This window comes from Neolamprologus brichardi, chromosome 19 (assembly GCF_056152115.1).
Source record: "Neolamprologus brichardi isolate AB-2024 chromosome 19, ASM5615211v1, whole genome shotgun sequence".
Lineage (NCBI taxonomy): Eukaryota > Metazoa > Chordata > Actinopteri > Cichliformes > Cichlidae > Neolamprologus > Neolamprologus brichardi.
Genome location: NC_142122.1, coordinates 13985230 through 14120156, shown reverse-complemented (window position 1 = coordinate 14120156; position 134927 = coordinate 13985230). Strand labels below are relative to the sequence as shown.

The 134927-nt window shown below is 42.4% G+C and overlaps 1 protein-coding gene across 6 annotated transcripts; it reads left to right on the top strand.

Annotated features, from left to right (window-relative positions):
- Window positions 1–56479: 56479 nt before the first annotated feature.
- meis2a (Meis homeobox 2a) lies at window positions 56480–134621 on the top strand. 6 transcript variants are annotated; one of them, XM_006798443.3, is made up of 14 exons: window positions 56633–56788; window positions 57090–57938; window positions 58442–58668; window positions 60235–60376; window positions 60663–60713; window positions 61113–61163; window positions 61680–61829; window positions 70005–70119; window positions 90243–90388; window positions 110114–110190; window positions 127150–127208; window positions 128966–129055; window positions 129499–129596; window positions 132746–132885. In XM_006798443.3, exons 2-13 carry the CDS (start codon window positions 57927–57929, stop codon window positions 129555–129557), a joined length of 1179 nt encoding a protein of 392 aa, XP_006798506.1. In that variant the 5' UTR covers window positions 56633–56788; window positions 57090–57926; the 3' UTR covers window positions 129558–129596; window positions 132746–132885. The 6 variants fall into 6 exon arrangements, with proteins under 6 accessions (XP_006798501.1, XP_006798506.1, XP_035766915.1 ...); XM_035911022.2 differs by having other exon boundaries at window positions 128945–129055; XM_006798438.3 differs by lacking the exons at window positions 56633–56788; window positions 129499–129596 and adding an exon at window positions 56480–56558 and having other exon boundaries at window positions 128945–129055; window positions 132746–134621.
- The last annotated feature ends 306 nt before the right edge of the window (window positions 134622–134927 follow it).

Here is a 134927-nt window from a genome sequence, read left to right as displayed (position 1 = left end):
TTTCCACTTAATATACAAAATCATTATGTAAAACTGAATTTTGTACATTGGTTATCTTTAATAATAACATTTTTTAAAAATCTGAAACCGTTAAGTGTAAAAAATATGAAAAAACAAACAAACAAAGAAATAAAAAAAAAAATCAGAATCAGCCAAGCAATCTGCAGTCTGACCGTGTCTCTAAAACTCTAAAAATGTTTTCTTCTCTCAGTTGTGGAAATCTCGCTCTGCTTTTTGTATTTCAATTAAACTGATGTTCTTACAAACATATGGCCAAAGATGCATTTCCCTGCTTTTTGATTAACATCTCAGTTTAAATGAACCTCTGTGTATTCAGCTGCATCTCAATTGTGTTCAGCTTTAATGCTGACATATGCTCATCTGCAGCCATGTTATCATTGTGCTTGTGGCAGACAGTCCACCCTCTAAACGCCCCTTTCCAGTTGTAGGTTGAACCTGCAGCACCAAGAGTGTGTGTTAATAAGAGAGGGCTTGTTAGGTGTGTTTGAGGCCATTGTGGTCTCCACGCTCACTGGTTTTCTTTGTGCCATAAAAGCCTGGCGATACAGTAACAGCCAGAGGCAGAAAGGAGCTGTCTGTCGTCGAGACGGCTGGTAACACTTGCTTCACCCACCCTTCCAGGGGGCCATGGAGAATAGAGGAGAGGCAGCTGGTAGGCTTAACAGGAAATGCAATGGTAACAGTGTCAACAGCTGCCCCCATGGCCACGCAAGCCAAACGGCGGGCAACAACAGGCAATATGAAAAGCAACATGTTTGGATAGCTGGGGGGATTTGCGTCGTACTGTATCTCTGTGTAATGCTGCAATATCAAATGAGTGCCATTGTGTGTTTTCTCATTAGAGCTTTATACTCCAAGCTTAGTCATTTCACAGGTGATGACAACATGGACGCCGGTGAATGTTGAGTAAACAAGGCAAAAACAACAGCTGAAGGAGAGCAGACGGCAGTGCTTTGAGTGCTGCTTTTACGCACTGGATTATCATTTCAGCCTGCTGTTTACTCATGTGAAGCTAAAACAGTATCCTGTTTCAAATTTTAAGTATCTTCTCTTCAGGATGCCTTTTTATGTAATAACCCTGATATAATAATATGGAATTCTTATAGAGTCTGAACATTATAGATATCAAAATTGTTCTGATTCCCCCTGTTTTAAATAATGTGTGTTTGTTTAAAGTGAAGATAAGGACAAGAAAATTCCCATTACTAGTGGCTGTTACAGTGACCTCAAACTTAGGTCAAGATGACCCCCTGAGGAGTCAATAAATCACCGTGTCACCTTTGCTGCCTGATCCCCTCATGCTATCAGTAACTTTGAGTGTCCTTAGCATTCTTTCACTTCCCCTGCTCCTTGCTTGACCCCCCATTCAAACAAACCGCCTGTCAGCACTGCAGCGACAGGTACGACAGCTCCAGCTCACTGTGAGGAGTGATCTCCCCCAAAAAGTAACACTCTCCCTGTGCTCGACTTTCTGTCTCCAGCACTCTGTATCCCCTCCCGCTACCTCCTCGATCTCCCTGGAAGAACTCAAGAACTCACTTTTCCTGCCACTTCCTTTCTCTATATCATCTTGGTCGTGCCATTTGCAATTACTCGGTGTACACTAAGCTGTTTGCAGATGGAATTTGTTTTTAGTCTTTATCCAAATTCCATGCGAGAGTTTTCAAATAAGGAACATAAGGGTAGCATTATAATTTTCTGTCTACAGAAACTGAGTCTTTAAGTCTCACATCCAATTTGTCAGGAGCTTTAATTCACCCTTACAGGATCATTGTTGGACATACATTTTAGAATCTTGTGGTATTATCTGCCATTTGCTAACTTTAATACCTTGCTGGGATTGCTTTGTGCTAGAGCTTATTTTATGTTAGACTTGAAGATTTTGAGCTGCTTTTTTATGTACAATTCATTACTTTAATATGTAAAAGACTCTTTGGGGTCATCGTGAAATGAATGTAGCCATTAGTTTACATTCTTCGTCGTCATTAGATGAATAAATATCAATGAGATTACCTTGTAAGCCTTGGCAAGTTCCACCCCACGACCTCGCTGCTACCAAGTCTTCTCAGACATGAAGTAAGTATTAAAGGGCTATTTCAGTTTGCGTTTAAAATCCTCGCTGTAAAATAGCCCCCATTTTTGAGCCCGGGGGAATTATCTGAGATCTTTTTCATTTTGCAAGAGAGACCAAGGCGCTTTCTTATTGGTAGCAACACGGCTGTGATAATAGTAAAGAGGGAGGCCAACAGACAGTGGAATCTGCTTTCAATGACCTTAAATACTTTATCTGCACCTTTGAAGCTAGAGCGAGGTGATTGGCAGGTCAATTTGTGATTGTATCGGTCGATGTACTTGGCACTCTTAATGCTCTTTGCTTCAGATAAGTCTGCTTAATATGAAAACTGTCATAATTCATCCGCCTTTTCAGCAATATACATTTTCTCGTGGAATCATCAATCCGGTCACCTGTCAGAAGAGACGTGTAAGGATTCGTATTCCACCATCCGCCCTTCTGTGATTTCACTTTATGGAGATTATCCCGCACTATGAAGCAGTTAGGATTATTCCTCTGGTACGCTGAATCAAAGTTAGTTTTTCCCTCCCTGAACACTGTGTGTTGACAGAGATAGCGAGTTAGAGCTAGACATCCAGGCCCGCAATATGGATGTTTCACTGTGTCCGCTCTTTGTCCAGTCTGCTGTCAAACCCATCACAGCCCCATCCCCTCTCAGTCGGTAGTTTCCTGCGTAAATTAACAGACTCAGTGGTGAACTAGATTCCAATTTTGAAGCTGAGTACAGTGTGCAAATTAGCCATGTTTTATAATTAAGTCCCGTGCACGGCACAAACGCAGAGGTCCATTCTTCCGGATGGGGCAGGTGCAAATTTATTCTCTGGGGAAGCGCTGCGATGTCCATCCTCCAGCCGAGTCCCATCCTTAGCCTAATCAGTCCCCAGCTTGAAAAATGTCCACGTTTTGGCACACTCTTGCTGGGAGCCACCGCTGAGAGTGGTCACAAATTATTCATTATTTGAGGACCTAATTTGTAACATTTCTATCAAAGGTTGCCACCACGCAGACTAACTCGACATTTGATTTTTCATAATTATGGTTGCTGGACAAATTTATTGTTTATTTTTTCTTCCTTTTTTTTTGTTTTTGCTGCATCTCTGTGGTGGTCCTCACCTCCATCTTACCACTTTCTGTGTGTTCAGTGTCTTCAGGTTATCTCAGTGGATGAAGGAATGCTGGGAATACTGTCATTTTTCATCTGGTTCTTCTTTATGTTTGGCTTGATTTTGTGAAGAGCTGAAATAACACCTTAATCAATTAACTGTTTCAGTTATTTGCAAGCAGATTTAGTTTATATTTTGTTATTTTTTTCTTCTTCATTAAGCTCATACTGTAAATTATAAGCTAATCTTTGAAATTGGACATCCAGTTTTAGAGTGGGAAGGACCTGAGATACAAAAAAGCAGATTCCCTTTTGGGTGACAAGGACAATTGTGCTTTCTCTTTGGGTTGCTCTCATTCCTCTATGGGGGCTTGAATCAGACGGGGACTAGCCACAGATAATGAGCCGTCTTTAATCATGGCAACAGTACTTTGAGATGCTTTGCATCGCAGTTTCTGGATGGGAAAAAAAAGGGGGGTCTAATTATTGTACTACAGAAAAATCACACAGCTTCCTGTCCATCGGAACTGATGCTGAGTCCTAACGAACCTTGACAGGAAGTGACAACAAACACTTTCTCTAGCCTGAGCACTGGAGAAAAAGAAAAGTAAAAGATAACAAAACTGAGGAGATTCATGATTGGAGAGTGTAGATTAATGAATATTTTTCTCATCAAAGCGAATCACTGATTCTCTCTCTTTTTCGGAGGAAACTATAGATAACTATGAGTCTCTATAAAATACAGTATATTTCTTAGAGTTGACAGCATATACACCGCTATATGCTTTATTGATGTTTTTAAAAATGCAGTTCTTGACAGCTTTGTATGAATATTTCCAATGCTCATCAGCAATACGCTCTGCCTGCTGACAGAATAAAGATGAAACGGTGTACATCAAAATATAAATGCATCAGAAAATAAGCTGAAGTTGACTTTGACTCCAAACAGGTTCTGACTGAAAATGACAAGATGATGTTTTTGTAAAAAAAAAAAAAAAGAAAAAAAGGAAAAAATTCAAATACGGTATAGAAGCCGTGAATAAATTTCTGGATCGGTGACAAAAACCCAAAACATGTATTCCTTCACTGTCTCAGACACTAATTGCAGTTGACACCTTATGATGTTTTAAAAAATGAAACATGACTCACATTGTACCTTTGAGATTTTGTTTTTAGTGAGTTCAAGAAAATCCAAATTTTCACCTAGCTACAGTGAAACCCATAAAATTATAAAATAATCTTAATGTTTAGATTCTCCTTACTTCATTCCATTAAATTAAAATTGTTGCCTGGGATAAGTCCTCCAATCCCTTTACTATTTCATCCTTGTCTATATCCATAAAATGCTAAGCAAAAAAGAAGAAGAAGAAAAAAGATTTCTCCCCTGTTTGATCATTTGCATCTAAAACGATATTCAACATTTGTTATTCCATCAATCAATACCATCTCTTCTATTCTCTGTGTGCATAATCTCAGGGCTTGCATGCAAAATGCTTAACAATAACATGTATGTTATACACGAAGCCATATATCATCCCTGGACGCATTTACATCCTGTTAACAATTTCTCAGGGCAGATTAGAGGGCACTGAGACAGCAGCCCAGATCCCATGAGAGGTAGGCTTTGGGAGCTGATAAGGCCAACCATAGGAAGGCAGGATTAATACATATGACCAGGACACATGGAGGCTGTCTGATTATTCCAGCAGAAAAACGGCCCCATTGCCTCGGCCCCCGTGTGATTAAATACAGCCCGAGTGCGGACAGAGAAGCAAAGGGATGGGGAGATAACCGATTTTATTTATGCAAGCCGGTTAGCCTGGCAGATCACGTCTGAGGATTGTTCACGCTACAGGGGTGAGGAATCTCACCAGGGGAGCTCACCCCTGATCACACACAGGGCTGCTTTAGCTGTCACTTCACCACCTTGCCTTCTTTCCTCTGTAGAATATAGATCAAGCATTCCCAAAATATTTCATGTCAAGAATTTCCAAATAAAAATGCAGAATCTAACAGACCAAACTGCCATAATAAATCACTGCAGCTGCTGACTTTGTGCTTAAGGTGCTGTGTAACTTGGTTAATTGCTTGATGGTTTTAATGTCAGCAGACAGATATATTGCCTAATAAATTTTCCTCAATTTCAAGTTGAGTCTAGAGTTGTCTGAGCAGCAGTCAAAAATACAAAAGTATTAACATTGCTTTAATATTTAAAGGTTATTTTTTAATTTGATTGGTCATTTATAATATGTATAAAAATTAAAATATATGTCTTTGGGACAACAGACAAAACTTCATTCTGCTAAAGCTGAAGATGTTTTTTTAGGACCATAAGGACTGTGTGAAGCCAATTGCAAGAACCGCTAAATGTTATGTAAAACTTTATGGGTGGATGTGACTGTTGTTAATTATTCCTACACACACACACACACACACACACACACACACACACACACACACACACTTAAAACAAAAGTCAATTACTATAACCACAGCAGTTTGAGGTTAAATGATCAGCCTGTGGGTAAATTTACATCAACAGCCAAGATTATCACGATTGGGGTTTTAAATTACTGACCAATGAAATCAATGCCTGTGCTGTCTCTTTTAAAATTACAGATTAAAGGTGCATGTTCACAGTGGACATACAAACATTATGGTATTCTACTTAACGATCAAACCCAAGATTCACAGGTTATTTTTTTGTCTTTCAGACATGTTTCTATGTAGCTTGAATAGAAGACAAATATATATCAGTTTTACACGTATATATCAATCTGTTGTCTATAAATAACCAAGTATCTGTTGTTTGTCTATATACAGTGAATAAACAAAGATTTCAAGAAGAATGAGATTAATCAACCATACATGCCTGTGTCCTTGATGAGTGAAGTGAAAAGGGCTAGTAATAACAATAAGTAATGCTGTGCTTTTTAAAATGTTTACTAAACCAGCTACAGTTATAAAGTCGTTAACATTAGGCTACTAACATTAAAAAGGAAAAAGATAAACTGTGTTTGGCTGATTGGACATTTGTGTGGTACCTACATGTGATGTTCTTTTCTCCTCTTTAAAAGATCCAACTCTTAGAATTTCTTGCTCAACCATCCATGCTGGACTAAACAGCTAATGGTCGCCACTACCTGTGGTGACCAGTCAACCAATCAAACAGTTTTATTAGGACTTTTCTCATCAGCTCATCTTTAGTCGATTATCAGGAGCAGCCAAACATTCAATCAGCAGTGCCACATCTGTTTACCGAAAACACCCCACTTGCAATTCCAACCCGTCTCCAAGCTAGCAAGCTGGGCATTTTACCCATTTAAAGTTAAACACTATCTTACTAAATAGACCAAACTGTTTTTAAAATAGCTGATTCATTTTCAGTCGCACAATTAATTGGCTGACAATTGCACTTCTGTTATTTAGTTAACAAAACCCCTTATTCAGGGAACCCTAAGAAAAATCAGATATCCTTATACTCCACTTTGTGAACTCAGCTGTGAAATCACCTTTGTCAGTGCCCCATGGAAATACAACGTCACACCATCTGGGTTCTAAAGTTCTTGAGCTGTTCATCGCAAGTGGACAAACTCTCTTAATTTATTTAATTTATTGCTATAGAAAACACCCTTTTTTGTCTTTAGTCCAACTTCTTTGGCTACATTCTTGACAAAGACTTCAGCAAGTTTCAACAGTAACTGTAGTTCACATTAGACTCTATTCACAAGACGTTATGTGAGCTGGGATTACCTAATTAACTTCTTCAAAAACGTGTACTCATTATAGATTGAATTCCTTTTAGGGTGCTTTATTAATTAATTGTGTTAATGACCCATTAATGGTGAGGCACCAGGAATTCTAATGAGCCACCTTAATTAAATATTATCTCACTGTTTAATCAATGCGTTTAATTATTCACATGATATTTTCTGTGGAATCAATTTGGTCCTGGGTCGTTAGAGCAAAATGCTGATTGTGGGCTCGCTCACTGATTCATCACTGAATTGGTCATCCAGTTCAAAATCCTCTTTTAATCATTGGGAGTATAAGCCATTTGGCTCAGATCCATATGTTTTCATGTGAAAGAGTAATTCTGATCATTTTGATATCAATTTTAATTGACCCTGGGTCACATTTTACATCTGTTTGAGAGACGAGTTTAATTAGAGATATGAAATGTTGCAATTGCTTGCCATGGTCGCAGTGAATTCCTAACCATTAAGGGAGATAAATGGTAGGATTTCCGAGGTTTTCATGTAATAATGGGCAATCTACCTGCAAGTTTTTTTTTCATTGTTCACTGTGCTGTCTTATGCGACAGACTTTATGTATATGCTCTCAACAATGACGAGTGTGGCTCAACAGTTTGAAGCTACCAGGCTTCTTAACAGATCAGCCGAGGACAAATTCAGACGCTTGTCCCTGCACATTCACAGTAACATGTAGTTTTAGGCGGAAACACGTCCATGGGATTTGTAGCCATGTCATCGCCGAGTTTCTCTCCATCTCAAGGCCCTGAACTTCTGCTCTTCCTCTCTTCCCTGCTTCCCCCCTCTTCTCTAGAACAAACTGGAAGACCTCAGTCATCATCCTCATTTTAGCTCAAAATTGGTGGGATCAAAGGTGGCCAGCTGGGTGGGGGCGGGGAGCAGATGGTTGCATGCTCAGGGGGACCAGGCAAAGGCCCTTCAGGTTTTAACACCTCCTCTCCCTTGGGTGCTCGGGTGGGGGGGATCCGGCTTGGGGAACCTACCTGAGCTCAGTGGCATGACCAGCAGGCTTCCACTGCACCACCCCCTGCTTTGCTCACATATGGCGCCAGCTATGGGGTCTTTTAGCTGGGGTTCTGACCTGAGGAAAATAAACTGTGGAAGGGCAAGGGAAGGTAAGCCTCACTCATTAGGATGAGTGCAAAAATAAAATCCATTCATTAGCAAACTGAGAGTAAACTTTGTAGGGATTTGACTTTGAGTGCCTAAAAAGTTAGATTGTTTAACAAATTCTTGTATGTTTTACAATAATTTACAATAATTAGGACATTTTATATGAAAACATATAACAGGAAATAAATTGAATTTCCCAAGATATCAAAAGTTCTACTCTGTTTCTTTACCTCTGCTAACCCACTGTTTTGGGGTCTCTAGCTGGTTACAGAGACTGCAGGTGCTGGGGCTGATTAATCCCTTGCCAAATCAGCTCCGCCTCAGCAATCTCAAAGTTCCAGGAAAAAGAGCCTGCTGGGAACGTGAAGTGGTACTTGTGGTCTGGGATTATGACTTTCAGACTTGTTGGCCTTGAGAACACAAATGTAGCCTCTTGAATCGAATTTGCAGAGGGAATAAGTTCTGTGGCTGGGAGGGGGGTTGGATTTATCCACCGACCAATGTTTTTTGGGGGATAACTATTTTTCCATAAATCCATCTTAAGTAGTCACATTCTCCCTGTGGCTAATAGGATCATGATGGGAATAATCTTTGCAAATCTGACAGAAAAAAAGAATGTCCTGGCCTTCAACTTCTTCCTCTCGGTAAATGAACAATTTCAAGAGTCTTTCCTGTGGGACAAGGGGAGAAAAAAAAAAACTGGCAACGAGACAAATAAGAGGAAAAACAGCATCATTTTCTCATAAGGTTCTGGTGCTATTACTGAAACCATATAGGTTATACAGTACCTAATGTCTGCATTTCCACTGGAAATGCAAGTGATTAGTATGTCACTCTAGTACAGTTTAAAAACAAGTTTCAATCAAATATTACCCACATTTCTGTGGTAAACACACAATTTCACCTTTTCTCACTACTTGAGAAAACTATGAATACAGATAAGTTTGGATTTATTTTATACGTGTATAGTAAATTAGTCTGCAAATAATAGTGACCTTAAGGTGTCCAGTGAAGACAACAAAAATAAAACTGCCATCAGATTCACAGTGGACTGAAATGGAAATGTTACCTGATCAGACATTTGTTCCCCATTCTCGCCTTGTCACTCACACCCAGTTCTAGTCCCACAATAGCCTCGGATGCTCACGATATGACCAAGCAAACCTCTTATTGTCATATCAAACTGTGACAGCACTTGGATATGTTTTCACTCTGCATTTACTCACCTGCTCCCCGTGTACAAACATATATTATTTTGGGCCCTCACACTCTCAGTGGACCTAGAAAATAGTGATTGCTGATATTTATGACTTACTCACACATGCCTGGCCTCACAAAATTAAAAACTGTGATACTATCACATATCAGTCTGACGTTCAGCAAAATCCAGTCTTACTGGAGCTCAAACAATAGAAAATTAATGAATCGTGTCCAAGTTATTCTTAAAGCAAACACTCTCTGGTTGAAGCTTCAAATATATGATTTGCTGCTTTTTAAAAATATATAATGTATAATGACTGTTTTTATTTTTTATGGTTCTTTTCTTGATCAATAACTGGGTTATTAATCAGACATATAATGGATTATCAAAATTGCTGCCAGTAATTTCTCTATTGATTGATGAAGTTCTTGAATAACGGTCAGATTAAGTGTGCAACTTCTAGACAACACATGGGGCTCTGGGAAATTCTGCCTTTGCTTTTTCGTGCATATTGTACTCCAAAACAGAGCTATTAAAGAGTAAAGAAATCACTTGACATTAACTGGAATTGCATTCACAGTGTTTAATCTCTTGAGAGACAGTAACAGTATTGGCTATACTGAAACTGAAATCTACAACTTAACAAAGAGCTGCTAGGCCCATTGCATTCTGGGACAAAGGTGTCATCTAGGATCCATCTATCTTATAGCATCACAGTAAAAAGCAAGCAGTTGATTTAGCTTCCACCTTTGTTTTTTTTTCCTCTATGCCTTTTCTTTGTGTACTTGTGTGTGTCTGTGTACGTATCTGTGAGTGACCCATTGTGACCAGACACCTGCCCACAGGCTTCTTGTCTGACTGATGAATCAGTGTCTTCAAGGTGTCTTTGAAGAAGTCTATTGTATGCCTTTGTTCTACAGTCTTAAGCGTCCTGTCCTGTGCCTCCCTCTGCACACTAAAGAGAAAATAAATCCACTGCTGACACTGCTACAATGAATGGCCCAGGCCACTGTCCCATCAACCATCTCCTCCAGCTCAGAACAGTAGGAGAAAAAGATAATGGATGTTGGATCAGAGACACAGAAAGGAGCATCTCTTTTCCATCTACCAATCTTTGCCATGATGGAATAAATTAAACTGGAAAAAAAAAAACTTCCCCCAAAACTTTTTCTGTTTTTATTCAGTTTTCTCTTTACTCACTCCATTTGATTTCCTTCCTATTTGTGATGTCACACCTGCTATCATTCATGTGCTGCACGGTCTGTCAGGGCAGATTAGAAGCTGGGGCTTGTGCCTCGACAGCCATCGTACAGTATCAATATTGTGACGGCTGAGGAGCCACCCGTCCTCACATCTCCTCAGAGTGCAAAGACAATTGAAAAGAGGAAGCGTCACAAACCTGACACTCGAGTCACTTCAAGGAATCCCTTTCAAGAAGAAATAAAACCTCACCTGACAAAGCAAAGCTAGTCCAGGACAAGAGTAAATAGCATCAAACAGCAAGGGTATTTCCACTTTTAACAAAAGGAAATGCACCCGCTGGAATTAATTAAGATTCAGGAAGTGAAATTGATTATGTTCTTAAAAGTTCTGTTTTTGCCAAAGGAATTTTCATTAGGCATGTGTGCTTTTGTGCATGTTTTTTTAAACAAATAAAACTAGACAAAAGGAATTCTGCGTGTGCAAATGCTGGAGGCAGTCGCGGTTAAAAGTTGAGGTGATTTCAATCAATAACAGTCTCATTATTGAAATGAGAGGTATTTTATCCTACGGTTAATGATTGTTGGTGCATTTTTCAAATCTTGTAACAGTAATAGTTGCTTTGGATTTTTTTTATACGTCTGCCACTGAGATTTTTAGTTTGGCAAAATGTAATAATTTCCCCTTATACAGTACAGCTCATTAACCCCAATTACTCTTCCAGGAGGCTATCAAAATTACTCTTTCTTCCAGTGTTCTAATAACTCCAGCTGGTCTCCTCATCAACCAGTTTAATCTGGGTGAGTTAAACTGGGATGTAAGCCAAATGAAAAAATGTTACATGAGGTTAATCACCCTTAATACAGCCTCTAAGTAATGTAATGTGTCCTTTTTCTGCCTTTTCTCTTATGTTCCTCATATTCCCATCCTGCTGAATTTGTCATTAAAAGTTAGACGTTCCTTTTTGTAGCGAGATTAGTGAAGTTTGTGACCCACTGACTTTTGGGAAATACATTCACATAAAGACAGGGAAAACTGTCCCACGTTTTTCCCCCCTGCTAATCTCTTAACTTGGTCCATGTTTTAACCAGTTTCCCCTGTTTTCACTAGATGTTATTTGTTTTAGACCCTGTTTAACCCTGGTAGCTTTGACCCTGGATTAGACCTACCAGAGTCTACACAATGTGCAATCTAAGATGCCTACGGAAAGCAGCAAAGGTCCCGAAAAATAAGATGAGATGGAATAAACTGAGAAAGAAAACAAGAAAAAAAAACAAGCAGAAAAAAAAATCCCAGGGTGATTACAAGATCAGCACGCCACAGTACAATTACCATCACTTTGAATTTGAAATGGCCATTTAAAGGGCAGTAGAGCATCCTGGAAAATTAAACTGGAGCCTAATTAGCACACTCCAACCTGACAACAGTGCAGCTTTCAGCCTGGCTGAGCAAAGCAGTCAAGCAAGAGGAATTGAGTGACTGAAGGACTGAAGGACCAAGGAGGCCCTGCCGCTCCTCCTCTGAACCTATCATACACCCAGCTGGGAAAAACACTAATGCACATACATGCACAGGCACACACAAGTCCTCTCCTTTCCACCCTACCAATGATCAAGTTTAACTTATTTATTACATATCTGGCAGGTTCATGTTGTCATATGAGACGAATTCATTACATATTGTTTAGAAATTTGTGTGCATTATGAGAGGCCAAAGTATTATTTTTCAAAGTGTCTTTTGTTCTCCTCACTCTGCCAGTAGTGGTTAGGTCAGGACGTGACCCCCTGACTCTGTACTGTTAAATTAACTCAGCCCCCAGTTGTGTGTTGTGCCAAGTGTCAGGAGAGGTCTCTAATCCTGTCTCACTGTCCGGCTGGACAATCAGCACAAGACTACCTTCCCTTTCCAGACCAATCTACCTCCAAACCAGCCTTAGCGCAGCTGCTGTAGGCTCTGTTGCATGGAGTGAAGACCACCTCCTCACTCTGCTGAAATGCTAGTTCAACCAATTGGATAGTTTTATATAGCACTAACAGATCGATGCAGCAGCAGAGTTTTCGTTTTCAGATTAAACTTTTGACGGTCAAAGTGGGTGAAAAGTGGCATTGCAAAATCCTGCCGGAGGGATGGAAAAGTGCTGAGGGGAGGTGAAACAAGAAACTGTCAAGACAACTGTGTGTGTGTGTGTGTGTGTGTGTGTGTGTGTGTGTGTGTGTGTGTGTGTGTGATTCACCTCTGTCTTTCCTGAGCCCTGGGGTCTTTACTGAGTTCTGGTCAAAGACAAGGAAAGCCCCATGGCTATATCTGCCATAGAGCCCGAGAAGGCAACTTTAACTGAGAACTTTGCAAAGTTTGTGGATAAGGTTTGGAACAAGATGTGGAAAAAAATTCTAATTTCAACAAATATAATTAATGAGCAATATCAATGGTAGCATTACAAGTGTGCTGCTGTCGTAATATACTAGATCTTATTGCATTGATTGCTGCTTGAGCAAGAGCTCATTTCCTCTGGGCAGATCAATTCAAACCTGTTCCAGAGACCTACATGACCTCTCCATACTACAATCATGGTGCACTAGCATTGTCTGAAGGCACAACTAATTTGATTTAAACCAAATGTTGGGCTTAATCACTGCCTATTTAATTAACCCAAACTGTGTTATTGGGTCTGATGACAAAGGTTTTTTTGTGCACGAACCTCATTGTCAGATCATTTTTCTGTTGTCTTTTTCAACTCAGTCAAAAAACAAATAAAAAACAGCTGCCAATATGCACAGCATATAGAAACATTAGCCTTTAATGAAGGATGTGCACCAGATACCAGAATAGGAAACAGTGCATTAGGGGTTAAAAAGCTTTCAATATAAGAATGCTTTTTAATTGAGTTCGTTCTTAAATTAGGTATTTAAACTGGTATAAAATAACTACAATACAGTAAATATATATAGAGAGATTTTTTGTGTCTTCGCTCCCGCTGTTAGGCAAAGTAAAGTAGCACAATATATATAGAGCAGTTATACAGTTTTAACTGGTCTTGTTAGCTTGTCACATAAGTGTCCTATATTCTAAATCAAATTTCCAGAGCAAGTCAAATTAACAGTGAAGTCTGACACATAAAGAATGAAAAGTGCAAGTCAATCACCTTCAAATAAAGTGACATAAATACCATGAAATTCCATAAGATCTTATTTCACCTCACTCTTCTATTAATGCCTTTCTCTCATTTGAAATGACATGATATTTTTCCCTGTGATACGCACTATAATTGACAAAGCCTGGCTACACTTTGCCAAAGAGTATTGAGCTGCTGTCTGGTTGAAGAATACATATTCATCCTGAAATCGGAGGTGCTCAACAAAACTGCTGCCAATTATCTGAAGCCCTGTAAATGATAACTCTGTGGCCACTCGAGCATAAAACAAGGAGATGAAGATGAATCTTGCTCTTCCCCATCATTTCATTCTATTTAATTGACAAGCTCTCACTCGCTGTTAAATTTAGAAGATTACAAATATGAGCTGAATCTCGAGCACTCAGTCCTTCTGCTCTAATCATATGCAGAACCAGTCGCAAATTAATCTACATATTTTAATAAGGTGCCAGTAGCGGGGAAGGTGTGTGCAGACATTTAACGGATTATCATCCGCCGTCCCTCGAGTTCAGAAATTGAATAAATATCTTTCACATAAATACATGGGAACCTCGGCTGATAGTGAGGAGCTTTTCTCTTACCAACTTGCTTATAGTCTTTTCTCTCTTCCCCCTCTCTTCTTCTCTCGCACACGAAAATGTGGACAAGGCTTTCAGAGGCTTTCACTTCACTTGTGGACCATAGTCTTACACTCAGACCGATTAACAGTCCCAAGCACTTATTGAACAGAGAAGATGTAATTTCCCCGGCTTGCTAATACCAACAGCTCCTGTATTTTTGTACTTTCAATGTAATCTTTGTGAGCACAGGAGTGAAATATCGAGAATTAAACCTGCTTTGGAGATGATGAAGCCTTGTGAGTATAAAAATGGCCACAACTAAAGCACTACTATGAGTTTAAAAAGTTAAGTAGGCATACTCATACCAAGAACTGTAGAAAAACTTAGGAGAAGCAACTTTGTGATTAAGCTGATTTTATTCTTATTTTACCCCCAAACTTTTACTTTGGACTCTAAACTATTTAATAAATCGTCTATACTCCGATATACAGTCTAAACAATTAAATGTAACTACAAGACTATTGGAAAGTATCAATTATGTGTTAGTTTAAATTTAAAGTTTAAAAGCATCTCTTTCCAGCTATATGTGACCCACCATTTATATTTTCACCATCTCTTTCTCCTGCTTTTTTGCATCTGCCTCCTCAACCACTGCTCTCTTCTTCTTCACCTCTACCTCATCCTCTTCCTCACATGGAACCTTATCTCCTGAATAGAAATCGGGGGTTCTAACATAAGAAAACATGCAAAAACATGCTTTTTTATGACACATAGACTAGCTAACATTAGGCTCGAGTGTCCTAAAAATCAAACTTTGCCTCTGATAAACAGTTTGTCTCACATCATATGAGAGTTTATTCACTAACTGTGTAAGTCTCACCATGTTAAATCCAATACAAATAAATTTCCAGTAAATGCGGCTAACAGTTGCAAAAACAACAGCCCTTACTGACAGAAAAGTTTAGGATATCCTCGGGAACTTTATTGACTTTATTGAACCGTATCGGATTCCTTTCAGTTTTCCAGTGTAGCACTGGACACTTACTACAGATTAATATCGATCAAAGCATTTGAGGTGAATCTGAGATAAAAATAAAATATCACAAAATATTTAAGTGGCACACGTCCCTGTTTTACTCCCAGTGTATTGTTTAGTATGTATGTATTTAGTATAGTATGTACAAAAATGGTAAATGGACTGTACCTTTAACTTTATTTTCAGTAATCAAAGTGCTTTTTTTACTACAAGCCTCATTCTCCAGTTCAGACATGTTTTTTTCGATGCTTAAGGGCTTTGCCTAACATTCACACACCGATGGGGCAATGCATCTTGCCCGAGGATTGGCATGCAGACTAGAGGAGCCAGGGATCGAACCACTGACCTTCCAATTAGTATATATTGGTTTTACATAGACAGTAGTGAAAATGTGCTGCTGGTGTTACAGAGAAATGTAGAATGGCTGGCCACAGCCATTATGGGGTCAAGAGGGATAAAGCATAATACTGAGTAATCTTACCCAGAACAAGGAAAGACTCCTAATTTGCTTAAGTTTCTACCTACACAGTGCACAGTTCTTTCATACGATGGCCTTGACATTTCCAAAATTAACCATTTATTTTCATGTGCACTGGGAACACAAACAATGATGAAAAGTGAGGTTAGCTTGAACTGAAGCACAAACGGTAACCTAATAACCCATTTGCAGCACTTTCGTCATTGTTTGAAAACCCAAAGTTTCTAAAAATTTCAGAAATTTCCCCACTGTTAACATTTTGACATGGTTCTGGCCTGTGGGAGTATGGGCCAAGCAAATGATAATGCCACATTAGCTGAAAAGCATGTTAATAATAGGGAATTTCCTGCTGTGATGACATTGCAGGTGAAAATAAAAGAACTCCACTGGGACATGCAAAAATACTTGCGTTCGAAGCAGCTGCAGAAGATTTGGCTTATTGGAGAGACTTTTTTGATGGGAATCTGCTGATTTAGAATTTAAAAAGACAGAGCTGTTTGCCATTGTGGACAGTGCTTATATATTTTGGATGTCACAAGGACTTTAAAACTAGAACAGGTCTGAACAGGTCAGTGATTTTCTAAACTGCACATTAAGGCATATTTTGGTGCACTTCCAACTACTTACGGTGGTAGGAGGGTACACATTATGTTGACTAAAAATGAACTACGCTTGCCATACACACATATATAATACGTTAACGTAAAGAAAACAAGTATTTTATTCATTTTAAGGTGAATTATTGTCTTAAAAGTCATGCTCACATTTGTGTGTCATATGTATCTGCTGTGTATCCATGTGTTTTAATCCCTGCTCTAAACACATGCCCTCCAAACCTATAAAAAAAACACCAGCATTGAACTTGCAACTTAACCTGTTATTCACCTTACTAAACATACCTATTTTCCCTATGAAACACTGAAAATTAAAGGCTTCCTCATTCACTGCAAATAAACTGGTGGTGAAAGTCCTTAAGTGGCAGTACAAGGAGTTATAAATTGTTTTTGTCTCACCTTTTCACAATGCCAGAAGGAATATAGCCCCATTACACTCTTGAGGGTCACTTTTAGTGTCTGAAGGCAGTGCTTACACAGACTTTACAGCATTTGTCATTATAGCTTGCCATATAAGGAAGCAGCTAGGATGGGAAAGGGAAAGAAAGAGGATGTCACTGAGGCTGTCAGCTTCCGAGAGGGGGTGATCAACGATCACTGCTAAATTATCACTACTTAAGTGAAGTGAATCCTTTCATTTCTGCTATACCACCTGTTTGTGAAATCAGCATTTTGAACATGTGGCTCGTCATATAAAGGCCTAATATCTTTTCTTTGTTTCCATGTAGCTAAAGATCTCTTTCTGTGGCGATATTCGAACCCCTCTGAAAATCTGAAATATCACACTCAAACAAGTGTATTTATCTTCAATCAGTAAGAGACATATCTCAGGACTAAGACAAAACGGTGATAAACCACCACCGCGACAGTGATTTGTCATTTAGAAGTGATTCGTCTTGTGTTGTCCCATCTCCTGGCTGAGTAAGACATCACATGTCAGCACTGATTGACAGTTCCCAGTTCTGTCAGTTAGCTGCAGGGGAGCTGCAGGGAGAGATAAGGACATCTATCTGTGTAGTCCCTAATGGCAGGCTGGGGTCACATGAAGGTCCCCTCCAACCATGATGATATCTGAATCTAGTAGACCTGGATTGACTCCTACTTTAACATCTGTCCTCGGCTGACCTTTCAACTCTACCTGACACTGTTTATCTGGATAAATTCACATGATCAGTTGTTAAATAAAAAACGTGACTAAATATAACCCAAAAAAAGAGATTGCAGAAAATTTCAGAATGAATGCCTCTCGTTAGCTCCACAGATTCTGTTGGTTAACACGTCATCAGCTTTAGAAGAATCAACGATTATTCTCATATTTTTATCTCAACCTTGGACATTTGTAGTTATTTTAGTAGTATAAATAGGTGATCATGCTAACACTACATTGGGCTTTATTCTGGCAATCAGGGCTCCTAGGACTCATAATTCTGTAATCTGTAAATAAGTACTGAATAATGTTCAAAAGACATCATACTTTTATTTTCTGACTGTTCAAAAAGGTAAAAATTTTCATTGAACAATTCACTTTAATGGGAACTTTAAGCTATCAGCTGCAGAAACTAAGGCTCTTGATAGACCTAACCTTACCAGACTGAACAATACCATAAGTGTGTTAGTAGATTTAAGTGCCCTTTATTTTTATCTCTTCAAATCTCCTTATTTGGGTTTATACAAAAGCAAATGGGGAATCAGGCATTGCAGGGGGTAGAGTGGGAGTGGTGGTGGCAGGGATGGTAGATGGGCTGGGGGGACGGGAGGCACTTAACCCTAAAGTACCTTGTATTTAAATCCCTCAACATATGTAGTCTGGATCTCAGATCTGTGTCAAAGTTTGTTTGAGTGTGTTTAACTGAATTGCTGTTTTGTAATGTTATTAGCTCAGCATTACCATGTTGATGTTACAGTTAAGAGGTCTGGGTGCCCTGGTGTGCCCTGGTGGTTGAGTATATTCTATCCATACCCACGTGGAGCCATCTGAACTCCAATTACTTTACCGACGTATTAAAGGACGGATGGGTTTAGAACAAAACAGGACAAACACTTAAACAGAAAGACCTTTTAATTACAGTTTAGGTTTCACTGTCCATCTGTCACTGCGATATCACGAAAAGCCTCTTGAGTGATCTGATTGGGGTAACATGTGCATCTGCGTATATGTGGTGGCATGCCGACTGTTTGTTATCAAAAATGAAGACCATACGAAGTCACCTGTGGTACTTTAGTTAGCGTACTTAGCCAGATCTTCCATGTAGGTCACTCTGTCCACATGGCCTTGTGATATTACTCTTTATTATATATGAAATCAAGTTTAGCAACACAATTATCATATAAAAAGTACCAAAAGGCACTAATGCAAAACAAAAACAAAAATAGCCGCTCCAAATTCATAAACGACCTTGTCTGTGAAGGGAGCGAAGAAAAAATTCAAATAGCAACGGGAAATGACAGCGTGGAACAACAGGGCATTTAAAGGAGAAACGAGACAGGAAAGAATCGGGGGGTGTAAAGGGTACGAGAGAAAGGCTTGCCTATTATCCCAATCATTGAGCGGAATAATAGGACAACAAAAAGCCTGAGTGTGCCTGAACCTAGCAGCCTCTCTGCCTGCCAGTTGGGCCTGATGTGGTTAAAAAGAGTTTGGCTAATCGACTAAGCTCTAGCCGTCCCCACCCCAGTGACCCAGAACAGCCATCTTCCTCTCCCTGCGAGACCCCTACAGAGCAAACACTGCAGGGACATTAAACACTCATACACATTTTTAACCATTATCCTAAATGGCAAGGACTGTTCTTTTCTCCTTCCATAAGGTTTGAGCCATTGAATAAACTCAAATGATAATCCATCAATTTATTTCTACTTAGGCTGGTGAATAATGGTGCAATATGAAGCCAGGAAGAAGCATTGGGGAGTACAGATAAGTTCTTGAAAAATTGACATGATGTGTTTCAGTAGGAATTTCTATTTAAAACTTTGCAGGGAAAAAGTGCTGCCAGTTCTAACTTCTGCACATTGACTGTCATTATTTTTCTACAGCCCCATTTCGCCCTCCTGTAAAGACTCACATATGGCTATGTGGCACTAACATGGGCATCGTGCCAGACCCATTGTTAGTGTAAATACTCCAGGGCTAGTGTTTCCCCAGAGAAATATAGTTTGAATAGTAGCTCTATCATAACCACCTGTAACATGTGAACTAAGTTTGTTCCCTCAAACATTTCCTGTCCCAGTAGAGAACATAAGGCTCTGTGGTGAAAGGTGGGTAAAATCCCCATGTGTGGATTTCCTGCAATTACAATAACATTTGAAGTTAATTATGTACAAAGCATTTTAACACCATGGGTTGCCTGATCTTCTGTGTCATAAATTATTTAAAAACAAGAGGCAAGTTAATTTTGTAAAGGGAGATAAAAGAGAAGTCGATCTACTAAAAAAGTAAAAATAGAAAATGAATATAGTGAAATATAGTAAAGCAGCCCCAGTATAACATCACTCAGCGGCTACTGTTACTGTCTTGATTATTTTTAGTTTACATTTTAGAGAAAACTGCCCGACTTTAGTACAGTTAGCTATGGTATTATTATAATATTTAGTTCCATTTTTTGCTAAGACGTTTTTCTTTGTCTACTATTTTTAAATTGTGGTATTAATAATTTTTCTCTTACCTTTTCAAAAACAGTTGAAACCTTTCAACTACAACTACTGCTGTGAACGGATGTCCACACATGTCAATACAGTATAGATAGAGTAGTAGTACCACAGCCTGTTAGAAGTACATTTTACTTCATCTGTGGCATGGTAAACTGGTAAGGAATGGTGTTATTCATACCAGTGTGGACATAAAAGCATGAGATTGCAAGTTTGAATCATCAGTCAGGTGACTATTTTATTATTATATATATTTTTGTCTGTGTTATTTTATTCAAATCGACAAAGAAAACAGACTTTCTCCTCCTCGATGTCTAGGCGAGATGTTGAAGGCATACCTCGAGCAAACGCTGGGGTAACTTCTGTGCTGTCAAATAAACTTTCATTTTGGAGCTATTTGTCAACAAGAAAAGACGGCCAGCTGATGGTTACTACTCATCAAAATGTTTGCTGGCAATTCACCCTCTGGATTCCTGACTACTAATAGTGTTGTGCAGTCTTTTTTTTTCTTCAAAGGAGGTTATTGCATGTAGGCCCCTGGACAAGTAATTTTGGTGACAAATGCAGACACAACTTTTGTTTACTTTGAAAAAAAATCTCATTGCACTTGTTTAGTCCACCACTGGTTTGAAAGTCACGTTAAACAGCTTCTTTCACGTGGCACTAACTTATAAAGGCTTCCAGGCAGATAAGAAAACAATAGCCCACTCTTATCAGATGCTCCCCTAATTTGCTATTTGGTTGAAGGACACGAGCAAGTTGGCATGCTGACTTCCTTTGTGCATGTGTGTGATAAAGTACGTGTGTACGAGTTTGTTATAGCGAGGTGATTGTTAATTTACATCCGTTCATTGGCATCCCCTGGTTTTAATTCTGCCATTAGAGCATTAAAGGCGCTGCTGCCAGAGGCCCCATTACTCTGTAACGGGGGGATGTTGGAATGAAACAGTGTTATTATATAAATACCATTGCACTTTTGACTCCAGGAAGCTACTTCCTGAGGTGTAACCCTTAGTCATTCAGGGACCTGATTTACAGTAACTGGCCAGGGGTGGACGTGCTTCTCTAACACTTTATTTCACCCCTCCGCGCTCCTTCCCTCCCCTCGCTCCTTCTTCTTCCCACTCTTCACAGACACCCAGGTTTCTCATCTAATTTTAGGACTGGAAATCTCACTCTTTGACATGTCCTGGGGTTTATTTTCACCTCGACCACCGGCACAGCTGTCCATCCATGTGACGTCCAGAGGCGAGATGTTCTGCTTTATTAAAAAGTGTGAATATAAAAAAAGACTGGAGCGGGAAAGAGAGTGAGACACGCATGCACAAAAAAGAGGTACAATGGCACAGACTGTTAACATACATCTGTCCAATTTGTGCATGCACAGATACAGCCTTGCACAAGCCGGGGCTGAGGTGTGTTTGTTTGAAATATAACTGGCCGCCGTGCGTGTTATGTAGCCTACAAATCCTTAGAAGAAAGCGCAGCGTTGCGAATCCATTCATCTGACAAACTTCTCAGGCAATTTGAGGTAAAAGACAATAACAATTTACATGACAGAGACAGGAGGGGTGGGGTGGGGGTGGTGGTGGAAAAAAGATGCAAACTCCCCGCCAATCAAACTTTCTTTTGTGTACACCACAGCTGATAAAAAAGAACCTGACTTTGGAATCAAAAGATTAAAACAAAAGCTCCCTCGTTGAGAGTCGGTAATAACACAGACTCTCTGGCTACTGATTATATAGAAAACAAGTGCAATTACATTTCTGGGCTCAGAAGACAGAGGCGAAGAGGCAAAACCAGGCCCAGGAGAAATGATTAATATTCGTACTTTTATTCAGACACAGCCAATGCACTGACAGCCGCACCGTCTCACCATTTTCTCATCAGCCAAACGCTAGGCATGGCCACCAGGAAACAAAAAAGGCTGTGTTTTTCTGGCACAGAGAACACATAGGCATCCCACTCTTTTTCTTGCAGTCTCACATTTGATGAGAGAGCAACAGTAGCGTTTTAATTTAAATGTGAAAATCCCAGTTCTCTGAAGGAGAATGATGCTATTTCCCCCCTAGTGAGTCTTTGGAGAAATCCTCAGCTCCCCTGCGCCTCTGTAACTCCTAATTTATTTCAAGAGAGAGTGTGATTAGAACCCCCCCTCCCCCCCCCCCACCCAACCCCAGCCCTCCTCAAATTACTGTATCACAAAAAATGGTATAATTAAATTAATATTGGATGTAATAATTACTTTGTGGATTCTCATTTTTCATACACACGGCTGCTTTGTTGCCCAAACCATTAGCATTTGTCTACTGCAATTAACAAAGGCTCTAATGAGATTTCTGTGTACGCCCGTGTGTGTGTATATGTGAGTGTGAGTGTATGGAGCCTCGTTTCAGCGTGTGCTTTTGTGTGCGAGTGCTTATGCATGCAGATTTCGCTGTATAGGAGTGCAGGTTAGCAGGCGTGCACCTCACACGTACAAATATATAACCGCTCTGTATTTCATGACATGCTAAAAGGGTTTTGTCATCGCAGGTTTTTTACGAGTATCTTAGGACAGAGTAATTTAGCTTCAATGAGAACATGAACTTTAAGGAAAAGGTGGAAAAGTTCCCACTTTTTAATGACTAAAGGTTGAAGAATCTCTGTGGTGCCAAGAAAGGTACATTACTCTCAATCTCATCTGTAATGTATTCCACTACTCGTGAAAAATAGCTACATTTGTCTAATGCATGTCATGGAACTGACTTAATTCTGAATGATGACCCTGTCCACCGATTTCATTCACATTCTCACACTTACCAAGGACATGAGTCATTTTGTTTCAGCTTGGAATTAGAGTTTTCCGTTCTTGGTGTACAAAGAGTTCAACACGGATGTTTGGACTCAGGGAAATCCAATCCAGATACACTTTCTGAGTTTCATGTCAGCAATAAATGAATTCCATGACATAAATAAAAGTGCTAAATATGTCAGTTAGTCAATAACTGTCACATCCTGTTGGCAGGTTGTGACCCGCTCAACCACCTCCAGTGCTCCTTGAGATAACTGTCCATTTGTAATGACTACAGTGGGTGTCACAGTTGTGTTTTCTGACTGGCAGGTGAACCTCTCTTTTCTTCAAACAGGACAACAGTCTTCTTCCCTCTCCCTCTGTCTCCCTCTCTTCTTCTGTCTACAACAGACACACTTCTGTGCCAGCACTGTCACCACGGATGAAAATGTCCCCTAGTTATCTGCCTGTGTAATTGCTGTCTTGTTTGGTTAGGAGATTAGAGGGCTGAAACTCTTTGTGTGGTCTTGCAGATTGAACAAACAGGCTGCAGTAGGAACCCCTGTCCAAAAACCACAAGACAGACTCTTGTCTGTGTGACGATAGCGAGCCAGATGGACTGGCGCAGGTGATAATTGTGGTGGTTGGCGTGTTGATGGGCCATGTTAGGATTTGATGATGTAGCCTCATTTGAAAGCCATTCCACGCTGCGCTATAATGTTTCCAGATGAGAGCTGAAGTTTTCCTGCAGAGTGTGGAAGAGTATTTGGACAACCCTGCTCACAAATGCATACACATTACACCTGCTGATTTCGATCTAGTTAGCAACAGCAGAAAAAACTGTTGTGAAATGAGGCAAAACTCTTTTGAGCTCAGAACTAAAGTTTGCCTCTATTAACTGACCTGCTGTCTTTAGCATACTGTATACAACTGGTTCACCTCTTCAAGCAGTGAAGTCTGGTTAGGTCTTTTGTGCACTGTCGCTAGTCAGAAGTGACAGCCTATATTTCAGCAGTCTGCACTTTCCTCCCCATCTCTGAGGGTGGTATCCCATCACTAGCACAGCCTCAGCCCCCGCACAATACCGCACTCAGGTCTTCACTATTAAGACGAATTTCCATCCCAAGCCCTTCTTTGGCTCACATGCTTTTATTTCCTCTCGTCTCACTTCTTTTTCCTTTTTCTTTCTGCTGTCCTCCCTCCCGTGAAAAGCGAAGGGAACGTCAGGCTCCTCTTGTCACGGTGGTTCCAATCAGTGGGGCAAAGCTCAGGGATCATGTTTGATACTGTCAGATGGCCTGGAAAATTAAAAACCCAATTAAAGTGGCAGTCCAGAGGTCAGCTCTTCTGCATATCAAAAGCTCTCCTCTGGCTATTCTGCACAAATTATATCCGTTAACAGCTCACTTTGCTTAGACTGCAGCAGCACAGCACTTAGGGAGTAATAAGTGCTTTCCCTCTCTCTGTTCCATTTTAAATGTAAACCTATGTGCCTGCTCAGCCAGAGGAAATAAAGATGAACAACTCATTACCAAATAATTTTTTTGTTGTTTCGTTCTTGAGCAAGACACAAAGGTCTGTTGTGGGTGTGTTATTAATGTAGCGGGAGGGAAAGAACTACAACCAGGAGTTTATTTTTAGATATGTTGCCACCTTACTCTTTTTTTCCCCCCTTTGTCCACACATGACATGTTACATTTTCGCCCGTATTTATCTTTCGCTTTTGAGAAATAGCCACCAACCACGCTCCTCATTTCTCTTTCACTTTCTCTATCTCTCTTGTTCTTTTGTGTACCCTGTTTTAGCCACGATTCATTAATTCCTGTACAGTGGTAGGGAAAGGACAGAGAGAAATGGCTAACCAAGCTTAATGGCATGCGTCTCGAGCCAGGCCATTAATATTCAGCTTAATGTTTCTGATAACAGGGCTGGGGGCCATGAGGAGCTGCTGGCCCAGACAGCCTTATTAAGCAGCTGGAGTGGAATGATGCTCGCTCACGTCGGGGATCAAATGCAAGAGTAAACACATATGCACGCACACACTCGTGCACACACCCACTCACAATCAAGACAGTTATCTTTGGGACTTCAGACAGCATCAGGATCTTCCCACTAAATCGCTCTCACCATCCGCCCTCTCTTTATCTGCGTGTCAGTAGCAGCCTCAAAGGTTTGGTAAGTTCGGTAGCTGTTTGTAAATGCATCACAGTTCGTTGTCATGGGTTGGTCAGCTTATTAAATGTTTACATCCCCACAAATGAACATAGCCTTGACATTTTTTCCTCTATTTTTTTTATGGAGTTGTCCCCCCCCCCCCCCCCCCCCTTTTTTTCCTCTCTTTGTGGAGCATGCCACAAGTCCTTCGCTTTGGGTCTTTTAGCTCCATCTCATTTACATTTAATGACATGATAATACACATTAGCAGACTATTTCAAATAATTACAGCCTTTCAATTGCATTTTACCCTCACCTCTCTCCCCCAAATGTTGTTCTACATCCTGCAAGCGCTTTTCTCCCACCCCCCCGAAACTTTCATATTTCTAATGGAAATAATAGAAAATGCTTTTCCTGGAAACAATATATAATAATATGTCACAGGGACAGAAAAAAAGGAATTGAGCAATTTTCAGGGCGGACATTAAGTTCTTTTCTCTAGTAGAAGTGGTGAGGGTTTTTTTTTTCTCTGTGTCACAGTGACAGGGTTTTACGTTGAAACAGCAGCCAGGTTGACAGGAAGGTGACAGCTCTCCTGTCAGGTTAGCCATGGCTGATGTTGAATAAGAGCTGCTGTAATTCTCCTGTAAGTTCAAAGAAAACAGGCTGAAGATGCATTGTTTTATGTTCCCTCATAGATTTCCTTGTTTCAGAACTGCATTTAATTGAAGGAGTTTGGAAATATATTAGTTATATCTAAACTGAATCCGACTGAATTAGACTTCAGCTATATTCTTTTTATTCGGCATTTATTTATTCATTCATTTATCGCCGTATGATCTTGCTCTGTTACTGTAGCTAGTCTGTAGGTACCCATATGGAAAAGATATATATAAATCTTATAAAGTTTGTATCTGTCTTGTGTGAAACTTGTATGAAAAGCATACAAGAGTAAAAACAGATATAAGATCCCTTGAAAAATTATATAATGAAACTTGTATGTTTTGGATACTTACTAAAACAATATATGAAAGTAATGAGAAAGTGGCCACTTTCATGAGTAAATCATGTAAACCTTATATGATTTACTCATGAAAGTGGCCACTTTCATGAGTTAAGTCATATAAGTTTTTACTATTTCTTTTCCATATGGGTAGCTGTGAATCAATAGTAAGGGAAATACTGTATCTTCAACATACTTCAGCATTCACAGTTCCTATTTGTAGTGCATTTACACTACCTTTACATAGAGTGTGCAAAAAGCGAGCGATCACCAACCAGTTTTCAACCAGCTGAAGCAGGATGGACGATATCATAAGTACAGACTAAATGCTAATGCTAGCTAGCTAGGTAAAGGAAGCAGATTTTTATATGCTAATGTGTGTTGTGGGGTTTTTGTGTGTGTCTGTGTGTGTAAATATTGGTTATCAATAAAGTATATTTAAAACAACAAGTTTAAAGCATTAGCAGAAGCTAAAACCTGTGGTTTAAGTAGGTGTATTGTAAGTGTCTTGCTGTGCTTGACTTGAGAAAACTGAAATTCAGCACTACACAAGAAAATGAGTGTGCACAGTCTACTTCATGGGATTGTACCTGCAAAAAGCAAGTTGAAACACAGAGAAAGTTAGCTTCTTGTCCAAATTTCTATTTTATTTGATGCATATGTTCACATTACATTATGTTTAGCGTGCTTTAAGATTTGTTTTTGGCATCTTCACCTTTATTAGACAGGACAATATATATAGAGAGAGGACAAGAAAAAGAAAAAGCTGCTCAACCAGCACCCTACTGCCATGTTCAGGATCAGCGGTAGAGATCATTTTAATACTTTGTGACACACAGTAGAGAGGTATTTCAATATTGCATACATATCAGAGAAAACTGAATCAATGAAACAGAAAGAAGAACCTGAAAATTGTATCTTTCATTTCAGTTTTTATTCTTTTAAATTATCTTTAAAACCTGCCAGTAACACAAACACAGTACAAACCAAAGTTTAGTGTAAAGATCAATGATCAGTTTCTGTGATGTTTTTCACCCTTGTTTTCAATTCATTGAAATTCTCGTATGAAGCCTTATTGGGTCTGGAAACAGTGAGGAAATAGTGCTGGCACCCACTGTTCCCTCTAGTCTAGAAATGGCTTCCAATTCCTTTGCAGTTATGGTCCCCTGCAGAGTGATCACTGAACCTAATGACTCTGAAATGTTGGCTGACCGTACCGTTCCAGCACTACACCTTGTTTAACAGATGACAACAGATATTGTGGGCTGAGCCTAAAACCATTTGAATTTAGGCAAAGCCGTTAAAGATAAATCACCATCCGACCATTATATTTCTTTGTTATTGTGCTTTTCATACCAAGCAATGCCAGTGCTGGCTAGTACCTATACACACAATACAAGTCGCTTAAGGAAATGGCAGTTTTGTTTAGCATATTTTGAAAGAGCTTTCGAGGTTGCTTGTTGTCACAGTCAGTTTATTTTGAGGATTTTTAAATGGTTTTCATTCATTGTAAATGTGTTAATCAAAAGGACATTTTGCTTTGACTTTTTCTATAACTGACACATCAGTAACTGACAATGTCCCACCTGTGAAACTGCCTTTGTGAATTTTAAAGAAGTTTTATTCAGGGCTATTCAAGTGTTACGCCAGGTCACTGTAACCTGAGGCCTCTCTACAAGTCTGCGCATGAAACACATCAGCATCTAATTATTCATATTGCAATGCAAGTTGTCCAGTGGATACTCTGGCGTTGATGCGGAACTACAGCATCAACTACATTTGCACATGAATGTCAGTTCGCGCATGCGAGCGTGTGCCTGGGAAGGAATGGAGGGAGTTGTAAATTAAATGGGGTTTTCTAAAGTGTCTATTTTTTTAAATAACATTTTGTGATAGAATTAGTCATGTGGAAGAGTAAGCAGAGCTCCCTCGTGGTGCCTGCATGAATCTATTCCTCACAGTTGCACTGTACTGGTCAAACAAATTAAATTACTACACCAGTATGTAAGTAATTTTATGTAAATTATGGTGTTAATGTTCTGTGTCGTGCTGTTGATGATGAGCTGGTGTGTTCCTTGTCTGGTGGCTCTTGTCTACAGGCCTGCCTGAAAATGAACAAGTACATTTGCCAAGATTGGTCAACAGTCTGTCCTATTTCTTTCTATCGACTGTCTGCTCTTGTAAAAGAATTTAACATGCCTTTGTTGGCTGGAGGCTAGAACACTAGTGGGACTTTGTTAGAACAGTGGCTGCGCTGCACATGTTGGTCTGTTGCTGTGAATAAAGCTCCTGCGTCTGCGTCCTGTTTTGTAGATATTTTAGACTTACAATGTCTAAGATATAAGTCAGTATATCTCCATGCCACGTGGTTCCAAAACATTGTTTTATCCAACTTTCAATCCAGGAAAGTAACCATCGCAAAACAAATTTGGACTTTATAGGCACATCTTCTTTCTTCCTCACCTCAAGTCTCTCCCACTGCCTCTCCCTCTCTCTTCCTCCCTCCTCTGTCTGCTACAATTTATACAGCCACAGAGGAGTGCAGGATTTACACTGGATTTTTGTTTCAGCCATCTACGGAATTAAGAAGTGTATCCTTGCATTTCATTAAATCCTGCCTAATGAGATGACTGTCTCTCCCCAAAGAGCAGATGATAAAGTACCCTATGCCATGGTGCATAAATTAGTATGGTGAGGTTAAATGCTGGAACTGACTCATGTTTCACAAGAGGACCCTATCCAGCAGTTAAATCAACTTGCATAAATACTGCCAACTGCACGCAGGCTGAATTCACCTGCCTACTAGAGTCTCCATCCAAACTAATGGATCATTTGTTGGAGCGTAATGAAATGAAAATGTGAAGCAATGAAGTTAAGTAGGAATTAGTAATATTCCCTATGCACTAGTTCTCAATGTGACACAGTATTGTAAGGGATTTTATGTAGCTGTGTACTGTAAGAAAAGTAAAATATTAACAGCTTGAAATGCTTGAAATTGAGGCATGTTGGTGCTCAGCTTGTCTTTGTCTGCACTTTAAAGCACGACTGGTAGTGTAGCTCATTTTTAGCTTTAACTTTAACATTATGAGAAAAGTCACTCATCTAGTGCCACCAGATTGACTCTGGCGGTTGTTTTCTGTTGGGTACAAATTGAAATGATCTCAGAGGTCTGATAGATCTTGTCAGCTGTCTTTAGAAAATAAAAGTTTTAAAAGGTAATGACAGACAAGATTATTTGACAACATATGCAGTTTTGCAGTGTGTGCTGTAAGTAGTAGCTTCTGGGTCCATCAGTTTAACAATGCATGAGTTGCCTTTGAAATGCAAGAATATTATGTGGCATAAAGTGTAAATGCTTAAGTGAAGCAGAAGCACCTGCAAGCTGCAATAAAATTCCTCTGATACATTTGTGTAGTATAGTACAATATGCATGTATATTTTGTGTATACTAATTCAGTTGATCATATTTTTCATTGCTATATCCCAGCTGCTTTTTTCTGTTGATGTGGGGTTGAGATTACTAAATGAGCAGTGATAATCAGTTTGATATCTTTCACCCTAAATTGTATTACTACAATGAGGAGCCGCACATGACTCCTGCACTTTGATAGAGGCATTTCCAGTGTATTAGTACAAATACCACTGATGAGAAAACTAACAAAATTTTCTTCATTCATCTGAAGCTGGATCCACATCACATGCACTCATTTACTCACAGGTTAAGACTGAGAGCGTAAAAAGAGACAGAAATTGGAGAAATTGCTGAGAATTCACGAGTGGGGTTCGTGTATGATTTGATCATCGCTTCTAATTGGAAGATAATTTTCATAAAGCCTCTCAAACAGCCGACAGCTTCCTCCCTCCATTCCTGCCTATCTCTACGATGCTTTGGTCGTATTTTTCCATGCTTTAAAAGATGCCCTCAGCCAGATTGAGAGTGATTAGAGGAGATATTGTGAGTTTGCTGATATTCCAGGTATTTTAAGCTTTTGGGTCCACATGGGTGTAATGGACTTATTCTCAAGCAGTTCTTGTCTCTCTAATTAGTGGTCCCCCCTCGAGCCGTAACAAGGGCACTGACGAGAGAGGCTTTTTCCCAATGATAATGTGAATGAATACCTGCAGGGGGAGATTTCTGCACTGTTCCTCATCCTGTCAGCCACTCTGGGTAACACTCGGGCTTAATGAACCTGAAAACAAGACACTGTGTGTGGTGACTGGTGTGTGTGTGTGTTCTCATAAATTCAGATAGATACATTATAGTATCTTTTAGAGGTGGCTCTAGTACAGTATATCTTGAAAACAAATACAGATATATCTCTGAAAAACAAAAACAAAAAAATGGACCCCCTGTATTGTGATGATGAAGTCAATTATTTGTCTGTCTGCTTTGTATTTGGGAGTTTACTACCTGTAAGCGTGAAACAGGCTCTGGCGAGATCCACAGAGACACAGTTGATCTTATGTAAAATCGTCAGAGAATCGGAGTCAGGCTGCATACAGCTTCCCTGCTGGAGCTGCTGAACATGTATTGTGATATGTATGTCCTGTCTGTGAGATGGTTTGACTGATAAGTTGACACCGCGGAGATGCATATCTAGGATGCATGCAGTGTCACAAATGTCACGTGTGATCGATCGAACACCGCACTATCAGAGTGAGAGGTCATTGCTCTCCATATACAGCCGGGGGGGAGGACTGGGACAGAATGCCTGGTCAGCACATGGTCACATTTTGGATGCACCATTTTCCCTCCATGCCGTCCTGGGTGTGTAATGAGCTGAGTTGTTGTTGGTGGAGCACACGTCACTCCTGCTGACATTAGACTCAGTCAGTGCAGAGCAGACCCTGCGCTTTATCTTGGACGCTCGGCCCTTCACTGAGGGGCTGCACCTACCTTCTCGAGCCAACTGACATGAATGATGTGTTTGTTTATTATGGCAGATAGGTGTCATGTTAGACATGCATTAAGTCGTTGCGAAGTGAGCTTTGCGATTCCCCCCCCCCCCCCCCCCCCCCCCAGTAATAGTACTGTTGACTAAAGTGAGGCTGAAGTGAGTGGGAAAATGCATGACAGACCAGAGAAAGCAGAAGACTTGTGGACAGGTTGCATGTTAGGGAGGTCGAAAGACAAAGAGAGAGAAAAACAGAGACAGAAAGAGGTAAAGACTGAGAGACAAAGATGGAGGAAGGGAGCCACAGATGTGGTGGGGCCTCGGGCAGTACAAGTCATTATGGTGTAAACTGCTCCAGTGGTGATGTTGTTGAGAGAGCATGGAGGTCACCATCTTGGGGTGTGTCTAGCAATACATGCACGCATACACATAGCAGACACACACACGGAGGAAATTGAGAGAACATCTGGATATGTGCCACCTGCCTAGAGGAAGTCATCTAGTTTACACGCAGTACAGGAGGGGGTTTGTCCCTTCCTGGATGTGCAACCTTCATGCTAGTCTGCACCACTGGGAGAGGATGGAGGACAAAGTGGAGAGTGAAGAGCGTGCAAACCGAGTGACACACTTTAGGGGTATTAAATGTTAAAGTAAACACGGATATCGTGAGTCAGGACAGGAAATGGGGAGAAATGCACACCGCGGTCTCCACCACGGACCCCTATCATGCCCTCGTTGATGCTTGTTTTACTCAGCTGCAAGTCCCTGGTCAACCGTGTCGGAAGGACACATACCTAAAAGGTATTCATGCAAACCATGTCAGAGGTAGTAAACTAAGATAGAAGCAAAATGTAATATAACAGAAGGAAGAAATTGTTTGTTTTGTTTTTTTAGCAGAAAAGCAAGAAAAGAGGAAAAGTAAGATAAGCGCCACAAAACTCTGCACTAAGTATTGACCATCTGGCTCCAGCCCAAGCTAGCGTGCCACAAAACAATTGCATTCATTAGCTTAATTTATCATGGTGGTAAGCTCAATTTACTTTTGCTTGTGCGAGTGTGGCTCATTAAGATTCAGTCTGCTGTTTCCTCAGGCCGTCTTGTGATCACTCACACAGGGTTCAAGCATTCTGGACCAGATAGGAAGCACTCCAGGGTTATCTGCCAGACCTAAACTGTTTAAATAAAGGCAGCGTAAAAAGAGGTGGAGAGAGGGATTGTAAAGGCAAGTCACAGAATGAGAGAGAGCGATGGGGGGAGTATCAGTGGAGGAGTGATCTAAAGAAGAATGCTGTTGAAGAGGACTGGCTGGAAAGAAAGGCTCAGTTCTCAGTTGACAGAATGGATGTTGCATGGCTTTGGTGGAAGAGGAATGGAGAAAGAGCACGGGAAGGGAGGCACGTGACTAAATGTATTCTGATAACTGAACAGCAGATGTCTCGCATGGAGCTCCTTTGTTGCTTGAACAGCAGGACCCTGCACTTCAGTGGGCTCACTTCACACTGCATTCATTTGCCTGCCAGCTGCCAATTTAGGGTAGAGAGTGAAAAAGAAGGAGAAAGAGAGGGAGTGAGAGAGAAAGGAGGGTGGCTCACACCGGTCCGTCCCTCCCCTCCCTCGCTATGTCTTGCAGAGAGGCTGCCATTCCGTTCTCTCTTTCCCCGGTGGCCTGTACAATTAGTGATCTGCATAACCACCCACACCTCCACGCACTGTTCTCGCAGAGCAGAGGGGGAGCTGCCTTTGTCTTTTGGCTGCTGTACAATGAGTCGCTTTGGACTTGGCTGAAAGCCAGAAGCTGTGGTACAAAACTGCATGTTCTTGATGGATGACGAATACTCCCGGAGTCTTGTTTCCTTGCGCAGCTGATTTGCCAGGTCAGAGATGAACTGCATCAGCGGCCATCAACAGCTCTTTTGTTAAAACACCATATAAGCGGTAGCGAGGGATACGTTTGTGAATTGTGAACTCTTATTATCCTCCCAGGTACCTTTGCTCAATAGAGGCACACTCTCATTAAGGCCGCAAAGCCCACAGTTCATTAACGCCTCCGTAAAAACAAATTCACACCCCTCTGCTAAGTGATGCGGGCCGACTAAGGCACGATGGCATCGAGGCTTTGGTGAGCTTAGCTGTGTGAGGAAAGAGACAGGTAACTACAACCACAACTTCACAGCTCACCTGATGCTTGATCTCACTGAGAGCCAAATCACATCTCACTTTGTGCCTCACATTTCCAACTTGTGAGCACGAGGAAAAGATGATTGTGATTGTTCTGTTTTAGTTAAAATAATTGGCTCTAGACACTCCTCATATAGAATAGGTTTTCAGAAAATTAGATTTAAAATGACGTTATTAGGCTTTATTTCTATATATCCATGCCTTATTGCCTTCTCCACTATTACAGCACAGTACCACGAACTTTGCCAGCATGTTATTTCAAATGTGGTTGCCCTGTTCTTAAATGGTAAATGGCCTGTATTTGTATAGCACTTTACTTAGTCTCTAAGGACCCAAAGCACTTTCCACTACATTCAGTCATTCACCCATTGGTGATGGGAAGCTACACTGTAGCCACAGCTGCCTTGAGGCGCACTGACAGAGGCGAGGCTTCTGGACATTAGCGCCACCGAGTCCTCTGACCACCACCAGTAGGCAACGGGTGAATTGTCTTGCCCAAGGACACAATGACCGAGACTGTCCAAGCCGGGGCTCGAACCATCAACATTCCAATTACAAGACAAACTGCCAACTCTTGAGCCACGATCGCCACTTACGACCTGTATGTAAATAATAAAGATTTTAATTTACAACCTTAGTTTACAAAACTTTATTGCTAACATTGGAAAAAGTTGGACAGGCCAATGCTTTCCACTGTGTAGCATCCACTCTACTTTTAATAACAGTCTGTAAATGTCTGGGAACTGCAGAGATCCCTTGCTGGACATTTGGGAAAGAAAACTGTCCTATTCTCATCAGATGTAAGATTCTAGCTGCTCAGCTGGTTCTTCTTTGTCATGTGTTTTCTTTCATGATGTAGCAGATGTTTACAGCTGGAAATTGGTGGTCTGGACTGCAGGCAGGCCAGTTCAACCCCCAAACTTTTCTACTATGGAGTCATGCTGTTTATGCAGAATGTGGTTTAACATTGTCCTGCTGAAAAATGCCAAGCCTTCCCTCAAAAAGATGTCTGGATGGGAGCATATGGTGGTCTAAAACCTGTATATACAGTCCCAAACGTGCAACAGGAAGAGATAGGATTGAGACAAAACATTTTTTTTGAGCATACAATTTATTGAGAACAACACTTGGGGTGGCTGTAGCTCAGGAGGTAGAGCAGGTCACCTACTGATCGGAAGGTTGGAGGTTCGATCCCAGGCTCCTCCAGTCTGCATGCCAAGTATCCTTGGGCAAGATACTAACCCCAAGTTGCTCTCCGATGCGTCCATCGGAGTATGAATGTGTGTGAATGTAGTTAGAAAAAGCACTAAGTACAGATAAAGTGCTTGTGAGAATGGGTGTGACTGGGTGAATGTGGCATGTTGTATAGAGCGCTTTGAGTACTCCGGGAGAGTAGAAAAGCGCTATATAAGAATCAGTCCATTTACCATTCCATTTACCACTTAAAGTAAAACAGGCTGTTTTACAGCTGATTAGAAATTTAGAAATACAAAGTGGTAAATGGTAAATGGACTGGTTCTTATATGGCGCTTTTCTACTCTTTCTGAGCACTCAAAGTGCTGTACACAACTTGTACATTAACCCATTCACACCCATTCGCACAAGCACATTTTTCTAAGTGCTTTCTAAGTAACATTCACACACACATTCATACTCCGACGGATGCATCGGAGAGCAATTTGGGGTTAGTATCTTGCCCAAGGATATTTGGCATGCAGACTGGGGAAGCCAGGGATCGAACCACCAACCTTCCGATCAGTAGATGACCTGCTCTACCACCTGAGCTACAGCCACCCCCAAAGGGCATTAAAAGGGCAAATCTGTGAAAAAATGTGGATTCATTTTCATTTTCTGTCAGGTAGTCACACTGTCATGACGTTCTGATGGCAAAGGCAAATAAACGTTCCCTTTTTGAACGTGGTCGTGTTGTTGAACTGCATAAGGAGGGTCTCTCGCAGCGAGCCATTGCTGCTGAGGTGGGACGCAGTAAGACAGTCATTTGGAATTTCTTAAATGATCCTGAGGGTTATGGAAAAAAAGTCAAGTGGAAGACCCAAAAAAATTTCACCAGCACCGAGCCAGAGGATCCAATTAGCTGTCCGTTAAGACACTGAACAATCCTCTACTCAAATTAGGGCCGTTACTGGTGTCGACTGCAGCCCCGTAACAATCAGACACCATCTGAGACTGAAGAGCTTCAAAACAAACACAGAACTAACCATTTGGACTTTGCAAGAGAGCACCAAACATGGGACATTGAAAGGTGGAAGAAAGTTTTATTCCCTGATGAGAAAAAAATGAACCTTGATGGTGCTGATGGTTTCCAACGTTACTGACACGACAAGCAGATCCCACCTGTTTTTTCATGAAATAGTAAATTATGTTAGTTTAAACATGTGGTGAGTTTTCCATGTTTTAGCGTGAAGATGTGGATTCATGAGATTTTTGTAAATCATGGCAATCTATTTTTATTTACATGTTACACAGCACCCTAACTTTTTTAGGATTGGGGCTGTGCTTGCTTGTCACAGTACAAAAGACAGCACTAGCAGATCCCTCTCATCACCCACTACAGTGTCAATTCAGGGGATGAGCAATGGAACAAGCATTATGCTCACTTCCACTTCCAGGTTGGGGTGCGGGTGGGGGGTGATAAAAACTTTTTGATTAAGGGAAGGGAATTTTCTATTTCATTCTGATTCAGAAAGCAGGAGAAAGAGGGGAGGATTAATCTTAAGGCCGTCGTTTTACTGCCTATCCCCACTCCTGTCTCAGAGCTGAAGAAGCGCAAGTGAATAATGGGGTGTCCATCAGCCGTGGGCTCAAGCCCAGATTGGGATTTTCTCTGGAGATAATACAAAGCAGGGCGACAATTGATGATTCATAATGTGCAGTTTTAGCCTTGTGTTACCGCTGGCTATTGTGGTGGGGTTGGCATTAGTGTTAGTGTATCTGCCATAGAGGTGTTTCGCTCTGACAGCAATCTTTGCTGAGGATTGTAGAATCATGAGTTTATAAATATGGATATGTAGAGAATCTTGTATTCTGTAACTCAGATGATAAATTGCTCCTTTTGAAAAAACATTCTCATTCAGTCATACATGCACTGTATAATATTTACGAATCCTCTGAAAGAAAGGGAGGATCTAACTGGCAGAAACCAGAAACGAATAATGGCATCTTGTTATGTTCACTTGCTTCATTTTGTACACAGGGGCTTTTACACTGAACCAAGAATAATCCCACTAACAAAGTTGTCTGGCTCTCCAGTCATGTGAGCAGCACCTGTCGTGGCAGGGAGTGGAGGCTGAGGCGGGGCTGGGGATCCATGGAAGGGACGCTATCCATCAGTGGTTCCATTTGATATTTAATTTAGACTTTTATGAGCCTTAGAGGATGGGCCATGTCATTTTCCTCTCGCAAGCTCTCTCTATAGGGATGGAGGATAAATTCCTTCCATCCGTGCAGCAGCCTTACCAAGGCTCCTGCAGATTTATAACTGTATTGTGTGCTGGCGATGCTAGTGGCGGTCAGTGAGTGGCCTACAAACTGCGTGTAGCTCACAGGTGTCTGTCCAGGTCGTATCTCTGAGAAAAGCTTCTGCAATTTGGATCGAAGTTGCACTTCATGGAAGGTTCTAATAGTTCCCGTAGAAGTTGACCTTGGACATTATTGTAAGGCATTATATTTGCAAGGAGAAACTACTGTGATGGTAATTTTGGAAAGAACAATATTCCCATTTTAAAGCAGCACAAAATCAATTAATTTTGCATCAGTCAGCTGAGTTAGTGATATTATACATACATGTTTTTCTCCATGAGTAATGGATGAAGTAAAATAGCCGCTATTCTGAAAAGGTAATTTTAAGGAACAGCAATGGGTTTTATAAACTATTTCTCTCCTAATGGTCTGTTTTAATGTAATTTATAGCTTCATTCATTACCTCTTTTGTATTAGTAATTATTTCTAAAATACCAAAGAGCCATCTTTTCTTTCCTGGTTCTTCTCCGGCTTTGATTTATCGCCACGGCTCTGGCCTGATGCTGTCTTCCCAAGGTGTGACATTTCAAAATATTTATAGCTCTGGCACATTAAAGGCCTTCCTTTGAAGGTGACCGACCACTCTTCCACACCAGCGTAATTAATAGAATCTCAGCTTGTTCGCCTTGTGTTATTTATCTGCTGTTCTGCTATTCTGTTGAAATTCTATGGAAAACAGCAAGGTGTTGGCTCAGCTACTTCATCTCATAAACAGACTTTTTATACACGCCATTCGGCAGGATGCATTGCACCGAGGGCGACAGGGAAACCATTCCACTTCAAAGCCCCAAAAGTTTAATATTTTATTGATTAGATCTAAACCTTCTGTCCAAAGTGGCAATTAAAATTCAATTAAACTGACTGAAAGCATCATATTAAATTTCATCCCTTTATGAGCTCCAAGATAATGCTGGAGGACAGGAGTTGAATATAATCACAGCCTTTTTAGATTATATTATCCGGTTCATTCACTATAAAAGTGACACTTTTAGGTATACTTTCAATATTTCTTAACTATAACCTTCTAATGAACACATTTTATAGCCATTAAATCAACTGTTATTGGGCATTGCAATAAAGAGAGATGGCTGCTTTTTTGTTCTGCTCTCCACCTTAGAAAAGAATGAAGCGTTCCCAGTCTTCATACAGGTAAATGAAAAGTCTACCTGTTATGCAGAAACAGACTGATTTAACTCATTTATTAAAAACTTCCATAATTGTTAGTAACAGTGCATAAAACTAGTGACAAACCGTTCTAGCTAATCAGTGCTATTTTATTTTTATTTGCACAAATATTTTAAATGTTATGCTTTGTTTTAAAACTATAGTCAGGGTATTAATCCAGTACTATTTTTTACTGGGCTCCACTCTCCAGCCCTGACAGTGAATTAAAGTTGCAAAGGAGAAAATAAGGAAGTAAACAGATGACAACTAAGCTAACGCTTTTCTGCAGTAAAGACCCACTGTATGTGGACTTTGATCAAATAAATTGGGATATAACCTAAACAACCAAGTGATGTGTAACTGTATTCTGCAGTGAAATGTGGTCACTAGCATGAAAAAACAAAGGCTACTTTTGCTAGCACCGCTACGGTTAGCCAAACACTGCAAACAAATCTGATCATGTGTGTGCCTGCAGAGGCGTTCATGGCACAATTAACGAGGAACGCAATTATTGGGTTCATATAGATACAAAAAATACACATATACAAAATATTTGTATATTTAATATACGACCAATCTTTAACTTCTTAAATGCTTCCTGTAGATTTTACATTAAGCTTCAGCTATGGTTTTCAAATCCTGGCTACTGCTACTCCTACTGTTGTTGTGACACTAGTTGAGTTGTACAGCTCCAGTGGAAAAGTCAGAGGATCCCTAAAGTAATCTTTAGGTGTCATCCATAAGGAACCATCAGTGTCTGGGTAAATTTAAACTGCAATCTGTACAATAGTTGCATATTTTACTGGAAAAAATTACAAAATGATTGTCACACCAATTGAAAATGTACTAATGTGAGTAGGATTCTTTGGACGATATATTTGCTTGGCAGCAGCTGCCGAAAAATTATGTCAGGACCAGAGTGGTGAACTGAGTGATTGAGTACTACCAGAGTGGCCAAAAATATGACCAATATGTCTCAATTATTAAAAGAAAAAAGGCACTTCTCTTAAACTTGTATATCAAATATTGTGTCATGGCTCGTGTTGTACCATCACTACATCCTTTCATCCTTTTTTTTCCCCTGTAGGCTCCTCCAAGGTGTCAGGTCAGCGGTAAGCCACAGCAAAGCCATTGATCCCACAGCATCCACCACAGTAAGCAGGCTATTTAGATGTACACAGAGAGCAGTGTCAGAGACTGAGAGAGGTTGTTATTACTGAGTGCCTCTCTGTTTCTCCCTAGACTGTTTGCTCTGTGTGATTATTCTCTCCAGCTCCCCGAGCATCCCAGCTTCTGCCTCTGTGATAAAGATATTCATTTACCTGATATGAAAATCTTGTTCATGGTGATCCCAAATGACTCTAGATAGAAGAGGAAGAACGCGGGGAGGTGAGACGCGGTGAAGGTGGGTAGGGTAGGTGATAGAATGGGAGTGGATGAGGGAAAGGAGAAAGAATGACATGAAATATTAATACGCCGTGAGACACCGTGACGCCTTGAATTTGTGTGATAGCAAAATAATACTTTTGTATAAAAAGTGGGAACTGATTTCTTTTTCTTTTTTTAATGATTTGTGAAGAAGGCATCACATAGTCATACAAATCAGTTAAAGTGAAAAACATAAATATCTGCTAGTGATTCTGGAAAATGAATGAATGGATGGTGTGTGTTACTGTGCGTGCACAAGCTTATATTATAGGTATAAATGCGTGCGGCTGTTTCTGTTTTCTGGCCAGGAGTGTCTCAGTACACATCCTCCCCTTTGTGCTAATGATGAGACTCGTATCATTTTTACTACGTCTGAATGAGGAGGGTTTGCACGCGGTTCTGGCGTCTCTGCACTAGGTCTTCCTCCTGGATGAAGCAGGGAGAGATTGATATTATAGAGGAAGAGAATTAAACGTGTCTTCTCAAATGCATCCTTGTGGTTAAAAGGGTAAAATGAGATGAAGGGGTATGATAGTCACTTCTCCTCGTCTTGTAGCCAGCCCCATCCTCTCTTCCTTTATTTTGTTTGAGTATATGGCTCACTCATCTCAGGTTTTATTGTCTCTATCTTGGGAGTGCTGCTTTCCCCTATAACACGGTCACCATGCGCAGCACATCAGGCAAGTTCTTGATTCTGTACTCAGTAATTTAAAGCCTTTATAGAATTGCAATTTCAGGGCTCAGTGCTTGTTTTTCTAAAATGTACTCAAGGAATTAGCTACTCCAGCCACAAATCAGTTGAATTTATGCCCAGTTGTAATACACTTTATGGGCTCATGGTACATTGCTTCAAAAACAGCAGATGTGAAATTATGATAAATATAATGAGGTTTTTTTTTTCTCCTTCTCACTCGCCTCTTGCCTGTCCCTCACCCTCCTTCCTCCAGTCTCTCTCTACTGTGAGAGAGAAGGATGTGAAGCGTGTTTACTCACCCCATACAATACATTTAATGTCTTAGTAAGGGCCGCCAACAAAACCTGATTAATGTCCTCATCTCTTTTATTAAAGATAAGAGTGGCACTGCAGTCAGGAGATAGAGCGAGTGCCATAAATCTTAGGCAAAATGAGCAGTCAAATAATCACTCATCAGAAATGAAATCTACATACATTAACACTCGCAGACATTCTGCTGTGAATATAAACACGGGGCTACGGGCGATGAAGCCGGCTCCATTTATCCACATATTCGCAGTCGGGGGGAGGTAAAGGTGTCTGAAGAGGGTAAGCTCTCAGCTGGTGATGATGTTTAAGGGGGTCCTGTCCTGCTAAGCTACAGTCCGCCAGACTACCCATGTGTCCAGAGGAGCAGACGCACAATCATTAGGGCAATGGATGAGTTGGATAGCAGAGGCAATTAAGCATCTCCCTGAATAGGACATAATGTTGATCCATCCCTACGATTAATCAAGGCATGCACTAGACAGTGATGGGCGACCCTGTGCCTTTGTGACAAAATGATTCTTCATTGCATGTTTGGGGATTGGGATCCTGAGGTCCCTAATGCGCCTTAGAGGTGCCCCAATGAAATCCTGTCATCTATTTTGCTTCTGTCCCTGACAGCTATCAACCTGTCTTCTGTCAGCCACGGAACATTATCTGAACTCCCAAGGCGGTTAGCGACAGGGACTAAGCTTATGAGTGGTGGTCGCAGGCAGGCAGATATGTTAAGTAATGATAATGCTACCTTGCTTTTGTCCTATCAGCGTCAACTCACGTGCATGTTTCCTATATGCACATGCAGACAAAGAAGGACCGCATATAGATGCATGCAAGCTTGTCTTTACTGCAGATATTTTTATGCACACATGCAGAAAGCATCATATATAAACACTCCGTTGTGCCTCCACCGCAAATGTGCCTTTTCCGTCAGTCACATCACAGAGGCCTCCCGGTGACAGATGTCATACATTGTGATTAAAAACTTGTGGAAAATTAAAAACAAATGCACAATGCACTATGACTGCTCTTTGTTTTGATGTCAATCATATCTTAATAATCAAAATGAGCTGTTTTTTTTTTCTTTCACTCATTCGCCACTACTTTGGCATCTGGCAGGGACAGGCTGACAAGGTGTCTTTGCAGCGGAAATTACAAGAAATGAATTTTCAATGCTTGATAAAAGTCACACACAATTAGTGGGAGTGTCAAACCCCTTCATATAGAGTTGTGCAAAGTACTGAAGCTCCACTCATAATATTGACAGCGATGCGTAACAACGTCAGTGGTCTCACTGTGATAATGACTTGTTTGCAAGCTGATACTTTACATGCGCTCCATAGACACAATGCCATAGTTATTTTTTTATTAGTACCTCATGATCTAATCATGATCTCTTATGAGTTTGTTATGTTTAACTCTGTTGTCATTTAACTGCTCTCACCCTGTGAGTCTTAAAAAATATTTAACAATATAATGATATGATGCAATAATCTCCCTTTGTTGAATTTATCTTTACACATTTTTCAATGTGTAGGGTGTCCACTTGTTCTACTATGCAATTCTTCTCCTTTATAGTCCCCATTGCCTATGCAGTTATCTATTCACCTGTATTGCTGGATCATAAGATCATTACCTCCATCATTGAGCCCAGGCATCTGAAAGCCTGTTAACCTGGAACAGGCCTGGCTGTGCAACCCTGTGCTGATGGTACAATATGCTCCTTGTTATTCTAGGATCATTGACGCTAAATCCCTGGCAATCAAGTCAGTTTTGTTGAAGCTCATTGGCTCAGTGGGGTCTCATCTCATCTGCAAGCTTGGAATGAAGAAAGGAGTGTTCGGGTTAGTTGGGTCGTTAGGTAGAAATTCTTCGATAATGGTGCATGTTACATTAGACCCTTACAAACCAAGGATAAGTGTTTCAGACTCTGTGTAATGTAATTTGGGGAATGGTTATGGTAGATAAGAAATTCTCTTGAAGTGTGAAGTGTGGAGATGAATAGTTCCTTATTAATCTAAACTCATCACATGCTATTGAGCCAATACAGTTAAAAAGTGAAAAGATTGAAATGTATCATGGACATTTTTATTGCAGATGATATATGGCTTCCAGTAACTTTTTAAACTGCATCTCCAACACAGCAAGCAGAAGGGTGTGCTTGTTGCTGCTATCATATTACTTGTTTAAAACAGTTGTCCAAATAAATGGCTAATTTCATGTAGCATTAATAAGACATTCAGAAACGGTCATTAGTTGTGAGCAATCTCTCAGCATTAACAGGAGCCGGATGAAATGTACACGCATGATGGAATGGAAACAGCTGAGCAGCTGAAGCAGGAGGGCTGAACTCCAGCCACTGGATTCCCCTCATGTGTAACAATGTGTCATGTGACACTTCTTAATTTGAGCTCAGTAAGACCACCATTGCATCACAAGTGATGGACCAAGGTTGTGTTCTGTATAACACTATCATGAGGATTCAGTCCTACATTACTGTATGTGTAGCTATGCGGCTGTGCAGGTAAAAGCAGCGAGTCCATCCATGCATCCATAGTGTCCCATGGACACTATGCTTAAGAAATTGGTACAAACCGAGCAGAACTTGGTGGAGCAAAGACAAAAACCAAAGTCAATGTGACCTTGCGCAACACTTTTTTTGGCCAAAACGTAGGAATTCACACTAATAATGGCAAAACTGTACAGAAGAAGAAGTGATTACATTTCACTGTGAAATCATAATGTTCTGCAAATAAACCTTTCTGGCCACGTTTCAGTGCAGTCATTTAGGAATTGAGGGGGGAGTTTGTAACCTAAGTTTCACTCTATACTAGTTTAGGAATAGTAATTAATGTCCTGCTTGAAAGTTTCTGTATAGTTTACACTACATATGTATTAGTTTGGACAGATACTCTTGAAAAGAAGTCATTTTTTACACTACAAGCCACATTCACCAGTTCATAGACATATCTGTGCAGGGCTTTTTTTCTACACACTTCTACCATCTATTCATTGAAAGGTTGATGGTTTGATCTCCGCCTCAGTCGGTCTTCATGTCAAAGCTTAGACAATCCACTCTACTTCCTGAGCCACAGCTGCCCCGTGTAAAAAGCAACTGAAATGTTTTGCAGAGGCAAACAACAACAAGGCAGTAATTCTAGATTTATATCATGACATGGATAATATCTGTTTTTCAACTCGTGGATGTAATACAGGAAAAATCTAAGCGCTCTGTGAGAAAAAAAAAAGCACATTTGAACTCCATTAAAATCAAGTCTTCAAACAAACACAGAATACTTGCCCTTTCTTATTATTTCTAATCTGTACACTTATATAAATAAGAATAAAAATGTTGTCATACCATAATACTATACTATAATATATATATAGTATATATATAAAATGATTGCTTCATGAAACTTGTTCGCATTGGAAGTTTAAGTGTAGGTGTAAAACTGGATCTGCTTCGTACACCTTGTAGCAAATTACCACCTTCAAGTTGCCTGTAGTGTTACCTTCCAACCACAACTCAGCATATTATCAGGTTCAGGTCGTATCACTCACACTATAATTACAAGCAACTCCACTGGAGAAAGAAATATTCTTGCCAGCCAATGAGATGTCATTTTGAGCTGGAGATATGTGGAATTTCTGACTTCAAGTGTCAACAACCGGCATCCTTGGCGGTTATTCTAAATAAAAGTCAAACAGTAACATGATGCATTCAGCCAGTTTACGTGTATCCAATTTCACTGTAACTATATAAACCATTAAAAATACTGCATGGTTAGGTAACCGAAGTACTCCACAAGAGTAACAGTCTCGACAATCTGCACCAGTTCCAAGTTGGATCAGTGGGCTTTTGTGCCCAGTGCAGTGCAGCGTGTACGTACGTTTTTACATGGATATCATAACTTCGAGAAAACCAAAGTGTGATTGTGATCATTATTATATTAATACTATTTTATCACTCTTCAGTCCTGGGCTGTCCTGAACACTTGAGCTTACGTAATTTCCACAGAAGCATTTCCAGTTAATCCCTCTCCCTTTGAATGTCGGCCTTTCAGAGGAAGAGCAGGCCATCTTTGAGGAGGTGGCGTCACACATCTGCCACAGCCTAGCAAAGCTCCTTGAGGAAAGACATGTTGTCAGTGCACATTAATCATCGGGCCCGCCATCGGAAACAGATTCCCCTCATAAGCAATTTCACTCATTAGAGTTACTGTGCTGATTTGCTGATTGGAGTTACGCTGAGGCTACTGCACTGCGAGGGAAGGAGAGGAGAAACGACAGCGAGAGGAGAGAAGGAGGGAGGAGAGTTGGGGGGGGGGGGGATGGGGGAGAGAGGGGAGAGAGGGTCTGACACATTTACAGTGACGTGAAAGCTGAGATGTTGATTAATGTGCATTGTTCCTGTCACATAAACTGAATAAATAAATATCAAACAAAAGCAGAGGGAGAGACTCATTTACAAACCAGGAAATGAAAGTTCCATTTAGTTACGGAGTAAGACAGACTGGGGTGACAGTCTGTAGACATGGCTGTAAACAAGAAACCACCACAGTGTAAGTCAAGCCTGTGTGCCCACATGCTCAAAGCACCTGGTGCGCCTGATTCAGGCATTCCTTAAACTAATGCAGTTCACTTCTCGTGTCATAGACAAAACATTAAGTGGAGAGCCCCAAAGCCCTGCCAGCTCCTCTGGAGTCGGCCACTGTGATAAGTGGCCTTCCTGGTAAGAATGACACGTCGCAATCAGCTCTTGAAAGCCCTCCGGCTGCATTTGGTCTCAAAACAATCTAACAGCTCACAGTTCAAGCAAGTTCTAAAATAAACACTTTTTGGCAAATTGAAAAACCATCCTGCATGCTGCAAGTGATGCATGATGATAACAGAACATTCTACAACAGCACAACCCCATTCAGGTCATTTAGGGTAGGCTGTTTATATTGATCTTCATATCCCATCCACAAACACCCTTGTTTACATAAATAAACAATATTATGTTTGCTGCCATGGAAACAGAGTTTACACAGGCCACAAAATCACCATTTAATGGACTAAGATGTTTACATGCCTGAGAATGCTGGCTAATAATGGCATATCTCAGCTGTCATATTCTGAATTCTCATAACTGGGAAATGTGTTTATCCAGGCTGTTGGGAGTGGAATGTAGCATTTGCAAACTGCAACTCTTAAACTTTACGCTGCTTAATACCAGCTATTTTCAGCAGATTTATGCGAACATTGCCCCTCTGATAATTCTCTGGCAGGAACAGATTTAGAGATTTAAAAAACCAAATTGTTGATCGTTACGATGAATTTTATTTCCGTTTATTTTCACACTCGCAGTTATTGCAGCTGCAGGATTTAATTACTACAAATTTGTTCCCCAAGACAAATTAAATCCACTTGTTTAACACCGCCAGCACTGCACTGTGTTTTGCTTTCGATCTTATCTATTACATCCTCTCAGTCAGGTCTCATGACCCCTTTGCCAGTCATTTGATGATTACTCTGTTTTAGGGAGCGGCAAATGTCTCAGGCTGCTTCAGCAACCAAATGGCTTAATAATTAGTCACAAATATAAGCCAGCACTCACGTCAACAACAGACATGAGTGCTGGCTTATATTCCATGATTTAGTGTAGTTACATGCATACTATGAGGGCATGTTAACTAGCACAATCCATTTGATATTTTTCATGTAGCAGTTTGCGCATGATTTTTACCAAACTGTGTGCAGATACACTCTGCGTGCTAATTAGCTGTTATTTTGGCAGGTTAGCGATGGCTCCATTCCTCTGCCATTTTCTCGATGGGAAAATGCACTCCTGCACAAATTCCTCCGCTTGCTTCCCTCAGCTCCTTTTTTCTCCCCGGTTTTGCAGATTCCTCCTTCTGCTCGGGCATCTTGGGAGAAGTCGTTTTACAGTTCAATCAGGAATTCTAATAAACTGACCTGTGCTTTAATGACTAATTCATTGTCTCCTTTACTACCTTCATGGGTATAAAGCAGATTAATGACTTGAGCAAGGTTAAAAACAGTACCACTGTGCTTTTCCTTCATCTGTTATCAATCATCCTTTAGATTCTTAAGAGAGCAACGGAAATTGAAGGAAAATTAGTAATCCTTTTGATGGATGATACCATAGGTAGGAGTGTACACTTAAGATGAGAGTATGGCTATAGCATTAAAGGGAAGTCGGCTGATAAGAAGCATCACGCGAGGAGCTTGCATTTCATTAGATGGCACATATGCTGTATATGGAACAAACTATAATGCCGTATGACAGGAGAATTATCGTTGTGTGACAACAAAGCCGTCACAGTTTAAGTTATAATTTTGATTATCCTCTCAACGCTGGACCTCCAAATACGGTTATCAAAATGGCCCAGAGACATAATCGCACTGCACATATTTTTTTTAACAATGTTTACAAAGAAGAGTTTTAAGAAAAAACTCTTCAGGAAAAACTCACAGCAGTTTCGAGAGTGGAGGCTAACAATTTCACGTGAGTTGTTAAACTTCTTTGACAGTTTCTTTACTTTTCCTCATACTGTACTCCTCTCTCTTGTTCGGAAATCCCATGAAAGGGGAAAGCAAAAAAAAAAAAAAAACAATACAAAGAGGAGGCAAAGGGGAACAGCAAGGAAAAGGAAGACTGGGTATAAGGCTGTGTCTTTGTTTACCATTCTATATTCCCATCACATGCACGTACGCCTTTGCTGCATCTCTGGGCTCTTCCCACTCTTGGCCCAGTCATTTCTGACAATGTTAATGATTTAGTGGAGAGCCCTCCACAACGGATGATTTGTGACATGTAGGAAGGCTCGAAACGAGGGAGGACTAGGCAGGTTTCTGTGGGGAGTGTTTGGGATCCAGGGATGCCTTGAAGATAGTGATTCATTATATTTAAGACAAGTGTGACATCCTACTTCAAGGAAACAGCACACATATGTATGGAGGGGGAGATTTTTCGGGTGGCCAAAGTGGGGAGGGGTAGGTAAGTACAAAGGAATGCCTCTGTGTTTTTGGAGATGACATAGGGAAAGGAGGCAGGCATATGGAGACGGCAGACTGGAAAATAATGGGTAATGGAAGAATTTAGCCCGAGGCTATATGCCTGCTTTGCCTACTTCTGTATAACTAGTATATTTATAATTCAAATACATACCTTTAATAATTAACCACCAGTGAATATTAAAGGAGAATGTGGGATATCTCTTCTACAGATGGAGTCAGGTGAAAACAGGATTAAATTTCAAATTTGACAACAGCACAGAACAAAGGACCGGAGAGCAAAAACAAAAAGTTGTCTGGCGTTTTTGGGCCAATTCCTTATTTTGTGTTGGTGTAAACAAATAGCAGTTTTGTATAAACGTGACATTTATTATACATACATTTATTTTATACACAATAGTGAGTTTCCGTATCTATAAAATTTGAAGTAATAGTGTTCCTGGGTTAAAAGATATGTTTATTCACTGTACTTTCATTTCTGTTAAAGGGCAGTTAGTCACCATCTGTACTGTAATCTAGCTGAGGGCTACTCCCTGGAAACATACGTCTAGAGTTACACAAGCAAACATCTCACTGATTTTCTCCGAGTGTCTCATTCGCTGTTTGTCACTGTGAACTTTTTGCTCTGCTCTAATCTCATCAGCCTCACTGTACCAGAAACGTTGACAACCTTTTGTCTAACCGCAGCGTGGCGAATCCACATCACCTACGACATCCGTGCGACTGAGTGATAGCGATCAGCTCGCGTTAACCTCGAATCCTGCTTTACATTCAATTACATAATTTCAGCCACATTTAGGCAGCTGCAATTTGGAAATAAGAGCGCATTGAAATTCGGTGTATTCATGCCGCGCTCCGAGTGTGCCTTTTTAAATAAAATATCCCAGAGGACAGTGTGTTTTGTAGTCTGTACACAAGTGGCACAGAAGAGCTCTCACAGACTGTGTCATTCGATGTTATGCAAACACCAGAGTTCAACAAGAATCGATGTATTTGCATATTCTGGATCTTAAATGTGTTCCGCTTTTTTTTTTTGCATCTGTGCGAGCCCCATTTCTATCTCGGCTCTTTGATGTAGCTCATACATATTGACGAACCCATTCAAGAAACCAACCGTGTTAACTAAAGCATGAGCTCAATTTGTGTATCCTCTTTTTTTAAAAATGGAGCATTAGTTTGTCCCATTTATATTTCCTGGGTTAATTAGCAAGTGAGAGATTGGACAATTAGTTCATCCATGCTAATTGATTATAATATTACAACCCAGTGATGATAAGATGAACATAGTCTTCGTTCTATATTCCTCTAAGGGATTGAATAATATATACAATGCTTTTGCGTAATGAGGGTTTTAAAAGGACGCAGCAACTAGGGAAATTGTTAATTCATTTCCGCTCAGAGTTTTTCAGAACACAAATGACTTGAATGGCAGGGATGCAAGCATCTTATGGTCCTTTTTGCTTTTGAGTCACGTCAACGCAAATGATGTGCGTCACTGGTTCACTTTTTTTTTCTTTTTCAGGGGGGCCAATCTGCATTTTGAATCTATATAAAGCTTCTACTTGAGTGAAGCTTTTTCTACTCAAGCAAACGTTATGAGTGTAAAATTACACTTTATTTAACTCTTCACTGCTCCTCTCTTGTTCTTTACCCAACCATACAGACCCAGCTCTCTTCTTAGTTGTCAAATATCTGCAATTTGAAGATCAGGTATGGCCCTCTAACCACCTCTCACTGGTGGCCCCACTCGAGCTCCATCACAGTGTGACAGTTTGTCATGAGGCCGCAAAGCTGAGCGGAGGGGAAAAAAAAAAACGCTTCAGGAATGTGTGCCAATGGAGTTCACCTGGAAAGTTAAACAGGAAGCGCTCAGACTTTCATGTTATTCGTTTTAGAGTGGCCATGCCCCTGATTTTGATGTAAGAGAAACGTTTCTGCGCTCCGCTGTTATCATCAACTTTCTTTGCCTTTTAGCTATGATGTTAATTATGTATATTCATACATATTTTGCATGTTCTGCTTGATAATTATTGCTCTCTATTTCTTAACAGCTTATCTTCAATTTCTTCAGCCTCACCGGAAGGACGTTTTTTTGAAATATGACCCATTTCACCTCAAAATGTTCATCCTCGGGTACAGCAAATAAAAAAACAAGATTCAAGTATTACAGTTCTATGCTGTGCTTAATAATTAATCGCCCATCCCATCACACTATGAATATTTACATGCAAAGCGTCCCTGGGAGCCATCCATATGCCAGAGGGAGGGAAGTCTGTGTGTTTATAGCATTAAACGCTCAAATATCGTCACAAACCCCATTTCGCCTCCAACCATAAAAAACACTCACTAAAGCATTGCGAGCATTTTATTTGGTGTTGCACAATGTAACCTATTCAACTCCCATTTAGACGTGGAGAGTCAGATTACAGGTACTCTCTCTATGCTGAACAGAAATCCCAGGATGCCGCTTGTCTAGTTCGAATGTGAAGGGATCAGAAATGAGTTTTTTTTTTCTTTAGGTGCTGTTTCCAGAGCAATGACATTGTTCGCTGAGGCCGACCTCCACTTAATGTGTCAAAATGTCAAAGGTCCCGTTGTCAGTGCTGATTGAATTGAGGTGTAGAAGAAATTACACAGTATATTAAATTATGTAGTGAAAGCAGAAACGTGCGGTGGGAGCAAAAAGCGTGTGCGCTGATTTAAAAAAGGGAAAAAAAAGTTTTAGACTGTAATACTTTGAGCAAGAAGAAAATCAAAAACAAATATTGCTCATTATAAATGATTATGTGGTTCTGCAGCTGAGCACTTGCACTCCCAAACATTAATGCACTATTCAGTTTTTATCCTGGTGACTACCTTCTCTTTATTCCTCCCTTTGTATGTGATCCGGAGATATAAAAAAAGTGCTGCTGCAGAACATTGGAAACACGGCGTAACCGTGCTGTCTGTGACTGCTGCTTCAGAGTACAATATCATTCATAAATTTCCAACCTTTGACCTCTGAGGGAGACTCAGCAGGATGCACATCAGGAGGGTCCGGGGATATAGCAAAATTCATCTTGTTAAAGTTGCACTGTGGCCACTTTAAAGGATACACAAGCTAATAATGGATAAGTGGGATATGTTATACAAATAAATATGCTGTTACTAGTGAACCTGGGCATGTTTGGCTCTGTTGCTCCCATTGGTGATATTTATCCAGGAAGGGAAGGCTGAATGTTGTTGTTGCCTCCCTGCAGGTCCCCGAGCTCTCAGATCTCCTCTCTGTCTCCTGTGCGGATAAGTAGTGGCTGCAAAGGCAATGCCGGTCTTTGATATTTCACTCCTCATTTGAATCAGTGGTCGCTTTATTTGACAATGCCAGGTAATTACTCGGGTACCTTGCTTGATCATGTGAACTCCTGCAGAACCAGAGCAGAGGGAGGGAGCGAGGAATGGAGGGAGTTTTGGGAAGGAGGGGGGTGTACTGGGCTGTGAGAGAAGATGGAAATGGCAATGCATAAACAGAAAAAAAAGCAAGGGGACCAAAACAAAACACACAAACACAAACAAACCAACTGCATTTGTTTACCTGCACTGTTTCACAAGAGGGGGGGGCATGCGTAAGAGCTGAACTGTGTTGTGTTAAGCAAGTCCGATTTGGTTTTAAATTGTCCAGCAGTGCTTTTTGTAGTGGGGCTGTCCCATACTGTGAAGGGAGTAAGCAAAAGGTCAGACCGTGCAGGTTACAAACAGATGCACTTAAGTGCATGCTTACCACCATTCAAATCAATAGGGGCTGTCTCATGGGTTGAGTCATTTGATTAGTTATAGTCGCTGTGGCATAGGGGGAAGAGCGGGGTGTCAGCTAATCCTGGGGTTGGAGGGTCGATCCCTGGCCCCTCCACGTGCTTTGGGCAACAGAGCAAAACTCAACTTGTGCAAGCCATTTGCTGTATGTACGAGACAGGGGAGTGAGCCAAGGGAAACTTACTGAAAGTATTTTTTTTTTTAAAAAAAGAGAGAGAATCAAATGAGAGTTTTGAAACATTTTAATTGCATTTAGATTCAAGAATTTATAATTAAGTCATAAGAATCACAAAATACACAATACATTTATTTTCAGAGAAAAAAACAAAACATTTTTTAATAAAGGCTATTTATGATACAGGCTAAAATATATGTGTAAACAACAATAAATGCAATGTCTTCATTAACAAAGTAAAAAATAAGTGCTGATGCTTAGTTTTTGTATTTCAAATGGCTTTGATATGGGGTCCTTATCAATGATGTTTATTGAATAAGAGAGCAGTGTTTACTCTGTTGTGTGACTGGAATATCAAACCCCGTCGCACCACGTGAATGCAGCTGCGTTCAGGCTGACTAACTGAGCTCTCCTCAGAGGAAACCAGCAGACAACTGAGGCATGGACCTGAAGTTTAACTGAAAGCCTGTGCCAGCAATAAATAAAAATAAATAAAAATAAAATAATAAATTTATTTCCTATAGGGATGCCGGAATATTAAAGAGGATTTTTATCGGTAGAATTTAAGTAATAAATGCATTTTTTTTCTACACACACGCGCACACAAATCTCAAGAAAAGCCGTGACCGGATAAAGGGAGCGGGTATTGTAATGGTCTGCCTGTGTACTAATTCATTAAAGCTCGCTATAAATAAAGAAGAATGACGGAAGTCACGTGAGCCTCTAAATATATCTTGTCTTGGGGAAGTTTTTTTGCCTTTTTCTCACCTTTAATTAATTTTTCCAATAAAGCAGCTGCCACCTGTGTACACACACACATATATACATTTATATTTGTGATATTTTATATTTTGACATCTAAATTTAAAAAAGGGAAAGAAAAAAATCTGCCACACTCGAGTTTAACGTCGTGCGCGTTATATCCGCTCTGGGCAGGTTTGCAGGCGCTTGGAGTCTGCATTTACAGTTTTATTCGCCTCCTAATCTTGAACCGTGGCGGACCTCCGCACTCACGTTTCCTCTCTTCCGCGCTGGACAAACAACAGAAGAGTCGCATTTATATTCGTTTCAAAGTGGAGAGGGGAATTAAGATAATTTAATAAAGACTTAAACCGCTGGGGTGTCTCTGTGGCGCCTAAAGACACGTTTCCTCTGATCAGCGGAGGAGGGCGACTTTATTGGACGTGTTTCTATTTCCAAATCCGCATAACGGCCAACGATGCATGTATTTCCTATAATGCAGATAAGGGAGAGAGGGTTTGATATGTAATAAAAGGTGGGTCTGCGTCGCCTGTTTAAGCCCCTTAAGCCTGATAAATGATGAGCGACAGAGGCACAGCAAGAGGGTCACCGCTATTAACTCCTCGGTTTCCCGGCCTCCACTTAAACTTCTCTCAATTACATGTGGTAATGTGGCTGGATACGGGACTTAGAGGCTTCGACCTGTTCAGGAAGACTGAAATAAAATAAAATGAAAGAAATGAAAAAGAAATCATAGTCAAATCTTTGCAGTGTTTTTAGGTTGCCCCTATAAGCCACGTGTTCAGGGGAAAACACAGGGATTACGGTCTGTGGCGTTACTAACGCATGCACACCAGGTATTCTGGGACAAACACCCAATGCAAGCTCATTAAATCAGCATTTGGTGTATCCGAGCAGGCGTTAACGACGGGCTCTAATCTCGGCAGTGACCTGCTCAAACTGTGTCACAGCCGAGCAGAGCTGAGACTCTCTCTGCAGAGCGGCTGCACGCACTGAGGAAGGGAAATATTAGTAGTTTGGGTAGTTTGACCAGGGGGGGAAAGGAAAAAAAATATTTACACATGTATGGGGAAATGCGTTGGGGAAATACGTCAATATATAATTTTATACGTGAAAGATTTTTTTCCTGTAAAAAGAAGAATAAAAAATAAATCACTTTCCAGCATTAATATTTTATAAATAGTTTTTAAGGTGCTGAGGTTGTTTCCAGAATCGTGATGTGAATCGATTTGCTGACTTTTTTGTGCCTTTCTTGCGTCAAAGCCTGTAAAACGTTGAATTTGTTTATTAGTTTATTTCAAAATCGCTTATAACAGAAAAAAACCCGGATTTTCAGATTCTATTATTATTATTAAAATAAGAACGTGAGCGTTCTTATTAAGTGCTGTTAGTTTTCTTTGTCCAGTTTATTTGGATTTATGTGGCTGTAGAATTGATTTCAAACTTGGCTAAAAAAAAGAAACAAATAAAAAATCAGATAAACTCAATAACACAAAATATACGCGGTGCCTTAAATTAAATGCAGGCTAGGGCTGATAAAGGCCAACTTTTTTTTTCCTCTTTTGTGTCACACAGTGACCGTCTTATAATAGAATCAAATATAAAGGAGGCAGACATTTGAACTTAATTTATTTTTGAAGCACCACAAGAAAACAAATGGCAGATTATAAAAAAAATGCGTGCTCTATTTAGATTAAATCAGTAAAACAAAAACAAGGCATTTTATAAAGTTCAGTTTTTGATTTATGACCTCCGGTACCTCAAGAATAAACAGTTTAATGGAGCTACCTTTAATTTTAATTTTAAAACACATTTGCGTGGTCATTTTTCTGGGGATTTATTTCGTGTTAATGTGCTTAATTAAGTTTGGCGTATTTTGTGGGCCTTCTCGCCTTTGTGGCAAACCTTCCGACGGCTCGGAATTCGCTGTGGCCGCCAGGTGTCGCTAGAGGGCAGCATATTTCATACCGAGCCCGTGAGGAGGGGGGGGGAAGCCGCGGTTACGTTTTGTCTTGGTCTCCTCGCTCTCTCTCTCTCGCTCTCTCTCCCCTCCACCCTTTACTAACCCTCTGACACCAGGCTCCGAGAATCGGTGGAGGGGAAAATGAGGCTTTGGAGCTGAAGAATTTACAGTTAGTCGCGAAACTTTTACAAGTATTTGAGTTGCTCACTCCGCTTTCTGAAACCCTATAGTCACATTTCACTCCGGGGTCAAAAAGAGTTCAGACGCAGAGGACTGAGGTAATGCTTTGTGAAAGAAGGAAACAAAAAAGGGGGGCAAAATATCCTAAACAAATGATGAATAAAATAATACAAAATATGTAATAAATAAACACATAAACGTATAGTATATGGAGCTAGTAATTATGGATTAATTAACAGTCTTCTGTGGAATTGGAGACATCAAGAAAATGTCGAACTGACTTGTTTTTATTGAGCGCAAAATTAAATGCTGAAGTAAAATTCTGTCAAACTACGTGATTTTTTTATTATTATTATAATTTTTAGGAACTGGTGCAAACAAACAAAAAGACACTGCAAGGTTTTTATTTTCCGCGCTCCTCCTGCAGTCAGTCCATGAGCCTGTCTTATCTCAACCTCTCTATACATTAGCTTTCCTAATTTGCATAATCTCAAATACTGAAGTGGGCCAAAGAAAGAACAAAGTTACAAACAAGATTAGGGCGATTTTATTTGTTCCTGCGGTTGAGGGCCAATTGTTTCTTCAGGAGTGTTTAAGGTCACTAAGAGGATTTGAAGCTCGTTTCATATCAGTGATCTTTTTGAGGGAATTAAATCAACAATGCATTTCTCTCCATATTTAGCAACAGGCTTGTGTGTGTGAACAACCGAGCCCTGCAGGGCAGGAGAGGGGGAGAGGGATTGTAAGTCCCGCAAAGAGTAAACAGAGGAGTGGGACTTGGAGTGCTGGTGCTCGGGTGGCGCGCAGGCGGTCCTGGTGCACCTTAGGATGTGACATGCAGTGGATCTTTAGCCTGGTGACTGTCCCAGTAGTGTTTTCCTTGAAATGGATCCTCTCCCCCCCCCCCCCCCCCCTAATGAATCCAAACGCAGCTGGCCATGTCCCACACGGACACCGAGAGCTTTAACCCTAAACTGACCTCAATTTGACACCACCAGATGAAATTTTACCGCCTGTTAATGCCATCTACTGATTTTCTTTTCTCCCTCAAACGCGCGGGAGTTGTGCACCTGAAAAGAGCCTTAACGTGAAGAAACATAAAACTACTTTAAAAAGTCTAATTGTCTGTGTTAGGTGTCCTCCTGGAGGTATCTTCCTTGTAAACGCCGTCAGGTTATAAGCTGGGGAGTTTAGGTTGGCACATGTCTTGTTTATGAGGAAAATTAATTTTAATTAACCATTGAGTGAATGATGATTAAAATGAAATTGGAAAATTAAACACCGACTTGTGTAATGCCACATAAAAAAAGTTGTTATTAAGCAAATTTAATAACCTAAATATTGTCACTTATGAAGTCTCGTGTTTATAGCTTTCATTAATTACTCGAGTAAATTTATCACAGAAGAAAAGAGCTTAAAATTTCACGTCGTTGGGAGTCATTGCCGCAAGTTTTATAGGGAAGGATGTGTGTCTGTGGAGCCGTACATTGGACACGCATAATTAGCTTCTCCTATTTTCACACGCTCTTCGGGTGTTTACATCACTCTCCTCCGGGGCAAATCACATATTTTCCTGAATAAATGTGGGGGGAAAAAACAACAAAAAACATGAAATTCGCAAAATCTAAAAGTATGCAAATAGGAAAAAAAATAACGATAAGATTCGGATTTGCTAAGCAGTATAGTGCAAACGTCACCTAAGCTTAAAAAGAAAGAATTTTGTCTGCATTTGTATAGTCCAGCCTCACAACTTTCCCCATGCTGCGCCCCGAAAGGACGCGCGCTCACAACAAAGCAGTAGATACAATAAGGTTTATGCTACTTACCATGGTTGTCCAAAGAAGGAGGATGAAAAAAAAGTCAAGCGTTAGTGCACAAATCAATGTGAACGACAATATTTAGCTTATGAAAATATCAGTCTTCAATAGCAGAGTCTGCCGGGCTGGTTGTGTTTACAGAGTGTGAGAGAGACTTGGAGACGGTGAATGCCTTGGCTCTCTGCGCACTGCTCTGCTGCTCCTTCCCGGGGTATTGCACGTTGAAATGTCCACACAGCCGTTTGTCAAAGCCTGCAGTCCTACACTTCCCACCCCCCTTTATGCCAACAAACATAACTGTTGTCACGCTTTCATGTATTAAATCTTTTTCATTTTTTTTAAAAACCCTTCTATTTCTGTAATCGACCCTGAACAGCTCTGCTTTGTATTTTGTTTGTTGGGAGAGTTTATTGACCCTCCAGCAGTAGCCACAGCCTATCTCCCTGAGCGTGTGTCCACCTTAATCCTAACCTGTGAATAATTAATTCCCACCATCAAAAAATGTCACGGAGCAATAAATGGAGCCTTTATGTGAGAACCTATCAATACAGCCATGATGCCATATTAGCACTGATGGAGCTAAATATTAAAGGGGATAGATGGCCTGCTTCTGTTTTGAGCGTAAAAGTGCTCAGGCTCCAAAGAGGGCTTCACTGCAATCGATGGCCGGAGCGTTGCTCCTCCTCTAAACTTCAATCTCCTCACATGATTGATGATCTCGGGGAGCTTTGATAATTGACTACTCTGAGGTAAGGAACGAGTTTCTATCAAGAGACGGGATTGGACGAAAGAAACACACAAAATTACTTTCTCCACAAAAGCTTTTTTTCCGCTTGGAAAAGTTCATTCTGGGCTTAGAGGGGTGCTGCGCGCCGTTTAATTGCTAAAAAGACCAGAGCAATAATTAGCAGTGAGATTAGGAGGTATTACTGAGATACTGAGTATGCACACCGGCTTATAACCACAAAACAGAAAACAAGTAAGCGTCATGCTCATATATTAAAGTCAGCATTCATAAGATCTCGTTGTAATAGCTTTCTATCAATGAAAATAAAGACGTAAAATATTTATTTTGCCGTGCGTAAAAGTTTGGACTCGTATTGCGCAATTCTGCTCTAAATGTAGCATTTTATTGTTGTTATTATTACTTTCATAATTCATGCAGATACATTCAGTCGGTGTTATGTTTAGTTCAGCTCGGAGCATTTGTAGCCGAAGTGTTTAAAAGTGCCCGCTCTGGTAAACCTCTCTCATTCAACCTTTTTCTGATGTTTCTTTAGGACGCTTATCGGCGAAGAAGAATTGGGTGGGAGTTGGAGCTGTTCTGCGTTGGCTTTTTACCCCCAGTGTGGAGTTGAAGTCGTCCCTGTGCCTCGCATATACTCTGCATATCACAAGATTTGGTCTCTCCTCTCTCTTTTCTGGAGCTGCTGTAGGACTGGCTATGGCCACCACTACTTCCGGGATCCGTCATTTCATTCGCCCACCGCTCAGCGCTGCGAACTGACTCTGTTTCTATAAGCAAGCTAGCAGCCAACCTGCCAACACTCGCTGACACTCACTCATCTCAGTCTCGCCAGATAGACGAAATACCTACGGGGGAAAGAAAGGAGAGATCTGAATCGCAATCTCTTAATTTCGACTGCTTTTTTCTTTTTTTCTTCTTTTTTTTACAGTGATAATAAAACAAGATAGCGATCTGGAGGCATTAAAGGAGACGCGGACTTGCGGGATGAAAACGGACTAAAAAGATTCGTCCTTCTCTTGAACATCATCACCAACCGTCATTCATTCATTACCTTGACAACCTCTGGCTTTGATTGACAGCTGGAGTGGCAAAAAGCCATGAGACACGACAGTTTAGTTACATGCAGGTTGTTGATGGGCCGATTGTAACCTTCACTTTGGCGCATTTTTTATTTTTTTTTTCCAGGAAAGAGGGTAAACAAGAAAAATTGCAAAACTCCCTGATGCTACGCTTTCAACTGAACCACACTGGCGAATAGGAGAGTTCGCAAAGTTGGTTGAAAAAGGAATCTTGCCACTAAATCACTTTCTAACCGGGACTGGGATATTAAATATACGACAGATTCAGGAGTTTATTGGAGCGCAGCCTGATGGCGCAAAGGGTAGGTTTTTTAAATCTGCTACACTTACCTGTTCAAATCCACTGTAGGGAGGCCCTCGTATCGCTAACCTCTTGTCGGGTGGTGGCAAATTTACAAAGTATTCCCATCAAAGCAGTTATATTTGACATTTTTGCAGCGCTCTCACTCTTTGAGCAAAGTGACAGCCTCTACTTTTACCGACAGCCTCCACGACAGCCGTGGAGCAGTTTCACAGAGGACTCCAAACTAATTCGATCTATTCGCCCACCAAACTCTGTTCCGCGGAGCTCCTAACTTATTATGTTTTTGGTAATGACACACCGAGTAGCAGATATAATATATCACACTTTTCTGCCCTGGCTGCAGCGTAATTTTCCACTGCGAACGCTTTTTTTTTTTTTTAACTTTCTTCTTTGAGTTTGTTCAGAATGACACGGCATGCTTTACTTTATACAATTGTTAAGAAAAGAAAAAGTAGCTTAACCGGAAAGTCGGCTGACTTTTGTTCTAATTTTAATCCCTAGTACGATGAGCTGGCCCATTATGGTGGGATGGACGGAGTCCCGGCGTCGATGTACGGGGACCCGCATGCTCCCCGGCCGCTTCCCCAGGTCCACCACCTGAACCACGGACCGCCGCTGCACGCCAGCCAGCACTACGGAGCCCACGCTCCTCATCCGAACGTTATGCCCACCAGCATGGGCTCCGCTGTCAACGACGCTTTAAAGAGGGATAAAGATCAAATTTATGGGTAAGGTTTACACACGGATCTAATACGCGCTCACGCACCTTTTCCCCCCTCAACTTTGCAGCTTTTCTTTAAGTTTGCTTTGTTGGAGTTTCTCTCCCACTACCAAATTTAAATAGTGTTTTGTGCAGGTTTGACCGCAATTTTGGACCTCTATTGTTGGTTAGGGGAGTTTTGTTGATGTGTAATTTTACACTCATTGTACAAGGCATCGAGCAGCCTGCAGTAAGTAAGAGTATGAGCCTTAAGCTTGAAATACAAGCTGTAGAATAACATGGAAGCTCGCTGTTCATAGTCCAACCTCCAAATACAGAGACTGCAAAGAATTATGATAAAAAATATTTTTAACATCATTGCAATTGTACCATAGTGCAAAGTGTGCCTTGTAATATCGCTGCACACTAATATTCCTCCATCGTAAACACAGGCTATACTTATTAAAACGTTCTTGTTCCTGCATGCAAATATATTGTAAAGGGTTTGAAAAATAGTTTGCAGTGACACACACGCATACATACACACACATACACAGCCAGCGCGTTACAACACATTAAATGTCTTTATAATTTTATCACATTAATCTACAATAATGTAAGAACTGGCAGGCTACTTAAAAAAAATGATTACAGATAATGCTCACTAATACGTACACAGTAAGTGCTATAATCCCGATATAATCTGGGATGTGGTGTAGAGTAAATCTAGCTCATCATTTCTATTTTTCTTGCGTTTTCATATGGGAAATTGACTCTATTCTCTTTAATACCTAAATATATACTTATCACAATTAATTAAAAAGCCATTGTCAGATTTATCCAGTTATCGCTGGTGATAGAAATAAGGAGTTTGCTGAAATTATAATCTGGATTTTAAAATGATTTGGGCGATTGCCTCAAGATGTTGGATGACTACTGGAAGATAGAGTTTACACATTTCACCTCTGTGAAACGATGAAGATGTAGGCCTGTGTTAAAACAGCAGTAATAATAATATTAGAGTCTTCGGTGACGACGTCTTAAGTGTAACTCTGTGTTTTTGTTTTTATCCCTGGCGACCGTATAATTTCTTAAAATTCCACTGAAATCTGTCGACAGTCAGCTTTGTGTTTTGTTTGAAGTTTTGTTCACTTCTCAGTCTTTTGTCTTTCGCACTGCAAGAAATGTCTGTCTCGAGTCGATTAATAACATATGAGACCTCAATTGCTAAAAGAAAATGTACCAAACGGGGTTGTCCACATGCATGTGTTACTAGAAAACTACTAAGAAGACTTTTCTAAAATCAGACACACTGTTTTAATTGTCGCCGTCCATTTTTAACATATTTTAAGACATGTTTTGATAGTAGAGTAATAAAAAAAAAACAAAGAAACAACTAGACAGCGGGATACAAGTTAAAAAAAAAAATCTAGATAAAATATTTTTTTAATTATGAGTATTGTTATTATTAGTTGCAGTAAGAATTTGAAGAGCAGGGAGCCGACTAATACGCAGGTAGACTGGACATTTTTTACAGTGGGCATTGTAGAGCCGGTGTGCTGTTTGTACTCAGGCCGTGTTTCCCCTCTTGCAGTCACCCTTTATTTCCACTCCTCGCACTGGTTTTTGAGAAGTGCGAGTTGGCGACGTGTACTCCGAGGGAGCCCGGCGTAGCAGGCGGCGATGTCTGCTCTTCAGACTCCTTCAATGAGGACATTGCAGTCTTTGCCAAACAGGTCAATTTTGCAGTTTAAAAAATATTTTTGAATGGTGTGTCTGCGTCACGGCAAACAGTTTTCCGCTTGCTTTATTTTCTTTTTACAATAAAAAGTTCCTTTTTTAATGATTTTGACTGTTGTTAATTACAGAATTTTCACTTAAAACACACAAGTTTTTGCTTCTTTTTTTTGGCTTTTTGTTGTTGTTTTTTGTTGTTGTTTTTTTTATTTAAAGTTGTAGCTGTGGGCCACATTCCACACATTTCATGCTAAACTAACTTTGACATTTGGTGTATTGTTTTAGGTCCGAGCAGAAAAACCTTTATTTTCATCAAATCCAGAGTTGGACAATTTGGTAAGCGCACTTCTTTGTCTTCCAGTTCCAGTTCCCTCCGTCGGTATACTGAAATGTCCACAGCTCGAAGTAAATATGTGAACATATGATTTAGACTTCCGCACTGATGTCAGATCAGTTTAGAGTTGAGGCTGTGTGACCACATTTGCCGCTGTCATTGTTCAATCTTCCCATCTAACTTACCCAGCTGACCACTGTGTAATCACATATTAGAAGTGTAAGAAGTTAAAAAATATATAATATACGCATGCTCTCGCTGACTGTCCTGCACTCATAACTGGAAGGTTTTATTTTATGACACAACAGCCCGTTCTCACTCCCGATAAGAAAAATCTACATATACATTAATCTTGTCAGTTTTGTAATTTTAATTGTTATTTTTCCTCTTTTTTCCCTCAGATGATACAAGCCATACAAGTATTACGGTTTCACCTCTTGGAATTAGAAAAGGTAAAAAAAAATTATATATCTTTACGCTCTCTAAACTTCACCTGCCACACGCACAATATGACTGCAGTGTAAGCGATATCACTATATGTGCTCCAGAGGTAATCACTGCTGTACATATATCACGGATATGAAAAAGAACAAGAAAATAAATGCACCGAGAGACGTTCTGAGGATGCTCATTTTCATAAAATATGCTGCTTTATTTAGCCAACTATCGATGCAGATGAAGTGGATATTGATAAAATATGTTAGAACCTCTTTGCCCACATTGCTGATTGTTATTGATCTGCAGATTTGGTTTCAGCTACTCATTATTTTGCCAGCTTACGGCGTGCTGTTTATTATTATTTTTTTCGTCGTTCAACTTGTTGCTCCGGCCTCAGGAGAATAATAAGCTCTGCAACAATTTCACTATTGTTTCCTCGCCGCCGATAATGCCTCTTAATTGAAGTTATTCTTGGACCTGGCTGAAGCGTTTCCCCATCCTGAGAAAAGGTGTTTTGTTCCCCTTTCTAGGTGCACGAGCTCTGCGACAATTTTTGCCACCGGTACATCAGTTGTTTGAAAGGAAAAATGCCAATAGATCTAGTTATTGACGAACGGGATGGCAGCTCAAAATCAGATCACGAAGAACTTTCGGGATCATCGACCAATCTTGCAGATCACGTGAGTAACACGAGCTTTTTTTGTATTCGTAATTTGTTATGTGCTGTTTTTGTCTGTCTGCATGCGCATCTGCTGCTGATAAAGACCAGGGACACATGAGCCCTTAGTTTTCAGCAAACAATGCATTTGAGTAGCAATCGACCATATTCAAATATATATATATTTAAAACAATAATTTTATAATAATCACATTGTTTGATTTATCTAATAGAGCCAACTTTGGGGGCTACTTAGCTTCTGCTCAGTGTGTGTGACCCTGCTGTGCCATCAGTAAATAGAGCATGCTCTGTTCTGCAAGGAAAATCTGCCGATCGATGTTCTAAGGTCAAAAGCTACATGTGATACAATAGAGTGAGTTATTGTTTTAGTCTTTTGATTAGGGGCAGTCATGTGTGCATAACGCGTCCGTGCTTGCTTGCGTGCTGGAGGCTTGAGTGGGTGTGTGCGTGCGCGTGATAAAGGGTGCGCGTGTGCAAATCGCTGCCCTGCGTTCGTGGAGAGTGGCACGCTGAAAAAAAGACGTAAAAAAAAAAACGCGAGGCAATTATCTGTTACGCAGGTTTAACGTTAAAGCAGGGTATCAACGGTAAGCTTTAGCTTTAGGCCAATATTTAAAAAGAAAAAGGCTTTATATTTGGGGGCTGTGGGAGCTGAATATGGCCTGCGCGTAAAGCTGTGGATTTTGCTGCAGAGGTGGAGAAAGTGGTAGCCTATTGAAAGAGATCTCAGAGCTAAAGGCTTACCATCAATGTCAAGTTCACAAGGCATATGATGGTTCGTCTGGAGGCCTTCCATTGCTGTTGATGTTAATGTGTTTAATTGTTTCGTATTGATTGCCGTGTGGTTTGCTCTGCAGTTGCTTTCTCCTCTGCGACCCCCCCCCCCCCCCCCCCTCTATGGCTGGAGGCTCCATAATGCTAAATTCAATTATATGCACATGAAGTACAGTAGCTTTAAATTTGAAGATCGATTGTCTGCTTTAAATTGTACATTTTCGGCGTAATAAACACAGATTCTAACTCCCCCCTCCGCAGTATGGATCGAGCTGACAGTGTAGTACTAAGTTCATATTTGTGAATTACTGCGTCTTCTATGTCTGCGATAAAGCTAATGTTTTAGTGGGGGTGGCGGGCTGGGAGGGAAATCGGCTAGTGTAACAAAGTGACTAGTTAATATCTGCGCAGCACAAGGCCAAGCCTATTAGGAATTAAAGCAGATTTAAGTGTTATGCAAAGTCTCTGCGCTGCATCTGTTGGGTCTGGCTATAGGCCTAGTGGATTCCCTTTGAAAGCCCGTCGCCTGTGCAGGGCCACGCAGCGCGTCACACAAGGTGAAGCGAAGCGTGTTTAGCCCGAAGATGCCGATGCTGGTTTGAGAAACGGTCAAAACGGTAACATTGTGGCCCTCCAACACAAGTGTAGAAATGAGGCATGCTGTTGTTTATAGTGCAGAGATTAGATAAACTAGCCTGTTTAGTTTCATGGCAGATGGTTGGCACTCAAGCCAATTTCCAATGGTGCCTCCAGTGCTCAGACACCAGCTTTGTCATCAGTCCACTTGTAAGAAATATTTTGATAATTAGAAAATTAAATATGCCAATAAAGCAAATCAGGAGCAGCAATAAACAAAGAAGGTTGCATGACAAGCCATTTATCTCGGGTTTGTTTGAAATGACCACCTCATTAGCTATTTAAGTTTGAGGGATTTATTTCACTTTTGTGGCACCAATGAACTTTTTATTATACCTAACTGCTGGGCTGGATTTTACTAAAGCAGGAGAAAGTCTTTTTTTTCCCTTTTCCTCTCTCTCCTTATTTGCTTTCAGAGCTGTGTCTGGGCAGAGTAGGGATTTTTTTTTTTTTAAATAATGCCTACAATTTATGGAAGCATACATACTCCAGCTTATTGTTTTTAATAAATAGAGGGGCAGGGCAGTGTGTGAGAACATGTGTGCACCTCATGATGCTTAAGTGGGAATAATATTTGCAGAAAGGGAAAGAAAGCGAAACTACAGTATAGTGCAGCCATGATCTAAAAACCTTGTAATAAATAGTTAACTGCTCTAGCAGTCATTGCCACATCTATTTGAAAAGTGTCCAGCTTTGCATGCCGAAAATGTGTTTTCAGTATTTGGACACAATACACCCCCCACCCTCCCCCAAAAAAGGCATTTGGCTGCCAAACTGTGCCGATGGATGGGAAACAATTTCTGTCACTCTTGTCCTGATTTATTTATTCTATCTATTCACTTCTATTATTTGGCTCTATTTTATTATTCACTTCTGTCCTCGCATCTCATTGAGGAGAGGAAGGCGGCTTGATAGTTAGATATGCTAATTTATTTAGTTAGAATCTCACACGTCCATTTTTCTTTGCTTTGATATGCATTTTTAATATATAGCCTTGGGCTACATCTCATTTGGTGAAAGTCGGTTTTTCTGGAGAAGATCAGGCTCTTCAGTGAGGAGGCAGCCTGTTGAGCTTGTTTTTATGTGTGCATGTTTGTGTTACTCCTTCCTTTCTATCGCTTTCTTTTTCGTTCCCGTCCCTTCCTCATACCTTACTGCGGAGCTTTAAAGTGTAGTTGTATTTACATTTGAATGCAGCGTGGTCTTAGAGATGATTGGCTTACAGCATAGATCAGGATAAGGCCTCACTGACACTGTTGATTTCCCTCATTCGCTTGCGGTGACTATCTCAAGCATGTAGCCCACCCAGTGTTTCCTAACTCATTGCCCCTCCTCAGATTGACTCAATCATATTTAAATTAAAGGAAAAATAGAATTTGTATTACACATGAAGGGTGATAGGGAAAAAAAACCGCACACACAGTGGTGTAGTTTTGCAAATGGTTGGTGTGTGTATGTATGTGTGTGCACTTGTCACTGGTTTGCTCTCGTCTTTTAATTAATGAATAAAATTTCTGTCTCTTCTATGCTACATCCAATTAGGGAGACAAATAGAATTAACAGTGTCTGAGTATTATCTGTTCTAATGAATTAGCCTTTGTGTCTTCTTGTGCTATTGTGCCGCTTCCTTAGTCAAGCTATTAGCAGAAGGGTTCTCATTTCTTTTATGCATATGCATTATAATGTTGCGATTGCAGTAGAATTTCTGCATAGTTTAAGATTTGCCAGACAGAAACTCTGTTGCATTCAAAGATCCCACTGCTTTGTTTTGGAAATCTTTCCTCAAGGAGTGAAAGTGCTCAAAGTTATGGTATAGCTTATTTTGCAATTTGCTTGGCTGTAGAAAACAGGAGGAAAAGCCTTTTCTGCTTAGGTCTCGATCTCTGATAAAGGCTCTGGGCGCTGTAGACCAGTGGTCAAATGCACTGATGTCACAGGTTTAATCAAGTAATGCAATAGCTCATCTTGAGCCTGTGCATAAGTGTGTGTGTGTGTGTATTTGTGGAGATGCGTGCCCAGGAAGATCCTGTCCTATTTCTGTACGTCACTATGCATAGTGCAGCGCATACGCAGCCCTCTGCCTGTGGACAGCGAGCCCTCAGGCCAAGCTTGCCTGCTGAACCTTGCAATTTCTCAGTTTTGGAGGTGTTCTAATTCTACTAGTTTTGTCCTCCTCGAGGGCCGACTACGTTTGGATATCATGAAAACAGTGCATTGTTGACTTGGGACGCTCTGTCTGTGCCACGCAATTGTTTTGTGATGGTGGGATGTCTGGCCTTACATTTCCTATTTGAATTGTGTTCAGTGGCAGGGCCTTGTTGGCAGGCATATCTAATCATCGGTATGGTGGCTGAAGAGAGGCTATGCTAACTTGTTGCATCTTCGGCACTCCCCTATATTTGGCTGAAAGCATGGTGTAAATGACTGCAGTGATCAGGAGATTCACATTAACTTGTACATTGTTATTTTAAAGGAATGAATGAAAGCACAAGTGTTTATAACATTTTTTTTTGCCATTTGATTTTTTTGGGATATATTATATTAAGCTGTGCCAAACCCATGAATCACTTTTTTTTTAAAAACTTAATCTCTTCTTTCTTTGCACACATAATGTAGTACAGCGAGTAAAACAGCTTTTGCCTCAGAGAAAGTTTTCAGGCATAAATACAATCAGACAATCCTCCTTGTCTGTTAAAACATGCTGTGGTGAATTATTAGCTGCTAAATTAAGGACTTTTTATATTGTGGGTAATTGAGGGGGTTGTAAATGCTTAGCCGTTCAATGGAAGTGCACCTACACTTTTCTGAAGTGGCTGTATATAATTACGAGCTCAACGCAACAGAAACGTGTGAGAAGTTTTTCTCTTTCTTTGTTTATGCCATGTGGCAAGATGTGTCTTGAAATGTCACATCGCCTCGTGATTTACGGCTCCGTGTGTTTCTGGTGCGTCAGCGATTCCTTACATGTTCAGCACAGGATCTCTGTAGCTGCTCCGCGCACTGATAGCTCAACATAGGCGCACACGCACGCACACACATGCACGCACACACACGCACACACACGCACACACACGCACACACACGCACGGACTCACAAGGTTAGTCGTTCTCAGCCTGTGTTACATTGCTGCTACTGCACCAGATTTCCCCCTTTCCCTCCAGGTTTCTGGGGAATTTTTGAGGGAAATTCAATGATGCTGCTAAATCAATTTTATTTGAAATTCCTAGGGATGTAGGCAGAGTGCAGTGAGGGAAGTGAAATTGTGCCAGGCAGGTGTTTGTAAATGAGAAACAGGGGACAGTGGCAGAGGAGACGGCTGCATTCTCCCACTCTCCTGCGGCCTGGCTGCACTACGAGCCTTCCTTCCCATATTGTCTCCAGCTTTTATATTAATTACAACTTGTATTAGCAGCCGCCAGTTGCTAACCCCAGCAAATAGAAAAGGCTGCCTCTAGAGACCCCTCTTCTTTTGTATCTTATTCTCTATCTAGTCCTGTTGTGTACAGTTGTGTGCGCGTTTCCTCCTGCACATGTATGTGTGTTTGCTTGCTGGCATTCTCCTCCACCTCCTGGTAACACTGCTCTTTAACACAATTAGCGAGGAGCATGGAGTGAACCGTGTTTGACTCCTAATTATGCCCAGCTTTAGGGAATAGTCACATGGGCTGGAGGCCCTTTTTGTCTCTTTTGCATCTTCCCCTGTTTTATTCGAGCACTTCTTGTGTAGGTTGAAGACTGTTTGTGTGACATGATTTTTTTTCCTGCAACTTGTTTGAACTTTATCAGACCCACAGGGGTTGTGGCAAAATGGTTGTGTGTGTTTGTGTTGCACGGCGCAGTGTCTGATGATGCACCCGCCATAGCTTAGAGAGACCCACTAAATTATTCATAGGGAGGAAAGGCTGTTGCTTTTGTCGCCTTGTTGAGTGTGGAAAGTTAACACTGTTGTTTTGATATTCGTTGTCTTGTTTTGCACACACGCTTATGAATGAGCGGTGACTTACAGGTACTAAAAGAGAAGTGTGCGCTCCACTGCATATGCATTGGTCTTGTGTGCACTCTATTATTATTATTAGGTCATATAAAGTGCTGCAGTCTTCTTTTTCCACTGTAAGAGCCAAACTAACAAAGCTTTATCTACATCCCCACATAAAGGCCCATTAAATCCACAGGGTAGCAAATCACAGCAAAATATCATTCCCTTTTACACCATTAGATGAGGTGTCTTTGAATTTAATTTAGTGCCAGCGCCATTAAAAATGACACATTACTCTGCAATGATAGCTAAATTAAGTCCTATCGATTCCACTGTTGCATTAAAACCATAGCTGGCTGTGGCCGTAGCTGGCAAGTGTTAAAGGGAGAGATAGAATGAGAGAGCAGGCATGTGTGAGAGCAGTGAGCACAGTTTTTCAGGTCTGTCTTGTGTCTCGCCGGCAGTGGGTGTCTCATTGTGAGGAAGTAGAACCCAGTCATTTTCTTCTCTTGGAACAACAACAGCCCGTTCTGAGAGCCCAGAGCCCAGCTCTGCTTAAACACACTATTCACTCTGGGAGTCTGGGATTTTTACCTCTCCTTTCTTCCTTCCCTCTGTGTTGAACACGACAAAGACAAAATTAGACTGCTTTCAGGGGGTTGATGGGCTTTTCCCACATTAGGGATTTTACTTAGCCTGCGCTGTGTTGAGAATAACAGAGAATTACTATAACAACAGACCTCGTTCCCATGAAGTGTTCCATGTGTTGATCAGTGGCCCAGAGAGTGAACACATCGTAATCATCCATCGCTCTCAGTACGGGGACACTTTCCCCTTCACTCACTCTGGAGGGCTAAAACCCACGCACGGGCTATTGTTCACGTTGTCTTCTTACCCCTCTTCTGAGTAATTCTCTGAGCTCTTTATCTGATTGCCATCCGGTGAACAGCTGACGCTGAGAGGGCCTTGAGTGGAGCGCGGGGTCTGAAGGGTCTTGTGTGTTTCTGTCTGCTGTTTTCAGCTCCAAGCTGTTTGAGAAAACAGCCCGCCTTCCCCAAAAAACTTAGCAGATAAAAGGGCCTCGCTTACAGGCATAGCAGCAGCCTCGCCTCCGCAGCAGAACAAGCAGCAGCACATCAGGACTGTGTGCCCTGGGGACCTCGGCAGCGGCGTGTCTTTAGTCTCTGTTTCCCTGCGAACCTCGATTAGTCTCCAGGCTCTATCCTGTCTGTCCTCTTCGAGTACAGCTTACTCTGACTGGGGCACAAAGGCAAGCAGGCAGGCTCCTCTCTTGTGGGGACTGAGGGAAAAGTTCATCAGGAACTCTGCTCAAGTTGGACAAAATGGTAAAAACGGTCTGTTTCTAGGAATATACTGTGGCATGTACATTTTCCCTCTACTTTCATATGTATGTATATGTGTTTATGTGTGTTTGAGGGAGAAAAAAACACGTAGCGGGAACTGAGAAGTGGGTTGAGGTTTGTGGGAAGCCTTGGTGCAGGCCTGTGTTTGTTTGGCTTGGGCTCTGCTCAAGGGGCTGCTTCTCTCGGGCCCCAGACAACGTTAGGCTCAAGTTTGCCAACATTTTGTCATGATACTCAGGTGACATGTTAAACTGGGAAAGACTAGCGAGGGCTGCGTGAGCTAGGATGTCGTATCAACTCTGTGCGAGAGGCTGTTTGGAGTGCGTAGCTGATTGAGTCTGTGTTTGTGGGCACAGATGTAGTATATGACGTGATCAGTCTGTCCCTCTATTGCCTGAATGGCAGAGGAAATTCCAGCTCTAGTCTGCCTTCATGTGGCTCTGATAAAGCCTTTCCTGTACAGTAGAAAATCCTGTTTCCCTGTGTGTACTGACAGGGGAGTGGGAATGACCAGGAAAGAGAAGAGGAGCTGAGAAATTGAGCTGGACGTAGGGCAGGAGAGAATAAAGTCAACTTAAAAGCTATGAATTTGTTTATGGTTATTTCTTTGAAGTTAGCCAGCAGGGATTTTAACACTTCTTTTCACGATGCCTTTGTATATATGAAAGTGAGTGTGCGTGCATCTGTGTTTATACTTCTTGCTCTATTATGTCATTAGCATGTGTGCATAAGTGCATTTCAGCAAGCCTCTGTGGGCGTGTGTGTATGTCAGTGTGGGCGTGTACACATTTTTGGCAGATTAGCAGGAGAATCACTGTCATATCTTATTTTCATTTCTGACAGTGGTAATGATTAATGGCGGCTGTGGTGTGTTTGGACTTTTTACCTCTATATTTCTCACTTGACACGGAAGTCTCAATTGGTTATGGTACAAATGAACTTCACTGGGCTCCTCCATATGTGTTTAGACTATTACTCACAAGCGCTCTACTTGCAATGTTCAAAATCAAATGCCACATTAACGGTGCTTTGTTTTGCCCTCATACATTAATGAAACACTTTGATTACAGCGTTTTGACTTATAGCCAGTTGCGTTGGTGCATTTGTTTGTTTCTATTCAATCATTGTAGCTACTTTGATTATCTGCTAGCTGAAAAAAAAGGAGAAAAAAGCTGCGGAAACAAACAGGCCAAGGACCTTCACAATGCATTTAGACTCTTACAGATGTCACTTTCACATTTCCAGCATTCTCATATGAACTCTCTCTCTCTCTGTGTTCCTTTCCTCTCTATCTTCTTCTCCTCCAACTTCTCCCCCTCCCTGCTCTCTCTCTGCTCCTGGTTTGTGGTTTGGATGGGGAATGTGGTTGGATGGACGGATGGATGGATGGATCCCACGCTCGCTTTCTCCTTTTTCAAACCTCAGAACCCAGCTTCCTGGAGAGACCACGATGACGCCACCTCCACACACTCAGCCGGCACACCGGGGCCCTCCAGCGGGGGACATGCTTCACAAAGCGGTGACAACAGCAGTGAGCAAGGTGAGTCAGTACAGAAATGGGCATGCACATGCATGCACATGCGTAACACATGCGCACACATTGGTCTAGTTTTGCGCTCAAGCCCTAGCACATAAACATACATAGATTTATGCAGGACATATTAATCATCACGCATGGATTTGCCAACTCTTCACTTTAACCCTGTCTAATGTGAGCTCTATAGTGAATAGGTGGCACATCTCTCTTTACACATGTCCCAGTCCTTTTCCTTTTGCACTTTGGATTATCCAATTTTTTGACTGGCATCCATGTAAACACAGTCACACCTAAAAATGAACATGCTTATCCACTGTTGTACTCGCACTGAAATACCAGCAAGAGCCACTGGAATACCATACCAACCTAGTAAAAGGCTTTCCAAAGTGTTGCTATTTAGAGAGCTGAAAAAAAGCTGGTGATTAATAGTATATTTCTGCCAGTTCTTTCTTGAATTTAAACCATATTAACTTTGCCTGCACAACAGCCCCTAATTATGTCTCACTGAGCCTTGTGTTATCTACTACACGACCTGCCAAACACTTATAATGCATTTCAAAACAAATGCATTTGAATTTAATACAGATAGTGTGTTTGAGTCACAGCGACCTGCCTCGTATTTTTGTCACGGTCGGTATCAGTTTTGACATGAAAATTGTCAAACGTACGTGCTGTTAGGTAAGTTTCTATATGAAAGCGAGCGTTAAATTCGTGTAAAATTAAAGTAGATTAAAAGTGAAATCTGCTGCCTGAACCGAGAGAGCAGATGAAGAGTTCCTGACCCCACTTCTCTTGTCTTCATCTTGTTTTGAATGCACCAGAGATGTGTGCTTTTGTGGGTCTCTTTCTGTATCCATGGGTGCCCTCTGGCAGTGTCCAGAGTTTTTCATGAAATTTCATCACGCTGTCTAAACACAGAAGCAGACTCAGATACACACCGATACCAGCTCGCTCACAGAGCAAAGCTGCTCGGTCTGCCTGTTCTGTGCTATCATTTTGCCAATACGCAGTCAAACGTATTGATGATGTGTACTTTGTGGTGGGACTATTTAAATCATCTCCTGCTCCTTAGACGGAAGCCCCTGAAACATTACTGACCACAGCAGACATCTGTGGTCAGTCGTGTCAGAACTAGTTCAATCACAGCCTGGTTGGAAAGATAACTAAGACTGGTAAAGTAATAGGATATATCTCAGTAACATTGTTCAAGGAAAGAATTCTTGATCATAATGCGACCCTTAATAAATCTACTTAGGCATTTTTTTCCTCTTCCTGTGACAGATGCAGAACTATCTGTTGGTTAAAGAAACTACAGAGTTCCCTGCATGCTCCCAGACAGCATAAACAGGACATTTTTGTTAAATGCAACAAATGTCTTAAAACTAGGACCCGATTGATACTGGATCTAGCATACTGTACGTATACACGTAGGTATACGTACAGTATGCTAGGGTTATATTGAAAATGATGACATTGTTGTTTATTTATTTAACCGCAAACTAGGTGGAAACTTACTCTGCAAAACCGTCTGCTCAGCTCTAATGCTAATCTGCTACATGTGCTCCGCAGACAGTGCTGAGAGCATTAGCAATGCAGACAGAGCTGCTCTGTCAACAAACTATGTGATGACATTTTCTGTATTATGTTATGCAAAAAAATATACGTATATATCAGACAGTACTGATATATTCGGCATCGACCAATGTAGGCCGATTTTACTGGCCAAGTGATGTATGAGTTGAACTATACTTAAAACTTTAGAAAAGAAAAATCCAAGAAATTGCTGTGATTTAAATGGATTTTCTGCTTTGAAGTCATAGTATTAGTTAAAAACGCAGCATGACAGATCAGAGGACAGAGCACACGTAGACTTTTTGCACTCCTCTTTGTAATTGCAAAAGAAGCACGGGAGATGAAGAGCAACCGAAAGAGGAAGGGGATGAGAGAAAGAAATGCACTGCCTATTGATTATCTTACACACATAAGTACAAGTGACCTGTAATCCACAGAGCACTTATCGACTCCTTTCCCCACCGTATCCAGTAACAGCCAATCAATACGGGCCAAAGACAGTTACGGTATAGCACCGCGTTCTGGGCCAAGATAGACCTAGACTAGATCAGGTCCACAGCCTGACCTGCACTCAGTGTTAAATGCAAGATCCACCAGCTCAAAAAAAATTTAGCTGCTAGAAAAAACACAAACTAAGCAGCTTAGAAGAGAAGTGGAGATTTGAACAAAGCTGAAGAACCACAGAAGTACAAAGGTTAAAGAGCAGAGAAGGTGAAAAAGTAGGATCAGGGAGGAAAAATGACTAAGAGAGTAAAAGGGAAAAAGACCAAGGGCAGCTGATTTAATGGTCTAATGAGGCCGTCCTCTAGCCAGTTGTTTTGTGTGAGGCATGCTCTGACCTTTCGCTTCGCTCGGGAGCCCCGCCGCCTCATTTTTCACATTCTTGCAATTACGTTAACGCTTGAAGCGCTCGCTGACTCCCGACTCTGGCCCTTCCATTCTGACAGAGCCTTCCCTCTCCAACCTCTCCACCTTTCCCTCCTCGCCTCTCTTCTCCTTCACTCCGCTCCATGCATGATCTCGCCTCCTACTTCGATACATTTCAACATAAAATTTGTAGTCCGCACTCTCAAGTCCACAGAGAAAATGTGAAATGTGGGCTTCACTTCAGTAATGGGGTCTTTAACAGCTTGGCCCCTCTTAAAAGGGGTGACAATGTGGATCGGTTGAGGAAGACAGAATAGATGGGAGAAAGTGAGAGAGGAGCACAGTAAAAGAGCGCGTGAGATCCACGCCGCTTTTAGGTTTCAGCTGCCAAGAAAAACATCAACATTTTTTTTTTCTGCCGTCTTTCCTCTTAAAAGGAAAAGGTGCTTGAGAAACGCTGAAATCAAATTTTAATCTAGAAACATCCTTGCATGAAATATGACACCAGTCCATTTGTCCCAGAAATATCAAAGGATCTCTGACAGTGACCAAGTCCACTTTTACTTTAAAGACTAGCTTTTTTCTGCCTTTCCCTGTTAGGGGATGTACACGAGAATAAACGTCTGTATCACTCGCTAACCGTTTCTTTTTCCTTTCTTTTTTTAAAGTGCTGTAAGCACCGTCATACAGGACTCAAGAGGGTCGCTTTGAACACAGTCCTCTTCTAAAGTCTTTGGCTTGTATCTCAGTGCTGAGCGTTGTTCTGAACCTGCGCCAAAAAGCAATTTAACAAGTGCGCAAATATGTATTATCCCTCGTGTGGAATAATTTATTGTCAAGCAGAAAACCAAGGTGAAGCATGTTCGTAGCTGTCAGTAAAGATTGCCAGCTAAGGTTCTGACACATATTAAAAAAAAGTTTTCTGTACAATTCTCAGATCTGCATCCTTAACCTAATCCCTCCGCTTAACAGACTTAAAAAAAAAATACTTTTCTCAGAATTTCCCTCCAAAAAAGAAAATATGAGTTATCGCCCTCGGGGCAAAATCAACGCTCTGACTCTCAGAGAGTGACTCCCTATGTTCTAGCTAGATAAGTAAATACAAGGGGAGCCAGTTCAGAAGGTAACACACAATAACTACACTGGCTCTGCATTCACATCATTTTGATTAACAGTCCTTTGGAGTTTTTCCAAGCTTATCTTGAAACATCATAGACATCAGTTGCAGGGAGGTAAACTTGATGAATGTGCGTGCCTTAAGATAGCACTCGTTTCCAAGCAGGTGTCTGTTATATGGTAAGCATCCAAAGTGTGATGGAGCAGTGTGATGAAATACTCTACACGTTTGCCCACACCAAACACAGTAAAGTCAAATGCACTCAGTCATGAACAGTAAATCCCCAACACTGATTCAGCATGGTAGGTAATGCGTTTGCCCTCCTTCTGTATGTGCATATGTGTGTGTGTGTGTGTGCGTTTGAGCATGCCGCAGCTCCAGTCCACACTTGTAATTATTAGCTATGCATGAAGACCAAATCCACGTTGACATCTTGAGTGCCGAGCAAAGGGGCTTTCTGTACTGTTCCAAGCTTCTACTGTAGATGGACAAGGCTCAACAGAAGAGAGGAGAAAGCATTTTGTACATTTTCTCAGCAATTGAACAATCCCCACGCTCTGCGGATAGACCGACTCCCCAGAGAGACTGAGAGAGGCAGAGATGGAGAGAAAGGGAGTAAAGAGAGGGAGAGCTTGAGTGTTCAGCTCCAAGGGAGCACGTTGCGCTTGATGGTGTTGTGGTATGATTGTGTTTGTGTGTGTATATGTGTATGCGTAGGGAGTGTGGTGAGTTCCTTTGGCCCTGGCTAGGGGCCCCAATCAGCAAGGTCTTTGTGGTTGAGCTCACTAGAAAGAGGTCATTTCTGTTGGGGACTCAGCTCCTTGTGTCCCAGCATGAACAAGCCCTGTTGGATCTTATAGTTTCCAGACCTTTGGCTTTGCTTTTTTATATATACAGTATTTCTCAGGGCTCAAGAAGATGCAAATGTGCAGGTAGAAAAAGAAAGAACATGTAATCACATTAGAACAAAAACACAGCAATCTTTGGTAAACACAAGATGGAAACCTTGTTGCATTTTAGTAGCCTATACTCCAGCTCTGGAGTGATCGTTGAGGTGTGTCTGTGTATTTACAATGCATAATTTGCGTGTGTGTGTATTTGGTTGGGGGGTGGAGGTTGTATGCATGTGCATGTGTTAGCTGGTTTCTTCTAAGTGCCTGTTAGAGTTTAATTTAGTGTAGTAATTAAAGCTGAACACTGGCCCATAAACAACAGATAAACAATAAAGCAGGCCCAAGCCCTGCTGTTTCATGGCTCTCACTCCCAGCTGTTGGAGCACTGATAATTTTTTACACAGTTGCCCCCACCTCACCACAACACAATACTGAAGCAACAAGGTTTTCGCATGTGCGCATGGGTGTTTTTTAGTGTGCGATGGCAGAGGCTGAACAAAAAGGGCTGAAAAGGCACATAAACACACAGGATATGTCCACTTCCTCTCTCAAAAGAAAACAGAGAACCACAGAAAAAGCAAAGAAAGTTTAAGAGTAATATGGCTCCGTGGCCATTTACAAAACCAGATCAGCAGGGAGATAACTTAAACATGAGTATGTGCAGCCATGATGCGCATACAGCTTGCTATATCTCAGTCAGTAGCCCGCACTTAACATAAACCAAAGGTATACTTGCTTAATGACAAAACAAACAATGCTACAATGTTTCTCAATGAGCTATGGTGCCTCAGCTTTAGCCATGCCACTGCATGTCAGTCACATGTTAGTCAGGTGTCTGTTATGGAAAGAGTGCAATATGTCTGTCTGATGGTTTGTTGGGAAGGGGCAGGGCCATTGTTGAAAGCTGAGAAGTGTTGCTGTGCGGGGGGAGAAAACATGGTACAGAGGGGATACTTTCATGATCCCATTAGCATAAAAGAGACTAAATTATTCATGTGGAGTGCTTAATCTATGGGGAAAAGTATAGTTAATGCACATAGTTTTAAAATGGATCTCTCCTAGCCTCGGCTCTAACACCAGATTCTTGCTGGATTCAGCATTCGCGGGCATTTACGGGAATGGCTGTCACTCTCTCTTGCACACACAAACACACATAGACATAGAATGTGTGGGCATATGTGCACACTTGCCTAAGCACTGCTGCACTTCAAGCTGTTTCAAGGGTCTCTGCTCTCAGGCTCATCCCCTCTCTCCATAAGTCCCTTTCCCATCCTCTCTCTCCCCCTTTCTTTCCATTTGTTCCTCCATCTCTCTCCTCTTCTCTTTCTCCCACCCCCTCCCTCACTTACTGACTCCCTCGTACTCCTCTCCTCACTCACCCTTCTCTGTCTCGCTCTCAGTTCCGCAGACTACCTGGCCCTCATCCAAAATGTGATTAAAGAGAATGATCAGCTCCCTCAGCTCCCACTTTCCTTCCTCCCTTCCGCTCTCTCTTCGTTCTTTTTTTTTGGGTTTCTCTGTCTTTCTTCTGACCCTGTGCTATAGCTTAAAAGACTGGAAAAAAGATAATGTAAAAGAATAAAAACTGTCAATACAGCCAGTTTCCAGTAACATAGGCTTCCCACAGTATTACCACCATCACCACCTTTTGGTCTTCCATCCACGCTCCCTTTTTCTCTTAGCATCTCCTTTCTCCTTCTGGTTTTTCCCCTCTATCCACTGACCTCTGCCTCAGTACTGTGCTGGCTCCTTTCACTCTGATCCATAATCACAAACAGGTCTCTGGTGTGACTTGGCCCAGCCCAACCTGGCCAGGTACTGAGCCTACGCCACAGGAAAAGCGTCTTTACTGTGTCAGCCTAATGTGCAAACTAATGTTTGGAGAACATAGGGAAAAAATTATCCAGATTATTCTGACAGCAGCTGAGGAGAATTTCTGTTTCACGCCATTAAGGGGAAACGTAGGGGAGATTTTTCTTTCTCTCTTTCTTTTCCTCTGTTTCTCTGAGAAGTAGATGAAGACCAGCTTAACTGGGAGTGAGCTGAGCATAGCTAAAAAGCACAGAGGAAACGGTGTTGCAGGGAAGTAATCAGGATTGAACTCCAGTAAAAGGAGGGGAGTGGCTTTTAAATTCTTTTACCCAAAGGCTTTAGGCAAAAACAAAGACAGTGCAATGCTGTTGTATCAGTTCATTATACAGTGGGTTTACACACCCTTGTTCCATTGCTGATTACACCAGCGCATGTGGTGATGATGAGAAGTGCACAGGGGTCTGATGTAATATGGCTAAAAGGGATTTGAGCGCATGCCCCAAAGGGCATTTCCATGTCCATTAATGCTGCCACTGCTGCATTTTCACGAGGACGACAGTGCTTCGTTTCTTTAAAGGGAGAGAGTGTTTTCCCAGGAAATTTTCAGTCTTGTTTCAGCAGGCTAGCCTGAAGGGGGTCAGCCAAGAAGTCACCCTTAAGAGGTGATAATCCAATTGCTTTAGTCCTCACCAGATTTGTTTTCCCCTTGTCTGGCGGTGTGTTGGTGTGTGCGTGTGTGTTTATAGAGAATGTAAGCATGTGTGTGTGTGAGAGAGAGAGAGAGACAGCAAGATGCCACTAGTTTCTGTGTCCAACCCCAGGCCCCGTTCTAGATCAGAGAGAGGTTATGGGGGCCAAGTCTGTCAAAGGCACACCTGCAGGGAAACTCCAAAAACCTTGACTGCTAGCTTACATGAGCCAGTTTAAGGTGTGCTTATTTGGAGTTTAACCCCGACTTCAAATGTCCTTTCCCTCTCTTCCCCTTTGTGTTTGACCAATGGGCCTTGCGCTCTTTTACTTTCATTTCTTTCTTCTGCCTCCCTTGGCTCTTTAATCTCTTTCACCACCCCCACCCTCCCAGTTCTCCTCCCCCTGATGTCAAAACTGCACATCACAGCAAAGGTCCCTCCAAAAGACAGCACATGGTTGAGTAGAGTGGCTTAGCAAGGCTAGCTAAAGCTTGTTCACTTGCTGTGTGTTTTTTTTCTTTCTCTTGCGTAAACCAGGGTTTAGACACTAAAGCATATTTGGAACCGAGCAAAGCAGCTATACCCTACAGGTAGTGCTTTAACCATGCTGCCACCATCCAAAAGAGTGGGAGGACGATAAAGGAAGTGTGTTACAATCCGAGTTCTTCCTCTCTGCTGCCGATTTTCACGCACACATCTTTCACGTTTATGCAAAGCTTTTGAGGGCTTTATGCAAGATAAGCTCATTTTCTAGTCTGATTCCCACTCTAGTACATGCTTTAATGACTCTTAAAGCCAAGGGCTGCTTTTTTTAGGCATAATAGCAGTCCTGCGGTCTCTCAGTTTCCGTGTAGCCAGGGTGCTTTTTCCACACCTGATCACTTTTGTTCACCCATTTTATGGCTATTGGGGAGCAGGCGGAGGTGAGTGATTTGACAGTGGTTAGTGCCATGAGCCCTAATGTTTATTGGAAGCAAGCGTCTAATAATTTTTGATTACCCCAGAGGAGGTATTAGCCATGTTAGTCAGCAAGGATAATTTCTTATTTACATGCCCCAAGCAGTGAACACTCCGAAGGAACACTGGGGCTAAATGCGCAACAAAACGAATCAAACATGCCAAACGAGATGCTCCATCCTGGCTGGCTGCAGGGCTGAAGCTGAGAAAACCTTCATTATGCATTTACCATAATTCATTTAGAGGGTTATCAATTTGCAGAATACAGAGGAGATGTTTGGAGGGGGAAGCAAGAACATCATATCAAACGAAGGAACAGAAAAAGGAACAAGGGAAAGCGAGATGAAAAGGAGTGAGATATTCAAGGATAGCTCAGTGCCTGTATTTTTAAAATGTTGTTCCAATTACACACATTTCCATGTTCTGAGGCAGAACTTGCATGGTAAATGGTGCAATCGCTTCCCTTTTACCAGTGTCACGCTCCACCCCCTAAAAAAAGCACAAGCTGATTTGACTTTAATGAAAGCTGTTTAGCTCAGGAATTTTCTTTTTTTCTTGCAAGATTGAGGCTACACAGAGATGTTCTAGTTCAAATATTGTCATTCTGTTCATTTAGGGTTTCTCTTTGTTTGCCTTCAACGCTGCTTACTCAAGGGTTTTTTTTGTATCTGTCTATCAGTGTGGATTTTAGGACAGTTACTACATGTTTTCATTTTTCTCTCCTGGCAACACATACGAACAGAAGAAAAAGACTTTTAAAAGCATCTTTCCCTCTGCCATCAGGCAAGGATGACTAAGGCCCCATTAGAACAATTGGAGGAAACTTAGGGAGACGGGGAGTATTTAAAGGAATGAAAGCAGCAAGAAAACACCACTATCTTGTGATAACCAGTGCTTTCGTTCATTATCTCGAGACAGAAACCCCCACCTTGGAAAAAATTGCACTCACTTTGGTGTTTCATTCAAAAATAAAACAATGAAAACAAGAAAGGCAAGAAAAAGCAAGACAAAAAGGAAAGAACTGTAATATTTTCCAAAGTGAAGGGAAAGCTGCATTGTTTAGCACAAATGCTTACTCCCAGGGATACAGTCCGTAGACAACTGAGTGTCTGCAGGAGACATCTGTGAAGCCTGACCTTGTGACCTTGGAAAAAATGCTCTTAAGGTGGGGGGAAAACTGCTTTTTCCACTGCATCTTGGCCTACAGGACAGCCCAGGAGCAGCACAACAAACACAACCACCACAGAAAAAGAACAACCCAACATACAGTCAATAAAGAAAGAAAATGAGGCAGAAAAAAAGTGTGATTTATATTGAGGCAAGTTAACAAGTAAGGAAGCGATGGATGCTGGAAAAAAAAGGAACTGAATACGAGAAAGAGAGGGAGGGAAAGAAACAAGAGGCAGAGAAGATGTTAGAGAAAACACAGATGGACTTGGTCTGAATAGTGCCTCACAGGCCTGGCTGTCTCTTACTCCTTTGGCCCCCCATGAGATCATTTTCATCCTTTATGAGTCAAAAGGAAGCCTGGTTGAAAATGAAAGGTTACACAAGCCAGAGCCCAAGCCCTCGGAGTGAGAGAGGAGAAGATCCCCGCTGCAAGGGCCCTGCTGCTATTCAAAGCACCTGCCATTGTGTGGGCGCTCATCCAGCCCTATTGTTGTGCAGAAATTAGTCGTGCTCCCTTTGGCTCCCTTCGGCTCCAGAGGCATGCGGCAGACCCCCTTGTTGTTTCGGGTTCAGATACATGGTTGGATAGATGCGTGGCCCCGGCTACCATCACCACTGGCTGTGGCCCTTTGCCCTCTCTCCAACAGCACACTATCGCGTCGTGTTTTTCCCCCCTCATCCTCTCACTGCTTTCACTTCTCAAGAACACTTGCGAGCCAACATTCCTATAGTTTTCTCCATCTTTCTTTTGTACTCCTACTCTCATTTTTCCTTTGGTGTATATGCTTATTGTTCTTTGGAGCACCCTCATTATACCCATGGTTATATTTTAAGGGCCTCTCTCTTTGATTTTGGTCTCATGGGGAGTGAGTGGTGGGCTGGTGGGAGCTGTAGGCCTGGCCCGGCTCTCAGGGCTCCCCAGCCAGCGTCTCGGAGAGTAGGCTTGGGGGTATTGTTGGGTTGGCTACCACACTAGAAGCACTGGCGCTACTGCTATTGCAGTGGGTGGATGTGAGGGGAAAATTGAAAAGTCAATAGCGAGGCCCCACAAAAAAAAGAAGAAAAGAAAAAAAGAGTGCAAAACAAAAGGAGATGGAGAGCTTCAAAAAGCTGAGAGCTATAGAACACTGCTAATTAATAGCATCAGACGAAGAGCTTTTTCCCTTCCTTCTGGAGCTCTAATGCTGCATATTAACTTGCGAGGCAAGGCAATTAGGAGCTCAAAGCATGTGTCACGTCCATCTGTTGACCATGCTATGTGAGGGGAAATTGATAGGTAAACAAAAAGTATGCACTGAGCTTCAAGGAAAATAGAAAGCGCGTAAACACCGTACAACCCTACCTTTATGAAACTGCTGAATCAGCAATAATTGTGATAGTAGTTCATTTCAGTAATTCCTGCAGCTATAGTTTGTGACAGTTCCTATATGTCAAAATTGTGGGACACACATTCAATAAATACATATGTTGATGCCTTTCTTATTCCTATTACTAAACAAAGGAAAACATTACTGTTGAAAAGTATATGTAAGTTTTTGTTTGTTTGTTTGTTTGTTTTTTGGGGGGGATGTTCTTCAAAAAAACAGTAATTGGCTCTTATTCTGTCTTTACACGCAGCTAACATCACGTAGACTGTGATGAAGTGCGACTTTTGGTGGGTCAGCGTTGCAGATTGGCACCAATTTGAAGTGGCTTTGCAATTTGTATTTTTCACTGGCGTAATAGGCTCCTCTCTCAACCATCGTACCATCGCAATTTCCACTTCCAACAGCTGTCAAGCCCCTAAAATCAAAATTAGCGCCATGGAATTGGGCCTTAATGAAATGACCTGCTGGATTTACCTTAAGGAGCAGGGCGGACAGTCAGTACTAGCCTCGTCAAAACCCTCTCTGCGCGTGCTGCGGTCCCATTAACAAAAGGAAATAGTCTGTAAATGTATTAAGCACTACTTCCATTTTCTAATTATCTTTCCCTTCTCCCTACATAATTCATTCACTCATTCATTAGTTCTTAATATTAAAAAAAAAGGATTCTGTCTGTTCTTTTTTCGTGAGATCACCAATTATTTGTCACTATTTATTACGCCGTTGTCGGGGGGGAGGGGCAGGGGGGGTCTATATTTTATGTTCCACCACAGCATCTGTCTGTATGAGTTTCAAATTGAAAATCTAGCATTATTCATATAAAATGAGCAAAAAATAAAGAATAAAAAAAGGCTCTGAAACTACCCCCTCCCCACCTTTGCTTCCTATAGGATGAGGTGAATGTGTGCCAAGGCCCAGTGGAGGACACTAGGCCCTGGTTATTGACTTGTAAAGAAGCCGTTAGGTGAGGGGTCTTGACAAGACATGAGCGGCTGAGTCTCTTGTAAAGCTGTATCTGATTTCTCTGCTAGTTGACTCCCCGGAGAGATCTGTTCTACCCTCTGTTGATCACACTCTCACTCACAGCCGTATGGAAAATGCAGCGATGAAAAAAAAAATGAAAGAGTAGTTTTGTGAAAAAGTGAAAAACAAAACAAAAAAATACTTACATTCAGTATGCCACGAGTGCCTCGCTCGGTGAGAGTGAGAGCCAAGGAAGGAGGGCAAATGAACCTAAGGAATCAATAGACAGGTGTTGTCTCTCAGTACGGCACAAGATAACTCTCAAATTAACGTTTTGGTGAGCTGTGTAATATATACTTGTCGGTAAGGGCATCTGCATTTGTGTTGGTGTGATTGGATAATAACAAGAGTGAAGTATCAGCAAGAGGCAGACAAAGCAAGTATCAACTTAGCAAGATCTTCACTCCACAAAGATCTGACTAATTTATGAGGGTAAACTGCTCTGACAGAAAGAGAGATGCAGGTGAAGGGAGGAAGTTTTCATTGGCTCTCTAGAGCAGGCCAACCCAAAACCCTGGAGGGATCTCTCTCGGTTTGAACTTTATCAGGGGCTACGCTTAATCAATATACTATCGGAAAAAGAATTAATTACTAAAGCAGAATAAAACAGCTGCATTTTAAACCAAGGATTCATCAATTCTGTAATCTCTTGGTTACAGCTCAGGTGTCAGGAGGATCATTTCAGCTCCATGTAATGAGGAACTGTGGGAGTTTACCCCAGCCCTGTGCTGCTCTCCTCCTCCTCCACCTTTCTCTTTCTGACCCCTCCTTCCAACCAAAACGCTTCCTTATTATCCCATTCCTTACCTTCTCAGCTTTTTGTCATATACCTACAATATTCATCTCACTCCTTTCTTCCTGCCCTTAATACACTGACTGTATTGCACTCTTTTATACCCCCACCCCTACCCCACTACATTCCCTTCCCACCAAATTCCTGTCTTTGCAGGGATGGGACGAAAGGGTATTAAATTTGAAATCTCTGGTGCGAAAGCCGACTAGAACGGGACATTCCCGCTGTTGCAGCCATCAAGCCGGACATTCCTCTACTAAGACTGAGACACCACTGGTATTGTGAAATGGGGAGGGGGGAATAAGAGATGGGGGAAGTTGGTGTAAGACTTGAAAAACAGCATACCACATTCTTGTTGTATATTTTAAAAAAATATATTTTTGGCGTATAACATTAGAATAAAAATCAAAGGAGAAGGTGAATTAGAATGAAATTAATGGTGTATGGAAAGAGGAGCCATGCAGGAAGTATCCCCTGTTTCAAAATAATCTTGGCAGCTCTGCCGTTGCTGCCACTGACATCCACCCGTCGCAGCCCTTGACCCTGGCCCAAAGCCTGTAAACGGACTGTCCTTGACTCCCCATAATGGGAGATTTCAAGGCAGGTTGAGAAGGGGTTATGGGTGATGAATTGGGTTTTTAGTGAGCTCATTAGGAAGCCAAACAGAGTTTAGACTGTCGGAGCGGAGCAACAGTGCAGTAATCAGTTCTGCTCGCTTTGTTCCCTGCCTCCAGGACATTTGTGTGGAAAAAAGAAGAGAGCGAGGAGGAAAGAAAAAAAAACTTGGCATTTGGCTGATGAGAGGGCTGCTGAGCAGAGGCTACAATCTGATGGTTGACTTGTTGATTTATAAACCTTTTAATTCATTTACTCTACCAACCCCTCCACCCTCCATCCCCACCCCCAGCTCTATATAGACAACTCCCCCCCCCCCAATCTTTGTTGAACTCTTTGATGCCACTGTCCATCAGGTGTGGCAAGGACTTGACCTCCTCTTCAGCTTAAAAACAGCAAGTTTGTTTGGTTTTAAGTTGTAATTGAGGGTAAAGAATCACTGCTCATGCTGTTATCATGCATTGCCTGAAACGATGTAAGCTGCTCTGAATGAAAAACAAAAAGAAAGGAAGAAAGAAAAACACTCAGTTAAATTGGCAACCAGCATACAGCTGCTCTTTGCGGTTTATGTAGAAGACTTTGATATACAATAGTTCCTAGAGGGGATTAGAAATCTATTTACTAGCATTTACTCATTTACTCTTTACTAGCAGATAGAACCATGTGATGTATCGGCACTGTGTCCACCTCCTTTTTTCATTTTGCTCTTTCTCATTTTTTCCCCTGTTTTTAAATTTTTTTAATTCCAAAATAGAGCAAGTTAGTAATTTTTTAGGAAGCATATGGTGTGAGGGCACCTCATTTTACTACTGTTCATGTTTGTTTCTATTCACTGTACCCTAATTACTTTTGGTAAACACTTCTTCTTTAATATTTAATGCTGCATCAAATCTCGAGATGCAGGTATGCTTCTCTGGGTGCATCCTATTGTATAAATGATAAATTATTGAGCACTGTCAATATATACAATCCCAACACTAACAATAGCTTCAGTGTACCATAATAAGAGAAGAAAATAAGACAGAAGCAGTCTGGTTAGACATAAGCGAGAACTGGACTCATGCAGTGGCAGGTTTGTAAATTTGTTTATGAAGAAACGAGTGATGAACCGAGATTACCTGTGAGACCAATTAGCCCCATTCAAGTCAGAATGTAAGGGAAGAGCAGCGGCAGTTTCTTCTGCAGTGTTAGAGTGCAGGGGGGAGCAGGGTGGAGTTGTCAGAGAAGCAGAGAGTGTGAAATATCTGGTGGAGGCCCAAAGCCCTTCATTAGCCACTGATCCCTGTCTGCTGAGTGAGGGGCAGTCATGGGCATCACAACTCCCTTTTAGTCCCCCCCCCCCCCAAAAAAAAAGCAGGGTGAGGGGGTGGAGGGTAGATCCCCCCCATCCCCTGCAATTTAGCCCTTTGCCATTCATGCAAATTGGGTCTTGACATCTGCAACAGCCTGCCTCCTTTCTTTTATACATCTTTATTCCATCTCTTTTCTTCGGATCTTTTTTCCTCCTCAAAGCCCAATTTGGATGGCAGAGCCAGCTGACATGCGTTCTTTTATATATAACTCACATCTATGTAAAGGCAGCATGTTTGCTGTGTGTTCATATAGACATAAATATGCAGAGAACTTGAAGAGTTTAGGAGGGAGGCTTAATTTGTTTGTGGGATTCTCAGTCCCGGTTTATGAGGGAAAAAGTTAATTGTTGTTGCAGGTATCAGGTTGTATTGTACATTCTCAACAGATTGAAATTTTATGAAATGATAAAAAACTGTTGGAAGCAGCGAATATAGACAAAAAAAAGCTGTAATCAGGCAGCTTGGCCCACCTCCTACCTCTTGCTTCTGGACAAACTATGATTCCTTGGCTACAGAAGTAAGGCTGAAAAGGCTTTGGAATGGCTTTGCTCCAGCCCATATTTTGGGTTAAAAGGTAAAATAGTCTAACTGGCTGTTAAAAACAAGTTTTACCTCCCAACCTACACCTCCCCTCCTTTTCAGCCTTCACCCTCTATGGTAGGGATGTGCAGAGTAGGGTCAACTCTCTGCCTGTGAGAGGAGAGAGGCCTTCTATCGGTGGAGAGGCGATAGTTATCTCCAGCATTCCAGGGATGACAGAGAGATATCTGCCTGATGGCAGGGTTAGGGGGCTTAGAGAAGGGGGCAGAGATGGGAGGGAGGGAGGGGAAGAGGTACAGGAGTTGTTGAGCAACCGCTCCCCGACATCCCTCCTCCCGCCCCCACCTCCCTCCTTCCTTCTCTCCATGCCTTTCTTACTGCCTGACTGCCTCGCTTCCCCACACATAGAAAAAAAAAAACATCTAATTAGAAGCTCTTATTCCACTTCATTTAAGGGAACACTTAATGATGTGTTTTTCAGGGGAGACAACTACACATTATTTCTCATGCAAAAGGAACCACTCAGTTGTAGCCCCCAGGATGCAGATACAGCTGTGTTTGAGATGGAGGTTTGTCCTCATTTCTCTGGGGTGTCATGGCTGTTGGAGAAGAAGAGAGGGGAAAAATGGTAGTGCTTTCTAATTCACCTTTAGCCAGTGTCCTGGCAGTAACGGGGGGTGGTAAAGAGGAGGCGGATGGTGACATCTGAGTTTGGCAGGGGGACTTGCTGAAGGAGAGAGTTTGTTGTAATTGCTCTGACAGGTTTTAAGGCTGTTAATGACTCCGGCCTGAGCGCTACCAATTTGTCAGCATGCTTGCTGTTTACTAAGCTGTTGTTTTATGGTCCAGTGCAAGGGCTGCTGCTTGTTTAAGCACAGATCAGGAAATAATCAGCGTAAAACACTGGCTGCAGTGGTGCAGCCACACTAAAACAGTTCAGTTTAGAGCCCTCATCTACTGTATGGATCTGAATGAGTGCAGTAAACCATATGGCGTCTGTGGTGTGTGGTCACACGAAGACACAAATTCACAGATGCTTTACTTTTATCTAAAAGTTGGAAGTTTGAGTGTGTGTGTTTAACCGGTATGGCAATCGTGTTTTACTTGTTAGCACTTGCGTTGTGTTTCACATGAATGTAAACCATATTCCTAGCTTGCAGTTATAGCAAGATGATCTGTAATCCCTAGTCGGCACAGAGAAGCAGAGAAATAGCCATTCCACTAGTGTGAATAGAGCTTCTATGTGTTTGTGTATGTGCCCATGTGAGAGATTGTGTGTGCGTCAAGAGCATGTGGTCCCAGAGCCAGCAAAGACCCCTCCGTAAATCCAGAGTAAATAAAAGGGGTAACCAGACGGACAAAAGAGGAGCCCCCACTGCTTCTCTCATTCGCTGCCATTTGGGGGACTGAATGTGCTAAACGCCGCTTATGTTGGCTGAAAAGTTGAGGAGAAAAAGGGGGAAAAGGGAGGCTCTAAATCCCCCTTCTTCTTTTCACTTCATTCTCTGCGGCCAAGCCTGCATGGATAGAGGTGGTGGTAATAGGAGGGTGTTGGAGGGAGAGGTGTAGGGCCCGGTCACTATGGTGTGCTAAGACCAGCGAAGCTCCTAAAGCAGCAAAACTCCAAGCTTCTGGTATCCATCTGCTCCTCTTTCCATCTAACTCTCCTCATGAGTTCCCCCCCCCTTTTTTTTTTTTTTTTTTTGGGTGAGCTTGGGTGAACACGCTTCACTAGTTTGGGCTGACAGGGGGCGTGGGGGGTCTGTTGTAATTAGTCACTTTAACCACAGCTTCCATAAGCCACTGCTTCTACACTCTTGCTTCATTACCCTGAAATAAACGCCCAGACTTCCTAGTGCAAAATCACTGCACAACCTTTACAATGATACACACACACAACATCTAAAGCTTGTCTAGAGGCTCCACGGTATGATTATTAATGGTATATGGACCACTCTGGAGTGTTATGTGATAACTAAACATGGCTGGATTTGAATGTGTTTTCCAGCTATTGACAAGTCATTATTTATTCACGCATATGAGAATGGCAAAGCAGCAGAGGGAGGGCATTCTTGTTATACTGATAGCTGCAGTATATGTTACTCATGGTCATATACAGAAGACAGACTAGACCTTAGTGGGTCCCTAAGGGGCAGGATACCTACTAGACCCAATACAACTTTTGCTCTAAAGTCATTAAGAGTCCACTGAAGTCTGCCCTATTCTAAGCAGAGACTGTAGGACACTTTGTACTTTACAATTTCCCATGCAAGAAATCCTGAAGTGACCCTGAATGTGCCAGCATTAGATAAGCCGAGTTGCAGTGTGTTTACAGTCCTATCCCGACCCGTTAATGAGCTCAGCCCTGAGACCAATTTACTCACAAGGAGATATATCTGAATGCATTTTTAATAACCACCCACTGGTGATGAGAGAGGGAATGTGTGCGAGCGTAATGTGCTTTGGACTTGTGCTTGTTTGTTTGCTAGTGCGCTCACTCATTCACTCTCTCGCCCTGATCGCGTCCGGTCATTGTCTTCCATCTTGCCTGATTACACCTTCTCCACTTGCGTGCATCTGAAAATCTGCACAGAAACTTTCATTGCAAACACTTTAAGTCAAGATCTTGATAGCGTGAGCGAGGGAAAAGGAGGGAGGAGGAAAGGTTGAGGGAAGACAGAGAGAGAGTGGGAGAGAGAGAGAGGGGGGGGGGCTGTCTTTTTTCTGTCTCCAAGGGCGCTGCTTTTCCAAAAGTGCCTGGGGCTACACTCCAGCACCTCAGCTCCCCTAGGCCTTTCGACTGCCTCCTAATAGCCAACCCCCATCTGTGTCACATGGCCAGATGATGGGACACTCATCCCCCTGCTCTGCACTTTTTTTTTCTTTCCTGATTTTTTTTTTCCAGAGTGCACATCCACACAGGTTAGAATGGCAGAGTTGCCAGGGAACAGTCAGAAGCCATTAGCGTTTGGGACAATTTGCCCTGCAGCGTTCCTTCTCTCGCTCATAAGAAAGGAGTGGGGGTGGATGCAAAGCACCAGCCCTCCTTTAGATGTAATGAGGTTGTGCAAGTTGGATCTTCTTTATTCTATTTCTACTCCTTTTTTTTCTTGCGTCTTCTTGTTTCTCTTCTTTCTTTGCTCTTTCTTTTCATGTTCTGTCCACATTTGATTTTTCTTTATTCTTTATTTACTGTGTGCACATTTTCACATATTTGAAGTCATACAAAAGCTGTACACAGTTTGTATTTAAACTGTACACAGAATGAATGCACGAATGCCACATGCCTGATCTGTGGACACATGTCAGCATCCGTGCACATGTAAGAGAGAGAGAGGAGCTGAAAAGCACCGGAGTCTGGTTTCATCCTTGCGGGCTAGGGCAGGAGGCAGCGAGCATGCTGGGTAATGAAGTGACAGGTCAGTCTGTAAATACGCACGGGTCGCTCTGGCCCTGGCCGGGGGGGAGGCTATCGCATTGCAGTGAAAATGGAAACGTCAATAAAATTAATCTGCCAGCCTTTTGGCCACTGTGTGGTTCTATTGGATGAGCCTGACTGCTCACAGCAGGAGAGGGATTTGGAGAGTAGCTCAAAAATCAACACAAAACCTAGCGGCATACAAACAAACAGCAAACTGTGTATCAACATTATTCAGTGAAGCTCAAAAGCAGTGAAACAAAAGGGAGTTGGTTAAAATTCACAGCTCACTAGTTGTGTTTTTATTGAAGTTTGGAAGCAAACTCAGGGAGTTAGACTTAGCTTCCGTCTGGGTCACATTTCTCAGGAAGCCCCTCACAGTCAGGGTAGGGCTATGGCCAGACCAAAGTTTATTGTTTTAAGCTTTCCTGAACAAGGATTCGTACTTAGTCTGGGATTTATGGCATTTGCCACTAATGAATGCCCATTCTACAATTACAACACCCCTAGCCTGTGTCCCCATTCCCATGTGTCCTTCAGAAGGACTGTTGCTTCTTTAACTTCACACAGGGAGCGCAAAGTCGGCACTTCTCTGTTTTCCTCTTTCGTGTGGCTCTCCACTAATGATCTGGAAGGAAAACACTGTGCAAGACAGAGAAGAAAAAGAGAGGCAAAAACAAGGGGAAGAAAAAAAACTGGGAAAAGTAGTTAGTACGGGCCCCCGCTGTCCTTGTATTCTTCATTTATTTTGCATTACATTACGCCACTAGTCGGATCCTTTTTCTTTCCCCCTTTTTAATGTTATTAGTTCAAATATTTATGCGAGATTAAGGCTTGTATAGGTGGCTGTGATTGATGCCTCTCCAAAAACAGGAGGACATATGAGTCTGAATTTTGAGAATGTCAGGGTCCTTCTCTTCCTTAGTGGAGGAGTTTTTCAGATACATAATTTAGATGCCCTCAAGGAAGGCTTTCAAGGCATTTGTGCCCGGGGGCAAGAAAAAATAACTATGACTGTTAAAAGTAAATCATTTTTGCTAATGCACAATTAATGCCGAGGAAGACGAACAAGGAAAAGGCAAGGGACAAAGATGGAAACTTCAATTTAAAGGAGAAATCGTGCCCGGGTATGTGCACGCTTCCCTTGTGAAATCAAACGCTGATGGACATTAATGCAGGCAAAGCCGCCGCTGGCCGGTCATGCTAATCTCGTGGCGGAAGCTTGGGGGTGGGGTTGTTCAGGGTTTCGGGAAGCCGATGAAGAGTCCATTATGTGCATCGAAGTGCAACAATGAACCACCCCAAATAACATTTACTTCCACGCACTTTAACTGGATGTCCTAAATTCATGAATTTCTGTGTGTTACAGTACATATCTGCATAACTCCATCCTGTCCCCTTTGGCCCTCATCAAAAGATGGGAAAAATGCTCTACATTATGTCAAGCATGCAAATTTAATTGAATTAATGACATGAGTCCATGTCTCTTCTGTACTTGAAGGCTCTGTGTCCATTTTTTTTCTTTCCATCTCCTCCTACTGTAAAAATGGAATGAGGAACCCAGTGTTTCAGCGTCCAACCATAACATTAGAGTCATTAACCCCTATTCCCCTCCCGTGCTCTGGGGTATAGAGCAGCTCTGCGAGGCTTCCATGTAAACCCCTCAGTCTCTGTACAGCCCTTCGTCTAAGGCCATCTAAATCCCCCTACCTCCATATATTCACTACACAACACTGGCTTTGCTGTGGAAATTCTTTTGGCCTTAGTGCAGCACTTTCCAGTTCTTTCAAAGTTATCTGTGGTATTTGTCCGTTTATCCATCTTTCATGAGCCTTAAACTCAGCTTTGACTGTATACCTCTGTTCCATTTTTTTTTGCTATTGTATTCTGAGCCTGTGGTGTGATCGGGGATGTTATTTAACCCTGGGTTTGGTTTCCGTCCAGGAGATGGCTTAGACAACAGCGTTGCATCGCCTGGCACAGGGGATGACGATGATCCAGACAAGGATAAGAAGAGGCAGAAAAAGCGTGGCATTTTCCCTAAAGTGGCCACAAACATCATGAGGGCGTGGCTGTTCCAGCATCTCACGGTAAGCACAACCATTATAATTTGGAGATATGTCTATATTATTTAAAAAAAACACAACAAACCAAATAAACAGTTAGAGACGCTCACATTCAAAACACATACTCACACGCACCTGTCACACAGTAGCTACTGAGGCAGTGGGGAGAGAGTGATGGTGCTGCTGCGGTGCTCACTTGTCAGCCACCTGTCAAAGGGACACAGTGACCAGGTCAATCTAATCAGTTTGGGCTGTTTACTCTGCTCAGCACAATTTCTGTAAAAAAAAAAAGAAAGAAAGAAAGAAAAGACCCAACAATCCAAGACATTTATTCGAGTACGAGATGCACTGCGGCTCTGGCCTGAACAAGTAGCATGATAAAAAAAACAACTGGGGAATAAAAGAGAACGACTGTGACTGTGTAGCTGTGTAAAGAAGTAGGATGTGGAATCGAAGGCCTCTTTACATAATCAGTCTTTCTGTGGAATAAGGGAACCTTAATCTACTTATCTCTCAATAAAATTGACATGTGTTAGTTTATTTCTTCTCCATAGCTCCATAGGAAAGTGTTTACTGTACAATTCTGTCAGAAATCTCTGACAATGACTGATCAGAGTCTTGGATCATATGTCTAAATGTCACAGTAATTTAAATGTAAACTATAAAATCACAAACGTTATTTTCCCGTGAGTATGTTTCTTAGTGAAACGGGGTGGTCCACATGTCCCCTCTCCCTTTCTAATGTCAGGACATTATCAGAACATCAGGCTGTATTGATTTTGCAACACAGGTCAGATTTCAGAAGGAGGTGGCCACGCCGGGACACATAAGCTGCTTGAGCTTGTGGTTCCCCGTTCCAGGGATGGATGGACAGTTTAGGGGGATGGGCAAAATAAAAAAAAAGAAATGAGAGAGCGAATGTGAAAGTAAAGGAGCCTTAGTTTAGAGTCTTTTAGAACATCCGCACATTTAAGAGGGTCATGTGCCCTTTGTGCACTCTGTAGCCCCCACCACCACCACAGTGCCCACTCCCAGCTCAAAGCCCGTACCCTGATTACCTAACCAAAAGCCCAAGTAATAAGCAGCCAGCAAATACAGCCTAATTGAAAGGGCTGTAAATCCATTACATATTGGTCAGGGATAATCAGGAGTGCTTTAATCACTTTTATCTATTCAGGAGCAGTGAAGCTGCAACAGCAAAGCCCTGAGCCTCGCAGGCCTTAGCGGCTCCACCACGCCAGTCTGCACGCTTATTATTCTCATCATTATCAAAATGACTTCACAGCTGTTCGCGGCTCCCATCGCTCTCTGACTGGAGACCTCTCACCAAATGCTACAGACCAGGCTTCAATCAGACATTAAACTTTTGAGTACCACTAACTGTTAGTTGAAAGAAAAATGTTCAAATACTGTTAAGATTACCTGTTTTTTTTGTCATTAAAACACAACAAAATAACAAATTATATACACAGGCTTTATGGTAAGGCTAGAAATTTCCTGATGAAAGCCCCATACAGCTTCTCCACAGACCTTTTGGAAGAGCCCCTGCCAATTATCTTTAGAATTGTTTTAAATTTGAATTGAAATAGCGGTGAGCAAAGGAGGGGCACATTTTTTTTCAGAACGCTGGTTAATTCAGACCCTCTTTTTTTCCCCTTTCCCTCTCACCCCTTTATCACAAACCCTGCTTGTAGATGTTATCCAATCTTTATTTGTTTCTTTTGTGCAAAGCCTTGGCCAGTCTTGTACAAATAATAATCCCTCCCTTTTAACCTGCCTTCATTTCTCTGCTGAGGAAGACGGCTAATTGAATTATCCCCCTTCTCTTCTCACCATCCACTTCTCCCACCCATAAACTCTCTCGCTCTTTTTCTCTTGCTCACACACACATACACACACACAAACACACACACTCACACCCATTAACCATTCTTCTTTCTTTTAATTTGTTAAGCAAATGTATTTGCCATAGCTGGATGCATTTGTGCAAGGGTGAATTCTTGGGGACTTTGGCCCCTGAATGGCCTATAGCGGCATTCTGCCATTCACGCATTCATTAACTGAGGGGTGAGGAGTGAAAGGAGCGGGCTTGTATTTTCTCAAACTGAGGGGCCAGCATGGAGCTCCTCTTCCATGAGCCGCAGGGGTCTCTCTACATATGTTCTCAACATCCAGCCATTGTCACATCTTCTGAAAAGCTCAAAAGGACAGGACCCCCTTCAAACACAAAAAAACAACACAGGCCAGTAGTAACAACTGTTGGCTTTTAGATTCAGTATAACAAAATTGCCCTTTGCCTCTCCCCTCCCACCCTCCCTTGCTTTACTCTGACCTCACACTCTCATGGGAGAACTCACAAGATTGTTTCCTTCATGACGGTCATATATAGCAAGTAACCTCACTTGAAGTCATATTTACCGCTAATCTCAGTATGCCAATTTCCCAGGCAAGGGGGAAGTACAGATTTTGCACCATATTGATCTCAGAGACAGTTCTTCACAATTGCACAATCAGAGAAGGCGGCGATAACCCTGATCCCTTTTATGTCGAGGCCATATGCGTATTGACTGCAGAGCTGGCAACCTTAAATGCTCCATATGCAATTGGCAGAGTGTTGGACAGATCAGCTGGTGTTAGCTGGCAGAAGAGGGTCAGACTGTCTCTCCACTCCCTTCTTCTATCTTCCCTCCCACTCTTTTTCTCTAATACCCACCCTCCCTCACCATGAGGTTCTGGATGTCTTCCAGCCACATTAGGGGAAGGGAAATCCCAGACTGTTGGTATAAGCTTTTCAATACTACAGGGAGATTATGTTATCAGAAAGGTAAACTTCACTGTTAGGGGTAAAATGTTCTGCTGCACTTCAAAAGCATGGACCACAGAATTCAGGATAGGAAGAGAGAGTCAGATAAGTAGATAGAGAAAGATTTCAGAGAACGTGTCAGATTTGTAAAATTGCAGTGATGGGAGTTTTCTCCTACCTTTGCAAAAGTAATGCCCTTCTGTGCTTAGCAAAAGCAAACTTTAAATTTTACAATTAGCCCCTTGGCGCCCCTGGTCTTCCTTCTTTCTCAACCCCTGCTAACCCCCCGCTAACCCTTACTAACCCCTGTAAAGACAAGGGTTGGCCTAGCAATGAAAACAGGAAGCACTCAGATGCAAAGATACCTCTCTGGGCTCTGGCCTTGTCTTTTTGACTAGTGTAAAGTCTCCAACACCTATGAAAATAAATAAGGAACCTCAGGAGCAATCGGGGCCAAATTGAAAGTTTTCCTTAAGTGTGTGCACTCAAACAAGAGAGTGAGGGATCATAGGAGAGAGGGAGAGCGGTCAGTCAGACGAGCAAGTAGGTAGCCAACTAGAGCATCAAGCGTCTCAAGTTCTGTGCTGGGCCACCCTTTGGCCTGGGTGTTTTGGGAAATGCTGTTAAGCTGCTAAGCCAGGTGTATTGGTCCCCTGGGCTCCTTGAAAGGGAAGTGATATATCCTTTAGTCATTTAGAGAGTCCTTGGACTGTGAAGTAGAACTAAATGTTCAGCTCTGAAATGTTTATGTATGGGTAGATGGCATTTAAATGTAGCTATTAGTATAATTGGCTTTTATCATCCTAAATGTAACACCAGTACGAGTATTGACTAATGAGCTATGTTTTGACTGAAAAGTGAAATGTACCTACGAGAACAGTAAAGATACCAGTGCAGATAATACAGGTGTTAACCAGAGCGAGGAGCGTCTTAGAGTTAAGAGCATTGTGCTGAAAACATCATTAGATACACTAGTGACAGTAGCTATCCCCCCTGCCCCACCCACACATACGCACACTCCCGATCCAAGCCCAACATAGCATTAGTCTCCATGGCGACAGGGTGTCATCGTCAGGTCGAGCCCTCCTATGGGAGCTGCTCTCTCTGCCACCCTTTATAGACGCACATAAAAGAGTCGGCTAGGGTCATTCACAAGACATGGACGCAGGCACGGCCAAACCTGGCAACGGATGTTTGTTCCATACGATAAACAAGTGTACAAGTCCATTCCTCAAAAGGAGAGGACATGTTGTTTGAGTAGACTAAACAGTCAGCCCTGTAGTATCCCCAGTTTTGTTTAAGCTCCTCTAGTCCTTCTAATCCTTGTGTGTTGTTCCAGTACAAGCAGCATTTAGCTGGTGCAGACACACATCTGCAAACAGTTTGAAATAGCCCTTCCTCCTTTTACATCGAACTGCCAAAAGCTATTTATTCCATATTTGTTGGTGCCTACTTTTCCTTTCCCATATACATGGCACAGTGCTTTTTTTTCAATAAACAAATAGTCGATTTACTTATAATTTCATTTAACTGAGCGATTCGATAAAAAAAAAAAAAAATTGTGTTTGATAATCGATCAGACAAAAAAGTTTTACATTGAAAATATTATTCAAAGTAACTTTAGCCTCTTTTTGTTGACTGCAAAACATAAAAATCTGTTTGCTTGTCCATCTCTCTAGGTTGTTGATAGTTTGGATGAACAAAGGAGAGGCAGGGGTTGGCTTTAGGGGTAAGAGCAGGGGGTGTAAGGAGGGGACTCCTAAGGGTCACAGAGGTGGACGCCTGGAGGAGGCCCACACACTAATCTGTCATGTGCTTGTTTGCCTCAGGAGCTCAAAAGTCAGTCCTCCAGTCACCCGTAGCAACCCGGGCGACAATTTGGTTCACTGCCACTGCCCGAATGTGTGATCATCAGTGGAAAACGCAGGAAAAAGAGTCATCACATGGTTACTTTTGTGACAAGACCCGCTGCTCCGTGTGTGTTTGCAAAACAGATGTTAGTGACAATATGACAGGATAGTTTGGTGATGTTTGGCACAGGGGTAATTGAAAGTCATTGATAATGAGTGTGGAAGAGACCTTTGGTGGGGGTGGGGGGTTCGAGGTTTGGTGCCTAGCTATTGTCTAGCCTCTGTGTTCTAATGCTGGCTGCTCAGCGACCCTGGAAAACAGACACAAGCCACCTCAATCTGCCATCTGTTCTTCCCCAGCCAGTACACCACAGAGGGCCTAACGCAGCAGTGGCAGACCCTCACAGAGAAATGAGGCTTATTTTACTCAAGAATTTTAATCTGCAAAGAAGAAAACAGAATGAGTAAATGAGTAAAATAAATCAAGTTTTCGTTTTCATTGCAGAGCAACTATGGCATTGTTTTCAAATGCTAGTGTGTCACAGCTCTTATGAGTGACAAAAGCTTTGTTTACAGTGCTTTGGCATAGATGGTAGGTGTTTCTAGAGATTTAGTGCTGTATTAGAATGTAATAAACCCTAATTCGTTTCATGCTCCAACATCAGACCTTTACACTTTGCCCTCTAATCCAGATCTGTCACAGTTCCACTTCAAAGCCAACTAACCCCACTTGGAATCTACTGACATATAAAGCGTGGCACATTAGCCTCGCGTTCACTATACGCTGAAAAAAAATTGTTGGCATGTTTTTTTGTAGTTTTTTTTCTCCCTCTTAATCCCATACGCTTGCTTATCCTCAAAATGAGCATCATATTATATTGTGTATCTTTTAATGCTGGGATACCTGCACAAACACACCACTTCTCCTCCTCCGTGTTTCCTCTCATTTCCATCCCTTCCAGTTAATTTTCACTCCTGCTGCTTGCATCTTAATGCAGGTTGTTTAATGAAGTAGCAGAAATGAGTGCTTTCGCTGAGGGACTGTTTACGGTACATTCCCACTGCATGGAGGTGATTAAGTTGCGTGAAATTCCACGGTGTTTGCAAAAGAAAAAAGAGAGAGCAACCTACAAATTATCCTCCAGCAAAAATAAAATAATAATAGTAATAATAACATGTTTCACGAAAGGGGATGTTATATGCATTTCTTTAAATAATGGTTTTAAATAAGGTGTCCCAGGCAAAGAGCTCCAGCACTGCATGACTTTGACTGGCCCCTGTGGAGGTGACTGCACATGCCCTGACCACAGCAGACTACAAACAGAACTCAGCCTGTCAAGGCCACTCAGATTTATAAACTTACAGCTCACAACAGTTGAGAGACTTCCAAGAACACACGTGCAGAGAAAGGAGGATGCTTCTTTACGCCTGTGTGCTCCACTGAGAATTGACCCCAGTTCAGTAACGTTTCCCTGCCTTCAGCACTGCTGTCCATTGCTTATGTAGTAATAACACTGATCCAAGCTAGGACCTGGCTGAGCCAGCTCAGCGGGACATGTGACAGAATGACATCATATGCAGTGAGGGAGCCCAGCGTCTGCGATAGTGAACATGCCCCTGGTTAAAAAACAGGGTTATTAAGATGGTCGGAGCTGATTGTGTGGGATTTTCCTCCCTTTGACACTTTTCGGGTTATCTTATTCAAAACAAAATATATAAGAGGATTTTGGTTTGACGTCTTAAAACTAGTTCCCTTAAATTACCCCTTACCCTTCCAGAATATCCACCCGGCAGGCTGGTCTCATTGCCCCCGCGGTTGATTGCAGGGTTGTGGCAAGAGCTGTTAGAGCAGTGGCGGCTGCTTGCTGGGGACCATGGAGGCCAATGAGATTCTGCTGCAGGCCTCCAAGCTGCCCCACTATTGCTTTGATATTCATCTCACACCAAGAGGAGAAAATGCAAAAGGGAAAAGGAGCAGCACAGGCATGGAAATGGCAAGCCAGGCTAAAAAATGGGAGGGAGGCAAGGAAAGAGAGATGGATGGAGGCACGGAGTATAAATCAAAAACAGACTATGTGTTTCACTGTTTGGTTTGTCATGGGAGCCTAGCTGCACCAAATCCCACTCCTGCCATTTTGTGTGATTTTTCTCCCCTCCCGTCCAACTCTTCTCAAATGCATGCTTTTGTTTTGCCCGGCTCTTAGTCCAGGGGTAGGCAGTGGGATTCCTGCACAGTGGGGTCCTTATAACTGGGAGCCATGCCTCTTGTTCTCACCTCTTCCCCCCACTTCCTCACCTTTTCATTTTCCCCCATTGATATCCTATCTCTATTCCCTCTCTGAACATATGGACTGTTTTTTGTTTTTTTTTAAGAGAGAGCTCAGTCCACATCAAAGACCCAGGCTGAGCAGGTCAATTTGTTGCTCCTTTCCCCGACTCTTCCCCCTCCACTAGCCACAGTAGACCTTCCCTGCACTGCAGCCATTTACCCAGAATGCTTCATTGCTCAAGCATTTCTGCTCAGCGCTTATACCGAGCCATGTGTTGTGTCTGCTCTCCACACAGAGCAGATGTAGTTCACTCCAGAACTCTGGATTTCTCTGTAGCCAAGTCCCTCCAAGATCATGTAAGGCTGAGCAAATGAGCATGTGTGATAGATAACAGTCTCTCTATCAAAAGTAGGCTTTATCACACACTGATAAGAAAAAGCAGATGGATAGAGAAAGAAGGGAACCAATGAAAAATCACATAGGAAAAAAAAACCAAATATATAAATCCAAATCTAAGCAGAACAGGCCTTGGCTCCAGATGTGAATCTCTCTTAATATTGATCTTGGGGAAAGCCAGTCCCCTACATCCCCAGGGCTGCACCAACTGACACACAAAGCACCTCTCTAAAGCCAATAAACCCGCTTGTACAATTATTTAGATAAAGAGGGTAACAACAGGAGTATATGCCTCCCAAACCAGCACCTCCTCCTTGGCTCTCATGCTCCTTCTCCAACTCCTGCTCCTCCTTTTCCTCTTTCTTCTCCAGCAATAGGATGAAGAAATGTAAAAGAGTGCAAGTGTGTGTGTGTGGAGGGGGCAAATGTGTAATTAGCCACACATTTCTGAATCCTCCTTAATGTTCATTACTGAAACCAGGGGCAATTACAAGTTCAAAGAGGTTTAGGGCACCCGCAGCCTGCATAATCAGTCACAAATTAGGCACCGCTCATTTGTCATAGCACAGCATGCACACTTTTACATGCACACAGAAACACACATGCATGCATATTGTCAGAGTTGAGTCATAGATAGGCTGACAGGCATCAATTTCCACAGAGGCACAAATCTCAGCTACCCGAAGGCAGTAAGTTAGGCCGCCCAATCCTCTTATGCTCTGAAGCTTTGTTGTCTTTACACAACAGCAAACACCACTGACACCTTCACCCTAACTTGCTTTACGTTACACTGTATCCTGCTTGCAATCATCCTCTTATAAGCGTCCTGTTTGCATCTACAATCCCTCCCACCACCTGTCCTATCTTGTCTCCCTTTTACAGCTTTTTTTTTAAACGGCTGTTTTCGTCTGTGTCAGTCTCTACCCACCTGGCTGCGTCTCTGCAACACGTGACAGTGTGCGTTTCATGTCTGTCCCCGGAGGTGTATCTCAGTTACCTCTGGGGCTGGGTCACAATAGCTAATCCTGTCTTCAGGTGGCTGTTTAGCACACTGAGAGGAGAGCTCGCAGAACCGGAGGTGAGCTCCTGTTACAGGACTCCCTGACCAGGGGTCACCTCCAACACTGTCAGAATGCGCACTGATACATGCACAAACAGACATGCACTCGTATACTGGCAGATGCATGCACACAGGCATGCTTACAATCTAGAATACACACACACATTGAGCCTGCTTATCTAGCCCAGGTGGTTCAGCCTTCATCTCCCCTCTTTCTTGTTCTTCTTTATCTTCCTACTGTAATACCATTCATCTAGTCTTTCCGTGACTTCTCTCATTCCCAGATCACTCTGAGTCTTGTTCACATTAGGATTCCCTGATATGATCTCCATGAAGACTTGCTCGAGTGGCCATGCGTTGCCTGTCCAGCCCGACAAACTGCTCTCACACAGGGGCACAGTTAGGTCTCTAGTGAATTGAATGGAGTCCTATCATGTGTGGCTCTGCCTCAGCATAGTAGGAGAGAGAACTCATTTTTCACTGAGGGAATGACATCCATCTCAGCAGCCAAACGCTGGCTGTTTCATTAAGTAACCCATCCAGGCAGACAGATGTGTTCACCACACAGCCATGTTTGCCTATGCAAGAGCGTGTATTAACCCACAATCCTTTGGGGGAGATTAATAGGGTACCAGCCCCTTTCCATTGATTATCTCCATGCCATTTTCCCCTCCTTTTCTTGGCTAGATATTAAAAACTAATGAAGCCTATTGAAATCAGGAACCGCAAGTCTCTTCACGGATCATTTTAGGTTATTTGGACTCAAACAGAGAAGGATCTCTTTAAGGCACAGTTTGAGTCGAATTAAGAAAATAAATGTGGAGAGCAGTGTTGAAGAAACAAGAGGGAAAAAAGAGGGGAGAGTGTGACTGTAAAAAGATGTGTGTTTAAGAAACGACAACTCCACTCCGACACATGGAGCAGAGACATGGCAGATGTTTGCAATTCCAGAAGATAGCAAAGCATTCCTAGTGTTAGAGCCATGTCCTAATTGCCATAATGGAGGTGGTAAGCACTGACAGTAATGGAATCGTGGGGATCTATCCCCAGCAACCTGAATTAGGGGCTGCCTGGCAGATCCACTTCAAGATGGCCTGTGCTTTTATGTCGAGATGACTTGTTTTCACTGATCCCGTTCTCATCCTTGCCATGGTCTTAGAACTTGAGGTCTTTGGGTTGGGGGTTGGTAGAAGGTGGTGCAGAGATGAGGGGTGTGAAGTAGATCAGTATGAAAGATTGGGCCAGTGAGTGAGGAAAGAGTTAACAGCGTCTATGTGATGGGCTCACCTCTGCACTAGGCCTGTTGAAAGGCGGCGGGGTGCTGTCGGGGAAAATGACTTCCTGAGACATTACCATCAATCACCAGACAGGTCAGGCCCCCCAATCCCGCCATGAGGATGGAAGAGAGAAGAGGGGGATGGGGATGCAGGATTAGACTAGAGGGTACGAAAACAGGGAAGAAGACCGTTGAGGAACAGACTATTAACAATCTCTTCCTCTCGCTGTTGGACTGTTTTATATCCTTCTCTTCCTCTGCCTATCTGTCTCTTCATGTCTTTCTCTGTTTCTATTTTCCGGTCCTCCATAAAACGGCTACCCGGGCATTCAGGAATGGCCCCTGCTGGTCAGAGTCCTCTCCTCAGCTCAATTGCATCATTAATTATTCCACAGGCAGTGGGCTAGAAGCAAATCTAAAGAGAGGAAGAGAAATAGAGAGTGAGCAAGAGTTAGATGGGGAGATGGGGGACAGCTGTCTAACACCCCCAGTTGGTCTCGGTCTCACTCTCTGTCTCTCTCTTTCTCTTTCCGCAAATGAAGGATGGGAGAGGGGAGGGGCTTGGGTTACCTCAGTGAGCGGTTGTGTTACATTCCTGAGAAGGGAGGTGGGGTTGGGAGGGGGGTTCAACGAGTTGTTGAAAAGAACACAGTCGCTTGTCAACAGCCTCAGAGCTGAGGAGCCATGATGCCTTGCATCAGGCCTGCAGGTCAGTGACCTTCTGTTGTGCCCAGATAGAGAGAGGTAGAGGAAAACAGTGAAAAGAAAAAAACAAAACAACCGCATGGATGGTATGTGTCACTGCTTGTCTGTGACAGAGGTCAGTGAAAAGTCTCAAAATTTCCTAAGCCTTCTCTTTGCATCCTCAGCCACATACCACTGTACGTGTGCTGTGCCTGAGTGCCTGCGGATTATCCTTCTTCAAAGTACTAATAGAATAGAAGGGAGAGAAGAGGCAGACGGAAAAGGAAAGAGAAAACGGCAAGCGCTGGCAGTCGTGCTAAAATGGCCCATTAGATTTAAGGAGTAAAAGTTCATCAGCTTTATTAATGGGAAGGTATATAAATGAAGTATGAATTACCTGACTTTTATGGAGTGGCGAGAGTGAAACTAGAGTGTCTTATGATATAATGTTTTAGTGAGCTGTTCTGAGCGCTCTGATGAGCAGGCTGCAGAGAGGAGGAGGGTGAGGAAAGAAAGAGTGGAGAGAGAGAGAGAGAAAGTGTGCTGGGGTCCCCTGAGTCCAGCGACTGGAAGGTTGCCTGATTGTTGCAAACATGTATAGCTGATCTGGTTAACTTGGAGACATGACCTATTCTATGGAAACATTTCCTGCACAAAAACCTTCAGTTAAACATGTCTGCATATGCACATGCACATTTCTAAACACGCATGCATGCAAACATGCAATAAATGCATAAGACATAAGCATAAGGACAAACACATATGCCAACACACACACAGACACACATGCTCCCCAGCATCCTGTAATAAGCAGTAAGCTGAGCTAGCTGATGGTCATCCTCCCATGGGGCTGCTGGGTGGCTGCCAACTTCCTGCCTGCTTTGTCAGTGGATAAAGCGCCTAACAAACGAGAGGGCTGTAGCTAGGCAGGCCAGCCAGGGCAAAGGTCACCTCGGCCTGCGGGCAGGATTGAGCCTAAGAGCACTACAAGCAGGGAGAAAATGGGATGGAAGAATGCACCTAAAGATTGGCTGCTATTGACCAAACTAAAAGCAACACAAGCCTCTTCTCTTCTCTTCTCTTCTCTTCTCTTCTCTTCTCTTCTCTTCTCTTCTCTTCTCTTCTCTTCTCTTCTCTTCTCTTCTCTTCTCTTCTCTTCTCTTCTCTTCTCTTCTCTTCTCTTGGCAGCACTTCATAAAGGCATTTTAACTCCTGTCACATGCCGACTCTCCTTTGAGAAACATTAAGAAAGTGAAAGATCCTGAGGGCATTTGTCAGTCCACACAGCCCCATGCAGCCAGCCGCCCCTGGGTGTTGAGCAATGACAGGAGATATCTCCTTGACTCATACACTCCTAGATGAAAGGGGAGCTCAGAAGACTTGCATTTCTGAAAGGCAAAAATTGTAGTCAGTAAAAGAGAACAGACACAACAGGTAGGGGCAAGGTGGTGACTGATCAGGGCTTGGCTGACTTTATTCCCTGGAAGTACTTGTGATCTCAGATGAATGCACCTATGCTTACTAGCGGCTATGTTCGTCCGGCTCACTGACGGATATGTGATCTGAAGTGTCTGCCTGCCATGGACCTTCTTTTACTGGCAGAGGGTAGAGACAAAGGGAGGCAGAGAAGGAAAAGAGATAAAATGTTTCTTTCCACCCCAGCTGTCCATTTGGAGGGGGAGAAAATTTGACATGGTTGACTTGAACACATTTAGCATCATTAGCAAACAGGAAGTGTCCCCCGCAGCTGTTTTTTGGTAGGGGAGGGGTTGTTCCTGACTGCAATGTAATGGACAAATGTTACCGACCATGTTTGCCTTTGATTCTTGACCTGAAAACAAAAATTGACATTACAAATGTCCTATGATATCTTCCAAATTGGCTTGACATTCCACAGTGGGCCCTGGGGGTTTCTTGTTTGTCCTCTGTAAGTGGTTGTGCTCTCGTTGTTGTGTCCCGAGGCTTACTATTAGAACGCACTGGCCTTTCTCTTGAGAATGTGGAGTCTTAAAGAAACAGAGGGAGAGAGTAGAAAGAGAGAGGGATAGAGCTAAAGGAGGTGCTGGATGTGTATTTGAATACTTATTCTCATTAAGTTAATTCACAGTGAAAGGGAGATCCGTCAAGTGGAAACTCTCAGAAGCTTCTATTTGAAGAGCGAACACCCCCCCCCCCCCCTTTTTTTTTTTCTGTAGCTCAATCTGTCCATCTTACCAAATGAATCTGTTTCTATTTCAATTGAAGATCAGCCCCACTTTACTTTGACTTAGGAAGTTAAACAAAGTGTAAGGAACATAATAGAGTAAGAGGGTAAACTTAGAGCGACTCTGTATGTTAATATTAAGTACTTTTTCCAACAAGCTCTTAGTTGTAAGTGCTTTACTGTCTTGACACCAGCCCCTGTTTTCCTGACATTTCTATGGGATGGTTTCCAACACTCTGTATTCCTGTAGTATACATTCATCTCAAATGTACGTTGATACAATGTATTTTTAATTGATTACAAATTACTTTTTAAATCAGTTGCGCATAGCTTTTAAAAAAATGTAATGTTTCAGCCCAAGAAAACGGCTGCTTCCTTTGTAACATGTGCACACTGCGTGTTACTCTACCAGTGTCGATGTTTATTCAGAGATTCACGTTGCCATGACTTTGTGACTGGCAACAATAACGCGTGGTGCGAATATGGAGCTGTCTCATGCAGGCAAAGTGACTGGATCGACTGCTATGACCAACCCAGCAAACCTCTAATGATCTCTTCATAGGTTTGAAAAGTACCGTGCAAAGGCAAAGCACCAGTCATTTCACAATTCTAACAAGCAACATCATAGCACAAAATGGAACAGGAGAGTCATTACCAAGAATTATTTTTTTAAAAATCCACCAAAGGTTGGAAAATGTATACCAATAAAGTTTTAATAGGAACAAATCCCTCTGTAGGATGATCCTTTGGCTCGGCTGTAGTCATTGCAAGAACATGTTTTAAAGATTTCTTGAGAGCAAGTAGTGAGCGTGGCTGTGTGTTGACATCATGCAAGCTAGAAAGGAGAGCAGAACAGAGCTGGGTGCCCCTGAGCAGGCAGTTACCACAACAAAGCCAGCAGCCTGGACTGAAAAACCAGGCCAAATTCCTGCCCTCTAGGACCTGGCTTAAAGCTTGAGCGGAAACTTTGAAAAAGGGGGACGAGACGAGATGAGAGGAAAGAAGAAGCGATGAGGTGAACTAAAGAGGGTACGAGATGAGGGCAAAGGGGTTAGTGAGTATAGCAAGAGAAGTATTGCTGTTGGGACCTATAGAGTACAGTGGGAGAAGGAGAGATTGAAGGAAACAAGAGAGAGATAGAAAACCAGGGCCCACACTGCAAGGATGGAAGGATCGCGTTCCTCCTCTTGAAAGCACAGGGTCAGCCATGCGGTGAAAAAATAAGCCATGATCTCAATCTGACGATTAGACAGGCGCATTTCTGTGTTATGTCTCCGGGCCACAAGTGGACCGGGGTCTGCAACACAGCACACATGCAGTTTGTAGATATAACTGTTGGCAACGACTAATAGATTTGTGGTTGAGCTCAACAGAAACTCATTTGGGAGTTTCATTTTGATTTCTGTGTACATAATGAGCAGGGTTTTTTTTTATTTATTTTTTAAAAACATTTTTATCTCCTCTATTGGATAAAATGATATCTTTCATTTCATTATGCATGATAGAATTTGGAGGTGTTACCCTAAAACATCGCGCTCTTTTTGTTGGTCGATCGCTAAGTCTGGAGGTGCATTGGGATTGTGTGGGAGTGATTGCTATTTAGCCTCATGGAGCTTGGTACAATCAGATGCCTATATCTTTCACATCCTCCAGGGTTATTTCCTCACCCTCTCTTCCATTCATTTCTCCCTCCTTCTGACTCCCCGCACCCGCTCTTACTCTTGCTGGAGCTTGGCAGGCAAACGGGGCAGTTATGCCGTAGAGCTTCTCTACAACCTTGCACTGTCTCCAGTGAACATAAATTAATGGTGTAGAGCAAACAGGCTGCTGGCAGAGGTCCAGGAGCTGGCTTCAGGAGCCCAGCCAGCGATTGTTGTGGGGGGCCGTGGCAGCAACAGCAGTAGTAGTACTGATACACTGCCAACCAGCCAGCCAGTCAGAGAGGCAGACAGACAGACTGGGGGCCCTTTTGCTCTATAATAGATGCCGCAGGCCTCACCAGTCCACCTTGTATTTGCAATCATCACTGTTTTACTGTCAGAGGGCAGTCCACTGAGAGCCCTTATACTTACTGTGGAAGCTTTGGAGTTTGCAACGAGAGCAAGACAAGTGTAGTGGTATGTTCTGAATGCAGATCGTATGAGGTGTAGATATGGATGTACTTTTATTTGCTGTTATCAGAGGTTGGCATGCAGTGCGTGCGGTTTGTTGTTTGGCGTCATGTGAGTTCTGTTTATAAGCTGGCAGTATCCCTGTGTGTGTAGTCGAGTGAGAGCAAGAGCGAGAGAGAAAGGGAAACCAGCAGGGTTGAGTCATTGAGTCATGTGGCATTCTTGCCTGTTTTCAGACTGTTGTCAGGAAGCAGTGTAGTTCCCAGTGAAATAAAGCAAACACCCAAATAACCCTCAACTGCCTCCCACCTCCATTTCCCCCAAATCACACAAAGACAGGGAGAAAGAGAGAACAGAGTAGAGAAAGTTGGAGATGAGCTTGAACGTAGGGAAGGACAACAGCATTTTTTTAACTTTCAAAAGTCCCACATATGTATACCCAAGTTTGCCATTCTTACTTCAGAGTCCTTTAAAAACATCAGTTATTTAGAACCAGTTACATAAATAAAACTGATCTTTTAAATAGTAAAGCTGGATTATTTACCAATTGCAAATTTCTTGCAAATTTCTACTCACTATTACCAAATTCAACCACAAATATTTTTTTGCATTTATTCAGACAAATTTGAAAAGTTGATTTCTCAGAAATAGAACACACTTCACTTTTTAACTGTCATGTGCCCGTCCATTTGATGTCTACAGATGGACGTAATTAACTGTATTTTTCAATATAAATCACAAAACCTGTCAGAAACCTGCGACTAAAAAGCCAAACATTAGGTAGGCTGTGTGCATAGTAAACACTCGCGAGGATTCAAAAACTCCAACTGGATTTATTTGTCATATCTGTTTGATCTCTCAGTAATGCTGATATGCATTCAATCTCATTGTCATTTGTCAAAGAAGCCAATTGTAACATTATTAACAGCGCCAACTTGATATTTAAAATGTGCCAATCTTACTCCAGCTCAATGCTGAATCCATATTAAAATGTCATTCCTATATTTGATTGCGTTTATTTCTGACAGTGAATATTATTAACATCCTCCAGTCACTTTGATTAAAAACAAATATGATTCCAATCAGTGTGTGGAAGGCGTATATGAAAGGAAATATTGAGATGCAATATTTCCGTAAATTTAGATACAGAAGAGTCACAATAAAGTCCACCAGTGGCTCCAACACATGAAAAAGTTCTGTATCTGTGCAGCAAATGCTTTTTTTAAAATTAATTAAAGTTACCATGAAAATCAAAAAGAGGTTAAGCTAAATCACCCCATTGATCCCGAGTATATTCTTTGTGTTGTCATTGCACTGAGGGTAAACAGCCAATGGCCTTTGATTTCCTGTGAGTCATTAGCATGGAATTGGTTTGCAAGCCACTGTAACCTTGTGACCTGCCTCTATAACTCATGTCACACACTGATGATGTAATTCATCAATGGGGTCCAACTGCAGCTCATGCAAGGAGCTGCAGGTTCAGGGGGAAGAGTGGGAGCCGCAGAGCAGGAAAAGTGGTGGGGGTTGTACGGAACAGCCGGGATAATGACCGGGCCGCGGGATTTGATGATGGGTGCATATAGGTGTCAGGAGAGCACAAAAGTGATATATGACAAACTGGATGTTGGATGAGTAGATAGGTGTGCAAAAGGTGTGGTGTCAAGTTAAGACAGGTCCAGCGGTAGATGTGGTTATTGCATACAATGAAATGCCAAGCTGCTAAGCTGGATTCAGTCGGGTGGTGATGGTGGGAGTGAGGGTGGGGTGGGGTCAAGGACCGTACGCAGCAGATGCTAGAGCTACCTCAGCTTGTAATGTTCAGCAACCACAGGGGCCATTACATCCAGCACTATCAGAGAGCACAGAGCACATCAAACCCTGTAATTTAGCCAGCAGTCGGTCACAGACACACACACACACACACACACACACAGAAGTACAGGCACAGCACAATTCTTAGCAAAAGACAGAATGTGGTTCACCTGCGTATGCATCGGTGTTTGTGTTGATGTTTGTCTGAGTGGGGTTTTTTTTTAAGGTCAGACTGCAGGAGCTAGACAACATGTGCCCATCAGGATAATGTGCCCTGTTCCATTAACAGGTTTCAGAATAATTAACGGGGTTGTTTCGATCCGAGACTCGCGCTGCCGGGACAACAAATTGAAACTGCTCATGTCTGCCTCTAATTATTTATAGACTGCTTTACATTTTGTGGTCAATCTTCTTTTAAGGATATTGGCTGTGGTGTTTGTAACTGAACATATTGAGTGGTTCCAAAGCCAGTGGGGAGGTTATCAATACCATCTTTGATCTTCCACTGTGTTTGTGTTTCTTCCATTAAATACTCATGTCATACGTCCCCTGATGGTAGAGAGGGACATCTCCAGGAAGATACACAGTGGACTTTTTTTTTCCAATCAATTTGCATTCAAGATTTTGCCATATATATATATATATATGTATACATATATGTATTTTTTTGTGGCGGTTAACAATCAACCATTCTCCAATTTCACAGCTACTCCAGACTTGTAACCACTAGGCCCACCCTGTCAGCTTGTTTCTCATGTCTGTGTGTGTATGTTTGTGTGTGTGTCTGTGTGTGTGTGTGTGTCGCCAGGTCTGGTTTGCATTCTAATTCATAAAAAAATCACACATATGTCGGGCATGGAGGGTCAGCAACAAATGCAAGACAAAGAATGCCGAGCAGAGATGAAGAGAAGAGACTGATTATGTACTCACGCTGTTTGTATGTTGCAGTCTGTTTGCGTTTAGATTTGTTTCTCTGTGTGTACGCTCAGCAGTGCCTATGGGCGAATACTTACAAGTATTAAGATTGCAGGGGGTGATCATCTGACACAGGGAGGTATAAGTAAGGAGGGGAAGAGGTATGAGCTGAACGAAATAGGATTTTTTTTTTTTCTTGTCTATGCGGTCAGAGTAAATCTCCTTACTCAGGGGTTTTGTGTGCGAGGGGGGCTTTAACATCCCCACTCTCCTTGATGAGACATCTTTCTTGTTTGTTCAAACCATTCATTACGTGGTGGCTGTTGGACGAGCCGTGCCGCTGGCCAGCGTATTTATCACCAGGCTAGAGCGCGCTCTGGCTGACAGTAGGCGATTGATGACCGGGTCTGGGGCTGAGAGGCTGAGGAAGCCTTAATACAATGTAAATGACCCACTCCCATTTCCAATTTAGGCTGCTCCTATCTCCACACTTCCATACAACATCATCTTTAGCCAGCTCTCTACTTGTGTAGGTTTTTGGGCGCATTTGCATACTCAAGGTTTATATAGTATATACTTAAAAGGAAAAATGGATTAAAAAAAAGGATATATATATATATATATATATTGTATCTTGCGCAGCTTGTATCTTGCGCACCCTGTGGCTTCTATTGAAAATGTTTACACAGAGACACACGCAAATGTGCATACACATACACACACACACACACACACACACACACACACACACACACACACACGCAATACCTTAGCAACTCTGTCTCCGGTAGCCAAGGAAATGTCAACACCTGGCAATCAAAAAATGTATTTCTATGCAAGCATTATCATCTTTCCTTTGTTAATGATTTTAGCATATTAAAAGGGACTAAGTACACAAGTACAAATCAGATTAATCCCCCTCTGCAGCCGGGAGTCATTATTTGTCCAATCTCAGCCTTGTTTGTTATTAATTGTGCACATTCCTCAAACCATTTTTTCATCCCTTCTTTAATTAAAACAGACTACATTTAAACAGGCAGGGCTACCTGAAAGGAGGAATCTCCTTCTCTGCTGATATGACTTCTCATATAAATTATTACAGCGGTAAATGAGAAAATGCTTCTTGAGCAACTGCTATCATTTCAAGTTAAAATTCAATTCAATTAACACGAGCTGGGCATACATTGCCAGCTGTGAAATGTGCTCAATGAGCATATACCCGGAAAGGAACTGAAACAATCAAATTAAAGTTTTGAAGATTTAAGGTATTTTTCTTTTTTTGGGGAGGGGGAGTTATAAACATCACCTCAAAAAGGATTTGTGTGTGTGTGTTTTGATTTGTAGGTGTCAGGTCTATGAATAATTTTCATCTGTCTATTTGCATTTCTGTTTGCACGTGCCTGTGTGCATGCATGCTTTCTGTTTACAGCGGCTGAATGAAACACATAGTGTCTCATTTGTTTCGTTTGCGTGCGCCCCGACTCCTAATCTGGCCCTTAAAGACATCTGTCACCAGCGATCACTGTTGTTTTGTCATGCTTCATAGCAGGCCCAGGGGGAGCAAGGCAGCCCAAGGTCTGCCATTTATATCAGCCAATGTTCTCTAGATTGGACCTGACACAAATAGTATCATTGCAGACCTTGTTGGAGAATTACATTTTCAGGTAAAAATCTTGGCATATCTGTGGAGCACATTTCACAGCATTCTCTTCTTTTAGCATTAGTCTCTTTTCAGCTGCTCTCTATGAAAGAGCCACCACCGGGATACATGTCAGACATTCAAGGAAAGATAAATGTATTCTCCACAAATCTTCACCCACTCAATCTGTTGCTGTGCTGGTATGTTATAAAAGGATTCTCAGACACCACAATATATGGCTTAGGCCTACTGGAAAGTCATGTTTGTCAAAGTGTGTATGGTCATAAGTGTCTTTTCTTTCTGGAGGTGTGCTATATGTTGTTTTTGTGTAGGCAGGGTGGGGATAAAGAATGGGGGTTATCACTGGTGACAGTGTTGACAAACTTGTTTGGCCAGCTCCTACAGGTTTTGCACTAAACTCTGTGTGTGTGTGTGTGTGTGTATGCGTGGGTGTGGACACGTGTATGATGTGAATGTCTATAATGTGCAAGAGGCGGCATTGGGTGGAGGTCATGAGAAGGTCCAGTCTTAAGTTACACAATGCAACAAACACAGGAACATATTGAATAGATACAATAATAAGCAACAGCCATGAACTTGACTCGAAGCACGCGTTCGTTTTCCAGCGCTTCGCTATACGAGTGCTTACATGCATGGATATTTATGCTAATCTGTATGTCAAAGAGGCTCATGTATGTGTTTGTTTCTCTCTCTCTGCTTGCTCCTGCAGCACCCATACCCTTCTGAAGAGCAGAAGAAGCAGCTAGCCCAAGACACGGGCCTCACCATCTTGCAAGTAAACAACTGGTGAGTCAAGATTTCCGCTTGCCCTATCTCCACCACCAGCATCGCTCTGCCTTTTATTTTCAAAAGCCTTCGCCTCCCTCTCCCCATCAGCCAAGACGGCTAATGCTCCTAAAGTGTGAAAACCGTTTATGTACATCCCTCCCCATCGCGTACAGACACATGCAGAGGTTCACACATAGACATACACACAGACAACCTTTGTAACATTATTATATGTAAGCTACCAGGATGTTCCGGTGTTATCTGTAAAGTGTTCCGCGGCTAAGTCAGTGGTCTTTGTGGTTTGATGCACATGTATTCACTGGGATATATTTAAGGGAGACAGGCGCTGATCATAAGCTACCCCTACAGCCCCCACACCCACCCCACCCCTTCATCCAAAACCATACCTACCACCGCCACTGGTGCCCCCACAAAAGGCAAAACTGCCTTTCCACCCCCTCCCCATTTTACACCAGCTATATGGTGGATTAAGGTTTTGGTGGCCTGGCCAGCAGGGCCTTTGTAGATGGCTTAGCACATAACTGGGGGTGGTGGATTAAATAAAATGATCACAGAAGCAAAGAAATGATACAGGAATTACTTATCAAAATACTAGCCCAGGTTTTATCTGCAGCTTAATTTTGTTCAGTACATTCTCAGGGTGATGTTCAGATTAATTGAACTGACAGCTTCCTTTCAAAATTCCGGGAAGGTATTTGCACGGATTTCAGGTCTTACACAAACTTAATTATATGGAACCCCATTTTATCATTCTAATTCCATGTAGCGGGGGTTCTATTTACAAATGACAAGTCTGTGCCTTTTATTCACAGCTTTCCTTAATATATTTATCAAAGCGGGTTCATTTACAAAGTGCTCTATCTGTTGGGTACAGGCAGGCTGACATTAACGAAGCTTTTAGGTTTATCAGACTCGCAGCCTGACAAGCCACCCGAGGGTCAATTGATTTTTTGGTTCTGTGATTCATTTTTTTCTCATTTTTCCTGGATCACAATGAGAAACATGCCTGGAGAATTAGCCTGGTTTGTCGGCCTTATCTATCAGCCCCCTCCCTCGTGCTCCCCCCCACTATCTGACATACTCTGTCTCCTTCGTTTCTCTCTCTCTCGCTCACTCCCTCTCTCTTTCTCTCCCCTTCTTTCTCACCCTTTGCTTTATTCCCTTCTAGCCAGGGGAAGTCAAGCTACTTAAATTGGCCACAGGAACCGGTGTTATCAGACTTTAATGCACCCTACAGTGTGGATAGCATTTCAATTACACTAGTAACCAAAGATTAGCCCCCGCTTGCCTGTTTCATGCCTCGTGCCACCGTTTCGGGACGCCATGCACCTTACCTACAGGAGCAGAAAATTGAGTTGCCTTGCCTGTGTCATGGTGATTAATGCAGAAATACTCTGCTAACCTGGGAGGAGAGAGAAATAGACAGAGACATAGACAGAGATAGATCTGAGACGAGTCCCTGCCTTCTCATTGGCCATGAAATTCAAGCCATCCATTTGGTCTGAAAGCATCTTGCACTGTGTAACATCCTTGAGCATACGCACACAGATGCATAATCACAGATGATCACAGAGCTGTATTAACTTTACACCAGGCCTCTTATAAAATACATACCAGTTACTGAAGAGGCTTGGAGTCCATTAGTGTATCCGGTGCATCCCGGCTGATGTCGGGAGGCCTGGGTGACTCTGCCACGTTACTGGCTATGTTACAGTAAGGGAAAGGTGAGAAGAGGGTGCAGAAGTTTTCCACTTTTTACTATCCAGGCTAGGTAGCGAGTTATAGTTAAATGTCTGACCTTTTTGTTTTTCCCTTTGATATTTGGTCCAGTGGCTGCTCAGATCATTCACCCCAGATATGACAGAACTTAGCCATATGAAATTCCTGTTTCAAAAAAACCCCCTCAAATTCCTGGCTGGTCCCTTGCATTGTTCTGTTATTCCCTTTGATGCGTGGTTTCTGCCATGTTACTGACCAGAGAGAGGGAGAGAGAGAGAGATAGCGACAGACAGGGGGGAAAAGAAGCAAAGGACGATTGGGGGGAATAGGGAGGGGATGGCCGCCGTCTTCGGTTTCCAGAGCTCTCCCTCGGGGAAAGGATGTGCTGAATCAGGGCTTTGTCCGCCGGCACAATCGCAGCCCAGCGAGGGCACAACGGTGCACTGTGTGATAGTCAATAGACAGTGCATCTCACTCTCTCCCCTTTTGCCCCATCAAACCTCCCAGCACCATCCCCTCCAAATGACACCTAGCTTTACATTTACCTGGAGCTCACCTGTGCAGGCAGAAAGCAAAACTCAACTGGTTTAAACCCTTTTGTCTCAGCGCCACACTCTGATACTCCGGCGGAGTCTAACTCTAGAATATATAATTAGAAAACAGCCTCACCTGTTTGTAGCCCACACGCCATCAGCTGTTTGATGTTAATAAGGGCAAAGGAAAGGGTTAAAGTCCACAATCTCATTGCTCTGGTGTTGAGCTTATGAGAGGAAAGACTTGATTATCCTGTTAATAGTTTCCCCTGCGTTCAAAGGTGTGTTTGTATGTGCATTATTACTAATGGGAACTTCAGAGATGTGTATGAGTATACAGTGTGTCAGGACACCATTAGTTGACCATTAGATAGTGTGGGGTTTTGTTTGCCCTGCTTACATTTGAGACAGCAGGCGTCATGCTAAGAGAACGTGGGAGTGGTCTGATATGTAATTGCATTTGTTTAAGATTGCAGGAAAAGGTGAGGGCCATGTCACACATGGCATTCTGGGATAGCGCAGTAGGTGAAATGGCAGACAGGTGTTCATAAGCTAAAGAAGCATTTAGAAGTTTACAGTGTCTGGCGGCAGATTTGCCTTCCTCAGCAGCTCCCAGTGTCCTGCTATCATTCTGAACTAAATGGAGCCTGACCGAATCCTTTCATGTCTCAGCATCACACCCAGCACGATGTGCCCTCGCTCTCTGCCATAAACACACACACACCGACTATCCTGCCGTTATTTACCACAGCAGCAACGGGTACGCGCGCGCTCACACAGGCGGCATGTAACTACACACACAGGGTTATTACATGGGCCTGAGAGATGACGCCGATGACAGATGACTGAAAGAAATGGCATCTAAAAAAAGGAAGGAAATCGGCCCGTCATTATTCCCTCATCTCGCAGGCAGCCAGTTGGTCATTTCCATGGCTGAGTGAGGGGGGGGGTTGGGTTGCAGTCGGGTGGGGGTGGGGGTGCAGAACAAATCAGAGAGTGAATATGTCATTTGTTGGCATCGATGATAACTGACTGCTGTGCCACTGGACCACTAATAACAATAAAGAGGGCACTAAGCCACACTCTATTTTTACTTGTCTGCCTCCTCTCTACAGCCCAGGGGGGACTACATGCACAGACACACAAACACACACGCAGTGAGGAGAGGCTCCAATTAGCGGCAGAAAGGAATACAATGAGTGAGTTATTAAGACACAGAGGCGGATCGCAGCCAACCTTTGCCCCCTGTCGGAGCACAGGTCACATGATAAGGGAAGGATATCCGCCAGACAACGGCGCCAAGCAGCCTGTGCCCACTGAGGAGATGAAATAGGCTCAATCTCTGTGGCAGTTCAGTGTGGAGTGTGGTGCACTGATTGTTTTCTCTTTTTTTTTTTGACCTTGAACAGTCGCCAACATATAACTGTACATGTACTGTATTAGCAATAATATGTTTAATTACTCTGTTTTAAGAACAGAAGGAAGGCGACCAATGTCATTCATATGTCGAGTGACTGAGCAGGCAGGTGCACTGGGGAAATAAGCTAAACAGGACTGAAACAGGATCTTGAAAGAATGCCACAAATAAAATAAAAAATATATTAAATAAATAAGCAAATAAAAAATCAAAAGTCATTACAATCATATGCCTTTTGAACTTTAGCCTATGTATATAGAATCCTGATTATGACCCCCGATTGCGCTCTGCTGTGGCACAGCATGCAGATAACCTGAATTTAGATGGCTCTAAACCGACTGATCTGTAGCTCTCTTCACAGCAGGTTCCCCATTCCCATTCAGATCAACTCATCCTGGATCACCTCTAGATTTTACAGACTTTAAATCACTCGGAGGCGATACAAAGTGGCTGCACTGAAGGTTCATGTGCAAAATGTTAACATTTGTTTGTGGTGTCTGAAAACACGAAAGAGAAAAAGCAAAAGCAAATTTGTTCCTCCACTTAGAAAGCATTTTCCATCCTCCTTTCTTGGGCCAAAGAGACACTTAGCAACACAGCCTTTTACGATTTTATACGATTTTATGATTCTCTGGTTTGGCAGCGACGCCCATTATGAAATGCAAAATAATAACTAATATTTTCCAAATGTAACATAAAGTTATGAAACTGGCCTAGCCGCCTGTTTTTCCACATTCTTTATAAGTATTTACGTCTCATGAATCTCACACAGAGGCTTTTGAGGTCCCCCCAACCCCCACCCCGTACTCTGCTCACTGCCCACTCCCTACTTTTCTATCTCTTCTTTTCTACAACATTGGTGGGCTAGTTGACTGAAGTTGTTGGTTATCTGTCTAACTTTGACCCAGATGGAAATGTCATGCCTTTTTTTGGCTGCAACCAGGGACTCCCAGCAGTGGCCATCTCATGCCCCTGGCTTTCTAAATATACAGCCAGAGTGTGGAGAGGTTGTGGCTGCGTGTGTGTGTGTGTGTCTCTCTCTCTCTGGTGTATCTGTGTGTGCAAGCATGAGTGTATATGTGTGTCTAACTAAAAAGAGAGACTATCGGGGTGCTGCCAACACAGGCATCATGATCCCTCTCATTTAGGGACCGCTAATTGGCAGTTAATTAGCAGAATTGACTCTGTTGTTGGATCCCAAGTGCCATCCCCCCCACCAACACCCTCTACCCGCTAAGTTCATTTGATCTGGCTGCTTTCTTGATGCTGTAATAATAATAATCCTGTTTCATCTGTTTTGGAGGAAGAAACACATTTAGAAAAACATATTCTCACTATTGGCAAGATTAGAACCGAACGGGCTCTTTTTTCGTAGCAGGTTTCATTTTCTTTTTCATTTTGTTCAGCGGTTGTTACAGAGCCAAATATCTGTTAACTGCACAATCTAGACACATGCTTTACTCACAGTTTAAGCCATGGGAGTCTTAAACAGCTGACACTAATGTGTGCCACCGTGCTCTCACAGTATATGTGAGTACATTAGCCCTGCTGAAATTCTCACTGTGATTAACAGGGCTCACTAACATTTTTATCAGGCACTGGGGGCACGCTTACTCGTAGCATGGTATGGACACCCAACGAGGCTATGGAGCAACCCAGTGCCCACCTCTGTATGAGTTATGGAAAACAGGTGGTACTTTAACAAAAACTGGCAATGTCGGCTGATCGTGCACAAAAACGAATTCCTTTTTTAACTTGTTGCAAGCTCAAGATTCTCCAAAGCGCAGACGGCATGCAAGAAGAACGAAGCCAGACCAGGCAAGATAGAGCAGCAAAGAGCTAAAAGAGGCATTACAGAGAAAGCATTAGAGAGAGATGGGAGGAGGGAGGTCTTTGTACTTCTCTGCTCCTTTTGGCTCTTTTATTCCTCAACGGCTTGGTTTTTATTGGTGGGTCGTTTAATAACAAGGGCTCTGCTTTTGAAATGAAGTCGAGCTGCGTTTGCGTGGGCAGGCCCCCTTTTTTTATTTTAAGATGGTAATTTCTGTACTAGGGGTGAGAACTGGGGAGAGATCGAGAGAAAGAGAGAGAAAGAGCGAGGAAGAGAATCCACTAGAGAGAGAGAAAGAGGGTGAGAATGTGGGAGAGGGAGAATTCAAGGAGAAAACAAGGCAGGAAAGTAGGTTAATTTATTTCATTTGTAAGAAGAGAAAGAACTTAAAAAGAAAAAAAGGGTTGATGATAGTGAGAAAGAAAGTGTAGGATGCTGTTTTCATGAACAAGCAGCTTAATGCACACGGGCAGCCACAGTAAGCCTGCTAGAATCTCCCTGCGCCTGAGGCCATCTGTGAGCAGAATAGCAATTTTATTACTTTGTCATTAAACCAATTTCACAGCAGTATTGTTTGTTAATGAGCAGCCGCAAACGAGCGAAGATGTCACGTACTAGAATAGCAGCAAGATTTGTGACCCCAGCACTCCTCTATCTCACTCTCCCAACCTCTACCTCATTCTTATTCTTCTTCTCTTTCTGCCATCCTCCCATCCTGCTTATCCCTCCCTTTCTCCCCCCTGTTATAGAGATCCCTGGCTCATAAAAGGGGGAAACTGCTGAAAGATAAAATGCAAAGTCTATACAGTCGAGTCTCTGTTTATGAGCTTTCATTTGCCTTTAGAGCTCATTGGGACGAATAGTTTCTCCACAAGCTTTCAGGGTGTGCTGCTGGAAAGCCTGGCATATTGGCCTGTTATTTAGCTCTAAAGCCTGACATGGGTGCCAACATCAAGTGCCAACAGAGGGACTAAGCATTTGAATAGGTGCATAAGTCCCTTGGATTGTATGCTGGATGATGTCATGCAATAATTGTGATTTTTCAAAGTTGCTCAGAGCGCAAGGCTCGATCCCTGATTTTTATTGTGTTGTGCGTCTTTTTTTTAAAAATCGAACTTAAATTTTGGCAGTTATGTTGAATAGTCTGGTTTCACAAAGAAAGTCATGCACTTCAGCTGTTGTGATGCTATATGTGTTTTTATGGCTAGTCGCTCTGTTTATGTTTTTACTTGGGAGGTCATCTGGCGCAGATTCTTGGTCTTTTTGTGGCTTATGACTGAGAGCGAACCAATGACACACAGGGAGAGAGACAGACAGAGGGAGAGAGAGAATTAAACTGAGGCCCCAGAGGATCAGACAACCTGACAGAGTAGATTTGGAATAATTAGTTTTATCTGCTGAGGGAGATAGCCAGCGGAGCTGGTGTTAGCCACAGGGTGCTGCTATGTGTGCCTTGGTGGTGATGTGAATTAGGAGAATGGATGTTATGTATGTGTTTTTGTGCATTGGTGTGTGTGTTCAAAAGCAGGGGTGGGGTGTAGAGGACTAAAAGGGATAAAGGTGACCAGGTGTAACCGAATGGCCTTGAGGGTATATGTGTGTGTGTATGTGTGTGTTTGTGTGTGTTGGAGCCAGAGAGGACAGGAGCTCCTTCTTTGGCTGAGCTCTTTAAACTCCCTGAACCTTACCAAGGTATTTTCTCTCTGTCCAGGCATGCTCATTCTCTCACTCTTTCTGTTACTCTCTGTTTTCCTTTACCTCCTCCTTACACAATTTGCAATTCCCTCTGTCCTTGTGTTTGGGTGCACGGTAACACGATGTAAATAGGCATGTTCGTCTGTCTTTGCTTTGTTTCTGTGGTGCCATATTCAAAATAAGCTCCAATTACCACCCACTCCATCCTTTAAGACGTGATGAAAGTAAATGTGGTCGGGACAGAAAACGGGAGAGAGTTGTAATCACATTGTTAGCAACACTGCAGTGTAATATTCTTACCTGTTGTGCGCTTGTGTATTTTCTGAAGCTGTGATTCATGGCCCTGTGCCCTCTGTGGCTTTGAGGTGTAGGCCAATAAGCCCATCACGGGAGACCCTATAAATCAATATAGTCCTTTGTTGGTTTAAGCCATGCTCTGCCCCAGTTCAGGCCTGTTATGGATGAGATATCAGTAGACCTGGTGCCAAGCAGAAAAGGGAAGGGAGAGCAGGAGGGGGAGAGGGGGAGGGCCTCTTCACAAAAACAATCCAATCTTAATTGGAGTGTGGCCCAAACTCCTGCACATATCAAACCTGCTAATTTGCAATTTGGGAGAGGTGAGAAATAAACAGAGTAGCATGCTGCCACCTTCTCTGCAAGCAAACAGATACAGACACACTTTGATGAAGTTATCAGAGGTAGCTTGAGGAATTAGCCAAGATTATCCAACACCATAATATGCATAACAAGATACAGAGATATAGAGGAAGCGCTGGCAAAAGGAAAGGGAAAGAACAATGAAGAGTATATTACCCTAATCTTGGGTTTCTCTATTCCCACCCTTATGAATATTTATTCCTCCCATTACTGGTGATGATGTTTCAATTGGGACTCTCTGTGAGCACGTGAGGTGGAATGGGGTGTCAGTCTGGTAGTAGAGGGTGTCAAGCACCCAAGATATGCCTGCTTTATCATCCTCTTGTTATATTGTATGAGATACATTCTTTATAATGTATTTGGATTGTTGAAATCTAAAGAACACGGATGGCTGAGAATTGAGTTTTCTGTATTTTGGGGCTTTTACTAGACGTGTCATATAAAAACATCCCACATGACAGTTCAGAGGCTTAAGTTTAAGGACCTTTAAGGATCTTCTGCAGTGTAGGCTTAATTGAATGTGGCTTTGTTGTATTTGTTTAAGGCTGTCACATATGAAGGAGGCCAGTCAAAGCTTTTACACAGTTGGTGGTAGAGCTGATCTGAGAGGCAGAGGGCTCGCTTCAGGCCACCAAGCACATCAGAGTCCCTGTGGTCTGCTCCACAGTGTCACTGCTGCTTCTGCCAGCAGTCTCTTCCACAAACAACAGCTATTTATATCACTAGCCTGCTGCTGGACTTTTTAGCCCTAAACTCTGCTTCTGACTGTGCCGGCGCATGTGTGTTTGTGTGCCTGTGAGTTCACTCGTGTGTATTTCAAAGCGATTATGTGCAATTGAAACTCTGATTAATTATTCAATAGGGAAGTGAGAGGCAAGCTGACAACATTTAACCGGTGACTCTCTCGCGGTCACTAATATGTGCTAGACGCAAACTCGCTCGCTCAGACAACATCATGGAAACGTGCTCGATGGAAACACTCAGTCACACGCCAGAGACCCAGTGATGAGAAGATGATGACATCCCAGAGGGAGGGAGAATCCCTTCCCAAACATACGCACACAGACTGAATCCTGTACTCTGCAGTAGTCTGGTTCTGAAAGACTCTCAAGTGCAGCGGCACCTAAAGCCAGGCATTAGAGAATCTCACTGGTCGATCCACTAGGTTTAGGTGTCCCTTTTTAATTGCTCAAACTGCAGTGCATTTTCACTGCCCTAAATTCACGGTTAGTAGCACACCAGCATGAGGAGCAAAAACTTCAAGAGCAAGGGGAGAATATGAATGTATACATATGTTTGGGAACGGGGTGGTAAGATGAGGGCACCTTTTATTTTTAATGCCTTCTAATACATTTTTATATTCAGGAGTGCAAGCTGTCTGCAAATGTGAGAATACATTTACATGCATGCTCACATGCGTGCATCCAATTATGTGTGTGTGTGTGTGTGTGTGTGTGTGTGTGTGTGTGTGTGAGTGTGTGTGTGTGTGAGAGAGAGAGAGAGAGAATGTAACTGTTGCTCTTGGCAGGCCCCCTCTCTTCTTCTCTTTGAGCTGAACCCATTACAGTCTTATAAAAGAGGGAGAGGAGAGAGGTTTGATATGAAGCAAAGGAAATAGATTGGCCTTATTTCCTGTCTGGCTGCCGCAGAGCAGACACTTGTGTTGCCTAGACGATGCAGGCAATTGACACTCAATTTTGTTTGAAATATCACGCCTCTATCATGTCATTATCAGCTTCTCATGGTAATCCACAAAGCCGCACTGTTTGATATCTGACAATAAGGGGGAGTCACAGAGTCACGGAATCTCTCACTCGATTACCAGGCAGAGAGAGAAAATGGGGTTGAGAATGAAAGGGAGCAGAAAACGAGAGAGCGGGGAGACAAAAGACGGGGTGAAAGAAGAAGAGATGGAAAGATAATTCAGGGGAGAGAAGCGAGAAAAGCCACAGATTTTCTATGTTGGCACTAAGAAGTGGAAGGAAACTGAGATTATACCTGCCCACTTCGCAAAGACATGAAAAGGAGTCCAACAGGTCTGGCATAGTGGAGGGGAAAAAAAAGAGAAGCGAATGTGGGCAATAGGGGTGGCACTCTTCACAACTGTGAAATTGGGGTGATCTTGTAAGCACACCCACTCATCTCAGGAGAGCTGATGGGTAGGCTGGGGTAATGATAGTGCTGCAGTCAGTTTCTCTATTCCCCCCGCCTGGCTGTGTGTGTGTGTGTCTGTGTGTGTGTGTGTGTGTGTGTGTGTGAGAGAGAGAGAGAGAGAGAGAGGCAGCCTGCCAGTATGTGTTCTGTGTATCTGTTCTATTTCTTGCTGGTCCTTCATGAAAGCAGGAAAACCTCACCCATCCAAAAGGTGAGAAGCTGGCTTATGAGGAATGAGCATTACCTTCCAGCGCTGACGGCCTCTGTCACGCGCTATGTACTGGAGCCTTTGACGAGGGCTAATATTGACCTAAGAATGTTGGTTGTTTTCAGGCGCTCTTCAAACAAGAAAAAATGCAGCTGTTGGTCCCTCGGCTCCTGTGCAGGCAGAAAATACCTTTTGTACACCTGTGCACATTAATAAGGTGTTGTCTTAAGGTGGGTGTGGGAGTGGGGAAGGGGGGGGGGGGGGGTCTTGCTAACAAGAGATTTGTGGGATCAACTCCTTTCGTATTACCCCCGTCAAGTGGCAATCAGTTAAAAAAAAGGAGGAAGTTAATGAAGGAAATATTATACATGAAGGAAAATGTTAAGAGACTGTCGATAGAAAAATGCAGATGAGATGATTTGGTCCTTCTTTCTAACTTCAGAAAACTGGTAGTGCTAGGGCAAGTTAGTAACGCTGGGTTGCTACAATAAGGTCTCTTTCATACAGGTGTGTTGACGCCTGGGGCGGGCTTGGCCTCAGTCCCTTCCATTCACCCTGGCTGATTTGAACAATAACTATCGTATCTTTTAAAAGAGAAGGGAGGGTGAATCGTCAAGAAGTAGATGCCTAAGAGCTCTGTTGGGGCCAAGAAAAACCCCCGCTGCCGTTGTCAGAGCTTGTTGATGTTGTAGGGAGGAATTTTTTTTCCGTTTTTGCCCCCACCCCCATAACCCCCACATTTTTTTTTCCCACTTCTGCGCTGGATTTGGTGTTTTGTGCCGTAGGACAGAGTGTGGTGAGGAGACAGAGGAACAAAGTGCTGCTGTGTGGAGCAGCAGCTGCTGCTTGCCGGATCAAAGGGGCAACAAGCGTGGTCTTCCTGGCCCAACGCTGCTCTGGAGGTGTTTGACGGACAGTCAGCAGCTGGTGCCGTACAGCCCGCCCTGTAGGGGTCAGGCTGCTGGACTGCAAGGCCCAGAGGTGACATACCGTCACTGGACAGGGGGAAGAGGGGAGAAGGTGTTAGATGGGAGGGTAAATAGAGGGAGAGATGTCTATGTTTGTTTCTTTTGTTGTGTGTGTTGCTTTGGTGTTTTAGTTTAGAGCGAGACTTTTGGGATTATTGTCCCATATTTCTATCAGATATTTACCCTTTTGTGATGAGTGAGTCAGTTCCCACTTATTCTTCATAATGCATGGATGACGGCTGCCTGGTTTTAAGGCTAAACAATTACTTTCCTAGCGTTGCGCTCCACACTGCAGTATTCCATCTCTTTGGTGCTGACAGAGAATCAGAGTGAGAAAAGAGAGACAGAGAGCAAGCATGCCGCAGTGCTATTGATTTATTTTAATTAGCTCCTCGTTAAATCTTGTCAGTTTGCAACACAAATATATAATTCTTTGTCTGATTTTCCACTGGAGTCTTAATGACTCGTACTCAGCGGGTTTCAGAGAGAAATGACTTCTGCCGCTAGACTGACAGAGCAATGCAAATGTTAGTCATATAGGACTGAGGGGGGGATGCCACAAATGGGCAATGAGTGGAGTAATAAAAAGGGAAAGAAAAACAGGTCAGTGAAAGTCCATGGAGGAGAGGTGAAACAGTCCCCCTTTCAGAGGCAGACAAAAGAGTGTGTGTGGGGGGGTGAGGTGGCGTGGGAGGTGGGAATATGGAGGCACAGTGGATGTGAGAAAGAGAGCGAGAGAGAGGGGAAGAGATAGACAGAGGTAAAACTATGTAAACACAGTGGCTGCCCTAAACGCGGGCCCTCACCGACGTTTCTAAAAAAAATGATCCTGTCTTGCTCTGCTTCACATCTGCACTAAATCAAACACAGGGGTGAGGTAATGTTCGCCCCACATGTCTCTCGACTCCTGTTTTAACTTAAAGAAGCGAAGAAGGTATAGAAAAGGGAAACTCTGTCGCCGATGAGCTTGAGAAAGCTTCCCCATTCCTACCTCCTTGTCACTTATCTCTATCCTAGAGGAGTGAAAAGCTCCTTTGTGATAGTTTATGATAAATCCACAGATACTGTAGGTTCAGTCTGGTGGCAAGCCATGTATAAACTGTTACAGGGGCCTGCCTGGACCATGTGAGCTGATTAAATCACCGTTGTTGACACTACAGTGGATCAGTGTTAGAAGTTCAGTAGCCTTGGACTACCCTGTGTCTGACTGGACCATAATTAGTGTTTGCTTATACTAAACACACTCTCTTCATGGGGTTAATTTGCATGCACTTCCTGGTCAAAGGACATCCAGTTTCCACTCCTGTCTCTCTGCCTTTCTTTTTGGTGGAAGAGCATCAAACTAAAGCCTTCCTCCTTTGATTCTAGTGAGTTGTGACTCAATCGCTGGGGGTTTGGAATCTTTATTTCTGTCTGAAGCGGAAGTATGGAAGCAATGAGCTTTAATAGGAACCAGAGGACAGTCATGTTTGCAAGCAGTGATCATGGATTGAGTTCAGTATGTTCTTGTACAGATTGTGTTGCATCTAATCTTCCTACAAAGCCAGACGAATAGGGGCCCAGGAATCGGAAACTTGCCCCCCTCTCACTTGGTATATGAGCTTCCAAAATGGGCATGAGTAGGTCAGCCATGAAGGCAATAAACTGTCAACGATTTTTGTGACACTGTTTAAATGCTTTGCACACTGTACAGCGCTATGTTTGGAGTAGTCCTGTGCTTATTTTTTGGATAAGGCACATTCAGTTTTCTGCATTTCATTCTCGTGTCTCACTCTGTCGTGTTCTTTCTTTCTTTCTTTCTTTCTTTCTTTCTTTCTTTCTTTCTTTCTTTCTTTCATCACAAACTCGTCAAACGAGTGACCCCACTCCTGATTGGCTAGGTTTCCTGTGATCTCCACCGCAATTGGCTAACTAAGCGTTGAGACTCTCTGTTTTGCCTCTCTCTGTCTCGTCTCCCTCCCTCTCGCTCTCCGTCTCTTGGCTGTGCTCCAGGGTAGGGTGGTTTGGCATGACAATTTCTCAGCGAAGGAATGCTGACAACAGGAGCGAGTTACCAGGTGTGGCTGCAAGTCAGTTAACTAGAAACAAGGCCTTTCTGACAGACTGAGATGAGGAAGTAAGAAAAAAATTTAAGACAACACTAAGTGAGACAGACTGGTTTGCTGTGATTACATCTGCAAACCTCCAGTAACCTTTAATACTATTATGCTTGTGATGCAGTTGGCTCGCTGCATTAAAGGGGAGCGTTGTAAAATTGAAGGAGTCTACTTAAAAAATAAAGTCTCGTGGTATGCTTTAAGATTATGTAAGTTCACTAGTACATCTATATCTCTTCTTCTGTGCCTGACCAGATCTTAATTTCAGTCCCCCCCACACTCACGTAACTACAGGCTATAGCAAAACACAGCATGCTAGCCTGTCTCCATCATTCATATCTGCCCACTATGTTCAACTCCTAACAGCCGTAGTAAGTTTAGCTTCTTATATCATCAGGAAGATGGGTACCAGGTCTTCCTGTGGAGATGCATTATTGTATTTGCACACAAGCTTGTGCTTTTCAAGTGCGTCTTTCACGCCATCTCAGTGAATAAAAGTGCTTCTGTGAGCCAGCTGGCAGTAGTATGTGAAGAATGTGCTGACATGCATTATACACACATATTGACTGACATGTGCATACATATTAACATGCAAGCTCTAAAGTGTACTTAGCACTGTGAGTGCAGTTTTTGAAACGCAGCTTGAAAATGTGTTTAAGGCCTATTGGCTGGACAAAACCAGTTGCTAATATTAAACAGCAGTGGGCCGCAGCCCCCAACAGCCCACTTTTTCCTGGGGTATTGTACACATTCTGAGCTGTATCCCAATGAATGACCTCCACACGACCCCCTAACCTTGCCTTTAATTATTTGTTTGAAGACAGCACGGAGTTCCCATGCTGAGAGGTACTCTGTGTACTCCGTGTGCATGTGTGCATGTGTGCGTATGTGCGTGTCGGTGTTTCTGTGCTCTAACACTGAGCAGAGGCAGGCCATAATAAGCTAGACCACCAGATGTAGATAATAAAACATGGGCTTTGGGTTGGAGGTTTTTTAGCTAGTGTCCCCTGTGAGCCTCCTGTGTTCTGGTTAGCCTATGGACACACTGGCGGTGGTTGTGGTTATGTCCATGGTGTTGATGTGTAGATTTACAGCACGCACACACACACACACACATGTTTTAGCAAGTGGCTTAGGAATTCTAAATCCCTGTGGTCAACCTCTGTATCTCTCTCAGGACTTTGGGTCCTCTGATCCATCCATCTGACTGTCCATCTGAGCTGACTGGCCCTCATCTCTGGAGGATTCCTGGTTGTGTTGTTCTAAGCACACTCCATTAGCAGCTCACGGGTGGAGGGAAAACAGTGTTATCGGGCCCAGCTCTGATAATCTCAATTGACTTTACTCAGACTGATAAAAGGTGCTCTGAGGCCACAAGAGGCACCCCCACTCCCCACCCCACCCCGCGACTCTTTTCGGTGCACATCGTCGCCTGCTGGTTACTGTGGCAACTTGTTTAGCGTGCAAAAATAGTCTTTGTGAATCTTTATCGTGACAGTTAGCCAACAGGGAACACTGACAAGAAGCAGGTCCATTTGGGAAAATATCTGAAAATCCACATTTTTCCATACCCCAAGAGCTGTTTGGATACTAAAAATTAGTAAACACTGGCAGCTAAATGCTTCCCGGCATGCTTACATTTATATATTTTCTGTAAGAAGATGGAAAAACACAAATATAAACAGCTATTTTTCCATCTGAAAATGACACTTTGATCCTACTGAGTACTCTCCAGTGCACAGAGTATTTCCTCTGCAGTCACTAGAAACCGTATGGTTGAATTTAGCACCTGGGAAGAACATTCTTAATATTATGTGTTTATGGCTGTGACCCAGAATACGTTAGGTAAGAATGCACATGGTTGTGATTTTGAGCCTGTTGGTGCATCCACAAAGGGAGAAAGCAGGACATATATTTTGGCAAGCCTTACACTCTGTACCTAAAGAGGGGAGTGTGATACGAGGAATGTCTTACTGTTTACTTGCTCAGCTGGTTTCGATGCTCGAACCGTCTTTCTCCCTGAAGCACCTCGGGCATTTCTTAGAGCATAGCTATCGCGCAATGTTTTGTCCCCTTTGTTCAAAAATACTTCAGAGTTAATAAAAGTTCATTTTTATTCCTCCCTTAAATTGCAAATCATGCGTTACAATCGTATAATTTCCAATACAGCTCTCTCCTTCACTCCATTCCACTCCACCTCTCATCTTCCTCTTTCATTCTCCCTTATTCTCATGTGGGTTTGTTTCATCTTTTTTCTCTCAGGGGCCTGCAGTACCCCATGCGTACCTGCACTCTGGATGCCCCCTGGCAAATGAGCACCGCGTCTTTCTTTTCCCAACTGTGCATTTTGTACATTTAACCATGTCACTTTGAGCCGGGCAGATTACAGGCGTTTAAGTTCATTGGAGAAGGTAAGGGCAGGTATCAGGGCTTCATGGGGGATTAGGAACCCAAATTGGTTCCAGCTCTCCCTTCCTTCTAATGACCAGTTCTTTAGCTGTATTGATGGTGCCTTGGCCCGTATGTTAGGAGAGGGCAGTAAAGCCTTTTTTTTTCTTCCCTCCACTGTGTTTTTTGGAACTAGCAAAAGACTCCATGCTGGACAGCTCCAACGTGATTTGAAACCCCACTTTAATATCAACCACATGGGGGTACCCCTAGAGCTAGGTCCATGCTATGTTTTCAGGTTTATTAAAGTGAATGAGAGAAAGTCGGAATGGAAAGAGGTGGCAACAGAGGTAAAAAGAAAGATATAAAGGTGGAGAACTTCCTTGGCCTTAGTGGGCAGATTGTGTTTGACACAACCCAAGGCATCCCATTCCAAGTTAAAAAGGTTGCCCCTGGCTGGCAGTCACCTCCAGATGACCTCCGGCTCTACACTGGAAAAGCCACAGGAGCAAGACTGGCTGGGGAGGCTTTGTGGAGGTGCACTTACTCGCTGCTGTGGTGGTGATAAAACTTCAGACAGCCTAATTGATGGGCTCACTGACATAACAATACCTTGTGAAAGCACGGCGTGGCCCATGCCTGGTCCTCATTTCTGGACAGCTGGAAGGGGAGCAGAACCCCCTACAATGAAGCCAGAGTTGGGGGTCCCACAGAGGGGGAGGGAAGAGATGGGGGTGCAATGAAAGGAACCATTTATGTCCTGCATTTTGAACTTAAAGTTCATTTTGAAATTCAAGTATCCCCACAAAAAATAACATTTTGGTGCAATAACTGTAGAAGATGCAGTATATTACATATAGAGTTGGTGAGCGTTGGGTAGAACTATAGCAGTAGTGACAGAAAAAAGAAAGAGAGACAGAGAGAGGAATGGATGTGCCATGTTGAGGGTTCTTCTGTGCCCAAGTTGCACTTAATACTTGAGGAATGTCTCCCTGGTGCCCATAGCAACCAAACGTAATCAAAAGCTTTATTAAAAGAGGGGGGAATAGATCATAAGGAACATTAAAAGTATCCCTCACTGGGTTCCCAAGTCAGCAGACAATTGCCCTTTTGTTTGTTACTGTTGTGTCGTGAGCGCCTCTCTCAAGGACTCGGTGGCTAATGTTGCCATTAAGTCATGCAAAACTGTTTTGTCTTTGTGGAGGCTCGTGATGAATCTTTCTGTGTGTGAATGCGGTGTGATTTAACGTTTGCTTTTCTCTTCTCTGTGTTTATTTTTTCCTCTGCCAGGTTTATCAATGCCAGGAGAAGAATAGTACAACCCATGATCGACCAGTCAAATCGAGCAGGTAAAAAAAAAAGAAAAGGAAAAGACAAACAAAAATTTCAAAATGAAAAAACCCAAACAGACAATCCAGCTAATCTACAGTAGAGTATGGCTTCTTTTCCCTGCATGAAGACACCCTTTCCAAATCCTTTACTGGCAAGCACATTATGCCTGGAGCCCAGATTTTTAGAGGGGTGCCCTACACCTACTCCCTCCTCTTCCTCTTCCTCTTCCATCGTTCATTCCCTTTTCCATTTTCTCAATGAGATGTGTTCAGCAGTGGTGCAGGCTGTTTGCTGATTGACTCTAATTGGAGATTTCCCAGTCTAAGTGGCAAGAGAGGTATATTAGCAGTCTCTCTGTGAATTACTAATTGGACACAAGAGGAGTGCCAAAAACGCTAGCAGCAATTTATGAGTTATCTCCCTTTTTTTTTTTTAGGCTATTTTGTTTTTCTTTCTTTTTTTCAGTTAAGGGTAGGGGGCTTTCCCCTGAATTTTTCTGCTGCATTTTTATTTCCTTCCCTCAAGAATCACTCTTCTAAATTTTGATCTTAAGTAGTCATTCACTGCATTGCAAATATCAAAACCTCTCTGTTTTTTTTTAATGGATTCCACCATTATGTCTTGATTTATCCCCCATGCACGAGAGATTTACATTGGTTTTAAAAAAGATGGAACACTTTATATTGGTAAATCATAACACACTGATTTTCCATGTCTAATGTGTTCAGATTTCCAAAAGCACAACCTAGTAGTAGCAAGTATGCCACTATGTGATCCTGCTGAATGTTTCAGTCACCCTAAGCTTCATTGACTTTGGCATTACTAAAAAAGAAAAAAAGAAAGAAGAAGAAAAAAACAACAAGTAATTTGTCCCAGGGAGGGAAAAGCTTTGTTGATTAGCAATCTCCTCGTTTTATGAAGATCCCTACACTCAGGGATGGAGATTGTTCAAACCGACACGAGCCATGATTAAAATGAGATGCACTTACAAATGTGGGCGCCTCTTTCTATACTTATTGCTCTTTTGTGTGGAGTATTTGACAGCCTGCATCCAGTGTGTGCCAATCAGCAATCTCTACTAACACAGCATGACTAACATCTCCCTCTAATCTTTGAGAATTACAGATTATCCAAGATAATTCTGTTATAGTCCCAGAATGCAATGGTTTCTGCAGTCTCCAAAATGCATTAGTTCAATAAGCCTAATAATAAACAAAATAAGATCCAGCTGAGCAAAGATTGCTGCTCTGTCTTCTTTATTATTATAACAGCTAATCAGGTAATTCATCCATAATACATATTAAACGATCTGGCAGTTTTGGGATTATCTAAATTTGTATGTTATGTTCTTCTTAAGAAAAGAAACATATACATGTGCTATGGATTTAACAAAATATTTGAAAGCTGAGTCTGGATGAATTGCCTGCCATGGCATAAATTCTTCCCATCCTGTCAAACTGCATGCTTTCTTCTCTCGGTTAGAGAACAATGTGTCTCCCTTGAGCGTGGTTTTGAATGACACTGGCTGCGTGTACGCACAAGTGTTTGTGTGTGCGTGTGTGTGCTTGCATGCATAAGGACCCACTGTATACATGTTTGCATGCCACGCGTCAGTCAGTGCTGTCCACAAACATGAGCACAATGTCTTACAGTATGTTTGGGCTGGAGCTGGGACAATTGCTGATTGTCTGGTGTGTTTTCTCTTCTTCTTTCCCCCCTTCCTTTTTCATGTCCACGTTTTGACTACAATCAGGTTTTCTTCTTGATCCTTCAGTGAGCCAAGGAGCAGCGTACAGTCCGGAGGGCCAGCCAATGGGTAGCTTCGTGCTGGACGGTCAGCAACACATGGGGATCCGACCAGCTGGTAAGTCCATCCGCCTCCTTTCCTTCGTCCGTCTTCCCTCCACCATGCCTGCTTTACCACACGAGAGTTATCAAAGAGCTGAACGACACTGACCCCGCTGTCTGCAGCATGAAATGTAGTAACCTCAGCATGGAGAAGGTCTCCCAAGTCAGTCGCATAAACCTAACACTAAGTGTGCACCTCAACCACGATAACGCTTGTCTTTAAAAGTCCCCCCCGCCTGCCTTGCTTGTGCTTTTTCTAATCTCATAATCACAACAAATGGGTCTAAGGGATCCAGTGAGAAATGTAAACTCTTAAACCGCTTCTTCACATCTTCCTCTTCCCTCATTTTCCATCTAAATCTAACCAACCTCATCCCTTCTACCAGTTGGTCGTCTCTGACCTCGCTGTGATTCAAACTCCTGCTGATGCTTTTTCTGGCATTTATCTCTTCTTTCTAGGGCCTATGAGTGGAATGGGGATGAATATGGGCATGGATGGGCAATGGCACTACATGTAACCTCCATCTTGTAACTCAAAAAGCAAAGAAAAGGGGGAAGTAAGTACTGGGCTCTTTTCCTTGTTTTTTTTTTCACACGTTGGGGCTGCTGGGTTTTATTTTTATGCTATTTTTTTTTCCCCACAATTCCCTTTCACTTGACTAGCACAATGTCCTCTCACACTGGGCAGAATTTTACAGCAAGCTTGGGCCCCTTCCTTCCCAGCAACAACTTAGGTAGCCAGAAAGATGCTTTAAACATAGAGGATGAATTGAAGACTTGAGAAAAAGGGGTAATCATCCTGGGACAGAGAGGACACGACTTGTGGCGCCAGACAACATGAACAACAACAGAAAAAGGTGGGGGGTGGGGGTGGGGGGACAACCTGGCATGGCATGCACAAATTTATTTATCACAACAGCGCCATCGCTCTCCCCATCTTGGACAGCCAATGCAAATGTTGGACATTTAGGGAAAAAATAACATCTCCTGGGGAAGGGCCTGACAGGGAGAAATTAAGCAGGCTCCAGTGAAGCGATAAAGAAGGAGAAGTGAAACTGTCCTCCGAGTGACATAAATCTGTCTGGGGAAGGATTGATGCCCAAATTATCTTATATGCAAAGACGGGAACACCGCAGTACATTACGGCCCCTGAGCAAGATATACGGGCCGCGGGTGACATGGCCGATCCTTCACTGGGGGTTTGGTTTGAGCTGTGTAAAGGGAGGAATGAGTGTGTGGGGGGGGGCTGTGTGTTTTGATTATTTTTTACTGGAGGGAGACGATTTGGGGAGCGGGAGGAGGCAGTGAGTGGCCTGACCTGAGACTCGCAGACAAGAGCAGGGAGACACTGAGATAAATTTATAAGGTAGAAGACACAGGCATGTACACTTTGTCCAAAAGGAGGGGGTCTTTTTCACACATACAGATACGGCCTCTCCGAGTCACTGTTTTCCTGTCTCTGTCTCTCTTTCACACACATACACACACAATCCCTCTATAGCTAAATGGCGGCAGTCTGATTAAGCTGGCCATTCTGCCACAGTGCTGACATTTGAAAAATCAAGACATATAACATCCCAAAGGCGGCGGGGCAGATGAAATTTTATTTAACACCTAAACTCCCTTGCCCAATGAGGCACAATATAATAACACTTACCTTGATTAAAAGAACCCTTTATATGTAAATGGAGACTGGATTTTCCAAAGGGTCACAGCGGTAATTCTGCCGACAGAGATCATTTCACCCCTGCAGTCCTTGCATTCTCTCTCTCTTCCTCTGCTTCTCGCTGCCTCTCGCACGTTTTATCTCATCCCCTCCTGTCTTTGCTAATGGCAGGAGGGAAAAAAAGAGAGAGAGAGAAGGGAAAATCAGGAAGCAATGTTCCCTAAAACAGCCACACAGAGACAACATTTGCTCAGGTTGGCTAATTCTTAATATAGGGCTATATAATTTTGAGACTATTTAATTACGTAACATACTTTATGCTTCATGACCAATTACATTAATAGCTTAATACAGAGCAATATTATCCTCTCTTGATTTGATTACACAGTCACACAATATGGTATATTTGGTACTTAATTATGGCCAGCCATTGAGCAGGACTACTGTGCCATAACAGAAGTGCGCAGCCAGCTAGGGAGGCAGGCATGCAGAGATGGCAAGGGAGAGAGGCCCAGTCTGTCCCCAGTCATTGTCTTCAGATTTTACCACTCTTGTTAATAAAAGAAGGGGTGGGGGGGTCTAGGATCTACTTAACGGAATGACTGGAGCTTACAAGACTAGAGATTACCAGCTTACAGTGTCAAAAACATCTGCTGGGCCTTTTAACAGGAGCTGTCCTGGATTATATGGAGGTGAGGGCACCCATCATACCCTACTAACACCCTGAATGATTTATTTATTTTATGACCTGAGTAGTGAGGTTTTAAGAGACCTGTTCTGACAAACACTTGCATTTCAAATGAACTGACATGGAAAGGGAGCATTAGAGAATGGCATAGCTTTCAACTAGCGGACTGGCCATTAATCTTGGCCTTTGCTGTCCCTCTCTCCTTTCTGTCCTCCTCCTCTTCCCCTCACCGGGGTCCTCCAGTGTAATTTCTTAATTGCAGTGTTCTAAGGTGGAGGAATGCAGAGAGTGAGCATGCCTAGTGACCTTGCAGCGACCTCTCCCCTCCTATTACAGCTTCTAATCCCCCAGGGGTTCACATTACAAAGCAGGCCAGCCCAGACCCAATCCCAGACCCAGGCCCCCTGGCTCCAGCGGGACCTCCTGCTCACTCGTTTCTCCCCAAGGTCCAGGCCTCTGGACCAGCCTTGTTCCCATACTCCAGTCCCAGGCCCCAGGAACAACACCCCCACATTTGACTTTTTTTTTCTTGCTGATTACAACAAACAGCAATGCGAAAAGCCAAACAGTGGCACTGCTGAGCCAGCCCCGTGTCCTGGGTCGTGTCACAGTATGAGAGATGCAGCATGCTGAGGTCTCTACACATATGAAGTGGAGTCCACCTTAAGAGATATCAGCATAAGCCACCGCCTTTCCCTTTGCTCTCTCTTTCCCCTTCTTTTTGTCTTTGTTACACTCTCTTGCCGCTGTTTGATGAACAACTGGTACTTTTTTTTTTTGCTTGAAATGCTCTTATTCAGAGGCGGAAACAAGCCTTTAATGTTCTCTATATTGGTGATGCAACTAACCGAGACCTAAATTATTTAACGATGTCTTTAAGAGATTCTAAATCAAATATGTGCACAAAGGCACATCCCCATGAGAGAATGCCTGTTCAGTTAGTCACTAAATTCAGCTGGGGAATTGACTCTTCCACTTGTAAAAGTATTAGCACTTCTCCACATCAATACGCCTGCTTGGTTTTCCTCACATCCTCCAGGACTACAGTGTCTGTGGATGACTGAGGATCATTTTCCAACCTGAGACCTGACCACAACGCTATTGGGCATTGTAAACCACTCACCATCGCCTAAAATAGTCTGCTGCAATAATGTCTCTCTTTACTTGTAGGAGCTAAAAGCGCTGCAGTCACAGGCGCAGTGTCATAAAATCTGTTAAGCTCTTTGTTGGAGACGTTGAGTTTAAATTGAATTAAGGTCTGTTAATGGAGAGGGAGCGTGTCAAAGCTGCGGCGAGAAAACAGTTTTAGTGACTGTGTAAATACGTTCTCGTCTTTCTGCCTTTCTTCTCAGGTCTGTCAGGCATGCCAGGGGAGTACGTACCTCAGAGTGGTCCTATGGGCATGAGCATGACCCCACCCACTTACACCAACCCTCATCAGCTGACCTCTCACCCTTCCCAGCTCCGACACGGGCCCCCTTTCCATGCATACCTACCCGATCATCCCCACGTCCACCACACTCATCACGCCATGCTGATGCACGGAGGACCCTCGTCGCACCCAGGAATGACCATGTCTGCACAGAGACCCCCTTTGCTTTCTCCCGTTGACCCCAGTACTGGAGGACAAGGCCTGGACATCCATGCCCAATAGCATAAGGGAACTTTGCTACGACATCACGACAACAGCAGCTACTACAAGAAACCAATAAGAATAAAAAACAAACAAACAGCAACCAACAATAAATCCTATTTTGAGACTATTTTTAAGAATAAGAAGCAAACCCTTTTGACCAGAATTTGACACGAACGAAACAGAATTCCAGATGAGCTGTGATAATTCTTTTTTTTTTTTTTTCTAACTTGTCAATTTTGTTACTTTCATCCAAACGGAGGACCAAGCTGACAAGAACACTTTGTAAAGTCTTGGGCTTTTGGTAAAGATCAACAGAGGATGTTTTGACATACGCGTGCAAAGAACGGACAGATGCACCCGCTCGAAAAAAAAAGCAAAACACACACACACACTTTTCTCACACTCACGCACCGTCATAAACACGTTCAGTACACATTCATGTGACGCTCTCAAGCGCTTCTATAAGATCACTCTGGAAGATTTAAAAAAGAGAAGAAGAAAAAAAAAAGAAACAACAGAAAGACTCCAAGAGTTATAACTACTGTAGTATAAAAGTATAGATAAATAAGTTAAAACTTGTGCATTTTTTTTTGTTGATCACATGGTTTCTGTTTCCTGAGCTAGTTTTAGAATTAAAGGTTAACCTTTTCTCTCTCACACTGTGTGTGCTCCTTCCTGGAGGAGAAACTGTCTCGCAGCACAGCACTATTAAAGAAAAAAAAAAAATAAGAAGATGGAACATCTCAAAAAGGCTTCAAACCACAGAGGGCAATCAGGTCCTGTCCCCCATAAGAACAGGGCATGATGGGAAAAGGCTGCTAAATGACACCGGATCTCTCCAGAAGATTCAGTTTGAACATTTGTCATGCCCCTCTCTCTCTTTTTCTTGTTTTTGGTTCATGAATGAATGTTGCCCTGTAGGTTTTAAAGAAAAAAAAGTTCGTTGTTTGAATTGCCCAAGCACTGGATTGTGTTGGTTTTATACATTTTTATTTTAATATTATTTTATTTTTTTTGTACCCTGGACTCTCATTGATGAAGAGCATTTTGAAGGAAGCTTAATAGTGGAAAAGCAACATCCTGCAGCGCTTCTTTATCTGTGGATCAACATTCTTGCCATAAGGACAATGCTGACACAAATGTTGATTCTATGGCACTGGAGAAGCATTTGATGGTTGATGCACCAAAAAACCTGAAACACACACACACACACACGCATACACACACAAAAAAAAAAAGAAAAGAAAAGAAAAAAAACTTAAATTATGAACTCAATGCTTTTGGGAGAAAAAAGCTGAGAGAATATTGTAACAAACTTCGTACAGAGTTCAGTCTATTAATTGTTTCATGTTAGATATTCTATGTGTTTACCTCAATTGAAAAAGAATGTTTTTGCTAGTTTCAGATCTGCTGTGGCATTGATATTGTATGTCCATGAATTCCTTCCTTTTTCAGCACGTGTTCCTCACTAGATGATAAGATGCCGTCTCCCTTAAGCTTTGTCAAAAATACATTAAATACTTGTATGAGGACTGTGACGTAATGTTTAAAAGGTGTTCAGTCACAAATGCTGTAATAAATATTTCATTTTTGATTTTTGTTAGATTTTTGTGTGATTAACTGTGTTGCATACAAGTCTTAATTCACGTACCCATTTTAACAGAACACAATTAATTGGTTTATTATTATTATAACTCAGAAACCCTTTTTTTGTATATATATTGTTGCCTGTTGAATTTATTTTTGCAAATGGTCATAAAAATACACCATTTCAAACTTTCTTCCAGCACTCTGTTTGCAATAGCTTGTTTTAACCAGACTGCCCGTTTGAGTGCTCTCTTAAACTGACAATAACAAATTGTGGTTGAAATACATCTTGCCATGGACATTTATTTAGG

Excerpts from the sequence above, each read along its gene's own strand:
- meis2a (XM_006798438.3), top strand. Across the intron at positions 58,669-60,234 it reads GATAAAGATCAAATTTATGG|TCACCCTTTATTTCCACTCC; the intron begins GTAAGGTTTACA and ends CCCCTCTTGCAG. Across the intron at positions 70,120-90,242 it reads TGACAACAGCAGTGAGCAAG|GAGATGGCTTAGACAACAGC; the intron begins GTGAGTCAGTAC and ends GTTTCCGTCCAG.